The 128404-nt window shown below is 40.4% G+C and overlaps 6 protein-coding genes and 3 long non-coding RNA genes across 9 annotated transcripts; 3 read left to right on the plus strand and 6 right to left on the minus strand.

Annotated features, from left to right (window-relative positions):
- Positions 1–13210: 13210 nt before the first annotated feature.
- On the minus strand, positions 13211–16420 carry socs9 (suppressor of cytokine signaling 9). The gene is made up of 3 exons (XM_086036609.1): positions 16255–16420; positions 15802–15851; positions 13211–14842 (listed from the first exon to the last, which is right to left on the minus strand). Exon 3 carries the CDS (start codon positions 14834–14836, stop codon positions 13355–13357), a length of 1482 nt encoding a protein of 493 aa, XP_085892735.1. The 5' UTR covers positions 14837–14842; positions 15802–15851; positions 16255–16420; the 3' UTR covers positions 13211–13354.
- A 952-nt stretch (positions 16421–17372) lies between these two features.
- Positions 17373–41744, minus strand: samd4b (sterile alpha motif domain containing 4B). The gene is made up of 13 exons (XM_086036188.1): positions 41444–41744; positions 35722–36207; positions 34876–35352; positions 34527–34763; positions 34337–34446; positions 31902–31988; positions 31439–31706; positions 27627–27712; positions 26738–26853; positions 26421–26619; positions 26166–26292; positions 22082–22165; positions 17373–21951 (listed from the first exon to the last, which is right to left on the minus strand). The coding sequence occupies exons 2-13, from the start codon at positions 35915–35917 to the stop codon at positions 21923–21925; spliced, it is 2016 nt and encodes a 671-aa protein (XP_085892314.1). The 5' UTR covers positions 35918–36207; positions 41444–41744; the 3' UTR covers positions 17373–21922.
- Positions 41745–42481: 737 nt separating this feature from the next.
- On the plus strand, positions 42482–43264 carry LOC147145164 (uncharacterized). The gene is made up of 3 exons (XR_015087378.1): positions 42482–42586; positions 42693–42870; positions 43194–43264. It is a non-coding gene; the product is annotated as an uncharacterized LOC147145164 (long non-coding RNA).
- Positions 43265–44577: 1313 nt separating this feature from the next.
- LOC147145165 (uncharacterized) lies at positions 44578–47805 on the minus strand. Its single transcript, XR_015087527.1, has 6 exons — positions 47374–47805; positions 46244–46304; positions 46073–46126; positions 45322–45431; positions 45103–45228; positions 44578–44884 (listed from the first exon to the last, which is right to left on the minus strand). It is a non-coding gene; the product is annotated as an uncharacterized LOC147145165 (long non-coding RNA).
- A 4462-nt stretch (positions 47806–52267) lies between these two features.
- On the plus strand, positions 52268–56324 carry gmfg (glia maturation factor, gamma). The gene is made up of 8 exons (XM_086036098.1): positions 52268–52703; positions 53316–53351; positions 53844–53922; positions 54008–54051; positions 54122–54171; positions 55031–55125; positions 56083–56156; positions 56243–56324. Exons 2-8 carry the CDS (start codon positions 53349–53351, stop codon positions 56306–56308), a joined length of 411 nt encoding a protein of 136 aa, XP_085892224.1. The 5' UTR covers positions 52268–52703; positions 53316–53348; the 3' UTR covers positions 56309–56324.
- Positions 56325–59104: 2780 nt separating this feature from the next.
- On the minus strand, positions 59105–66692 carry paf1 (PAF1 homolog, Paf1/RNA polymerase II complex component). Its single transcript, XM_086036745.1, has 14 exons — positions 66431–66692; positions 65028–65060; positions 64850–64942; positions 64645–64766; positions 64396–64462; positions 64209–64310; positions 63979–64084; positions 62993–63061; positions 62790–62893; positions 62591–62707; positions 62387–62515; positions 61129–61234; positions 60939–61014; positions 59105–59776 (listed from the first exon to the last, which is right to left on the minus strand). Exons 1-14 carry the CDS (start codon positions 66475–66477, stop codon positions 59340–59342), a joined length of 1608 nt encoding a protein of 535 aa, XP_085892871.1. The 5' UTR covers positions 66478–66692; the 3' UTR covers positions 59105–59339.
- Positions 66693–67140: 448 nt separating this feature from the next.
- Positions 67141–71331, minus strand: LOC147145168 (uncharacterized). The gene is made up of 4 exons (XR_015087476.1): positions 71171–71331; positions 70497–70628; positions 69761–69805; positions 67141–68350 (listed from the first exon to the last, which is right to left on the minus strand). It is a non-coding gene; the product is annotated as an uncharacterized LOC147145168 (long non-coding RNA).
- A 90-nt stretch (positions 71332–71421) lies between these two features.
- On the minus strand, positions 71422–96937 carry taok1a (TAO kinase 1a). Its single transcript, XM_086035629.1, has 20 exons — positions 96338–96937; positions 92460–92715; positions 88018–88089; positions 87840–87941; positions 87709–87754; positions 87519–87615; positions 87290–87403; positions 87118–87209; positions 86946–87039; positions 86770–86851; positions 86532–86699; positions 86239–86439; positions 85637–85765; positions 85156–85392; positions 84914–85042; positions 83103–83306; positions 81085–81324; positions 79033–79245; positions 78509–78691; positions 71422–75668 (listed from the first exon to the last, which is right to left on the minus strand). The coding sequence occupies exons 2-20, from the start codon at positions 92589–92591 to the stop codon at positions 75111–75113; spliced, it is 3093 nt and encodes a 1030-aa protein (XP_085891755.1). The 5' UTR covers positions 92592–92715; positions 96338–96937; the 3' UTR covers positions 71422–75110.
- A 6775-nt stretch (positions 96938–103712) lies between these two features.
- Positions 103713–121183, plus strand: tsr1 (TSR1 ribosome maturation factor). The gene is made up of 15 exons (XM_086036746.1): positions 103713–103909; positions 104342–104445; positions 104982–105210; positions 107487–107621; positions 108392–108849; positions 108943–109087; positions 110696–110871; positions 111919–112145; positions 113664–113823; positions 114428–114538; positions 114615–114747; positions 114859–114975; positions 118018–118158; positions 118238–118312; positions 118440–121183. Exons 1-15 carry the CDS (start codon positions 103792–103794, stop codon positions 118616–118618), a joined length of 2508 nt encoding a protein of 835 aa, XP_085892872.1. The 5' UTR covers positions 103713–103791; the 3' UTR covers positions 118619–121183.
- The last annotated feature ends 7221 nt before the right edge of the window (positions 121184–128404 follow it).

Consider the following 128404-nt stretch of genomic DNA (forward strand, 5'->3'; position numbering starts at 1 on the left):
TATGTTACCTGGGTTCAGGTAAAGTTTTATGCTAACTTGGGCACATTTCGGCAGGTATTGTGCCAGGGTTCATTAATGTGCATTGTCGCTTTCGACTAAACAATAAAAATGAAATGAAAATACACAGGAAGTGCGCCAACCTCTTTTCACGTTTAGTCACGTGATGTTCTGCATAGGTATAGCCGATTATATGCGCTAACCTTATAATACACTTTACAGAACCTTCTCTCTCATTCTATTTCAAACACATGGTGTCCTCGGTTGATGACTGGTAGCGAAGTAACCAGAATTTGTGCACAAGTCTGAATCCGGCATATTCAATTAATAAAGTACGCTGATGCAGTATAGTCATAATTACTGTTAATATTTCTATGAACAACTCTTTTAGACCAGAAATATAACGGAATCCAATCAAAAAATAGTAAGTACACACGATGCCTTGTCGTGCCACGTAACAATATTCCTACACCGCTGCACAATCAAACTGCTTTTGTAACCACAGAACCACACATCGGTACCATCGTAATCCCAGGATCCACTGTAGAGGATTATTTGAAGTAGTACACCAGCATGTGCTTCACAGACCAAACCATCTGAATAAAATATCTAATAAATATATCACTATCTGAACTCTGCAAACAAATAACGGGATTGGGAAAAATTACTCAAATATACCCAAGGGATGTAAAATGGCTATCAAATGATGGATCTCACAAATCCAATTCAAAGTTTGCAGACACAAAAATTAAAAGCCTTAAAACGCAATCTCATCAGGCAAAGTTTGTATCACGCTTCGTAAAGTTGTCCAATAGATGTAATCAGTTGCTAAATTTGTCCAATTGTCATCGCTTGCAAGCTCGCGGGGCTGTTTCGGGACAGGACCATACTCGTTTCAACGCACCGTCTATTCCAAATAAATAGTTTGGGTTTTAATTGGGAGCAGTAAGTGCAGGCGCGGCACCGCGAGTAGTCTCTGCTCCGGCTTAACGTCAATGCCTCAAGATGTGTTTTGTCACCCTTTTGTGTACAGCGTACGCACATACACACACGAACACATCAAGTAACAAAATTACAGGGAAGTTGAAATAATAGACGCCAACTGCCTTCCTGCCGCCAATTATAAAACTATTCATCACAACGCTTTAAATCGACGCGACATTAGCATTTAAGTCTGAATAAGTTCACACTCAGCCTGGTGATGATGAGAAATGAGGTGTGCTGTCTTTCTTAGAATAACAATGCAGCTAAATGAACACAAACGGCTTTGCTATTTGGTTGTCCCTCCCTGGCTACAATTTCTTATTTAATCAACGTGGATTCTTTTCAAATGGGTAGCTAATCCACACATTAGGGAAATGGGGGCGGGGCATGGTCCAAGGTTGAATTCATCACAAAACTTATTAACTGTACACACAGTTTTCTCAGAAAAGCGATAAAAATCAAATAATTGTGTGGAATTGATAGTTGACTTGTTGTTTCTGCTTATTAATAAGCAACATTTTTGCCACAGCCCAGTTTTTGTGGGGCTGGAGAATTGAACCGGTCTTTAAGCCCCCATCCCACTGATCGCCGAACAATTTTGTGAGTGTTTTCGAAGACAGTGAATGTCATGTTCGCGTCAGAGTTTGTTCAATGTCGCAAATGTTGGCAAAACGTTCGGCAACAGTTCACCAACAGTTTTAGGGATTTTTCTTGTCACATGTTCAAAATTCCCACTAGAGAAGTACAAAAGAGTAGTACAAAAGAAAAGAAGCGAACATCTGACAAACATCTGACGACCGTTTGGCGAACGTTTGCGACCAACGAACCCTGACGAACCTGACGTCAACATGCTTTTTCTTTTACCTTTGCTAACAGTAGGAAATGTTCGCTGCACACCAACCAATCACCGGCCAATTCAATTGTCAATTCAGTGCCTTGCATTACACCGTTCTGTAAACCTTGACTATGGCTTTATAGTCCACTTGCATTCATCACGTTATTGCTTGAAAATTCTGCTGTTACTCCAAGTTTTTCTTTACTTCGTAGAACTTGACATGATTTATTGAAATAGATGTTGATTTGAAACGAGCAAAGCACCTAATCACGCACGGGTAGCAAACTGCATATATATGCACAAAATCTCGCAGTCACTTAAAGTCCCATACCACCCAGCTACTTCAACATAAATCCCAGCCTGGCCTTGAACAAGCATACATGAAGAGGTGTCGCACACCCACTAATCTGTATACCCTGCAAGGTCCTCTTAAAATGACACTTTGCAAGCAGTTCTTGTAATACCAAATGTGCCATCTGATATACAGTGACAGAGTGACTCGTGCTTAAGCATTTGCTATATATTGTATGCATTTGTGGAGCATGTTGATTATATTTATGGATGTCATATTTAGAATATATTGATTGTTGGCTTGTAAAGTATAACAAAATGTGAATGACTTGTGTACACTGGAATTATAAAAATCGATTGTATTATGATATGAATTTGTGAACTATGGCACTGTTTGTCAGGCCAAGTTCCCAGAATTGATGGTGAGCTAGACGGAGTAGGACCTGAAACCTACAGAAGCTTCTCAAGGGACGCACTCCTCCTGCCAGGCTTGTAGGGGGCTCCTTGTAGCACCAAGACCCCACTCCTAACCCATACACACTGGCCACTGCCCACCCATTTTCAAACCTTAACTATAACTCACACATTTCCTTCACACTTTCTGCCTGGACTCAACATCTCAGACCCAGACGTGCGTCATTGAACTGTGGGGGAGCCAGGGAAGGATCGGTGGGGTCAGCGGGGAATGCAAGCTGGACCTTCAATCATGTCTGATTTTTCCTTGAGTGGATTAAACTATAGTCGACTAACTAGGATTATGCGCTGATTAAATTTATATTATCTATTGTAAATTTTATTCCATGCACTGCACGTATATATATACGTATATCAGTCTCCTGTCCACTCTCTCCTTGAGCCAAGCTTAGTAGATCTTCTGTAGACTAGCCTATAGATTGCCGCATTATAATTGTGCCCTGGTTCTTGTTTTCTGAGCCAGGTGCTACACTTGGCTATAATTTGCTTTATAACTGATATAGCCATGTATTGCACTCAACACGCCAGATGGGCATTTTACCCTATTTTGCCGGTCCGTCCTCCGTCAGCGCCCTGGGCACCCTTCCATCATCGTCCCGCCATCCTTATTCCCCAAAATTCGTTCGTCCTCATCCTTTTAAAGCACTTCCGTGATTACATTCCATCAGCCCATCCCCCGCCATCCGGGGACGGGGGGTGGGAAGCATCCACGCATGACATCGTGGTAGAGGTTTCATCATTCATGAACATTTTCACATCCACTTAACGTCTGGGAGTATCGTGAGTGGAGTGTATTGTTTATAACTGTTCAAGAGTCACCCAAGAAAGCATTTAGCTGCCAACACGACCATCATCCGTAACCAGACTAATATATATATATATATATATATATATATATATATATATATATATATACATACACATCCATTATCTATACCGCTTATCCTCACAAGGGCAGGGGACACCCTGAATTGGTTGCCAGCCAATTGCAGGGCACACAAAAACAAACATCCGCACTCACAATCACACCTAGGGGCAATTTAGAGAGTCCAATCAACTTACCAGGCATGTTTTTGGAATGTGGGAGGAAACCGGAGTACCCGGAGAAAACCCACGCAGGCACGGGGAGAACATGCAAACTCCACACAGGGAGGAAAGTTGAAAATGTGGCTTCTTTGTCACAATTATCGCTTTAACCGACAAGTACTCGGACGGACGGGGTGCGGAGGAAATTATTTTTAGGAATAATGACTGAGGGATGAGGACGGAAGGGTACCCAGGTTGCAGACGGAGGACGGACCGGCAAAAAAGGGTAAAGTGCCCATCTCTTGCACCAATCGTGAAAAACTGAACAGGAATGGGTCAAATGGAGTCAGTTAGCTTTAGCTTTGGCTTCATTTAACCAAGTGTAAATCAACCCTTTTCCCTCAGAGCTTTAGCTTCGGATTTTAATAAATGCGGATAAACTTACATTTCTCTGTTGCGTGATGGTATTCCCTCCATGGTGTCAACCATAATAAGGCCTCTTGCTTGATTAGCGACACCTGATTATTCCTTAGACCGCGCCTGCTCGTTCTCTAATTGACCAGTCAGCGTCGGTCGCTATGCAACACACCTGCAATTCCAGTTTGTGATTAGTTCAGAGCAATTTAAGACCCCCGCCATATTTTTATTTTGTGTTAATTTCAAGACGATATTTTTAATTTGTTGTTTCTGTCATGGTAATAATAAAGTAATTTCAATACATTTCAAGGCAATCCCATTGCACTTCTCCAAATGTGATAAAACAATTAAAAACTAAAACACAACAACAACAATAACAACAGGGCAAAGAAATACCCAAATTAATAGAAAAACAATTTTTTTTTTTTTTTACTTGTAATTTTTGCAGTCTATATTTCCAGAAAAATAGTGTGATATGGGTTCGTAAGATCGGGTTTTGTTATGAGTCTCCTTTTTTCCATATGTGTGTGTATTTTTTGTGACAAAATGCCATTACGGTATTTTTTAACCTATGGTTCCTGTCGTGATAGAATTTAAATGCAGTAAATAAATTTCTTTTATTGACTGATTAATTACAATATGCCATTGTGCCGGTTTTCAAATGCATTGTAGACCCAAAACAAAAAAACCTGAAGGGAGAGGCAGATTATAAAATTATTTTACAAAAGGAAAAAACACACAAGATATATTGATTTAGCTTCCACCTCACAGTTCAGAGGTCGTGGGTTCGATCCCGGCTCCGGCCTCCCTGTGTGGAGTTTGCATGTTCCCCCCGTGCCTGCGTGGGTTTTCTCCGGGAACTCCGGTTTCCTCCCACATTTCAAAAACATGCATGGTAAATTGATTGGCCACTCGAAATTGCCCCTAGGTGAGATTGTGAGTGCGGTTGTTTGTTTGTCTCTGTGTGCCCTGCGATTGGCTGGCATCCAATTCATGGTGTCCCCCGCCCACTGCCCGAAGACAGCTGGGATAGGCTCCAGCACGCCCGTGACCCTTTTGAGGATAAGCGGTATGGATAATGGATGGATAGATAATTGGGCACAGAGAGCCAGTGCGATGCAATTTCATTGATCATTTTCTCCGTTTTTTTTTTTTTTTGTTTGTTTAGTTAATGACGGCCTATTTAGGAGTCAAGGTGTATGCTGCTCATAATTGAACGTGCTTCTCAAAACAAACAATGCTTATCTATAATTATATCTGTAGTCTTAATTAAACATATAAACATATTATGATACATTACATTACAAGTACTGTGATAGGATCATTTGCAAAAACTCAAATGGGAAGCCAATGCTTTTCATTAGAGGCAAGGTGTTGATGATTTTTTTCTTTTGTCAGATATAGCTGGATAGACAGACAGATAGAAACAGATGGAGAGTAGCACTTTTTAAACTTAAGTTCCTGCTTTACAGATACCATCTATGCTTTCAGAAGTCAGCGGGCTCACGGATTACGATTAGTACCTCATATAGTGGTCACGTTTCCATACTCAACTGCAGAAGTAAGACATTTATTAAAGGGCATGCCCATTTTTACGAATGCTTCTTTTTTTAGAATGGCAGATCACTTATTTATCTTTTCAAAGATGTATTTATTTCTTTATTTTCAATTCATAACGGATGTCCCCATGTTTAGCAGAGGTGAAAGCCGGTAATAAAGGACCATTGTTCTCAAAACAAACAACGCTTATCTATAATTATATCTGTAGCACCCATTACGGCAAACATATTATGCTACATTACAAGTATAGCGATAGGCTCATTTGCAAAGCTTCATTCGGGAAGCCATTAGTATTTGTCAGTGGCACATCCCGACTGTTTCCATTGAACAGAGGGTAATGACTTTATGAGCTCAGTCGTGGGATAAAGGTCACCTCGTGTTCTTGATGCTGAAATCCAGTCACTATATGTGGCGTATTTGCATGGACAACTCATTGTTCCATCAAAATGATTTCAATCTGAAATCGGTTTTGATTTTGTCTTTCTCTACTGGTTTGGAAATGATATTCTCAAAGTAACATGGATAAATCCCCAAATCGTTCGCAACAGTGTCATTTCTCATGGATTTCAGTAAATTGCAAATGCCTTAATACATGTCTCAAGTGCATCTTTGCAAACAGTTATGTACAAGTAGCCTACAGTTAACACAATGAGCCCACATTTAGCACATTTTCCAAATAAATATATCTTGCTGATCTAAACTTATTAGTTGATTCTCAGTCTAATGGTTGTGCTCTCTAAAACATGTCAGCATGATTTCATTGTGTAAGCTATCATGGACAATGACATCTTCAATTGTCAAAATTAGTCAAGGATAGCATGTACACCATATATGAATTCTTTGGAGCATTTGATGAATGTTAATGGAGTGGAGCTATCACCACCGTATTATCCTTTCCTCAATCCAACTGATGATTTTTTTTTCTGTTTGGAGGTGGAGAGTGTATGAACGTCGGGCTCAGGAGCAGAGGTCCCTGCTCCACACAATGGATGCTGCGTGAGAGGACATCACAGGGGTTCGGTGTAGGCGATGTGTTGAGACATTAGCGGTGTTTCTTCCGTCACTGCATCGCAACAGAAAATATCCGTTGCAATGTGGATGAAAATGTATGGCCAAACTGAGAGCAGTGTGTGTATAACTGGGAGGATGAGGATGGTGGCCAGGAGACAGAGGGTGATGAAAGCAACCAGTGAAAGTGTTACTTTAGTTGTGAAACTGTATTTTTAGCACTGTAGGCTGGATACTGTATACATTTGCTTTGGGTGTGTGTTTATATTTCTTCCATGTACAAAAATACTATTTACAATTTATTTTTGTGTACTCCACAGTAATGTATGGAAGTTACTGTGTGTGAGTAAAAATGGTTACAATTTCCATGGCAGTGTGAGTGCAGTGTGTGTGACATCAAACTTTGGAGGTACTGACTCCTTATATGAGAAAAGGGATCGAGTTTGAAATGTGATATGTGTGATATGTGGGCAATTTTGGGAGACGTATACGAGCTGTATTGTTGCGCACAACTGTAAGATTGTTTGGCCAAATGACCTTTTAGTTAAAATATTGCGTTTGTGGAATAAGAGTTAATCCAGCCATTTTTAGCCATCTCTGGTGGCGGCCATTTTGTCACTTCCGTCGACTGAAAATGACATCACAACTACCCAGGGCTCAGGTAACGACCAATCACAGCTCAGCTTCAGAAAACAGGTCAGCCGCGATTGGTCGTTAGCTGAGCCCTGAGTAGTTGTGATGTCATTTTCAGTCAACAGAAGTGACAAAATGGCTGCCCCCTAAGATGGCTAAAAAGGGTGGATCTTGCTGCTTAACTCATATTCCTCAAACGCAATATTAATAAGAATGCCATGTTTCAACTAGTGGGCCTGCTGGGAACATATTCTTTAAAAAAAATATGTTTGGGTTGATTTCTTCTTTAAGAATGTAATTTCTGTTTCAAGAAGTGAGTCTAACCTACGGAGAAAAAATGTCAAATAAACTGTCCGTGAATCGTATTGCACCCCATATCGATACGTAGGTATTGTCTTTTATTGGAGAGATGCACACCGCTAATAGGTAGACAGATAGACAAGTGAGCACATTTTAAAGATGTGCCTCAGAACTTAGGCAAAGAAACATCCCATAAAGTCTGTGTGACTGCATAGTGCGTACCTCCAAGAGGGAATTGTGAAGACTTTCAAGAAATGAAACTTTCAGAACCCAGGAATGACTTAACCTTCTTTTGACAAGAAGCGCTCTGTTTGAAAGGTTTGACAAAAATAGACAGGTATGTTCCTATTAATTTTCAAAAGGGAGAAATTCTGTGAGCCTCATTTGCTGTCCAAAAAAACAACAAGAAATGTGTGAGGAAACTCTTTTATCTGCAGTGTTTCCTCTGTCACAGAAATGTTGGCCTGCTCACAGTGGGTGGATCAGAGGAAAACATGTCTGGATGTAACCATCTTTGCAGAAACTGAGAATCAGTTTCATACAGCCTCACCTGAATTAACGGCCTACATACACTGCTTGCTGCGGAAACTGAGTTCACAGAATACATCAATGGAATTTGTGTGGCAAAACAATGGTGGGGAACCAATACTCTAAAGGGCTTATTATTATTTTTGTTTAAATCCTTAATTTAATTTAAATTTTAATATAATTCAATCATTAATTCTCTTCCAACTCCAATGCTAGAGACCACACAGGCAAACCAATCTGTTATAAAGCATACAGTTGTTTCGCAGATATGTAGATTAGAGGAGCTGAATGGCTATGATTCGATGGACACATTTTATCGATCTATATATCCATATCTATCTATCTATCTATCTATCTATCTATCTATCTATCTATCTATCTATCTATCTATCTATCTATCTATCGGTCCGTCCGTCCGTCCGTCCGTCCGTCCGTCCGTCCGTCTATCTATCTATTCATTTCATTTTTTTTCTACTATTGGTCAGCAGTGCACATGTGGGTGTTAAATTTATGAATTAGTGACCAATCTTAAGTGTTAAAAATGTCTTGCTCTCTTTGACGATCCAATCTTAATGGTCGAACAAGCGTGCCATTTTTGGGGTATGCTGATAGGTATGAAGGTAGGAGGATTCCGCCTGATGCCAGTGAAAACAGCTAAAACTGAAGTTTAGGAAAAGGCAATTACAAATTGGTCAGGAAGCATCAATTTGAGGTATGTAGTGTTCATTTGATTAACCAGAGTATGCCATCTATTAGAGTTGAGTTCACTTTTTGATGTGGAAACAGTACCATCTGGTGGATCTGGTGTGTTGCTGGACCGCAGCCCATTCCCCCAAAGCGAAGTCACAACTGTATAGAGGGGTCCCCAGAAACAACAGCCCGAATAAACCTAGTCAAGTTGGGCCAGTGCCAACCTGAATCCGTTTGCAGCATTTGTTCGACACGCAGACCCGCCGGGCGAACTGGCAGTGTGTTTGTCCCCAGGTGTTGTGAACATTCCAAGCTTATTCTCCACCCCCTTGGTGCTCAGATGTGGGGATTAAACTCAGAGGACAATCTCTTCCCTCAATGGTGGGAGAGAGAGAGAGAGAGAGAGAGAGAGAGAGAGAGAGTTTACAGACTAGCTCAATGGAAAGAGAGAGAGAGAGAGAGAGAGAGAGAGAGAGAGAGAGAGAAAGAGAGAGAGAAAGAGAGAGAGAGCGAGAGAGAGAGAAAGAGAGAGAGAGAAAAAAAGGTTCAAAGACATTGACAATGTGTTGCCAGTCAGCTTGGGTCTCTCCTTGAGCGCTGCTGTCCCCTCCGGGCCCATTGATCCAGGAAGAAATGCCTCTTTCTTCCCTCAGGGGCTCTAATACCTGCATGATGAGTGCCACAGTGTTGGCAGCTGCAGCAGTCACACACATACAGCCCAACATGCTGTGCTCACTGCATGACAGCTGCTGCAAAAAATATCTATTGTGCTACATTACGTGTGAGGCAGATGCTATCTCAACAAATGAAACATCATCATGTATAGCCGAGTGCAGCTGCAGCTAACACAAAAAATAAATCAATAAATAAATACCGGTAAATAAAAACCTTCAGACCCCAACAATTACAATAATCTCCACCTCATTTGCATTCTACCGTTCGTCATTAAAAAAAAAAAAAATAAATATATATATATATATATATATATATATATATATATATATATATATATATTATTAATAATAATAATAATAATAATAATAATAATAATAATAAATAGTTGTCACTCAACTCCACTCCTACTGATCACATAAATAGCCCAATGAGCCTTGCCAGTCCAGTTTTCGCCCCCTCAACAATACCGAAACTGCTCTCATAAAAACATCCCCAATGATCTCCTCGCCGCTGCTGACTCTGGTTCACTCTCCATCCTCATCTTCTTTGACCTGCGTGCGGCCTTTGACATCATTTCGTAGACAATCTTCTTCAAGAATTTCCACCATCGGCATCACCCACACTGCCTCGACTGCTTCCATTACAGCATTACCTTAAAGACTGTATGCCAACTAAAGTCCTTTTCACCCGTACTTTCCACACTCACTTCAGATTTTCCCCAGGGCTCTGTCCTGGGGCCCCTGCTTTTCATCATCTAGCTTCTCCCCGTGGGCACTATTTTCTGTAAATGTAATATTCTTTTTCATTGTTTCGCAGATGACACCCAGCTCTACATCTCCTGTAAACCAAACACCTGCCTCCCACTCTTTTAGCTTGCCCACTTCTGTATCAGATATGAACTCCTGGTTTACATCTAATTTTATGAAATTAAACAGCAATAAAACTGAAATTCTCATAACTGACACCAAATCTATGCTATGAAAATTTGACAGCTTTTCCATCCCAGCAGGTCACTCCTTATTCTCCCTTCAGGTTAAGAGTCTGAGTGTCCTCCTCACACTATCAATCCATTCACATATCAAAAAAATAATCTGGTCTATATACTTTAATCCACGCAACATCAATAATAGACTCCGCTCCTCCTTGTCCCTCCATCCTACCGCTATCCTGGTCCACGGTCTTGTCAACTCCCGTATTGTCCATTGCAACAAGTCCCTCCATAAGCTCCAACTCGTCCAGACCTCTGCTGCATACTTCATGACCCAAACCCCCTCTTCCCATCATGAGAGAGAAAGAGAGATGAATGTGTGGGTATGTGTGAAGCAAGATAGCTTAACACAAAAATGCAGCAATACAAAAGACAATATAACTGCACTCGTCATACATTCTTTATCCTCTGCGGAACACAGAGACGTGCTGAGGAGCAGAGGCTCCATTAGCCAAACAGTTATCAATGTCACATACTGCCCCCAGGTGGCCAAGGTGTGCACACCAGTCGGAGCAGCAAAACGGCCATTTAATTGATGCTGTATGTGTGACAAATTACGTTTAATCAAAGTACAATAATACAGTGCGCAATCTTAGGGATGAAACAAAAAATAAAAATGTGACATGGTTTGTCGTTTGTTTTGAGAGGCTGGAACGGATTGACATTTCCATTCATTTCAATGGGGAAGCTCCGAGATACAAGTGGTTTGAGTTGAGAGAAATAAACTTGTATCTCAAGGCACCTCTGTACACAAGCTGGACAAAAGTATTGGGACACAAGGCCCAAATTCTTTGACCTAGTTGAATGACTTGCAATCAGCATCATTTGACAGCATGGCTGTTTCATCCCATGCATATTTTTATTACATCATCTTAGTGATATGTGTGATAAAAAAAACTTAAAGCACTAAGTGCTTGCTGGTGACCTGGTGAGCATGTTCCTTATTTTTTCCTCGAAGCTTTTAGGTCCTTTTTATTTCAGGCATCCCTTTTTAATAACATTCAGGTGTCGGCAGCAAGGATTGAAATGAGCGCTTAAGGTTGTATTACAGCAAGCACAGAGGGAGCCTGTTGAGAGAAAGTAGGATGGAGTGGACTGGATTAAAATTATGTCTGTGAACCAAACGTTATAAGTAGAGAGCCAGCACTGAGACCTTCCAATTCCATCAATGAATTGCAATATGAATGATACCTCATTTGCGCATGAACAACTTTTCTCATCTGATTGGCTGTCACAAATTACAGGGTTCTACTGCCTTTGAAGTAGGGCTCAACAATTTTGAAAAATAAGCAAAGTGTTGTTTTTTTACCATCAATATTGTGATTGCGATTTAATATGCAAATATTTTCAAGATCCTCTTCCCATGTATTTTTTTTTAACAAAAGCCATAAATAAATATACTACTATAAACTGTGTCAGCTTTACTACACATTGTTTTGGTTTTATAGAGTAAGTTTACACAAAAATAGGGGCAAATAAAGAAAAGTGAAACCGTTTCTAATTATCAAGAATACAGAGTACGGTCTCCTGAATTCGCCAAGTACGAGCTTCCAAAGAACGATAACCTCTTCGTAATTGGAATGGTTGTGTACTTTTTAATTTACCCCTGGATTTAGCATATTTCCGTAGAAGGGGAAAATGATCAAAAGAAAACACAAGTTCTCTCCTCGGCCATTTTGATAGCAGCACGAAATGCATCTTGGGCTATTTTCCCTGCAAAGTCTTCACAAGTAACAAACCGATGCATCCTTGGTTTAAGATAGCAGACAAATTACCTGGGTAATCAACGCATTCCTAGTTTATGCGTACTTCCATTTGGGACGGGACTCGCTGTCACAGACACATCAACGTCAGGGCGTAGTTAACAAGTACACAGCCGTTCCAATTTACAAAAAAGTCTAGCGTTCATACGAGGAACGTTTTCACGTACGTTTTGTTGGAATGTTTTACAGGTCTCGAGGGCATAAGCCCAATTAGCAATTTATAAAACAACTACGTACTCAATGTGTGTTCGTTTTATCTTTCAAGGGGGTATCCAATGTAAATGAAGACTCACACAAGTCGATCGAATTTGCTCGTCTATTTTCTTCTCCATTTCTGAAGTTCAGGAAACATACAATGATCAGATCTGGGCATCTTTTCCATCCTCGCGAATGCCCTCAGATGGGCGAGGGCAGAAAAGGGGCCCGGTCTAACATGCAGCCTTCACATTTATACTGTCTTCAAAATCTAAACATAATGTGGGCTGGTCTCCTCCCTGGCTGGCCCTGTCTGTAGGGCTGATCTTCGCCAGCTGGTCCCATGGTCAGATCAGGGCATGCTGACTACTGATTATGCATGTCCGTAAATGTGTAATTGCCATACTGCTTTACCTGTTGGCTAATATAAAGGCATTCATATAGATTTAGAGCCTTCCGTTCTTAGGAAGACAATAGACATACTCTGCATTCTTCATATTGATAAATTTTTTGTTCCATCTTCCTATAGGAGGAACTATAAGTGTCTAACAAGGTGCCCGACTAAAATGCAAGAAATTCAGCACTGAACAATGCAGCCACAAAAGATCAATGATAAGGAATTTACAACTACGCCTTCCGAAGAATCCATCTTTTTTCAAAACATAAGAAAAACATTGTAGCGTGTATGAGCTGTTATAATAGGTGTCAATAATATGCAGATTTTCGCCATTCATGGGCCAGCCCGCGTCCAATCACTGTATAGACTTTTTGTGACCTTCGGTGCGACTAGAGATTTCTGTAATTTAAAACATGTTATCTCATAAGCAGAGCTGCTCTCAGCACCGATACAAATTCAATAGGTTTATTATAGTAGTAAGAACCAGTAGGTTTACATACATACTGTCTTGTCAGTGTGTTTAGGATGTACACAGCAGGATATACAGTACTACAATAAATAAGTCCAGTTTGGAAAGTTGTTATCGTTGACGGTCATTCCCACCACGTGTCCAGCCTGTGAACGTGTACCCTCTGCTTGTAGTGATACTCTTTGAGGTGCTTCTTCAAGGCGTTCGGTACGGGTAGTGCGTTGATGCCGTCGTAGGTGGTGCAGCTGCTGACGACGGCGCGGCACAGCCTCTGCAGGCTGAAGGGCTGCGTGCGATGCATGGGGAAGGACAGCAGCGGCTCGAAGAACATGCACGAGCTGGGGTCCTTGTAGTGCTCCACCAGTGCCGTGACGGTGGGCGCGTGGAAGACGCTGGGGTCGCGCACGTCGAAGCTGAAGTTGTGGTTCCACTGGTCGACGCGGGCGTGCAGCGAGCGGCCGTAGCGGCGGAAGCTGACCGAGAACAGGTAGTCCTCCTGGGCCGAGTCGCGAAGCAGGAAGGTGCCCTCGGGCTTGCCCTCCAGGAGCCCCTCCGCCTCGTAGCGATCCATGACGCCCCAGTAGCAAGGCAGGTTGGTGATCTGCAGCAGGTCGGGGACCAAACAGTGGATGTAGTCGATCTGAGTGTGAACGTGTGGGCCTGCGTGGGGGGGCGCGGGTCTCGGGGCCGCTTCCGGGTAGCCCATGGCGCTAACATCACAAGAGGAGGAGGAAGAGGACGCCACCACTTCATCGAGAGTGTCCAAACAGCTCTGCAGAAGGAGTTGGTGCTGCCGCTGGAGGTGAAGCTGCTTCTGCTCGGCTCCGCCCGCTTCGGTCACAGCATGTGCCAGCTTGGGCCCGCGGCGCCTCTGGAACACGGCGTCGACCTGGGACGTCACCTCCAGCGTGTGGATCTCGGCGTTGGCCGGCGGCTCGACGCCGTGCTCGATGCTGATGCGCCGGCGCTCCCTCAGCCGGTCGTCCACGTCGTCCGCCGGGAAGGCCGCCAGCCCGACTGCGGGGTCCAGTGCCGTGTGTTGCTTTATGAGATGCCACTTCTGAGCCAGCTCCGAACCCACCGCGAACGGGCAGCTGTCCAGCATGAGCTCGCTCAGGTGGATCTTCCGCCTGGAGGTGGGGCAGCCCCCCGACATAGATAACGCCTGAGGGAGCGACGGCACGCTCGCCACGCTGTGCGTCTTCATGGGGAAGCACTGCCCCACTGCGTCTTGGATTTTTTGCCGGAGTGTGCGACTGCTGCCGCCTTCACTGACTGACGGCTCTGTTCCCAACGCAGGACTGGACGTCCCTTCTTCTGAGTCTTCCTTACCCTGGCATCGGCAGCCAGATCTCTGGGAAGATGAGCAGCTGGCTCCAGCCTGGTCCCTGCTCTCCAACTCTTTCAAAAAGTCCCCATATTCAAAGCCGTCACTGACAGGCCGTTCGGCAGCCGGCTCCTGTGCGGCGAAGCCTTTCCACCTGCCGTGAGCTTTGTGTCCGCCACCCGTCCCTCGTCTCTCCTCCGAACGACTCAGCCGCACCTTTGGCCGTGCTCCCCTCTCGCGCTCTTTTCTGCGAGCTCCCGACTCTTCTGGTAACGACATTGTGGTCTAGGACGAGAAAAAAAATGTCTGACATGGATCATATTATTAATAGTAGTATGAAGTCTTATTCATTTAATTACAGTAAACACAACTTGGCTCATCTTAATAGGAGTTGAAACTTCTGAGCTAAATTGGACACTTAACATTGGCAGGGAATAAATATGGGAATATATTGTAGGGCTGAAAGATTTTGAAAAACAAACTCCCTCAATATTGTGATTTAAAAGGTCCTCTTCCGATGTATTTTTTACCAAACAGGCAATAAATTAATCTGTATTACAATAAATAATAATGGATTAATATTCGATAGATGTTTTGTAAATGCAAATGAACCATAATTTAATATCAAGTGCAGTTTATGTACTTCAATTAGATTTGTTAATTTATAAAACAGACTTGCAGTATTTTAAATGTCCACTCCAACAACTTGAGAGATTTCTAACAAACAACAAATCTGATAGGAACAATAATGCAAACATTTGATTTGATTGATTTTATCACTTGAACTTTTCATGTTTCATGAAACAATATGTAAACATGTGGCCTACACTTCTTAAGCACTGGACCTATGCAGATACTGAATAATACTGAATAATTAATTAAAACGTAAATTGCAGCCAGCTAATTTGAATATGACATTCTACTACATTACAATGTCGATTTGAAATTGATTAATTGTTCAGCCCTATTAAATTGGAAATGTACTGTTACTTTGCTGAGTGGCATTGTTGTGGATAGAACATCTGCCTCACAGGTCTGAGGTACTGAGTTTGAATCTCAGATCAGGCCTTCCTGTGTGGAGTTTGCATGTTCACCCTGTACTCACATGGGTTTTCCTCAGCTCTTTGGGCTTCCTTCCACATTACAAACTCATGCATGTTAGGTAAATTGCGGACTAGATTGCCCATAGGTGTGATTGTGAGTGTGAATGGATGTTGCTGGCTGGCGAACAGTCCAGGGCGTACCTTGCCTCTCGCCCAAGGTCAACTGGAACAGGTTGCAGTTCCCCTGGACCCTGAACAGAATAAGCGGTTCAGAAAATGGATGAATAAGCTAATTCCCTCAAGGAAAAGTTTAAATATTTCCACACTTCGGAAAGTTTCTGCCCTTTCCCAACTTCAGTGTCAACTGAGCAAAACAACAAAGCCTCGCCAGATACAAATTATTTCAAAAGTGGACGAGTTACTCTAATTAAACATTACGGTTCTTACCCTGACACAGAGTTGTTACTACATAAACACAAAATACTTTAAAAGTTAGAAGCCACGCAAAAAATCATTACGGTAAAACTTCAAACACGTCTAAATAACCCTATGTTCCGTTGACTGGCCAGAAAGCTACTTGCTAGCACGAATCAGGCTTATCGGCATTAAAAAAAAAATACAGTTGGCTTATTCGAGCCAAGTATGTGAACGTACCTTTGCTGGTCGTGTCGAATTCAGCAGTGAGAGGGCATTGGCCTCATTCTGGATACATTAATAACGCTGCCAAAAGGCGGCTACTTCTCGTTAGCTGGATCACAAACACGGAAGCCATCCACCCCGGAAGTACTATCGATGACGCAGTTGTACAGACCGTTACGAAGGGAAAATACATAACGGGCTTTAAAAAAAAATCGTCATTTTTAGTATACAGGGCCAAAAAACGACATTTCACGCAGGTTACGTAATATTGAATTACCACAAGACGCCATTTTATACGAACCAAAGTCGTAATTTTACGACAACAAAATGACAAGCACAAATTTTGACCAGAGTTAAAATAAGGAACGTCGAGGATTTTAATTAGGTTAGACATGACTCGAACCGTTTTAAGAGATATTTTTTAGTTATTATCTGATGGCTACGGCAGGTATCCAGAATGAGTTGCAGGTGGTCTGGTATAACATTAAGTTTATGGGAATTTTCAAATCCGGTCGATACAATTTTTTTTTAATCCTTTCTAAATCAACCACGACACTCCTTGGTAATAGAGAGTATCAAAATCCCAACAATTGTATCCAAATTTTGTAAGACTTTTGTAATTTCATAAAATTAAATTATTATTAAGATAAATATGTATGAGGACCAAAAAAATTGATTAGAAAAAAACCCTGAAATAATTTTATGATCTTAAACTCATCGCTCAACTGGTGCACTTAAATTTGCAGAGACATTGGGTTTTACTGGTTAAAATAACTTTACAATGGTAAAACTAGCTGTACTATATTTCGTATAATTGGTTATCTTCCCTTCATAATTGTACTACTTTTTAATGTTACCATAACACATAGTTAACTATTCCAATCACTTAGTCTCTGGGAGCATTGCATATATTATTACAAGTTTGTTCCTCATTATTTGTAATATTATATTTTCATTGAAGTGAAATATTTTTAGAGGAGTATTCTTTGGAATTTGTATGCAAATATTATTCCTAACTAGTGTTTTCTCCCCTTGTAGATTTACACTATTGTCAATGGGGCGCAAGTGCTTATTGAAATATTGTTTGCCCACTATGAGGATCCAAATCAAAAGACACCAAGACAAACCACCGATTCGGTTGCAAAAAGAACTAAACCTCTTTATTTGGACTGCCAATGATCCGACAACGCTGCACTTCAGACCATTCACATAGGACTTACAGTTAAAAAAACAACAACAACAAAACAAAAGCAAGCACAGGATGCACAGGATTTCATAAAACATTAGAAAAAGTCTGGGAAGTCTTTAGAATGAATATAAATTGTGTTAAGACAAAAGCAACAGCCCGGTTGTGTTCAATTCATCAATCAAGCCTGGCAGGGACATCGATGATCTCAATGTGAGCGCTAGTGCAGGGATGGGGGAACCATTTTAGTCTTCTGAGGCCCATTGGAGGTTCATGGAAAAATATGACCGACTAGTGTTTATCCTACGCTCCTGACAAAAAGTTATTCGGTGAAATTTCAGGATGAAGCTCAAATGGAATATGACTTGAATTGACCTGGTCTATACTTTTGAAAGAACAAATCCAACTGTTCATTGTAAGTCATTTCAGCACGTTTTCAGAGCTTGCTGTTCTCTAACAAGGAGTTCAACAGCAAATTTCCCCCCCCCCAAAATACACAAAATTAAAAAAACAAAAACAATCACTGAGCAGTTAGAAATGTACATTCACAATGTTAAGAGGTCAAATTAAGTTGAATCTGTACGGTTATACTGCATTTTAGGTTCATCCGGAACTTTTTGTTCATCATGTATGATAAGCAATTGACGGCAGGTTCCCCACCCCTGTCCCAGTGCAGAAACACACAACGTGGAAGTGCATCACTGGAATGTAAACATGGAGTACTCCTTGGCCTTGTATTGTTTTGTAGTGTTTTACAGATTACTCATCAAGCATGGCTGAGAAGAGCGTAGTCATGTCCTGCTGCAGCATCATCATTACGCACATCTACTGTACCGTACTCTACTGCAGCGCTTCGCTTCAGAAAAGCACAATCCGAGCCATATGTAACACAAGTTCGAAAAACGTCAGCTGTCTTTGTTGAGGTCCTTGTCGGGCACGAGCGTGATGCGTTTTTTTTTTTTTTTTTAATTTTTTTTTTTTTCAGTAAGTCAAATGTATCCAAGAGCCTGCTCTGAAGAAAACCATGACTGCAATATAACTTGACAACATGAAGCCAACATTTTAAGGATCCGCAGAAATAAAAAGGGTTTTTGTTTTGTTTTTTCACATATGACGTGGGCATCATCTCAGAAAGATGTAAACAGGCGTTATAAACACACACACACACACACACGCGCATACACAGAACTTTAGTTGCAAGATGTCCGCTCACCATGTTGTCCTCTTATCTACAACAGTACTGTATTAAGTGTGGCAAAACACATGCAATTATAGAACGTAAGCATAAGTTATCCATATCAAGGGAGAAAAAAAACAAGGTTTGTGTACACAGTGGAACCTCCAAAGTTGAACTAATGACAACATTTCAATTTCAAATGGAATTTCAAATTTGACATATTATGGTAGTTAGCTCTGCGACACAGGTGAAGTGTCTATCTTAGGGGTGGAAAATTCCGGTCATCGAGGGCTGGTATCCTGCATGTTTTCTATGTCTCCTGCTGCAACACCAATGATTCAAATGATCATATAATCAGCAAGGTCTGCAGAAGCTGGATATCGTTATATGATCATTTGAATCAGGTGGGTTGCAGCAGGGTGACATAAAACCTGCAGGATACCAACCCTCGAGGACCGGAATTGCCCACCCCTGGTCTAGCTCGTTAGTATATATTAGGAGAAATACAATGCATTAATCAAACAGAGTATTGTATTTAATGTAAAAATTGGGTAGCTGAAAGCACAGCTAGTAACTACACACAATTATTCAAAAGGGAAATACAGTATTACAGTAAGGTGACTTTTGAATGGCGTGCACAACTAGTTGATCTATGGAGTCCGTGCCCATCCACCAAGAGTGAAGTTTAACAACCATTAAATATTGTGTTATCTGCTTATATCTAGAAATGTACCTGTGAGGGCAGGGAACTGCTACAGATGGTTAAATTAGTCTGGTAGCTTTACGCAAGCGGCATTCATTTGCAGTTTGGATGCGGTAATTGTAACCGAAAAGTATAAAATTGGCAACTTGGTGCCGAAGTGCTGCCTCTAAGAAGGAAATTAGAACCCACGCTATCTTGGTGGGTGCTTCGCAGTTTCTACTAGCTTGATTCGACTCAGGGTTCTCTGTGCAGCCAACTCTAGCTCCGCCCCTAATCATCATCATCAACAAAATTCGTACTCGCCACTGGACCAGCAGTAGGGTGAGATGAGGGTTGGCAAGCATTATGAGACATGGACTATTAGGCCTACTGGACAAAATTCAGTAAGACAAAAGTGTGTGAAGTGTCCTATAATTCCTGATCCTTGTGATATTTTGACAACTTGGGTTCAACTGATTAATTGGCCAGCCAATTTAAACGGCCAATTTTACCTCTTAAATCGGCTGAATTTATTTTATTCTTTTACACAATAACACATTTCAACATAAGACAAAGATAATGACATTGAAACACTGCCTGTAGGCAAATAGGGCAAAAAAAAAAAAAACCCAAAAAAACGCAGATTTTTCTCTATTGTAAAGTTAAACAAATACTGAAGGACAAAGCATTGTAAAACAGTCCATTGTTCTCATATCTTTATTGTTCGAAGCGTTAGAGGACCAAAAATAATTTATTTTATTCACTGTATATTTAAAAAATTAATTGGCCGATTCATAGGTTGTCGGAATTTTATTCCGTCAAATATCGGCCTCAAAATATCCGCATCGGCCAGTTAAAACACCTGGGAACTGTTTCAACCAGTAAAAAACATGAAATGATCACCCGCAGTTCATATTAAGTAATAATGTTGACAGTTTGAAACTTGTTCATTCACGTTACATTATTTCCAACAAGAAAACTTTAATTAGAGTACCTTGTAAGTGAACTTTTGGGGGTTCCACTGTATGACCATATTTTTTGTTTTGTTTTGTTTTTTTACCATGGGTGCTGCCGCAAAATAAAAACTCAAACGGCTATTATCCCTGCCTTACAAAACAACCGAACAAACAAAGTGAGCCAAAAGAGAGACCATATTCAAACGTACATGCACCTCGGCTCTGCCACATTCCAAGACAGATGCCGGGGTTAGAAGGCCGCTTCTTTTGTTTATTCCTTCTTCTTCTTCTTATTATTATTATTATTATTAAAACAATTCAACACTGATACCACGCGATAATGTTGAGGGCTTACTGAAACACAGACACTAACGGAAAAATACGGACATCTTGGAGCACCTTGGAAACGCATGAGTCATCAAATCGTCACGTGTGACGACAGAGGGTGCAATTCGGGGTGACAAACTGGGTGCACGGTTCAATTTTTTTTTGGGGCCGATTGTCAAGAGTGAAAGCCAATTCAGGCATTCTCTATCAGTTTTGCTTTTGTACAGTACATGTGAATGTTACGGTAATAGTGTACAGTGCATCCTTGGTTTATGACACTGATGTTACAAACTAGTTTATCTGCCGCATAAGAATACATCGCTAATCAGTTACCACTGTACTTACGGGTTTTCATTGAATTGTTTTATATTTATGGTCTGGAAGTGATTTCATACAATTTACTGCTTGAGTGCAGGTTTGTGATAGACCACGGCATGTTTGGATTCGCGTAAAAATTTCGTGTTACGCCGCCGCAGTCATAAAACCAAGGACCTGTACTTGGGGTCCCTGGAGTGTGACCACCCTAAATCAGCTCTTGTGAAGTAGTACAACCCTTGGTTGGCCCTCGCTCCTCAGCACAACGCGATAATTCATCATCATTGACGCCAGTGGGGAGTTAAAAAAAAAAAAAAGAAAAAAAAAGTATAACGGAGATAAAGCGCAGCCGAGCATTCTCAGACTGCTTTTTGAAGTTAAACCATTCTGTCGCCAGAAATCTTTCCCGAGTGAGCCATGGACCGAACAACCCTTCTCTTTGGCTTTAGTGGAGAGGAGGAGTCTTTAGGGTGTAACGCTTCGAATAAAAGGCGAGCCCTGCTGTTAAGTCGCATACTCGTCCTCTCAGTTATCCGGAGAGGACAGTTAGGGTTAGTCGCCGTTTGAACAAAGGGGTGGGGAATCTCTACAGATGCCTTTCGGGGTCTCAAAAGTGTCTTCTTAAGCCAATTACAGTCTAGTGCCGTTTGTATAAAAGTGCCTTACATCTGGCCGATCCACACGCGAGGCGGCGTAGGTCTGCGGGGAATAAGGAAAAGAAGGAGAACTCATAAAGGGCCGTTTTGAAGACAAGCACCGATCCTTTCGCGCTCTCTCACAATTGCGCCATGTCACAGTCCTGCAAGTGACACGGGCGTCAACCTTCCTCCCTGTCCTGCAATATAATAATTATCTGTATTTCTTTTTTTTTTTTGTGTGTAATAATAAACTTAGTCGTATATAATAAAGTACAAAAATATTAGAGAACATATACACAGTTTTTTTGTCATTATGTAGTGACTATTTTGCCTGGTTTGCTCGAGCGTATGTAATCTTTGTGCTGGGTGATGAGGAACTTTTTTTTTCCTTATGTCTTCTTTTCATATCGTCGATGTCCGGTCAGTTCCATCTGTGGTGGAGATGAGAATGTGTCAAGACATTTTATCCTTACCGCTCACTTTTTTATTTTTTATTTATTTTTTTTTGGCGTGGGGGCGAGAGACAGTTTGGCTCGCGTGAGTGGAACGAAGGACACTCACCCCCTAAGGCGTGCTCCGTCATACTGAGGCACAGCGACTCCAGCGTAGGGTTGATCTCCAGGTCAGCGCCTGGAACTTGGCAATCTGATAATAAAACAAGGGTGGGAAAACCATAATTCAGCATTAAATTGCTATGGGATTACTAAATCTTTTTATTTTTTTTATCATCTCCAAACGTGGTTGTACAAAGGAGTTGCGCGGGCCACAATGGGAAAAGACATACCACAAGGACAAAGTCAACATGAACCCATTAAGGGCGGAATTGTATAACTGCATTTCTACCACTAAAACCAGGAGCGCTGTTGCATCTTTCCACCTTTACAGCAGGGAGAGCGTATACGGATTTTTTATTCATTTTGTATTCAATTCTCGGTCTCTGAAATACATGAGAATATACATGTGAGGGTGTCGTAAGCCCTCTGAGAATGTCCCGGAATTTTTCAGAGCATTAATGGCATACGCAGACGATTGCAAGAGCGCTGGCGACAAGCTCTTGTGGACTTTGAACCAGTGGAACCAGTCGAACGTGATATATTGCTAAGATATACCTGTATGTTTGTAGACCATGACGATATTGACGGCTTTGTAACAGAATAGAGGATGGTAATTACCACTTGATTTTTAAAAAATTAAAAATAATGATTTATTTTAGTGCACTTTAGTGCACACAATAGAGCACTTTATTTTTACATCTTCGATTGAAACAGTAAATAATAATTAACTCAGGTCTGTGTGAAAGCCACACCATAAACCATTCAACTGATATTCTCATGAATTACGCCAGAATAAAAATACACTAACAATAAAGATCTCTTCATTTTGTAAACTATTAAGACACTGAAATCTTTGAACACTTAGCAGCAACAGCCTATGACTATGACACATCTAAGTATTCAAGTTAAAGACAAGTTGTCATTACAGTATATACACATACACTTTTTGTGATGGAAAAAAATACATAACAGTTACCATTATTGCTAACTATATTAAAACTCTTTTTATAATGAAAAAAATACATTAACTTTCAAAAGTCTTTATGAAATTATGTACACTTTTTAGGCATTTAAATTTTTTAATGTTCAACAGCATATGATAAATCTCGCTATTTAAGTTTGAAGTTTTGGGCTAGAAAGACTGCTTTCTTGCTGGTGGAAGAAACGTTCAGTCGGATGATGCCGTTTTAAGTGCTTGTTTGCATATGCAATAATAATGCCATTTATGATTTATCACGGCTTCTGGCGTACTGGCTCCTCTTATGTGTCCTACGTGAGCAACACTCAATAGTGTCCGTGTGGAAACTCACCTACTCGTGCGTAAGCCCGGGCTAATAATAAAAACTGATCAGAAACGGTAGGCAAGTGGACCGAACCGAGCATGCCCTACCACGTATTAATACACCCATGAATACCGTTACACCCCTAGTATAAAGTGGTATCAACAGAAAAATTTATCATAGAACAGGAAAGTCATAATTTAATGAGAATCAAGTTGTAACATTTAAAAAAAAATGTTAATCTTATAAGAATAAATTTGAAACTTTACAAAAGTAAAATTTACATTTTTACAAGAATAAAGCTCTAAATTTACAAGACTAAAGTCACAATTGGAGACTTGAAAAAAAATATATATATATATAATTCAAGAAAAAAGTAGCGGGAATAATTTTTAGAGAATTCATTTGTAAGAATAAGGTTGAAATATTACAAGAATAAAGGCATTATTTTAGCATTTATATAGCAATAAAACAAGGTACCAGAATAAAGTCAGAATATTATAATTATACACATACAGGTCATAAGCTCATATATTTACACACCCTGGCAGAATTTGTAAGATTATTTAAACTGTGTTCAAATCCTCTAGGTTTATTGTGCTTCCTGTCAAATAATGTTTCATTCATTTATGTTTTGGCGCCACAAATGCTGCACAACTTCACCAACTAAAACAAACAGACAAGAAAAAAAAAAAAAAAGAAGTATTGGTGGTATTTTCACAATAAAGCGCCGTCGCGCTCCCTCTGTGCCGGAGACATTAATAAGACAAGGCGAGCAGCATGTGGCTATAAACAATCTGGCACTTTCTGCAAGGCGCACACAAGCTCTCGTATGCCAGATGCCGCGTGGCAGACTTCGCTTCTAATGACCCTGTCGTGTTCCAACAGAGTCAACGCTGACCTTTTTCGCGACGCGGACTCACCCGTAAAACTGTTAGAGGCTGCTTCCCGCCTATTCATTGAAATACAGAGTATACCTTGTTTATTTCCCAAAAAGGAAGACAGATGCTACTAATGGCTGCCAGGAGACAAAGCTTCTTTATCGTGATTGTTGAGTGAAATGCTTCTTTTGTGCAAAAAGAAGAGGGATGAATACAGGATGTCATGAGAAAATAAGCAGATTTAATTACAAAGGTGAGTGTATAAAAACACACATAACGTATTCCTGCAAAAAGTGACCGTGGGCCTTTATTTGCTCATCTGCAGACGGCATCTGTGAGGGATCTATTATGTCAGTGTTGCTCAAACTTTATTGAGCCAAGGCACATGTTACAAAAAATATAATTACATTACAAAAAAATCTCTCGGCACGCCACCAGACGAAAATGGCACAAAAAAACTACACATACAGCACTGTAAAAGCTGGGTATAAAAAAAAAAAAGAAAAAAAAAAGAAAAGAAAACAACATTATGAAATCAGGAATATTTTCTAGTTTTAATTAAAATTGCCACTCCCAATTGAATTTTATTTCCAAACTAAATGTAAAACAAAACGAATTACACTTTGTGTATTTCAAACAACCACTTGGGCACTTCTTCCTTTGCTTTTCCGTCCACTAGTTTAATGCGAATGCTAATAAGCATTAAACGTAAGTTGAGACGTCTTAATGAAAGGCACGCATACCAAAAAGATGCCATTCAATGGATACAGTGAAAACAACTGTTTAATTCTTTTTAGTGTGTTTAATTAATGATGTCATTAAGTGACAACAACTGTTTAATTCTTTTTAGTGTTTAATTATGTCATTATTAGGGATGTCACAGTATCAGCAATATCGTGATATAGCGATATTAAAATTGTCACAATATAGCAATATCGTGAGCTTTTATACAGTACTGTGAGCTTTTTATATATTGCCAACCTCACCCCAAATATCATGATAATTATTGCATCGTGAGGTTCATATCGTGATATTACTGTATTTGGACATTGTGACATCCCTAGTCATTATTGTATGTTTTTACAAAGTGCAGTAAAATGCACTGCTATTCTTACTAAAATACACATCATAACATGTTTTTTTGGGGGGGACACTGGAACATTAGCATTTCCATTCATTCAATTCATTCCCGCTTAGAGTAACATCAAGGGACCTGGCCAGTCAATAAAGATGCGCGTATTGATTTGAAAAGTGAAGTTTTTTATTTTACTTTAGATGTTATTAAAAAAAAATAATAATAATTAACCAGAAGGACTTTTTTTAATATATAGATAAAATAATATGTTAAGTCACAAAGGGTTGTCTTTATTTCATTTAAATTTTAAAAAGCAACTATTTTTAAATGTCACTTTTAAAAATGAACTTCCAATTAGGTATTTAGGTATAATTAGGTAGGCAAAACCGGTGGCCATTTTTATGTTAAGATGGGTTGTTATTTTTAAACGTCACATTTAAAAAGGAACTTCCAATTAGGTATTTAGGTATAATTAGGTAGGCAAAAACGGTGGTCATTTTTATGTTAAGATGGGTAGCTGGCATCTGCTGGATGTAACTAGTTAAGTAACTTGTAATCTAACTTGATTACTTTTAAAATCAAGTAATAAATAAGTTACTTTTTCAGGGTAACTGTGGCAACACTAGCTTTAGTCAGCAACAGAATGAGCAGATGACTCATTGTGTCCATGAGTGAACAAAAGTACCAAAGAACTGAGATTACAGTTACTTGATTCAAGAGCAGAGAAGGTGGATTTTGAAGCAGTATTGGACAGTATCGAAGGATACTGGCAGTAAAGTAGTTCAAGAAAAGAGACTATTTGAAGAAATACAGTACAGAATGTTGGCGGCTGATGGTAGAGTGTTGATACAGTACCTTGCTGCTGGAACATGAGCATGGTTTGCGGGGAAGTGTGGACAGGGAGCGAGTGGGTCCGCTGCACAGAGCTGCGACTTTGACTTGGCATGCTGTTACTGCCCCCAGGGTTGGCAAACCACAGGCTCTAAAAACCAGGAGAAATTTACTGATGAGTCATGTCAGTTGGTTGTCATTAGGCTCGGTCGCCGAAGCTGCGATGATCGTAAAGAAAGAACAAAACGACGGGTAGCACACTGGCCCCGCTGTACTGACTTGACGACCCTGGCCTGCCAGCGCGGGGTTCGTGAGCGTGTGGCGAGGAGAGACGCCGCCAATACCGCTGGGACTCAGCAGACCTATGCGCCCCGCCTGGAGCCCACGGGGGGTTATCTGGAACTGCCTCTGGCCCCGCCGGCCCACGCCTCCACTCACAGAGCCCGCTGTGGGGAGGGAGTTGGACCCGTAGGCCCAGCTGGAGCGGGAACACACAACAATGCAAAAGGGAATAAACTTGGGGAACGCCATTTTGACTGTACCGAATGTACTTGACATCAAATGGTGGCTAGGATCGGAAGGGGTGCTCAGCTCACCCTTTCTGTCGGTACACGGGCATGTCCAGCATGGCTTTCCGAGGGACCAGGCGGAGCAGTTTGAGGACCTGCTGTTTCCAGGAAACCAGACGTTTCTTGTGGGTTTCTGTGAAAGCCTTAAAAGAATGAAGAAAAAACATTGACCTTCAAGCAACTCATTTTAAGTTCAACTAGGTTGTGGTTGTGCACAAGCTGATAAATGATGGAAATCCCCCAATCATCAACTTTACAAAAAGTTCACAGCAACAAAACAGGAAGTAGCTGCAATCAGCTACGCTAAAACTAGCGCCAGTCCACCCAAAGCATCCGTTTGTACAGTATCTCTCAAAATGTGTTAGTTCCACAACTGGCCGCAATTCGCCACACCGCCGTTTAATGGCGCCATCAACAGACACTGGTCATGTGTTTCTGACTTGCGCTGCTCTTGTGTCATAAGTAAACAGATTGAAAGGAGATAACAGCAGTCTAAAAGTTTGCTAACGTCACTGCCATTTTAGCAGGGGCAAGTTTACCAAAGGTACCTTCCTACAGAAGCTATGTTGAGCTATGCTGTTCTTGACTCAAACGCTAGTCATGAATTTTAACACGGTATTTTTGGTACAGTACACAGCAGTTTTTTGTAAAGCCCTTATCTATGGCATCCATTGGTAACAGTTACTCACTCCCTTAAATGGAGGGAATTAGGTCATCTCAATTCAGAGACGTCGACACAGAGTGAATAAATGAGCCAGTTTGAACTTTATCTATGAAAATAGCAGCACCTACCAAGGCACATAGTCTCTCAGATGTGGGGTCTGTTAAGGTCTCCACCCCATCTGCAGTAGAGTCAAAAACGCACCTCTACCCCTGGACACCATTTGCTGAAAATACATCAGGTACACACACTCACCTCGTGTATTAGACACTTCTCAATGAGCTGGAGGTAGCAGCTGATATTCTCCTCATCTGGCCTCGACACAAGCAGCTGCGTGCACACTGAAACAAAAGAAGTGAGCCCGTTCATGTGGAATGAGTGCACAATGTTGAGAAGAACAATTAATAATTTGTTACATAATACTGTACATTACAACTACAGGAAGCACTTTAGCATACTTTCACTCCGTTATGTCCCGAAAAATCAACGACAATATCCACAGGAAGACAGTTCCTGCATTAAATGAATGTTACAAAAAAATATATATTGATTTGAAATTATAAACGAGAGCAGCACGAGGGCGTTTCAGAACATGAGATGTAGAACTCAGTGGAATTTCACAACGGGAGGCCAAAGTGTTGAATTGAGAAGATGACCTAAAGGAGAACTGTGACTAACAAGTGGCAGTCACGTGTTATATCGCGATGATCAGGGCAGAAGCCGAATCAGCATCTTTTTACCGTAGGAAGTGGGGAAATTGAGTTGCCATGGCGACAGGTTCTTGCTTCCTTTCTATCAGGTGAGATGAGGACATACAACGAACGAATCACAAAACGCAACCGGTAGTACTTCATGATCATTCATTTTGCGTTTTTATTTCTCGATGTGCGACTTCCTTCACACCTTCTGATACATACTGTAAATGTAGTTTTTTTTTGTTGTTGTTTTTTTTTTTTTTTTTTTTAAATGTGTGTGACTTATAAGCAAGGTGAGAAGTTGTCAAAGGTTCATTTAAGATGACAATAACATGCATGATTTTGGAATGTGTTACAAGGTCTGGAATAGCCGGAAAAATCAAGTTTGAGTTAACAGCAAAATCCACCTCTTTTTGTCCATCTCAGGGGGCGGCCATTTTGCCACTTGCTGTCGACTGAAAATGACATCACAGTTGCTCAGGGCTTAGATGACGACCAATCATGGCTCAGCTGAGCCCTGAGCAACTGATGTCATTTTTTATGGACAGAAGTGACAAAATGGCCGCCCGCTGAGATGGCCAAAAACAGGTGGATTTACTGCTTAAATCATTTCACAAACACAATATTAATCAGAATGCCATGTTTAGAAGAGTGAAGGCGACAATAGTCCCTCGTTTATTGTGGGGGTTATGTTCCAAAAATAACCTACAATAGGTGAAATATGCAAAGTATTATACTGTGTTTTAAGGCTGTAAGACCTCACCAACAACATTTCAATCTTGTTTAAACATGCTCACAGTTCAAACCTTAGTAAGAAAAATAAGTACCGTATTTTCACGACTATAAGGCGCAATTAAAAGTCTAAAATTTTCTCCAAAATGGACGGTGCGCATTACAATGCAGTGTAGCTTATGTGTTCCAATATCTGTGAATGTTATGTGACTTTGTTGAGCGCTGCGTTTGACTGACTGGGAGCATTTGCTGCCAACACGCTGGTTATATAGAGAAAAGGCGGACATGAATGAGGACACCATGCGGACGTAAAAGGGAGGAGGGTGGCTGTGACAGAGGACGCTAAAGGCACGCCCCAATAGGTAGATAGTGCCGGTATATGCATTCATTGTGCATAACAACATTGAAAATGGCACCCACGCAGAGACACGCCATCTATACATCCTGTTAAAGTGTGGGTCTTTTTAATAAAAAACACGTCCAGCTTCTTTGCTTTGGCCCAACTCGGTCGGCATTTATTCGAACATGCAGTTAGTCAGTGTCAACAACCTGTTACACGTTCGGCTTCCACTCTCTCAACAGTGCATGATTGCCCCCTATTGGCGTAACTGATAACAATAACAACAACAACAACAACATATCACATTGTTACACATCCCGGCAGCACCTTTTCCTTGTAATCCGGCGGATTACAAGTAAAAGGTGGCCATCTTCCGCTCCTACTGTCGTAAAAAGATTGCCGACAAACGCATCCGGGCCAACCACATCACCAACATGGACGATGTGCCGCTCACTTACGACATCCCAGTGAACCATACTGTGGAGAAGAAGGGGACCAGCACGGTAAGGATACACACAACGGGGCATGAGAAGTTGGCTTTTACTGTTGTGCTTGGTTGCCATGGCAATGGAGAGAAACAGCCACCTATGATGATTTTTAAGCGGAAGACGCTTCACCAACCACTGGACATCAGCGTAAATAGGGCGTTCAAAGTTGGCGTGGGATTTGGCGTGGGATTTAAAGGTATTATATGAATACAATGATGTCATGGTGAGTTAACCCAATTATTCCCAAACAAATCTATTCAAGTCATCCGGTGAAAATTCTATTTTTAATATCGCAATATATATCGCAAACCACCCAAAAATCGCAATGTCATTTTTTTCCAATATTGTGCAGCCCTACTACATGCCATTACTGGTGTCATGGCAGAAGCCCAATTACCTCATCACTATTCATCTTTCACACAGGCACTGGAAATAGAAATGTAATTCAGTTCAACTTGCAGGCCAGCGAGAGCTCAGGATTTCACGACACTACACGCTGGCACGCATGGGAAAAGTGGTTGACTTGTCAAAACACTAGCGATTTTTTCTCACATGGCGCTGCCATAATCAACAAAGACTGACATATGACACAGTGTTGCTCTAAGAAAAAAAATGTTTGTATGAAAATATTTACAATGACAAATTTTGAACTAACAAATCAAATTTTAATGAACAACATATGAAGTTGTAAATGTAAGAAATTATCCATATTGATTATCCGCGCGTGATCTCATGCTTCCTCTGACTGTCTTCCCTCTGTCCTAATGCGGCTCCACTCTTGCAGCAGTTCCCATGGTTGCCAAGCGATCAAGTTTAAGTTCATCCTCCTATCTTTATTGACACTTGTGTCCTCTTCTTCACTAAATTAAATTTAGTAAACTTGAACGCATTCTGCGCTAGGCAAGGCACGGAGCGATGTATTCAAATTGGCTTACAGTATTTTATCGGGATGTAGAATACAATACGGGGTCGGGGGGTGTACACTGTAAAAAAAAAAAAAAAACAGCATGCTGGATTGCACTGTAAAAATTATGCAATGTAGCTAGTCAGCGAAAGGTGACTAAAGAAAATTACTAAACCATATAAAATCATGAAGCCACAATACAGTGTCATGAAATGCTTTAATACAGACTCTTTCAACTTTACGGCGCTCTCAAAATTTTACCATTTTGAAGAGGAAAAAGGAATTTCAAAAATAATTCCTATTTTTTACTTAAATTTTAAACCTGCCAGAAAGGAATCAAGCATAACATTCAAGTGCTAAAATTGTTCAAGAATGGAAAGTAAACAACTGTCATTTGACATCTTAATCAAGAAAAATATGCGCTTGGCTATTTATTCCGTTTTTTTTTGTGAAACATCACATTTTAAAATTGACAGATTACAATAAAAATTATATTTTAGCATGAAAAATATCATTTTGGTCGAAGAGCTTCTCCATACTGATGTAATAACCATAAGAGAGGCAGCTGTGGCATGAACCTTACATTAGGAGTTGTTCTAACATATTTGCTAAGCACTAGGCCTGTGCAATTAATTGAAATTCAATTACAATTACGTTTATTACACTCCACAATTACAAAATTGGCATAATCTTAAAAAAATATTATTAATATTCATTTATATCCAACTCGCTGTTTGTTTACACAAGGAAATCATACTTGAATGTATGCATTTGCACCTTTTTAAAAATGTTATAATAACTTATTTTTTAAATTTGTCTGGTCAAAAAGGAACTTGCTTACATTTATTTGTAATTATCGAGCAGTCCTATTAAGCACACAGCAAGTAAAACAAACAGGTGTCTCTTACCTTTCCCCATGACTCGGGTGAACTGTCCGGCAATGTCACCGTCCGAGATGGGCGTCGCTGAGGAGTCTCCATCGCAGGTGGGCGTGCTGTGGGAATGAAATCCCTCAGGTGCCGCGTCTTTTTCCGTCGCCGACTTTGTCACTTCTGGAGAAGCGCTGGCCGGCTCCTGCAGGGTCTGTGTCAACGTGCTGTAGGCCTTGATGGGTGTGATGATGATCTGCTGCAGCTCCTGCAGAGCATTGCGCAGGTTTCCTCCTTCCAAAATGTCCTGCAAACACGGGAGCACATTAGTCTGCCATATGAGTCCGAGAAGTAACTAAAACCCAATCAGCCAAAAAGCTGAAGGGGAATTCCCTGACCGAGCGGACCGAGTCACATGAAGATTAATTACTACATACTGATTGGTCCCAAAAAATAAACTCATAAAAATAAATAAATAAATGAAAAACGTTGTGTTAATTACCTTTTCCAAAGACTTGAGGACACTCTGCCGCTCGCGCAGTTTTTGGATGCTCAAAGCAATTTTATGCCGCGCTCCCTTGGTAACGTTCTAAAGAGGAAGGAGATAAGACGTGTATTAAGCAAACGCGTCATTTCTCGCCTCAGGCATTTATAATGTTGCTACACAACGAAACGTAATCACCATCTGTTTTGTTGAAGCCAAGGGGCAGGGACAGCATTCATGCCGTCGCTACATATGACCGCCCGAGGACAATGTTTAATTTCACGCCTCATTGAAAGGTGATGTATTACAATCAGGTTTAAGGACACAAGTGTTTACCATTGATGAGACAGGAGGAATACATCTTTCCATCCAGTTTCTATAGCTCATCTTTATTAGGGCCACAAGTGAGTTGGGGCTTATCCTGTCAATATCCTAACATGAACTAATCGCCAATCATTCGCAGGGTACAAATAGACAACGATACAGTCGCACTCGCATTCACACCCATGGACAATTAAGAGTGAATTTGGAGACAATTCAGAGTCTTCAATGAACTGGACATATCTTTCATTAGTCGCTGAAATTCCTGTGTCTATTCGCTGCTTCTGTGCTCAGGCCAAAGCAATACATCTAATACTGTGACACCATCAGGTGGAATCTAGTTGTCCATGAAAGCACCACGTGCACCATCAAAAGTGAAACTGGAAGTACAGTGAAAAACAGTTTTTTGTTTTGTGTATGAGTAGCTATAAATAGCCAATATTTTTACAATTACAATATTTTTGAGTTGATAGGTGTCATTAATCAATTGCGTATGAAGATGACACGTTGGGAGCAGCTCCTGTCCATAAATAAAAAAAATATTACGACTTTCATTAGGACATGCATATACATGTACACATTTTGATAAGGATCGATCACGCTTCTGACATTAGGCAACACAGAGCTCCCCATTGACTGACTTTTGGAAGCGGCAGCCTGGCTTCATTTGACAGCCACTGTCGCTGTAAATGCCTTTTCTCCCTTCTTGAATGAAGAACATGAAATTTGACTGTTAGGAGTGCTGTACAAATTATGACAATACTTGACGACACCATACATCATTTTTATACCAAAATATATTACATGAACCACTAAAAAATGCTCACGATGGCGCCGTGTGGGGAATATCATTTGGATACTGAAAGAGCTTAAACTTTTTTTTCATGGAATCAGATTCCCTTGATTTGACACTATTAATGTTTATACAGTAGGGATGTCACAATATCCAAATGTCACGATACAATAATATCAATTAACAATTATCACGATATTGTGGGGAGGTTGCCGATATATGAAAATCTCACGGTACTGTATAAAATCTTGCGATATTGTAAAAAAAAACATATTTAAAAACAAAAAAAAACACAATATTTTGTTTTTGTACATAACAGCATTCACAAAGAAATAGGCTTGGCCTGCCTACACCTTACAAACTAAAAAGAATGCAGTTAAATGTGTAAAGAAAGTATTCACGTGTCCTGAAAATGTGTAAACCTTATACATGAAACACACGTACACATCCAATACATACTGAAAATGCATGGAGTTGCATGAACAGTAGAATTCCACCATAGTTTTTGTTGTGAAGTTGCTGACTTGAATTGCACATTTTATTAATCATCACAGTAAGCACTCATTTTCACAGAGCAGTATTTTTTCCATGCAAACAGTATCTAAGGCCGCATTATAAAGGTGTTAGTCGAGTCTGGACTTGTTTTTGTTCCTGATACTAGGCATCTTTTAGACTGTACAAGTGCATCAATACCAGGTGCCATCTCCTGACTAGCTGTCACTTTCAGAATGTCATTTAAGTGCTTGTTTGTGAGCCTTGAACGCATTTTTGTTTTATTAATATTCATGACTGAGAAAATGTGTTCACAAAGGTAGGTTGTCCCAAACATGCACAAAATTTTAGCAGCCAGGGCTGTTAATTTGGGGTAACCTGGTAGTAGATACTGATAAAACAATATTGGCAAAAGCTTGTCGCTTCGCGGGACATACAAGGTCAGCCGCCTTCATCATGCATCGTTTAACAAAGTAAATTGTCTTATGGCGATTGGCGTGGGTCTTAAACATAGCTGGCATCAAATGAATCTGCATTAATAAACTAAACACCAGAGGGTGCTGGAACTGCACAACTTGGGCTTTTAAACAGATTTACTGCTATTAATATCGTGACATGACTATGATGATATTGTGGCAATTTTAATATCGCGATATCGCAATATTGCCAATATTGTGACATCCCTATTATACAGACTGCCTAATAGAATGAAGTGGCGTGTTGTATCATGACATTTATTCAGTCCTGCAAGATTATGGTCAGTTTCCAAATTGTACAATCTAACGGCTGTTCAAATTTTTACATATCGCTGGAACCTAAATCAGATCTTTGTGTTTGCGTTACAAACCTGAGATTCCAGATGATGCTCCGTGAGAATCATCATCTCCTCGTAGGTCATTTGGGAGAAAAGCAATGCATATTTGTGAAGGCGGAGACTTTTCAACCACGCGGGAACATCTGCAGCAAAACACCACCGGACAAAATGACAGGTCAGCTCACATCACTGCAGCGTCACACACGACAGAGAGTCCTCCGACCTTTCATGCCACTGCCGTCCTCCTGGAAGGTGTTGCGTGCCGAGCCCTGCTCTTCTGTCTGCTCGCTACCCGAGGAGGCCACGCTGCTCTGAGGGGAGAGCGGCGCGTGGTCCGTCGGGAGGAAGTTCTGCCGGCTCCCAGTGTCATCCTGACTGAGCCACTCTGAGCCACACATTTGGGGACTGGAAGGGATGACGGACTTCTTCAGGGGGCTGGGCTGCATCTGCCCGCCCAGTCCTGGGAATGAGGAGATGTTTATTAAAAAAATAAAACATTTAAAAAATGCATAACAATACAAGTGTATTATTTGCAATTTTGACAGCGTGAGCAAAAAGACAACAAAAAAAACCTGTGTTATTGCTGTTGACAGGAGAGGACAATCCGCCTGGAAAAGCTATGTGTCCGTTCTGGCCTGCAGGAGACGTGCTGGATGAGGGGGATTTGTCGTGCCAGGCGTGGGCGGGCTCCAGGGCCTCGGCCGAGCTGGACCACTCGTCAGAGCCCTGACGCGGGTGGTACGGGCTGGGGGGTGCCCGTGTGGACGGCGTGTAGCCGCCGGATAGGTGCTCCTCCAGGTGGTTGAGCCACATAGCCAGGGACGTGCGGTCCTCCAGCGTGGTGGCAGGGTGGATGAGTGCGTAGGACAGTAGCTGTCTGCTCTCCTCCACAAACAAGCTACTCTCAATGGTGTGACTCAACACCTTCTGCAGCAGCTTCATGTACTCACATTTGGCCTTGCTGTTGCGCGGTTGCAGCAAAGGCAGATGGGACAAGAGCAAGGACACCACTTTGTCCTTGGGCTCCTGGTGCCACTGGTTGACTATGGCTGAGGGCAGAGGACATTCAATCAGTGCTGCTGCTTTATTTATGTTCAAACACCCATTTGGATATACAGGGGAACCTCCAAAGTTGCCCACAAACCTCAGTTTACCTCAGTTCAGGGTTAGGGTTTTTCTTTGCTCTTCATTTAGCACTTTCTCCAAATGATGGGCGGCCATCACACGTTGCCCGTATTGCAATTACATGTTTTATCCAGTGACAGTTTGCCCAGCACTAGACGGAATTCAACAAGTAGCATTTGTAGCTGTATTTCTAGGTCAAAATCCAATTGGATGTTCACCAGCATCCCAGTACAGACTGTGAGCCACCTCAGAGGTTCCACTGTATACCAATATGGAAATAAATGTTCACCTACCTGCATTGTTGGCCTCCGCTTCCAGGATATGAATCTCTGTGCAGTCCGCCAACCAGTGTTCAAGGCATATGTGTAAAAAGCGAGCCTGTGTGCGGGACACCCTCTTGAGGAGGGACAACAGCGCCACCGTCTGTTCACACTCGTTCCAGCCCTTGAACCAGTCTGTGAGGATACCTACCTGGTCTCTGAACATCATGGCGTGCCTCTTTTTTTAGGTGAGGAGATGGGAAATGTGTGGATGGGGTAGGGGGGAGAAAGGGGCAATGGGGTGGGGAGGCACACTTTTCAGGGACAGACAGGGTCAGTCTTTTCCCCAGACGCCAACTCAGAGACCCTCACATGGTTCAAGTGCAGCAAAACATCATGAGAAATCTTGACAGGTTGCTGTGTGTCCTGTTTGGGGGATTCCTTTTAAAATGTTCCTGGCAGGAGGAGTCCAAATATATTGTAGAGTCACTCTTGCATGCTCAGGATCACATTGGTCCCCTAAGAAAGCAGAATAACATAGAAAGGAATGTTGTTAGCATTTGAATTGTGATGAACATTTAGAAATTTTAATCAAGTCCTTGTCTTGATACCAAAGAAAACAGCCCATGTAGTCAATGTGGGTTTTCATGGTTTTTGTAATCCGAGAAAATTGACACGAATTTCATGTAATTTTAAAGAAAAATACTGTATCGGAATCTATATCATCACCAGGGTATAAATTATCTGTACCAGGATATAATATTTTTCTCCATATGACACACCTCCATCACTACTCACAGTATAGCACTGGAATCGTCGACATTAATCTGTCTGAGAAAGCGGGTCTCGTATAAATCAACAAATCTTTCACATTTTACACACACACAATAATACAGCAGACAAGTAAAATGGTACATTTTTTTAGAAAAAAATAAATAAAAGCAAACCATTCGGGTGATATTCTAAGAAATTACACCAGAATAAAAAATACACTAACAATAAAGATCTCTTAATTTTGTAAATTATTAAGACACTGAAATCTTTAAACACTCAGCAGCAACAGCTTATGACACATCTAAGTATTAGTTAAAGTTAAGGACAAGTTGTCATTACAGAACATGTATACACTTTTTGTGACAAAAAAAAATACATACAATAACAGTTACCATTATTGCTAACTATATTAAAACTCTTTTTATAATGAGAAAAAAATTACAGTCATTTTAAAAAGTCTTTTTGAAATTCTTTACACTTTTTAGGCATTGAAATCTTTGAATGTTCAACAGCATATTGTAACGAATTGGGTTATCTGTGATTCGTGCGTTGCAGAGTTGTGATGTTTCCGAGGTTCATGAATGCATCGTATGGCAAGCAAGTGGAGCAGCGGAGAAAGAAGAGCGTGAGCAGTTATACTTGGATTAGTAAAAACGTGATAAACAACGTCTGACGGCGTGTTTCTGGAAGACGCTAGAATATGATAAATCGCGCTGTTTAAGTTTGACCTTTTGGGCTAAAAAGATTGCTTGCTTCCTCGTCTAAGAAACATTCACAGTCGGATGATGTCGTGCTTGTTGGACGTGCTAGCCGCAACATAGCCGCCGATTTCATGTAGCAATGTCGGCACACAACTTTCAGACTTATCCACACATCTTTCCCCATCGCCGATGGGGAACAGGAAAGCCAGAATGTTCCTAAACAGGAGACTGTAGTGTACGCGGGGACCTTCGAGCTCTGGTTCTTTTCTGACTCTCTCTTTTGTGCCGCCACCCTCCTCTCCTGCGAGCAACAGTCAGCGACCGTGCGTAAGCTAGCGCTAATAAGTGGACCGAACCGAACGCAAGAGAACCGAACATGCCATACCGAAACGTATTAATACACCCACGTGCACCGTTACACCCCTAATGTGTGTGTGTGTGTATATGTATGTGTGTGTGTGTATATGTATATATATATATATATATATATATATATATATATATATATATATATATATATATATATATACATATATGTATATATATATATATATATATATATATACATATATATATATATATATATATATATATACATATATGTATATATATATATATATATATATATATATACATATATGTATATATATATGTGTATATATATATATATATATATATATATATATATATATATATATATATATATATATATATATATACACATATGTATATATATATACACATATGTATATATATATATATATATATATATATACACACGTGTATATATATACACACGTACATACATACATACATACATACATACATACATACATACATACAGAGAGATACACTCACACACACACAGGTACATTTTATTTAATTATATAGTGCCTAGGTAAGTTCAGTAGGTAAAAAGTGTGGTCCACAAGTTTACTTATGATTGTTCAATAAAGCATGAAAAGTTGAAACGATAAAGACACAGATTTGTTTATGAAGTTTGGACTTACTGACTTCTGCGATTGGCTGGCAGCCAGTCCAGGGTGTACCCCGCCTACTACCCAAAGACAGCTGGGATAGGCTCCAGCATGCCCCCCCACCATCGGCAGTGATAAGCGGTTCGGCTAATGCAAGGGTGTCAAACTCCAGTCCCCGGGGGCCGCGGTCCTGCATGTCTTGGAGGTTTCCTCGTCCAACACACCTGATTCAAACGATCGGAATCAAGATCAGGTTCCTGCAGAACTTGCTGATGAGCTGATCATTTGAAACAGGTGTGTTGCAGCAGGAAGAGATGGAAAACAGGCAGGACAGCGGCCCTCGAGGACCAGAGTTCGACACCCCTGGGCTAATGGGTGGATGGAATTAACTGACTTATGTTTACGCCACAGTTGTTTGGTAGAATTTGGTGAAGTTGTCATAGTGAACACTTACAAGACCGCAAGTCAAACTGATTAGTAAATTAACAACTCTAAAAGAAGTACATAAATGAACTGTCTTTCATATTAATTTATGGTTCATTTGCCTTTATTTTAGCGTAAGCTTAAAGGTGGTATCTCACTGAGCAGCGAATGTTTGTAAATGTTTGCGAGCGTAGCGAATGTTGGGTACTCGGCAGGGTTTGTTCAGGGTTGCAAAAGGTTGCAAAGACGTTCGCAAAGAGTTTTACTTATCTCAAACAGTTTTGCTTGTCACCAAGAAATTCTGAAAACTGCCTGTGAACGTCTTAGGAACCTTTTGAAATCCTTAACGAACTTTGCAGGGCTGGAGACTAACTTTTTTTTCAAGGAGTACACAAGCCTCTAACCTGAAATTTTAGAGGCGCAAGCAGAACATTTAGCAGCGCACACTGTAAATCAATGTGTTTAAAAGTTCACATTTCCACTCATTTTTACTATATTACTGATAAATGGGTTGAGGTGTTGAGCAAGAGTTTGTCACCAACAAAAATAATTCAAGAATAATTTAAAAACGAAAAACAATTTAAGGGTTGTACATGCACGAGAAGATGAAAAATGTACAGTGGTATGGACACCCCCCGGGCGATGAGTCGGTGTCTGCCTGGAGCTCATATTTAATGACTTTTTTTCTAAGTCAGCACTTTCAAATATTTTCTAAGTCAACCTCCATGCGCTCAACGCAATGAGCCTGCTCGCCATAGGGGTACCTCTACTTACGAACGTCTCTTTATACAAAATTTTTAAGAAACGCATCAACAGGAAAATATTGCCTCTTGTTACAAAAGAAATTTCAGGATACGAAAGGTAAAAGTATGGGCTGCTACTCGCAGTATGGGCTGCTACTAGCAGCTCCAGAGTTTCCTGAACGAAACATACTCATAGCTGCTCTGCCATTGGCTATTACCTAGCATCTTCCTGTTATCCCATTGGCTAAGAGGGACCTCTACCGTATGTGTCTATGTGTGTAGATATACAGGTAGATAGATGGACAGACATGTGATAGATATGTCTATGCAGCGTCCTCTAGATTCGCCCCTCGGGCCATGAGGTGTTCCGATAGTTTGACGTGAATTAGAAACGAGGAAAAGAAAAAAAGGAGAAAATCATTTTTTTGTCCATACAAACAAAGCTAGAAATAACAGAAAAGTATGAAAAGGGGATGCGTTTGGTTGATCTCGCCAAAGAATATGACCGTAATGTATCTACAAACGCCACGTTATTAATTCAGTTCTTTACAAAACGCCAGGCAAAAACCACTTCTGAGAGAGAACATGAACAAAAGAGGGCAAAAAGGGATGTGGACAGCAGTTAAAAGGTAAACAACCATTTTTATTCTTTACTCTATTCTTTGTTTTTTACATTATGCACAACTCTCATTTATTGTACAATAATCTAATTGTAAGATGTATTTGTTACATGTTTTGATGCATTGTTTTGCTTTATAAAACATTTATGTGAATATTGGGGGGCTTGGAACGTATTAGGGCATTTACATGGAAAACACGTCTCTACTTACAAAATTTTCTACTTAAGAAATTTCTTCCAGAACCAATTAACTTCGTAAGTAGAGGTGGTACCACTGTACTGTCTTAAATTTTAGGGTCAAAAAGTCACCACCTCGGGGCAGTCTAGTCTAGTCTGGAGCCCTGCGCAAAATGTGTCTTCAAACGAGTTTTAAAAATGGACAGAAAGGGGGCTTGTCTAACATGGATAATGGAAGATCATTCTAGAGAGAAGAACCGGCAACAGAAAAGGAAGCACAAGCATTCGCCGCTCAGTGAGAAAACACCTTAACCTATAAGACCAAAACATTTATGTATAATAAATCTGATACTATCTATCTTACAATTGTAAGACAGATAAACGATTGTGTTTGTTGTACATGGGAAGAGGACCTTGCAGAAATAATTGCATATTAAATCGCAATCACAATGCTGAAGGGAGAAACCCAATATGATTATTTTACAATCTATAAAATGGGCAGTGTCAAGGTGCCCGTGCTTTTCAGAAACATGAAATATTTTGAAATTAAATTGCATTGTATGTTTTTTTTAATTAATTTCAGAGTTAGTTTTTAATTCCTATTTGATATATTAATATTTAATAATATTTTATTTTAATATTTAATTAATATTTTAACTCTTCCGTTATGTGTTTAAATATAGTCATTGTACGTTCCTTTATTGATATTTGTAAGATACTTTTGTTTTCTCTGCTTTGCTCCTAAATGTCTTTGGCCGTTGTGCTTGTACTGTAAATGCTTTTAGGTGTGTCTTTGGTTGTATGAAGCACATTGAGTTGTCTTGTGTATGAAATGTGCTATATACATTTGAATATAAAGCTGCCTCGCCTCGCCTTAAATCTTTGCCCTCATACCACAGCCCACTGAATCTAAGTGGGTGCACACATACAGTACAGGACAGTGCAGTGCAGTACAGTCCATACAAGTGGGTGACCGGCACGAGTAATGTAGCATGTCAAAAACTCGCCCATCACTACAAATGATAACACCTGCAACATTAGGAGCTATAGAACCGATATAAACACGCCCTTAGCGGTATTTGGTCAGAATAGAGTTCCCAGGAATAGTCACCAGAGAGTAAAACGAGACTTCCAGACGACATCGACAGCTGGAATGAGCTAGCCAGCGCTAGCAAAGTCGGCCTTGCTAGTAATGAGGGGGAATTTGTATTGTTTTTCGTTGACGCTGTTGCTGCTCCCGCAAAACAGTTCAACGACAACATGGCCACGTTAAATAAGTTCACCGAGAACACCTCGGGGTTATTACACGAATGTACACGGACGAGACATGAAGTTGTTTACCTTTGTCGCTTAGTCCGTGCTTTTAGCGAGCTGAGGCTAGGGCGCTAACGCATATCTTAGCGCTAGCCTCGTAGCTTAGCAAGTTTTACTAGCAATAATGTTGCCTTAGCAGCGATAGGCGTACATTCCGATCTTCCGTCGTAGTAGTGTCCATGAGAAAGATATTCCTGCCGTGGATCCGACAAAGTCAAAGAATGTATGTACAAAAAATGTTCATCACAATACAAGAGACGCCTAGTGAGAAATGTACTACGATTTTTTTTTTTGAGTTGCCATTTGACGTGGGCTAGCGTCATGCGTCTGACGTCATACGTCTGGACTGTACGTAATGTTGTCAACCACAAGAAAAGTGATCATGAAAAAAAAGCTACTATTCTACCTTAGTTCAGTGAAAACTAGTCCAAATACTAAAGACGAATAACAAAAAACAAACGGAACAGCTCAGCGAAATTATTCCTTTCTTTCTTTTTTTTTTGAAGAGTTAACTAAATAATATTAAAGTTTTATATGGGTACTTTGGATTCAAGGTTGCTGATGATGTAGTGGGACACTTTCCTGAGTTGTGTGCGGGCAACTTGGGGTCGGTTCCTATGGAGGACTAAAAGTGCCTAAATTTATAAATAAATATGTACACGATTAAATGTTTAATTCAAAATATCATTAATTAATTAAATGTTGCATTCATTAGTTAAATGTAGATTTAAATCAATCAAATTAAAACATGCACCATTAAATAATTAAATAAATGTGTCATTAATTGATTAAATGTTTCATTTGTTAATTAAATATGGAATTAAATAAATGTATTATTAAATGTGTCATTAATTAATTGAATTACCAACGATTATACATAAAAAATATTTTTATTTATTTCACTGTTTAATTAATTATTTCATGGTCCTGCGTTCCAGTGTTTCGTGAATTTATTTTATCTGACAGACTGGCCTATCAAAGTTTGGTGGGCAGGTCCTCACACCTGATTGGTTGCGCTGCTCGTCAAGGCAAATCCATTCCAGAGTGATGAATTGATGTAGACAGAGTGTCTAGTGAACATATTCCGATACAATGGGTGACGCTATTGACCTCTGCATTGGTTTGAATACTCAAACAAAACGAAATACAAGCCTCAGTCACTCTATCACGGTAACACGTGTGATCCTGAACCCTTCCCGGGGTCTCCGTAACTTGTGTCAGCTGACCGAAATATCCCAGATAGACGATGAAGCTGTGACATGTTTCTCTTTTGCAGCCGAATGGGGCTCATCGCGAATAGAATAAGAATAAGGCGAGACGACCAGTGGATAAAATCAACGGAACAAGCTACACGCTCTTCTGTTTGGCTGACCACAAGGCAGACGAAGTTCCAAACATACATCTTAAAGCACACATTTTTGCTTCCATCCTTGGAGAGCAATAATAAGGTCCAGGTCAGTATGCAACTCAGAATTTAGCAAAAACTTCAAATTATCTTTGGCTCGTTGAGATAATTGCCATTTTACTTTGCATTTTCATGTTAGTCACATGTATAATATGTTTATGTCTGACTTGAACTTAATTGATTTCCATAGTGTGAATATTTTATTACAGGCATATTTGCTCAGACAGTCTATAATATTCGTATGTCCATTTCAACAGGATCTAGCCTTACATTGTGTAAATACATTTACAGCGATTCAAATTTAATACAGAATCAAAACAGCGCTCACTGTTACATTTTAATCATTAATTAAAAGCATTTTGTCTTTGATAGGAGGACTCACATCATGCCTCTGGGCCAGTGTGAAAAGGCTGGGAAATCGCAATCTTCACAGACAGAGCTGCAATAGGTAGGTGCTTTACAGAAGTGCAAGGAGAGCACATATATACACACATATATATATATATATATATTATATATATATATATATATATATATAGTTTCTTTTTTTTCACCGATGCTCAACAGCAGCAGCACTTTTGACGTCTAAATAAAGACTGCTTGAGCTGCCCGCGCACAGACTAATTATGGACATAATCACGCGCTAGAACATCTCTTTGGACATGATGGGTCGCGATCTCGAGCAGCGGGGTGCTGTATCTGCAGCTCTGAGGAACCCAGAACTACGACGAGTTGCAGAAATCTTGACACAGACGCAGTGACATTCCTCTTGTTGAAGATCGACTGAGAAACAAGTTAAACTCTACAAAACATTCATTCATTCATTCATTATCCATACCGCTTATCCTCACAAGGGTCGCGGGCGTGCTGGAGCCTATCCCAGCTGTCTTTGGGCAGTAGTCGGGGGACACCCTGAATTGGTTGCCAGCCAATCGCAGGGCACACAGAGACAAACATCCGCACTCACAATCACACCTAGGGGCAATTTAGAGAGTCCAATCAACTTACCGTGCATGTTTTTGGAATGTCGACCACCGCGCCGCCCTCTACAAAACAATACCATTTTATTTATATAGCGCATTTCATAACAGCTAGAGCTGTAACAAAACTTTAAAAACAATACAATAAACAAAAAAAACAATAAGAGGCAGTGATACATCTATTAATAAATATATCAAGAAATATTAACAAATATATAAAATATAAATAAAGCCAATAATTTAACATAAAACACTATGTACAATTGAGTTACTGCCCCACGAGCACAGTTGGATTTCGTCAAAGTATTCATAAGAGGAAAGATCTCAGCTTTAGCTGTTATTGCAGCAATACTTGAGAGCATGTAACGAAAGTGACTCTGGTTTGCATTTGCACTTTAGAGCTAGATGATTCATTTTCTTGCTGTCAGTTCGATAAAAAACATTTTGAAAACTGAAAAAATTACATTAGGGTATTTTTTTTAAATTCGAAATTTAGCCAAAATCTCGTCTCGTTCTCGATGACTCAATCTCGTGAGACATCTCGTCTTGTGGGATTTTTGTCTCGTCCCATCCCTAGTGTGTGTGGATGTGTGGACAAGAGGTGAAATATGTTCAAATTCATAAAGTGGAACTATATATTTGTATATATATATATATATATATATATATATATATATATATATATATATATATATATATATATATATATATATATATATATATGTATATATATGTATATATATGTATAATTTGTAAATGCTTGTATGTGTGGTGTATTTGCATGTGTGAAGCACATTGAGTTGCCTTGTGTATGAAATGTGCCTTATTATAAACAAAACTTCTTGCCTATATATCAAGTGATTGTGGCATTGCTTCACATTAAAACATTTTTTTAACAAGGAAGTCAAACTTTCCGTTCATGCCTGTGTGTTATATAATGCTAAATAAACAAAGTCCTGAATCTGGAAAAATGGCAAGTTCTTCATCTGAAAGCTCATGGGACAGGTCAATCCCTGGGACTAACACAGTGCCTCCACGAAGAGCACAAGGTCCATTCCAGTCAATGCCATAGTCCTCAAAAACCTGAAGGAAGGACAAGCATGATCAATTGTGTAATTAAAACTAGTGACATGTATGAGGTATTTACACTGTACAATTTTTTTGTTTTGGAACAGTACAGATATGCATTCTATGCACTAGAGAAAATACAGCTACTGTTTATAACCTATAAGCAGAGCTGGGCGCTTGACCCTTTTTTTGCAGAGAGAGAGAGACACACACACAGAGACAGAGATACATACACACACAGGTTGCAGAACCCTGGTCTATCCAGTGAAAGTGTGTTTCCTTGCGAAATGACTCATCCTTGACAATGGCCAGGTTGAGGATAGCACATTCACCATCTTAATCATAATCTCCTCCGGTAGCTGTGAACATAAAGAATTAGTTATAAACTAGCTGGTCTTCATCATCAACAAAGTCATCATCATTATCCTCTTCTAGCAAGGATACTTCCTTACCATGGTAATCTCATCAAAAATCCTTTTTCTCAAGATTCGGAAAATGGGGTCCAAGGAGCTAGCCATCAGTTTTACCTTCATTCGTAAAATGGGAAAATCTGCGACCATAACTGCAAAGATAAAAATCAAAACAATTACAAAACTGCTGCACCATAGTTTTAAAATATCTTCCAAGTTGAATACACCACTACCCTTCAATCTAACAAAATTGAAATCAATATTTTGCACCACCACCTCCGCAAGTATGGTGTAGGAGCCTGCTGTTTTGCCTCTATATTTAGTTATTCCTCCAACCACTAAGGGGCGGTGTTTGATTGTTTAACTTGAGATGAATTGGGGGTGGTGGCTAGACAGGTTACATTTAGGGTTTCCTGAGGTGTCAAGTGTCACTGATTAGGAGGAGGAAGCAAACAATTTTTCGACTAGCATGTCTTGTACTTGGGTGTTTTTTGTTGTGGATTTGGGTTTGAACAAGTATGATTTAAGAGATTAAATATCAATTGTTACTTTATTCTGATGACATAAAAAGGTTATTTTCTGTCCATGCATACACATCAGAAAGGTGAATGAAAAGAAAAAGGCCTGGGAGAAGGACTCGTGCACCAAATCAAATTGCTTTCGCATAGCTTGCTGATGTGCTGGTCATTTCAATCAGGTGTGTTGTAGGAGGGCGACATCTAAAAGATGAAGGATACTGGCCCTCGAGGACTGGCCTTTGACACCTGTGCCTTACAGACAAGCTTTCACTCACCGTTATCATGTAGAGTCCACAGTCATTGCTGCCTAGATTTTGTCCAGGAAGCCCCTGTAAAGATATGTGAGTGTAAACTGCAAGTGTAAAAATAGAAACTTAATGACATTGCAACAGCCCAAATGAAGACATACATCAGTATTGGAAATATTTTTTAAAAATAGTTCTTACTTTGATATCCATGTCTGACAACTCTACCAATGGTTCTGGAAAAATGTGCTGGGCGACAGTCCTGGTACAAATATAAAAAAGAACGGGGGGTGGGGAAGGGTCAGACAAATAAAACTGTCCGTGAACAATAGTTAAAACTTAAGAGTTTGGGCATATCTGAGGAACGAGACTGTCGGTCATCTGTACCCAACTGTAAAGTTTAATATTTAAAACCCAAAATATACCAAAATAAATACAAACACAGGTTCTTACTGCTTATATAAAATGTCTTAACATTGATGTCACCACCGAGTAAAACTATGTTGTGATTTATATTCCATTGTTACATTAACGCTAACTTTATTAAATTGCTGCGCTGTGCTGCAACCACAACATGATGGATTGGGCCTACTTATAATTAGACCATGTTGCTCCATGTAATATTACGATAGCGCAACATTACGAACTTGGAGCCTCAAGGGAAAAATTGAAAGGAAAAAAAACAGCATTCCCTCACAATCATTTAATTATTTTCAGGGAACGCAAAGTTTTTGCAAGGAAATAAATAAAGTTTGAAAGCATTTTTTTCCATGTCGTCTAAGGGCTCGATATTGACTCCAACATATGACTATTATTGCTATTTGACCCAGGGCTATTTGCAGCATTTTTAGAAGTGTAAGTTTTGTATATCCTTACATTCATTAAATAAAATACAGTCCATTTACAATAAAGCACTTACATTCTGCTCGCGAGCCGTCATTTTGTTTCCTGGAAAATGTATTTGTTTTCGTGCCCTGGCGAGAACGGAACGTTCCGGGGTCTGAGCTCTGCAGTCAGACCCCTTTCCCTGATTGGTGGGGAATGTGCTCCCGTCGTTCACTTCAAAGAGCCGGCTCATACAGCCGTTACGTTCGCGAACGGCACAAGCCTACAGTGTAGGTGATTAAAATGTGATTAAAATTAAATTTAAAATTAAATTGAAATTAAAGATGCATTTTATCAGCCCATTTAAAAAAAAATATTTCCACCGTTTGAGCTAGTTTGTCTTTTCTGAAATATGAACCCAATTGAAAATTGAAAACAAAATACATACAAACAAAATACAACAAGGAATGGTACACACCAAACGTGGGTGAATATGGTGCACATACCCCAAACCGCTCTGCCTCATGAGTCTCCCGATTGTCCGCTTTGACGCTCCAAACGTCGCTGCAATTTGACTTGCTGGTATTCGACAAAGGACGCAATGCTCCTGAACCGCACTGGGATTATCAAATGCCAATTGTCCTGGTCCTTGTGTGTGTGTTATGACCGGTTACTAGTGAAGCTGTGGAGTACAGTATTTCTGAAATTGCGGTCAATGTCTTGGTCGGAAAATGCGGAAATAACTCCAAAAACTTCAATGAATCCCTCCTCTTTGCACTGTACATGTTCGCCGTCTGCATTTCCTGCTTCCACGCACTCAGAATGGTGTAAAATATCTCTCTCACTCCCTTGAAAGCACACGAAAGTCCTTCATCATCGTAGCCGCCATGTTTCCAATCACTTCAGGCCAAAGCAATAGGCTTGTGTCGTTCGCGAATGTAACGGCTCTATGAGCAGGCTCTTTGAAGTGAACGAAGGGAGCCGGCTCCCCACCAACCTTCGAGAAGCTTTTTTTCCCTCTTAAAGGCACACGTGATTGGTCAATATGCGTGGTGCCGTCACTGTGTCTGCGCTGCTTTGTGCGCTGAGCAGAGGGGGGGCAGCCTGGTACACAGCACACGACCGGGTCAAGAGAGGAGAGAGAGAGTGCAACACGGAGGACATAAAGAAAGAAAGTAAAAAAGAAATGAGTCAAAGCAGGAAAAGAAGCCAAATTTGGACTCATTTTAGTTATATTGATGGCTCTACTAGAGACTGCTGATCTTTTTCTTTTTGTTTTACACATTTTAATTTATATTTTTTGGGGTGTTTTTCAGGGATTCTGTGTTGTTGTTTGATTTTAAATTTGTTGAGTGTATAAAAAGCTTAAATTGTTTTGTATTTTATGATTTATTTTTTGTAGATCTGTCAATATGTTAATTTATATTTCGGGTGTTTTTCAGGCATCCTATGTTTCACTTTAAATTTGTTACGTATAAAAAAGCTAAAAGTTTATCCTTGTATTTCATAGTTTATTTGTTGTTGCACTAAAAAGTTAATATTTTGTTGTGTCGTGTTTTTCAGGGATTCTGTGTTGCTTGATTTTAGAGTTGCTTATTATAAAAAAGTTAAAAGTTTAATTTAGCTAAAAGTTCACTGTAGGGTGAAAAAATAAAGGCTATTATAATATAGTAGTATAATGCATTTTTTAAATTAATTCTTAATTCACTTTGTGCATAATGTTACATTCTTATTGGTAATATATCGATTAGAGCAACAAAAAAATCTGAAGAGCCATTTGGGAACCGAAAGAGACGGCTCTTTTAAGTGAGCCGAGCCGCAAGAGCCGGTTCTCTAAAAAGAGCTGGAAGTCCCATCACTACAAAGCAACGGATAGATAGGATTTGAGATCGTCAGGCTTTAGCCACGCCCACTACCTTTGACGGGTGAGCTTGACAAATAAAATATATTCATGAAACACTGCAACACAGCACCATGAAATAATTAAATATATTTTTACATATAATCGTTGATAATTAAATCAATTAATGACATATTTAATAATATATTCATTTATTTAATTCCATATTTAATTAATTACACATTTATTTAATTATTTAATGGTGCATTTATTAATTTGATTTAATTTTACATTTAATTAATTAATGGAAAATTTAAGTAATTAATGATATTTTTCATTAAACATTTAATCGTGTACGTATTTATTTATTTAATTTTGGCACTTTCAGTCCTCCATAGGTTCCCACTCAGTGACTGTATCTGTATGTACCCTGCAACTGGCTGGCGACCAGTTCAGTGTGGAGTCCGCCTTTCGCCCATAGTCAGCCGGGCTAGGCTCCAGAACCGCCCCGCGACCCTGTACAGAAGGGGTAGGGAACTCTGGTTCCTCGAGAGCCATATCCTGCCAGTTTTGGATCCCTCCATACTACAACACACCTAAGTGAAATGATCAGCTCATCAGCATGCTCGGTAGAAGTCTGAAACGATCCTAATCAGGTGTGTGGTCCAAAATAGGCAGGCTCTGGCTCTCGAGGAACCGGAGTACCCTAGTTCCATACCCCTGCTGTACAGGATAGGCCGTGTGGAAGATACACAATTTGGATTCATTCAATACAAAACTATTGATAGATAGGTTGAATATGTACCAGGATGTCAACCAAATACTTATACATTAAAAAAACAACAACTATGTACCAGGGATGTTTTTTGAAAAAAAAATGTTATATATAAGACATTTACACACACACACACAATACAACTAACAGTCCATTTATCATTTGCCATATATATATATATATATATATATATATATATATATATATATATATATATATAATTAAAATAAAAGGCTAAACGTTGCCAAATGTAACTCTATTTCAAATGTAACTCTATTTTAAAAGATAGTTTAATGGTACCAGACATGAAACCATTTTTTATTTTAAAATACAATGTTTCAAGATTGGGCGGCACGGTGGTCGACTGGTTAGCACCTCCGCCTCACAGTTCAGAGGTCGTGGGTTCGATCCCGGCTCCGGCCTCCCTGTGTGGAGTTTGCATGTTCTCCCCGTGCCTGCGTGGGTTTTCTCCGGGTACTCCGGTTTCCTCCCACATTCCAAAAACATGCATGGTAAGTTGATTGGACTCTCTAAATTGCCCCTAGGTGTGATTGTGAGTGCGGATGTTTGTCTTTGTGTGCCCTGCGATTGGCTGGCAACCAATTCAGGGTGTCCCCCGCCCACTGCCCGAAGACAGCTGGGATAGGCTCCAGCACGCCCCGCGACCCTTGTGAGGAAAAACGGTATGGATAATGGATGGATGGATGTTTCAAGATTGACTTATTAACTTATTTTATTAAAAAGAAGATAATAATGTAAAGTGTTGCATGTTCCTGAATATAACTCTATTTTTGTAAATCAACGAATATTGCGTGTGTCCCCACGAGTGTCATCATCTTTTACTTGAAGCCTTTTGAACAAAGTCGGTAAGGAGGAAGCTTTATCACTCTCCAATGCATCCTCAAAATTGAGCTTTTGTGGATGCTAAATTCCATTGCTGTGCTCCGAATAGATTTTACCAGGCTCTGTGCAAATGCTTGCCATAGGAGTTGAGTGTTTTCATGAAAGGTGATAATAGGAGGCCTTTCGCTGTGTAATTTGACAAGAACAGTCTGTTTCAAGAAACTTGCCATGGATAATGGAAAGTGTAAATTGCACAACACATGTCGACAAAAACATTGGTGCCCCGCTGTTAATGGGAAAAAAACAAACAAATAAAAACAATTTAATCTTGTGAAACAACTCTCCTTTGCTTGCTGTGGTCCATGTTTAGTGTGTTACACACCATTGTAAATTTGATATCACACTAACCTACCAAAGCTTACTAAAGCTTGTAGACAGTTTCGAGCGCATACAGTCAGCCCTTAAGCATGGGGCGCGCTGGGTATACTGCATACCATTAAAACAGGGGTTTCAAAGTCAAACGGACGGAGGGCCAAATACAAAATTTTGCGACAAGCCGAGGGCCGGACTGATAGAATGTTCATAGAATTTTTTAAAAATGTCCAGATTGGATTGGGTCCTTCGTGCCTGCTGATGATGTCACGCTTTATATTTCTGTAATATATTTCTTTGCCTCTATGTTTGTCACCCTCCTGGCTGCTATGTTTTTACGTTCGGAGTTACTGAATAAAAAATAAAATAAAGTACATTACTGCTACTTTTGCGAGGCAGCTCGTACGTCACTTCCGCTTATGACCCGAGAAGAAGCCACTACCCGTCTTGTGAAACAATATCAGTGGAACGTTTGCGTTTCTCCTGCCAAACTGAAAACAATTTTCTGGTTGACTCGGGCTGCAAGATTGTATGAAATGTACATAATGTGAAGCAAAACGGATAGGATCATACGATTGGTATGATGTCTCCAGCTGACTCTATTTTATAGTGGCATGGTATGGATGTGGGTGCTCCTGTCTGAGAACACAGGCCCGTATTCCACTTGACACATCTATTTACTGTGGTCTGCAACAACACAAAGAATAACCTAGCAACATCATCCAATGCATATCCATTAGTTCACAATATGCCTAAACATTAAAATTATTTTTATTAAGCAATTAAACAGCCAAACAATGCATACAATACACATTCACATGTTTCATCATTAGAATAGTAAGCATACTAACCGAAATAACTAACTAGTGATCATCAACGTTACATCACTCACGAGAAGATATCTAGGCTATCATGTACAGCAGTTTCCTGACACGAACCTGACTTATTAAACTCACCTTTTAACATTTACACACAACAACAAACGTGGTGAAACACGGGAAATCGGCAACTACTGAGTTTGCTGGCACAAACAAACTACTAGCTAGCTGTGTCGAAGGAGGAGAAAGAAAAGAAAGCACGTCTCGCTGTCAACACTTAGCGCTCGAGGAGCGTTCAATGCCTGCTCACAGTGTGGGACATCTCTGCGCTACATCTAAACTCAATGAATTCATCAAATGCCAACAATTACTAATAATAAAACAAGGTGAGATTTCTAACATAAAGTATTTCTTAATAAAGCGTGTTTTACTCCGAATAACTTTTCACCACAATCCAATTCTGAAAGCCACGGAAAGTGAGGTGAAGTCTTGAGTCGGCATGTAGACAACTGAAGGACGATCCTCGCAAAAGTAGCGGTAATGTTCGTTATAACAACAGCTAGGGGGTGGCAAACATAGATGCAAAGAAATATGTTCCAGAATAGTGTAACGAATTGGGTTATCTGTGTTGTGGCCGAATTTGTGTCTTGCCAAGTTGTATTGTTTCCGAGGTTAATTAATGCATCGTACGGCTTTGCTTGAGGGGAGGGCATGCGAGCGAGAGTATCGGAGGACGAAGAGGAGAGCTTGACTGAACGGTTGTCGTACTGTATTGGCGTTGGCTGCGGCCCAGAGTAGCCGGTTGGACTAATAAAATGTGCTAATTAAACTACGTCTGTGTTCTTGGAAGACGCGACAATATATTTTAACGCGTGACGTCATCAGCAGGTGCGAAGGACCCGATCACTTCTGCTACCAACACCGGCTTGCTGCGGGCCGATTCTAATAATAAAGCAATATCATCCCAGGGGCCGTAGAAAACCTTCTCGCGGGCCGGATGTTGCCCGCGGGCCTTGACTTTGACATTAGTGCATTAAAAGAATGGTAATCATAGATGACTAGCAGAGAAGAAGAAGATGGGCGTCAAATATTTGGGACAGGTTTACACCTACACATTAAGTCCTCTGCATCCATTACATTCACCTGAATTGTTGCTGAGCTCTGCACGCTTTGCTGCTTCGTTAACAGGTAAGCAGTTTGCAACATGAATCCATTTTGCTAACATTTGGTTGAAAATGCATATTTGTCAATGATAAATTTCCAGTTTTAATGTTTGATTTGGATTTTTTTTTAAATGAACGGAATGGGTAGGAATGCCACGATATGATGGCTGTCAATTTGGACAAGCGGTGCATTGCATTTTTTTTTATATTTTAAAGCAACGTGCAAGCGAACGAAGCAGTTTCAGAAATATATTTTTGTTTTTGCTGCAGAAGCACCAAGACTGTTGTAAAATTCCCAAATTTCTCCTCTGAGACCTTCTGTAGTCTGCCCTCAAAATGTTCTCACAATCTCAATTAATTTTTTTATTTGTTCATCTAAGACAGAGCACCTTGATGTACCCCAAAATTTGAATTTGAGAGGTGTTCCCAATGAACTTTTTCCTATATGGTTCTATATGGAAATGTTCTTTTTACGAGGTTTAGGGAACACACCCTAGTACTCAACAGGTTTTTCCTGCTAAAGACAGATAGGTCTATGCATTTATTGTGCAAGCTTGCATGTGCATGTGTTTGTAGCTAGAGAATAACACTTGTGTTCAATATTGATGCTTTTTTCTTTCCTTTTTTTTTTTGTCAGTCGGGAAGCCTGAGGAAAAAGATCAGCAGGAAAATGGTCGGTATAACTGACGCAATTCCAGTAAACTGTTGTTACATGTTAGTTCATTCGTTTCCACTTTGTTTCTCTCTTTCCTACTTTCTTGATTTTTTTTCTCAAAATTTGTTCCAAGTTATCCATTTTGCATTAGAAGAACGAATCTCACAGCACACAACTGAACAAAAATATCACCGACAGTATCAACACTGAAAGAATCTCACAAATTGACTTCCTCAGTAGAAAATCTGGGCCTGTTTAAATGAACACAACTCTAATACAATTGCCGTGATTATTGTGACTATTCTGCTGTATGAATGCCAGCAGGTGGATACACAAGTTGAACATACCTTCAGCCATCAAATTGTTCTACCTGTCACTACATGTCGCTGGCATAGATAGATGAACAATGATATAGTTGCATTTAATTTTTTTTTTATTTTGCGGGCCTCTCACTGCACATGAAATGGTTGGGAATCACTGGCTTATACTATACTGTGTATAACCCGATAGGCATTTACAGAAATGCATATGGATGAGTCCCTCAAGGCGAAGCTGAGAACTCTTATCAACCCCAAGAATGCCCTGATTAGTAAGTGCATCTTCATCAAAATAGACTTGTATGCTGTTCACTGTCATGTTTGTTGATGCAGCAGTGTATACGATGTCTCCCCCAGTGAAATTGAACAGGTCACTCTTGATTTTGGATCAGGAACACAAGGCAAGTGACGTCTCTTTTTGGATCTGTAATGCCACTTTCTCTGTTTTGAAAATCAACATTTGTCTTTCAGAATATCTCACCGGATGATTTAAGAAACCACATTCCAGAGAAAGAGCCCAGATATCCTTCAGTAATAACAAATGGCGTTACAAGTGTTGATTTAACACGATAATTCACACTGTTCAAATTGTTACGCTTGTAACGGAATTAATGGTTCCATCAACCACTGCAAGTCATCCAGGTCCTGGATTAGCGAAGCATTTTTTAGTGGTTGTCCTGGGTTTCTTTTTGACCTCCTGGATGAGTTGTTGCTGTGCTCTTAATGTAGTTACTGTAGGCTGTTCACTCCTGGGAGGGTTGATCACTGTTCCATGCTCAATATGTGGAGAATGGCTCTCGTCATAGTTTGCTGTAGTCCTAAAACTGTTGGAATTAATTTTTAAATCTTTACAGACTGTCAATTATTTTATTTCTCATCTGTTCTTCAATTTTGTTGGATCATGGCATTTTGTTGCAGCTTTTTCAGATGTTTTGGCCAACTTCATTATGTCAGACAGCTTCTATTTCTGTGATTTCTTGATCAAACGGGTCTGGAGGTAATTAGGCTTGGTTGTAATAATTGAAAATGTACTGAAAAAATGTGATTGGCCTCAGGAAGTTCATGATAAAACAAGGGGGGGAGGGAGTGCTTTTTCACACAGAGTGAACTAGCTCTTATTTTTTTCCTTAATAAATCAAATATCACCTTTTAAAAAACGGTATTTTATGTTTACTTAGGCTATCTTTGTCTGATCTTTACATTTTTTGATGATCTTAAACACTGAAGTGGGGATACTATGCAATAAAAATGGATTTTAAAAGGGGGGAAATTACATTATTATGTGATTTTTACTATAGAATGACACCTCAAATTGTACTGAAGTGTAAAAAAATTCCCATGTTTTTAACAGCATTTAACTTTTCCTAGATTGCCGCGTAAAATCATTGCCTATGCTTACGATTTCATCGACACTAGCGGGACGATGACAACTTACAGGATGGTGATATTTGTAAGCCCTGACCCTACAACTAGCGGTAAGTGGTAGGTGGTAGTCATGTGCTTTAAGGCATTTGTGTTCAGCTCATTTACTGGTAGGACTTAATGATTGAGCAGTTTTATCAATTATTTTTAGTTAATTCCTCAAGACCATGTTTAGCACCATTTTTGGTCACTATATTTTAAAAAAATGCCAATCTCTCTAATGACTATTTTTTAAAACAAGTGACTGACAACTTGAATCACTAAGAAAAAGACAACATAAGCTCAATCATTTTAACATTTTATACTAACATTTAACTTTCATAATATTTTTCCGGATGACAAGAAAAGAACTCAATGGGACGGCAGTCATGGAGTCAAATTGCCCTGAACATTTCCAAACACATTTATATTGATACAAAACACATGTTGGACACTTATGACCCAAGGTATGGTGGATATAAAATGTCATCACACCCCTGTTCAAATGCCAGGTTTTTGAAATATTTTTTTTTTTAAAAAAGACCATGATAAATGATTCCCCCTTTTTTTTCACCATTAATGTGACTTATAACTCATACAACTCACTTTAAAAAGAACAAACCATTTCAAGTGGGGGTTAAAAATTGAACATGTGAACTTTATTTGAGGTTAATAACAGGCACCTGAAATGGTTACAGGCGTACACTGACTCCTATTTAACATGAGTTTGAACATGACTGATTAATTCCGAACATAGCCAGATTCCTAGATATGAGCGTGTACACACTTGTGCAACCGCTATCACAATTGTTTACTTTTAACTACGCTCTCCTTTTTAACTGACTAGTACATTACAGAACAACAGTATCATTCATTGCCATGAATGATATTCATGTCAATAAAGAATTATTTTTGCCTTATATTATTCAATGGACCTAATAAATCAGCACCAACCGCTCTAGCTCATAATGTAAAATGAACACGGTATATTGAATGTCTCAAAACATACTTTATGTGCATTGGATCCAAAGGGTGCAGTCCAATGGACCTAATGAGATACGCGTCCATCATGGATTTAGTCAACGACGAGATGTATGCCAACATGGTAAGGATGTCCTCTCATTTTTTGCAATGACTTCTGTGTCTGTGGAGCTGAAAAAATTATATTCTTTCATTTTGTGTTACGCTCAGTCTCTCATCATCAACAACAAGAACGACTTGACTGAGCAGTGGCTGAAAAACAAGCTGGCCAACTGAGTTTGCAAACCCATTAAAATGGTGATGATTTCTGTCCATTTTTTTTTTTTTAATGTTTTGATGGCATGTCACTTGCAAATAAATGGATGGACCTATATTATGTGTTCCACTGTGCATCTTTTACAGAACTTGAATTTTGAGTATGCCAAACATACATGATGCAAATATATACGGACTGACAGACCGTCACTGACAGACGCGGTTAGTGACAATTATTCACTAAGGCGAAAAACCAGTTCCCTCAGTACCGCCAGTCCGTCATTTTAAAAAGTGTTCTGTCATCCATTAATCGTCAGCAAAACGGGCGTCCGTCTGTGACGGACTGACAGACTGGTCCGTCGGTCTGGCGGAATGCCCACCCCTGTTAGCCGCTAAGTAGCTTACTGCCAGCCTCGCTGCTTGGGCACCGAGAACCGGAAATCGATTTGAACCGGGACCATCATTCCGGTTCTCCCAGAGCCATTCGGATTTTAGAATGTCGGTGCTAAGTTTCGATTCGTAGTTAGCCGCGCGGAAGAAGCACGAACGAAATACGACCGATGTATACAAAAAACAATTTCAAAAAAGTGTGCGCACGGCGCGCAGCCCCAGGCTCCTGCTGCCGAAGCTGCGTCGTAATTGCACTAGGGTTGGCAACCATCACTTGAAAAACGGAATCGTCCCATATGTAGGTACGTCAGTACACTTCCCGTAGTTGTAAAGGGAAGCACTTTGTCCCGTAATATCGTCAGAGTAAAAAATAATCCGTAAAATGTCGATGGAATTAATGAACAGTTCCCTTTATATCAGTGTTTTTCAAACTCTGTGCAGATATTGTCAGGTGTGCCGTGGGAAATTATCTAATTTGTGTGCCTGTGCAGTGTAGCGCATGGCAATCATTTCTTTACTACATCGTAGTACTCTTCCATACCAGCAGGTAGCAGCAGCAGCAGCTAGCTAATTGTCTGTTAAGAGACAAGCGAATTAGTGACGCATGTTTATCCAAACAGGCCCGTGTTTCACACTAAGTATCAATATGAAACATTATAAAATACTTTTTCTTTGTGTTTATTTAATTCCTATTTAAGACGTTATAATATAACGTCATTCTTCAATGTAAAAGTGCTTATATAAACAATATAACACTTGTATTGTTAAAATAAGCTTTTTTTCCCACAATTTCAGCTGGTGGTGTGCCGCGGGATTTTTTTAATGAAATAAATGTGCCTTGACTCAAAAAGGTTTGAAAAACACTGCTTTATATGACAATTTATGGTAACAGTCCTAGTCCCGCCCCTTCTGCCAAAGTAGATAGCAGAAGTCAACAAACCAGCATGACAATTGTGTTGTCCACCAGGAAACGCCAAAGATAGATATGGTATGTAAATAATAATTATTATATTTTTTTAACCCTCTGATCAAGGTTAATATGGGACTATGCAATGAATGTCAGCATTGTATGGACAAACAACATATAAGAATTTTGGGGTGGAATTAATTAATATTAATTAATGGATTAATAATACATAAACGTAATAAATTGATGAATAATCGATAAAGAATACACACACAGCCTTACATTTATTACAAGTTCAAACAGATATGCATAATTTTTACTGTACAGGCAGTCGATATACTACACATGTAAAAAAATATTTACATTCTTTTTCTCTTTTAAGAAGAGTGAGTGGACAAATATGTGAAAATGTTCTGCTGAATTGATTAAAGATTGAAGGTAATTTATATGTGGTGTCTACCATTTATAATGTAATATAATACATACCTGTCAACTTATACGTTTTCCCCGTATTTTATACGTTTTTTGATCATTTCAAAGTGTGTACGCCGGATAACAATTTTTGTACGGGAAAAAAAAAAATTAAAACTCGTTTTTTTTGACCGATCTCGTCTTGCCCATATCGGCCCTAATCCGGTTCGCCTCGGTCACTGGTAGCAGACGACAACGTCATCGTTGATTGCTAATATTATCGCGGTACACTAGCAAATGTTATCCTCGTTTAAGCATTTATTTTTTGTGCGTATTGCGGCCTTGTCCATAAAGCATGACGTGCGCACGCGCGTCACGTTATATCCGTTTCTATATATTTCGAAGTCAGGCGTTTGTGTTGTAATCGAAGAATCAACCAGTTATAATTGTGAGTTGAAGTCTGCGAAATCCTGCACTGCTACGTATAAGCAATACTAAATTTACTGAAAGTGGGAAAAGAACTAAAAAAGATGCTGAAAGAATTGTTTGTGTTGTTTATTTGGTAATCAAAATAAACTTGTTTACACAAATTATCTTTGTTCTTAGTCTATAAGACGTCTGTCTTGCTGTGAGTAAAATAGGTGCCGCGTTGTGTTTGTAAGGTTTATTATCGCTTAATAAGGGGAACTGCAATCATTAATAAGGTGAGCAATTGGCTGAGGTTGACAGGTATGATAATAATGTAATTGGTTAAGTCAGTGCCACATCAGTATGCACACTTCTTCAGAAATGTTAATTCATTTTTACTCCACTGCTGATTTTTCTTTTTTTTTTTAATTGGATCTTTTAGTGCAAGTTTTATTTAGTGCTACTTCATATCCACTGTAACTTATTTTTCACTAACACTTCACACAATCAACGTACCCAGTTTTCTCAATCACTCTGCCTTTTGTCAACTGACTTAGAAATGTTTGTTTACTCGTGATGCAATTGGAGAAGGCTCCATCTCTTGCCACCCAGAAGAAAGTGACGTCATGTGAAAAGGTCTGTTGACACATGCCATCAAAACGAGACTAATTTGACTCTTGAAGGACAGAAAAATAAAAGCAATTCTTAAAAATGAGCTTGACATTTATTGTTTTTAAAGCCATTACATAATGTAGTTAAAAAAAAAAAAAAGCAGGTACATTTACATTTTGCGTAACGGCTGCTTCAAAAACAAAACAAGAATGACGTCTCCATAGCAACAGGGTGGACAAGCTACATCTACAGATGATGAAAAGTCGAGATGACTCCAATCCAAAAGTACTAGCAGGCTTGTGTATAATGATGCCGTTAGCATAATCATTCAGAGTCACTGGCGTCGCTGGATTCCGACGCCCTCTCGCTGGCGCTGCCGCTCTGCGCATGAGCCTCCGAGTGGTCGCTGCTGTGGTCGCTGTGAGCCGGAGAGGCGCTGCGACTTCTGCCGCCTCCTCTTCCTCCCTCATCGTCATCGTCACTGCCCTCGTCGCCGCTGCTCCTCCTCTTGGGCTCGTTGTCGCTGTCGTCGTCGCTGCCGAAGATCTCCTCCTCGTCGCGCATCTCGCGGGCGCGATCCTCGCCGCTCTCGCTGCCACTCGACCGTCTCCTCTTGTGCTTGCCGCTAATCTTGGCTCGGTCTTCGTCATCATCGTACTCATTTTCCTCTGGTGCCCGCCTCTCCGGCTCTTCATCATCCCTGTCCGAATCGCTGGCGGAGTTCTCTGCCTCGCTGCCGCTGCCTCTCTCTTTGTCATCGCCTGGAGGAAAAAGAGCCCAAAATAACACATTACATTGCGGAAAAATGGGTTCGCCAATATGTGTGCATGTCTGTACCTCAAAAGATTTGTTACTGACAGGCCTAGCATGTATGATTGCACATATGTTTGCATAATGCAATAAAAATATTTAAAAAATAAAATCACACATGATCCTTGAAGATGTGGGTAAAATGAAAAATAAAAAAAAGAGTATTTATTATATTTTGGGGGTTTTAACTAGGGCCCGACCAATATGGACTTTGAGGCAAATTCTGATATTTGGCTGAATAAAATTCTGATAACCGATTAATCGGCCGATTAAGCTAAAAAATAATGACTAAAGTAACTTATTTGTTGGCCCCATAATGCTTATAATAGTTGAGACGTGAATTACTGGCAGAACATTTGACTGTTTTACAATACATATGTATAGTATTAAAAAAAAAAATCTGAAAAACTATGTTTTTTTGCTGATTTTTTGGCGGGGTATGTTTGAATGCCATTACCTATGTCTTGTGTTGTTGTAATGTGTTAACATACAACAAAAAAACAACAGAAGTTAAAAAAAAAAACAGTCTGACTTCCCCCCCTTTTTTTAAAGCCAATATCGGTCGATCGGCCTGAAATTTAACAAGTACAATAAAACTAAAAGTGAAATCCAATATTACATACATAATGTTGATCCTACTTTGGGGATTTTTAACAAAATGAAATAAAATATCAAATGCTTATTATAGTATGGTCATTATAACAACCAAATATAAAACAAAGCAGCATAATAAAACAATTATTGATTATATTGTGGGGATTTTACAAAACTTAAAATGTTCAAATACATTTGAGTATTGAGTAGTGATTTAAAAGTTATCAAATAAATAAAAAAACTAAAACATATCAAATGTTAACTATATTTTGGGGCATTTTAACAAAATAAATAAAATACAATACAATAGAAAACATCTATTTTATTATATTTTGGGGATTAAAAAAATAAATAAATAAACCATGTCAAATAAAGATATTTGGGGGATTTGAACAAAATACAATACAGTTTCATGAAAGAAAAATCAAATTAAATGCATGAAATAGTAATTTTAACCAAATAAAAAGCAGTAAAACATGTGACGGCACCGCTGTAGAGCAAGAAAAAAGGATGACTGACCAGAGTCCTTGTCCATGTCCAGGTCTTCCTCTTCATCCTCGGGCTCGTGGTTTTCCAGCTGTGCTTTTCGAGCTTCCTGCCAATCAAACAGCCAAGGACTCATCAGCCATAATAAAAAAAAAAACCAACCAAAAAACAGAAAAGCAACCTAAAGCGTCTGTGGATGGCAAACGGTTGCCAAATGACTGACCTGGGCCTCCAGCTCCTTCTCATTCATGTCTCTGTGCTTACACACCAGCACGGCGTTGGTGGTGGACTGAGCGCCTGCCTTGGCTCGCCTCTTGCTCAGACGCACCCTGTGTGACGCGAGCCACATCGCACCCACAACACACAACAAGTTACATTTCCAGGAAGCGCCGCGACAACAACAATAATACATTCAATCATATATTAGGAAAATGAGTTCAAAATCTGAATACATTGAAAGAAATCAAAGATAACATTTTCAATTATGAAAATCATATAATAGTATAAGAAATTTGAATTGGAAGTAAATATTCTTTAAAACTACAGTATTTTACGGACTATAAACTGCGACTTTTTTCCTAGATTTTAAACCGTGCGGTTTATAGTCCGGTGCGGCTATTCTGTGGATTTTTCTTCCACCGCTCGGGCGCTCTAACCGGAATGACAGTACAATTCAATACAATACATTTCCCATTAACTGGACGTGACTGCAGGTGGAGGAGTTCAACAGGCGAGGGCGCCATAGACTAGGTTATTGCATTAGGTGCTGTAATGCTTTGATTCTATGTTTTCCTAGAGGTCCATGAAGTGCACATGAATGCGATTGGCTGATGTTACGTCTGTTCTGTTGTTTCGATGTGAAAGGCTATTGTTGATTTAGCACGTAGTGTGTTGGATTGGCTGACTGGGTGGGTGCGGCTTATATGGCGGTGCGGCTTGTAGCCCGGAAAGTACGATATTTGAAAGGTAATCAAAATTATTTATGGAATCTAATAAAATGAATTTGAAATTTAAAAAATACATTTAAAATAATCACAAAACAAATACAATTTTGAAATAAAATAATTACAATTCCAATGATTATATATTAATAATTTTAATTTAATATAATTTAAAATGACACATTCTAACAATACTCAAAATTAATTTAATAAGGAACACATTTAAATTAACATTTGAGACATAATGTAATAATTTAATTTAAATATAATTTAAAATGACACATTTTAACGATACTCAAAAAAAATTATTTGATCAGGAACATATTATTGGTGGTGACGGTGTCCGTTTTTTCAATTTTTTTTTTTTAATATTAAAAACGTTTTATTGCGTGATGTGATCATTTTGGATGATTAAACATTAGAGCGCGTCACATTGACCCAGGAACATTGTGAAGAAACGAACACAACAGGAGGGCGGCCTAAATCCACAAGTGTGTTTTGCTTTTTCTTGAGCTGTTGTGTCTTTGGAGGCGTGTGTACCTTGTCTCCAGCTCATTGTAGTAAACCCCGTCACCATCTCTGAAGATAAAGAAGTAGTTCTCCTCGTAGCCTTTGCTGGCTTTGTTCTTCACGTTCCAATTGTACTCCCTGGCGATCTTATAGTCGTAGCTGAAAAAGAAAAGAACTCGCTGGGTAACTCAGGTGTGCCAAATGAACCGACTTCTCGTCTTGTCCTTTGCTTACAGGTCGTCGGGCATGTAGTCCAGCCCCTCGTCACAGTCCCGTTTACGCTTGCGCAGCGTGTCCTCGTTGGGCAGGAAGTAGGCCACAAACTGGTTTCCTTCCTCATCCATCATGCCTCTGTGTGTGTGGAAGGTGTTCATCACCGAGTGTCCGCGCCCAATATTTTTATATGGACACGGCGGGTCTTATTTGACACTACCTGATCATGGCCTGGGACATCATTTCCACGCCTGCCGGTCCCGACATGTCTTTCGGAGCGGGATCCGAGTCAAAGATGACCTGAGCGCACGGGTTGATCCACATCTGGCGAGGCACAGGGAAAACATTGGAAATCGGGAATACACCAATAGCTGCTAGTTTCTTGTTGATGTCAACTGAGCCGATCAAAAGTCAGTAGCTCACCTTGAAATCTGGGAAGGCGGGCAAAACCTCCACAGGAGTAACTCGGGGTTTGCTATAGTGCTGCGCAATCTGAACACAAACAATATTTTTAGATATGTGATAATCTCCCTCTTCCCCTCTATATTTATGTCACTTCAAGTTTTTAAGGTCCTTAAAGACACCTTTAAAATAATAAGCACATTTGAACACATAATACTGAGAGAGCATCAACAACAGTGGTCAACAGCAAATTTTAAATCGGAGATGGCTTTATGTGGCCCAAAATGTATTTTGGACTCCGATTTAGAAAGGTCTATTTTCCTAGCACATCAGGTTTTGAGCTGTTGTTTTTTTTTTTTTTGTAGTAAGTTTGACCAACAAAAAACGTATGCAATACAGATTCTACCATGTGGTATAATTGCTATGATGCTATGAAGTTTCAGAAAAAAATGCCACCTGTTGTTGAATTTAATGCTTAATTCACAAATATTACAAATTATTTTGCTTTATTACATATTATATTGTTGTTAGTGTATTATTATTAATGTTATGAAAATTATTACTGTGAAAACCTGATGTGCTAGAGAAAAAAAGTGGGCAGCTTTGGAATCAAAATTTTGTTAAAAGTTGTTGACCAGTGTAACTGGCCCAAAGATTAAAAAATGACTCCACAGCCTTTGCTTTGTGTAGGCGTAAAAAGCAGGATTATACTGCATTCGATAATTCAACAAAAATTAGCCGCTGCTAAAATACTTCTTTTTGTTGTTGTTCTTTCAAATTTACATGTCTCAAACTAAAGAATGTGCCGCCATGTACTGGTCAACAGTGGAACTGCACACAAAACAAATGTTTTACACCAAAATATGAACTGTACAGAAAAAAAGCGCAAATAGCAAGACCATGGACTTGTAACCTACAATGGAGGGAGTATTACTGCATTACACTAATCAATATGTTACTGGTTGTGCTTAAAGTTTGCAGTGGCATACAACTGACTGTGCTCTCACCGGTTTCTGTGCATCCTCAAAGGTCTTCTCGATGGCGGAGATTTGGCTGTCTCTGTCTTTGTAGATTTCCTCTTCTGTGAACTGTTGTTTGACAGACACGCCGATCCTAAGCACAAACACGGCGGTCACGTTGGCAAGTTCTTGTGCTCGCTCGCTCACACACACGCACTCTTTATTTCTCTTTCACGCAATTCTCTCCCTCCTTCGTTCCCACTCGGTCATCAACTCACTTGACTTCCACTTTCTCGTTAGAGACGCCGTATCTGTTGAACTCGGTGGAAATATATTCCGTCTTTCTCATCCACGGCACCACCTTGGCATGCTGCTGAGATCTTAAAGGGTGGAGGACAAAAAAAAATTTAAACATGTCCAAGGGCATCTCCAGCAACGTGGGAGAGGTCAGCTTTGTAGCTTTACCTCTTGGAGCTGGACGGAGCCTGGATGTCCTCTTCTAACAATTTTTCATCAGCTGGATCCAAGAGGACTGAAAACACAAAAAAAAAAAACACAATAACACCATAACTTGAACTCCTGGAATATGAGTTGAAAAAAATGTGCAAAATTGCTATTGGTTTGCAAAAGCATCACAATGTACAATTCAGTTGTACTCAACTTTTAACTTAACTTCCTTTGTAATGGGGGCCATGATTAAACAGCCAGACTTACTGTTGGGGTCTATGCGGTACGTGTCTGGGTTGATGAGATCAATGGTGACACCGAGGTCCGGCTCGGTTAGGAGCTCATGCTTGTGCTGCTTCTCCAGAGACGTGGCTTTGTACTGTACAAACCTGTTACCACGTCAACAAGAAAATTACTCAGTGTTGTCATTTATGTACAAAGTGGTCATGGTAGAAAGGGGCATTTACAACACCTGTGCTGATCAAATGGGTATGTGATGAATTTGGGGTCAAATGGGATATCCGGCAGGCTGTTGCAGTATTTCACCCGACAGACCACACCCGACCTGTCATGGACATCAAATGGCTGTCAATTACAAGCTATTTTCACCTCCATTTCAACTCAATAAAATGTGTATCAACACAACTTACCTCTCTGGAACAGTTCTGTGTGATGATGGCCGACTAAAAGAGATAGATACTAACTTAACCAATCATAATGAGATGAAAAGTGACTTAACATCAAGGTCAACTGCCATACAACACTTTAACAACAGTACGCAATGAACTACTTTGTAAGTATTCATGCAATTGCAAGAAAAAGTATTTTGAATTGAAATCAGAATTTCTGCATAAATGGATCATAACATTTTATCAGAGGAGATCAATGAGTGGAAAACAAACTCCCAAGTTTATCAAAACGTTTTGCAGGAGAACTTACTGGTACATTTATGATATTCTGTCTAGTAACAGAAGCATAACAGAAGATGGGTGATTTGTTAGGGGAGAAATCCAAATAATTGCCACATTGGAAGTTTTTTTCACGCACATTTTTACGGGAAATAAAAACGATTGTGTAGTGGAAAAGCTGGGAAATTTGGAAAGTGAAGAATAGTAGCCCTAATGTCTTGAATGGTGTGATTAATTGGAAGTTTGAATGGTGTGAATGTGGCAGTCGAACAGTGCAAAATGGCTTGAAAGATGGGGAAACTATTTTTGTGATGTTACTTTTTTCTTGTGGAAAATGTAGAACTGTTGAAAAACGTTTTTTTTTGTTTTCAATTTTGTGGACATTACATGTATATATTTGAATGGTCATTTGAAAATGAATCAGTTGAAAATGTGCCAGAATGAATTGACAAGTGGGTGGAATATTTAAAAAATATGGCGCAGAATAACCAGTGATTTAAAAAATGTTTTACTGTGTTGTTGCTGTTTTTTAACGTTTCTTCGATGTTAGCATAGGTTAGTGATTTCTACCATGACCACTTTGTACATAAATGGCACGTTCCAACTTGCATTCTCTAAGTGTGGTGCGGGTACCACTAATGGTACTTCATCATACACAATGTGTTTTTGGTGATGGTGTTTTTTTTTTTTTGTTTTTTTTTTTACTTTTTATGCACTGCATGTTTTACTTAGAAGTACAGTTGATTTGCATACATTTTCATTTTAACTGTAGGAACTGTTTTTTTTTTTAAACATTTGTATACGTTTAACTATGCGCAATATTATTGTATTGAAATCAGTATTTATTTTCTTATATTTAAGTACTAAAATTAATGATCAATTGTGCCTAGCGTTAAGGCGGCATAAAATAACTCATTGTGATGCTACCTGGAGAGCTTTCAAGTGGTACTTGGTGTGTGGCTAAAATCGTCTAAACACAAAGAAGACGTGAAATGTTACACTACGCTTGGCAGCCATTAAATTAAACTCTTGTTAGACATGTATAATGAACCCTTACAAAAAAATAAATACATCGTCATTATTACCTAATATGACAGACTAATAAGTGACAAGCTAGCTGCAGAGCTAGCTCATAACCTGTTTACCTGTGACCGTCCTCGCGCTGTGCTTGCGTCTGGATCGTTGGCGCCATTATAACACAAAACAGCTCCGAAAGTGTTCGCTTTAAATAACCGTCACGTCGAATAAATACGACGAGTGGATACCTCCGAATAAAGTGAAACGAACACGAAACTAATATCAAAATGTACCCTCCATTTACTTAGATGTTTAATACCGGAAGGACTTCTCTGACCCGCTCTTCAAACACAGAGGCCGTTTTAGTGAGCGCCCCCTCTTGTCCGTAGACGTGCAACACAAGACTTGAGGAATTATAGTTTCGGTTATTTTTTTAGTCCATTGGGTTCAGGTCAGTGTGAATGATAAAAGTAAAACAAGCAACTTTACATTACATTATTATTTACATTACATTTAACGTTCTTGTATTCATCCGATCACATCACTGGTTAATCCATTATAATTACATTATAAATACAATTCAAAATGACAATTCATAACTATATTGTTAAAAATTAACGATTTTACATGTACATTTGAACTGTTTTTTTGTTTGTATTATCTGTAAAATGTGATTCTCTACTTTACTTAGACCACTTTAAAAACAACCACAGCTGAAACCAAGTACAGTACTGCACATAATAAAGATCTATACAGTACTGTATTTTATACTGAATCTATGTCCCCTCTGTAAAGTGTAGTATATCATTTATGTACTTACTGTACTTTTGCACAAACGTTTGCCTATCTCTGTTTTAATTGTGTGGCTTCAAAATGCATCAATTTATTAAGCATTAAAATACAAATTGAACATTGAAATACAACATTGTGTTTTTGCCTGAGATACAAGCAAAGTTATGCAGATATATATTTTTAAACAACAACAACAAAAGCTACTCTCATTAAATCAGAAAAACTATTAAAAAAAACTGTCACATAGATTTATCATTGTGTACAGTGGACATTCTAAAGTTGAACACACCCCATTGGGTTAATGAAAATAAGAATTAATTTCACACACTCTCACACACGTCTCTTTTTGCGACATCACCACAGACGGGTACCAAAGCTGGCAAACAAGTGTGATGACAGCCATAGCACTGCACGTACAACTTACTACAACACAGGCACTGAGCTGCTCAGCACAATAAGAGCAATCCAATTATTGCACGTCAATCACATACACAAATTCATTTTAACATGCGGATGCTAATGTAAGTACGCCTATATACGCTTTGCGATAGAAAATGGATGAATAGATTATTTTTTTAGTTACATTCTTGTTAACAAAATACATTACAAGACGTTTGTATTTGATCATGTTTAGCTCCAACATCTGCTATATGTAATTTGTTTTCACAACATGGGTTATCGGTATTAACATTACTGGGAACGTTGATTGCAATCTTAAACATGGCTTCAAATAGCGACAACTTCAGATGCATAGAACTACATAGAAACAGTGTAGTCGATAACATTGTGCAAATCCCACAAGATTAAAATGAGTATTACAAATAAACAAAAAGAAGTTGCTAATCAGCAACACACATTGCCTCCAAATTGCCCAACATTATGACATAGGTTCATACAGAGCTCTGTCTCAGCTTTTTGGACCTTCGTCACTGTTTTGATCAGTGTGCATCAACTGCATCAAGTACGTTGAAGAGATGGCTTTAGCAAAAAAAAAAAAAAAAAAGAACAAAAGCACGGGGAATAATTATGGTTGTCCCAGAAAGATCTGAACCTCATATATTTGTCATTTTATTTGAAGATACGATGTGTCGGGACAGGATGATTGTGCTCAGTGAGAGAAATATTCAGGCCCACCCATTAGCAGGGTTCCGGCTCCGCCCCTGTCACAATCAACTCAAAAGAGTGCATTCAGGAAGCGTTCACGGATGGACGTCACATGTGAGGGCTACATCTCGCTCTCCAAGTGGGAATCAACGCTGTGAAGACACACAAAGTGAGATTTAAAAACAAAATGGTGGTCTGTTACACACGATAAAATGCAATTTGCTAATTACAAAAGCTGTAATGCTGCAATTTGACTAGTTATTGGCAGAGCTGGGCAGAGCCTAACCACCACAGAGTTCCCATCTGCATATTTAAACGACCCACGAGGTCCCAGTCGGTAAGAGTCAGTCAAACGACGTCGAAAACGGGCTTAACCTGTATCATGTCACACGCAGGTGCCGCATTCCTTACACGCAGCTGAGTAACGGTAAAAAAATAAAACAGTGTTATGTACTGTACCTTGCGGTCCTACACAAGACGCAATGACATGTGCCCCATTTTGTTTTTATTTCACTGATCACCACGCTCTGCGTGTGTCTGTTGTTTTTGTTTGATATTTTTTCTTTATTTGCCGGCTTGTCTGCTCGTGCGGCGTCTGCGTGTGGCGTGAGAATTACATTCTCGACACCGATTGGCTGACGGACTGGGACCACGTGGGTCGTTTAAATACACAGACAGGAACTCAGTGGCAGTTAGGCGATGCCCAGCTCTGGTTATTGGAAATGGAGCGGAGGGGCACAGAGTAGGGCTGCGTGATATTGCAAATACATACATACAATGACATTTTTATTATCCAATGAAAGGAAGAAAAATGCGACAAAATAGTATTCTTTACGAATGAATTGTAATAACTTACAATTATATATGTGATTTACTGTTACTAATGCTCAATCCTAGATACTGTTCTCCTATTGGATGACAATGCGCATTTAAGGTTGTATCAGTCAGTCAGGTAAAAACATACGATATGATACCATAAGAAACTTATTGTACATCTTTCCAATATGCGTATTGCACAGTCCATTATCACAATGATATTTTTTCGTTATTGTCACCTTCCTAAAATATTGGCCTATATTATTTTTTCAGAACACACAAAAAAGGAACCAATTACTGATTATAAATAATTAAATTTTATTTCCGGGGTCGATTTGTATGTAGTTGATTTTAGCATAGGTGGCCAGCATCCTTGGTAGATGTATAAGGGAAGAAAACAAGTCAAAATATTTACCAAGCCGATTATTTTAAGAGGATAACGTTGCAAAGCAGAGCAGCAACATCAATGCTGTGCTTGAAGCCTGTTGCGCAGATTGCACGTTATTTTTGGTGAGTTTCCTGTAGTGCTGAAAAATTAATCAAATTCAAATAGTAAAGGCTGCAATTTTGAAAGAAAAAAAAACTCATTTCAGTCCAGCCCACTGACTAGTCGGATTCAGGATATGTCAACATGTGAACTCAACATATAATTTACCAAACAACAAGCTAAGGAATGTTTCCTGTATTTACATTTTAGCGTTATGTGATATTTTATTTCTTGACACTTATCAAAACAACAACCATACCTGCTCAGCATGTATATCAGATGGCCAGGATCGTCTGAAAATGCACTGTTATTCAAAACAAACAATGGTTGAGTTCAATTTGACATTCACAAGGTTTTACAAAAACACACAAGCTGGCTGTTAGGATATACCGTCAATATAAAATGTCTACACACTCTTGATCAAATGCCAGATTTTTGTGATACAAACACAGGGGACAAAGATGAATCTTTTAAAAACGGTTTACACCAAGAACACTTGTCAACAAAACATTTTTGGCTTTGTGCTGCCACCTCCATGCTTCGCTGAAGTATGCTATTCTTTTAGTGTTGAGCAGTGTTGTTACTTTTTGGAACTGTGGCCATTATGTTCAACCGTGGTTTCTTTTGATGATAACACGTTTTCCTAATGTGTTAGAGATATTTCAAGTGTGTTTTTTCCATTTGTATGATAAGGCTTGCATCTTGTCATGTTACATAACCCACACATATGAAGATGGAAAACTATCATCACATGTAGTAAACAGACATTACTTGCCAGAAATTCCTGCGGGTCCCTCAATGTCCTTGCAGCCTCGCTGACCAGAGGTGTGCATATTTTTGCAACCACAATATCTCAGTTGTTTATTTTTGGTTCCCCTCTCAAAAAGATAAAATAATCTAGTTTGAAATTATTTCTCTTAGTCCTATCCTTGCAGTTGAACAGGGATGTGTAGAATTTTCATATTCACTGTATGGCTTGGAATAAAATGTCTTACCCATCTCCCCAGTGGTACAAGGCTCTGTCTTGGTAGAACATTGAGAGGAAGAACCACACACTGGTCTCCACCCAGAAGATGACAAACAGGAACCATAGTGACGTGAAAAGTAATTCGCACAACATCCTGCAACTTACAAGAAAAAAAAAAAAAGAAAGAATTTTACAACTATGTCATCGTACATGGTGTTTTGCTACAACAGCACCATATACAACTTTGTAGATTTACCAATAAAATGTATTTACTTGGATTTCTGACCCGTTGAGCTTAATTTAAGTTTTGGATCACAATCTTCTTTTTTACCACTTTATGACGCTTGTAAGACACACTTAGATATCAGCTATCTTGGAAAACCTTGTCTTTATCGGGTGTGTGATACATTTTTTGGCACCGACGTTAGCAAATAGAATCATTTTTGTTTTAACGATGCTTAGCTATTACATTATTGGACCGACAACTCCGAATGTGCCAATCTGTTGCTAACTTTACCTAACTGTGAAAGTTCCTATGTTAACCAATGTACCATGTATATCAATGTTATCAATTTACCCATTTCTCAGTGTCGTCGATGTTTCCGTCAAAATCCGACTTAATTAGCTCTAGCATGCTAATGCTAACTTGCCAGCAAATCAGCAATCTTACGGACTTTTCAGAAATCAAACATTTGCACTTACGTTTTAAGTCGCTAATGAATAAAAATAATTTTCGTCCTCACGTGACGAACGAAAAGACGGCACTTTATCCCACATTGTTTTGCCGCCATTTCGCGGCATTCCTCCCACAAATGTTACTTGGAACATTAAAAACATTTGTTTACAATGTTCGTCATCCAGCCACGCCGCATACACTTCCGTTCTTAGAGCCAATCAAAATGCAGAACGTCATAATCCAGCGTTAGGGAAAATTGATTAAAGACACAAAGCCATTTATACTAAAATTACTTTATTACATCTGATTTCTTTTCAATAATCCCTCTGCCAACACAATGGTACATTATAATACAAACAAAATATATTTGATTCTATTCATATTCTGTTTATGAATCTTTCTTTTTAATACAATTTGAGCCAACTTAAGTATTTGAGCATCTCTTTATGTGTAGCATCTTTATAAACTCTCAAGACCATCTATACAATTTAATACAGGTTACAAGTTGTAGTGGTAATGCGCCAACAAAAATAAAAATACTGACATCTTCAAAAGAAATGCAATCTCTTCTCACAATATTTGTCACCAAAGCATTTTCGTGTGAGAGTGCGGGTTGGCCTCTGTATCAGATGTGACAGCCCAATGTTCACAGAAGGGGCGGGGGATAACTTGGCAGCATCCGGGCTTGGCAACTATGGCACAGTGTTTGGACCACAGAAAAGACGTCTACCCTCTCTCTGTTGCCTCATTCGGAATCCTGTATTCGCGTTCAGTCAGTCAGTCAGTCAGTAAGTGAAGAAAAAAAAAAAAAAAGGGATAAACAAATCCAGGTTGGTGGAAAGTTGGGACATGAACAACTATCCAAACACACAAACACTGATAAAAGGGAAAACTAAAGTGAAGGTTGGCATGGAGGGTGAGGTTCTGTGGGCCAAATATTCAAATTCTTGGCTTTTGACGTGAGGATGGAACAATATGTTCCCATTTTTTCTTCACCGATACATCTGACAAATAGTGATTGCTTCTCTTCGTTATGTTGGTCACAAGAACTTGTTCTACTCACATATGCCAACTATGAAGCCTTTGTTGTTGATTTTATACTGTCACTATTATTTAAAAAAAAAAAAAAAATGAATATAGTGAAACCTCCAAAGTCAAAATGCTCTGAATGACAATGTTAACATGGTAGGTTAGAACTTGCCTGTACAGTTCCAGCCTTTATATTGGCACCAGAATGCATTCCTTCGCTTCAGATCATTTGCAATGTTCACAATTGTTTTGAAATTTACAACCTGGAAGATCAGTGGATTGAGTTCAACTTTGGAGATTCCACTTGACACAATCAGGTTTCCTGCTGCTTTAAAGCACAGCGTGTCAAACTCAAGGACCGATGGCCACCCGCTGCAATTTATGTGGTGGTCCACTAATGCAAACTAGGTTGTCTACATGGGGTTGTTTTTATTTTGACAAACTGTACATAAAGGGACAATTTCCCTTGCTTTGAACAGCTGCTGCAAGCATTTAAAAAAACAAACCCCCTTCAAAATAAATTGGAAATCAGAAATCATTAAACATGGCATGCAACTTCGACTAATTTTAGGGGCCATGGAGTACTGTATAAATAACATTACAATGGGGTGCCTGTAAATTTGTATGGTTTTCAGTCAAAATGGCTCTCTGAGGGAAACCATAAAGTGGATCAAATGAGTATTTGAGACACCGCCGATTTACAAGTTTTCTGAATAACAAATAGTGAAGAGGTCTGTAATTTTCATCGTGGTTACACTTGAATTGTCAAAGACTAAAAGAATAGTGATAGTACAAAAAGATCATTAAAAAAAATCACTCAATTTATTTTATGAAATAAGTATTTTTACTATTAGAGGTCAGAACTTTCCTGTGGTTCTTTGACCAGGATTGTACACACTGTGCAAGGGATCTTGGCTAATTCTTCCATACAGCTCTTTTTCAGATCTCTCAGTTGTGGGGCTGTCTCTTGGCAGTTTTGTACACTTTTCGAAACTTGCCAGATTGCGTTTCAAAGTTAACATTATAAACAACTTATTTCATGCAAATTATTTAAAACTCAAGTTTGATTCTCTGGATTTTCACCCCTCGATTCTCTCCATAATAGGTAAAGTGCACCTAAAATGAAAATTAGACCTCGCCATTCTTTCTAAATGGGTAGACTTGTAAAATGGGCAAAATTAGTACTTTCCACACTGAAACGACCATGTGGCCCACAGCTTAAAAACAAGTTTGACAGCCTTTCTTCAAAGCTTTTGTCGCGCAATGCAGGCTTGCTGCTGTAACATGTAAAAATAAATGGCTAAGTGCTCTATGCCACATTTGTTCATATTCTAAGTTGGGCGTTCGCTCACAAATGCACACGGGTGCTCGATTCAGTCAGTCCCAACATGTTCTCACATAAAGCACCTTCGTGTTGTCACCTCACTCCGGCTATGATGTGGCTCCCAGCCTGCTGTCATGGTCATGGCTATTACCTGCATGCAACCAGCCTAAACAGTTCCATCGGTTTGATCAACTAACAAAACCACAACTCTAAAGGCTCCACACATTCAGCTAAAGTGGGTTTTAACTCACGCGCACCAGGCTTGCCGTGTACTGCACCCCAACTCATCATCCCAACAACATAACACTCATCTACCAGGTGCTTTTGCCAAAACAAATATTTAAAACATTTTTTTTTTGCATTCAGCATAAAGTGCTTTAAAAAGGCAGCAGTTTTTTCTCTCTAAAAAAGGCACTGATAAAAATCAAGACTTCTGATTTTGATTGTTTCTGAAGGCAAGCGTATCACTGTGGACACTGATATGTCACTTCTAAAGAGTACCACCGCTCTAAAAGGACTACTATATATACACATATATATACATATATACATATATATATACATATATACACATGCATATATACACATACATATATACATGTATATATATACACACATATATATACATATTTATATATATATATATATATATGTATACACACATATATACATACATACACACATATATATATACATACATATATATACACATATATATACATACATATACACATATATATATATATATATATATATATATATACACAAATACATATATATACAAATACATATATATATATATATATATATATATACACACATATTTCAATATTTACACATTCCTCTCCACTTCTCAGTTTTTTTAAGACTACTCGGCACATCACCACTGTGTATACATCTGAATATATTTGGGACTTGTGGAAATAAAAAGGATGGTAAGAATGCTTAAAAAAAAGCACTCACGCTTTAAACCAGGGAGCTTTAGAGTTATACATATGGGCGTCTATCTGAACATGACCAAAAAGAGTCTAAACAGGAGGGCTTCTTTGAAACGGGTTGTGGGGCAAAGTACGGTGTTATGCATGCAACTGGCCTGTTTCACACACTATTAACATTTAAGATGTATGTTTCCTTCAAACAAGCTGAAAAGGCACCATCGTCAAGCTTGTGGCCTTGAACTCAAGGGACAAAAAATACTTCTTTTGGCTGGCGATGGTCTAAATGGATCCCCAAGGCCATCGCAGCAGGCTGGCATCACAACACTGTCTCAAACCACAATTAGTACGGGCCAGGGGGAATTCCATTGGGGGGCATATCATTATTGTTGTTTTATGGGAAGGCTTTCAACAGTGCTTTCATGTGCAAAATAGGAGCAAGAGCTGTGAATGACAATGTAAATAAAAAAAAAAAAGGATCAGGTATCAATAAAAATTATCTATATGATTGCTGAGAGGGGAGGAGGGGCTGGGGGAGCTACACCTATTTGCAGCCCATTTGACCTGAGCAACATTAATCCAACCACACATCCATGCGTGTGCGCACAGAAGAAAACGGAGGGGAGATTTCTTTTCTGTTTCGTTGGACTTGCCATCTGCGCCTGCTGACAGAGCAACTTATGTGTAGGACAGGTGGGACCCGTTGGATATTTGCGAGGTGACGCTGGTACTCCTGCTCATGCCCTGCTCACCGAGGCCCCCGGGAGGTGTCCTCCCCATGCCTTGGGGGCTGTTCTGCGCGACAGCGCCACCGCGTGACAAGAGGGATGCCGCTGACGGGTGGCCCCACGGCTGCGGAGTCCCGCCTCCTTGCACGCCTTGACCCCAGCTCTGCGGCGTATGCGGGCCGCCAGGACTCGAGTGATGGTGCCGATGGCTGCCTTGGCGGCTCGATCCGGCGCCCGAGCCGCCGCCGCTCCAGTGTGACCCGTGAAAGCTCCCTGATGACGGCGGCTGCTGCTGCTGCTGATGCTGAAGATGGAGACCCCAATTTGCTGGCGATCCGGGAAAGCTATGGCCGAGTGCCTCCGGGGAGACGTTGGATAGCACCATGTTGCTGAAGCCCAGGCGCATGCTCTCCGAGTCGAACGCCTCAACCTCTCGCGCTTGACGTTCCAGCAGGCTGCGGATTCGCTCTAAGCGATCGTTCTGCAAGGACATCATCTCCTCCTCGATCTGAAAGGCAAAAAGTGGTCACAAACACCACACGCGGCTGTTCTCCAGCTTTGTGTAGCCAGAAACATCCACAGTGGACCCTCTTCATTTCTGGCTCCGAGTTTTAGGATCCCGATATTTTGATCTTTTTTGGTTTGTTTTGTCCAGTTATAACAAGGCATGGGCCAATATTAGATTCTGATGGCGGTATCACAGTTTTCAAATTACAGCTCAAAATCGACCCTTTCTGAAATATTTGGTAGATAAAAAAAGTAAATAAACTTTTATCTTTAAACAAAATGTTGAATATTTGGAGAATATTCAAGAACAAACATGTACTATGTTAACACCACACCATGTTGACAGTTTTCAAACTTTGATGTGTTATTCCTCTGCCTATATAGATATACAATGCTCCTGGTCTCTTGCCTTTTCCTTATTCTGTATATATTTCATTCGCATGGTGCAGTTTTATGGTATTAAACAATATAAAAGAAGTTATGAGTCATTATTCCTTTAAAAGGACAGCCAACGCAATTTTTTTTTTCAAGAATATGTTCTATGCAAGCCCACTAGTTGAAACGGCATTCTGGTAAATATTGCATTTGTGGAATAAGTGTTAATCCACTTGTTTTTAGCCATCCCTGGGGGCGGCCATTTTGTCTTCTGTTGACTGAAAATGACATCACAACTGCCCACAACGACCGCTCACGGCTCAGATTCAGAAAACAGGTCAGCCGTGATTGGTCGTTGTGAGCAGTTGTGATGTCATTTTCAGTCGACAGAAGACAAAATGGCCGCCCCCAGAGATGGCTAAAAACTAGTGTATTTTGCTGCTTAACTTATATTCCACAAATGCAAAATTAATCAGAATGACGCGTTTCAACTAGTGGGCCTGCTGGGAACATCCATCCATCCATCCAGCCATTGTCGATACCGCTTTTCCTCACAAGGGTCGCGGGGCTTGCTGCTGCGAACATATTCTTGAAAAAAATATGTTTGGGTTGACTTCAGCTTTAGCTACGGCATGCCAGTCAATTTGTTGGCTCTCCTTAAAGGGACGGTGGGGCGGGATGGCCATGTTTTCACTAACACGTTTTTTTAACAGGAAAAATGGAAAGAGTTGTCATTTTCTATTTTATCAATACATTTGGGACAAATTAGGAAATAAGTGACTCCATGAATAACGCCTCTTGTTAATGAGGAGAATGGCCACGCCCCCTATCGTTCTATCCTTGTACGGTCGGAGTCACTGGAGGAACCGATTACAAATTGGTTGGGGTTGAGCACAAGGAACCGAGACTAAAACTTTGGTTCTTCCGGAATCGTTCAGGTTTTAAAATGTCGCTGCCACATTTTGATTTCTAATCCGTCTCGCGGAGGAAGCCGCCCAAAACAAACCAAGTACCAATAGTGTGCGAACGGAGCAGAGCAAACGAAAGACAAGGACAACCACTAGGAGATGTTTGTGCGCCACGCCGGCAAGCAGCAAGTGCCGACAACACCGACAGCAACGATTAGACTACAGGATAATGCTTGGGGGGGTGATAATTATGGATGTTCAACAAAGAGGTAAAAAGTGTGGCTGCACTTCATAAAAAAAAAAAAAAAATAAAATAAAAAAATAAAAAAAAAAAAGCTGCCTTTAAAAATTAATTTCGTGCAAAGAAGGTTGCACGTCTAATATGTTTAAACACCAACGTTTAATCTACCTCCGCGGGTTAGAATTGTTAAGAGTGTTTGGCTCTTTGCGTCGACCTACAGGTGTTCTGAAATTCCTTCACAACGGCGATAGTGAGGTGGGGTCGCCAGCTCCGAGTCCAACCCTCAGCCAAGTGATGCCATCAGCACCGCAGTCAGAGTCGGGTAAATATACAAATAAAATATGTTTAATGCCCACACCGAGCACAAGTTTTTCTTATAATTTGGACACTTGGCTTGCCCATAATAGGTGTTAAGTAGCACGCTATAAGCAGAGCTGTGCATCGGCCCTCGTCCCCGGCTTACGTCCTGCATATTCAATTGACCCACGTGGTCCCAGTCGGTCAGAGTCAGCCGGCGTCGAGAACGGACTTTACCAATACCGCGTCACACAGGTGTCGCACTCCTGACACGTGGCCGAGTAAGGAAAAAAAAAATAAAAGGGTGTGGTGTACCTTGCAGTCCCACAGACACAATGACGTTTCACCGATGACAACGCTGTATGTGTGTGTGTCATTTGTTTCTGTTTGATATTTTTTCTTTATTTGGCGGTGTGTCTGCTCGTGCGGCACCTGCGTGTTACGTAATCTTTACGTAATCGACGCCGATTGGGCCGGGACCACGCTGGTCGATTGAATATGCAAGACGGGAAACCGGGGACGGAGGGCCGATGCCCAGCTCTGGCTATAAACTGCATTATTGTATTGTATTTTCTTGAGGTTCTCCAAAATAAAGCTCTCTTGTGGGGTAATTCAAGCTCATAGGTTTGATATTATTGTATTTGTCAAAAATATCCATTGAGAAAATCATGGGAAAATTCATAAACAGTAGAAAAAGTTCATGAAACAAATATTTGACCACCCCCTCAAAAAAAACAAAAAAAAAAACAATCGGAATCGTTAGGAACCGTAATCGAATCGAGGAACTGGAATCGCCCAAATTCAAACGATGCCCAACACTAGTTACACTGTATAATGTTTTTGCTCTTCTTGCTCCTCAACATATTAAATGTTTTGAATGTGTTTGCATTGCTTTAAAGTGTATTAAAAGATCGTACTCAATTACCTGCAAACATTGCTATTCGCATCAGAGCTTGGTCCCTAACGCCGGCAAAGAGTGAGGGTTCACTGTACGGCGAAGAATAAACTGATAGAACAAACCTTTTGTTCCAGCAGCGCTCTGCGTAGCGACACCCTCTGTTCCAGATCTTTCCGCTCGCGCTCGTGCTGCGCGTCCGTCTGCATCTTGATCTTGCTCTGATAGGCATTGAGAAGCTCCAGCTCCTCCTGAAGCTGCATTCTCAGGCCCTGGCACTGGGACTCTTGAGTCTCATCCAGACGAAGCTGGAGATTAAGAGACAAAATCATTGAGTCATTATGACTTTCATCAAATTGTAGATTTTTTTCTTTAAATTCAAGTCTTAATCTTATTTTGTTTAGTTTTCAATTTTAGAGAGACATTTTTAAAGCATTTTCATAGGTTAAAATAAGTGCATAAAACCCCAGTGCTCATTTGGTAATGACGTGTCTTGCGATGCAATGCCGCATCAAAGGTCTTTGTAAACGCAACACACCTGTATTTGGCAATCAACCTCTTTGTTTATCACAGCCACTAATTGAGGAAACTGCAGCAAACAAAGCGACGTATCTGTCAACTTGCATACTTGAGGCATAGTGTGACTCACAGCCTGAGTGGACAGCATCTCGTTGATGGAGTGGTCGTACTGCTCGGCCAAGATGGCGAGTTTGCGGTGCTGCTCCTGCTTCAGGCGCTTAAGCACAGCCTTGTGTTCTGACTTTGGTGTGGTGTCCAGCAGGTGATTCCTCAGCGCCTTGTACTGCCGGGTCTGGATCTTGCAGGTGTCCTGGAATTGCTTCTTGATCTGTAGCTCTTTGGACTGTCAAATTAGAATTACATTCAAAACCTTTGTTCATGAACTTCATTCGTTCCTGTCCAAATGAATGGAAATAGATTTAGTCTGTTCCACACCCATTACCAAATTCGTTTTTTTATGCGATTACGTACAAATACATACATGAAAACATACTATCATGAAGGGTTAGGTTATTATGAAGGGTTCTCAGTGAAGACCACAAAAATGAATACAATTAGCCTTTTTGCATGTGTATAGGTTTTACTGCAAGCAAAATTTCCAAGCACAAGCAAGCTTTGGATAATTTGTTGATTGAGTGATGTGAAATAAGGAGCAATTAAGGCACTGTAGGATCCTCAGCTGTGGGCAAGGAGAGCCACAGTCTTTTTTTGCGATTACTTTTTTCAGGGTCCTCTTTCCAAGTATTTTTAACAAACACAAGCAATAAACCAATCTATATTACAACAGTATCAGATTTATTATACATAGAAGTTTTTAATTTATCCGTTAGTTTTATGCCAAAACAAAGGCAAATTAATTAATATGAAACACAGTTTATCTACTCCAGTTAGACTTGTTAATCTGCTAAACACTTGGACGTGCAGTCTTTTAAGCGTTTACCGTGATAACTTCACAAAATTCTACCAAAGAATGTGTCATAAACATGAGGCAGTGAGCCTTAAATCAGATGACAACAATGCAAAACTTTTCAACTTTTCTTGCTTCATGAAACAATGAGTTGTAACGGAGTTGTAAATATGTGGACTGCACTTCTTAAGGACTGAACTAATCTAGACACATATAAATATAGAAACCAGAGCTGGGCATGTGACGGCTATGTGACGGACCGGTCCACCAATCTGCCTATAACGGACGCCCATTTTGTTGGCGATAAACAGGAAATTAAAAAAAAAAAAATAGTTTGACTAAGCATAGTCGGAAGCCCATTTTTTTCTCCGTCTTTGTAACCGTCTATTTTCGCGGCCCCCCACCCCTTACATGGTATCGATGTAAAGCTCTGCTTCTCTGCTTTCAGAATCCGTTGGAATTACATTGTTAGCACAAACTGTTCATGACTTACAATGATATGAAAAACATGTAATCGTCGTCACATCCCACTATGACGCACAGCTTCCCGAGCGCCGTAATGTATGTGGTAACGACAGAAAGCCCGGTGGTTTGAAAATCGGCGGATTCTTTTTCTTCTTCTTCGTTATCAACTTCTCTTTTTTTTAAAGACGATGAATAAGAAACTCTCTAATCATGGCAAGTTAACTTTTGATTTCAACATCAACACAACAAGGACCTTTGGATAAAATGCTACACGGAATTCTAGTTAAGGTCAGACGTTTTAAGAAAAACGTTAACAAACACTTGTTTCATTGTCCTTGTGCTTAATATTTGAATATCTTTATGAGTTTCTGAACAGACCGTTGTTCAAAAATGCCGTTCATTGATTAACGTGAACGAGACTGGTGAGATACATCAAGGGATATGTCGGGTGAAGCTGCGATGATGATGAATGCAGCCATGTTCTCATTTGTCGATATCGCGCCGGGGGGCTGGGAGAGATTTATTTTTTATTTTTTTGTTTTTTTATTCGAAGCTGGTAGTCGGAAACGCTAGCGGAGGCCCGTTTAGAATGACAGTCGGAAGGGCTGTAGGCGGAAGGCGATAAATGGTCCGCACATTTTTAGTAAAATAAATGCCCAGCTCAGATAGAAACTATGCATAATTGTATAAAAAGGAAGCCTGCCGATCAAGTTTTTCCAACAAATTGTAGCCTGCATTCTACTCCATTGCGGTATCAATTTGAATTCGATTCACTGTTCAGCCCTTGTGCACACGCAACGCCCTTCTCACCTTGAGGCTCTTGGGTTGCTGCCGAACCTCCATGCTGTGCTTGCGTCTCAGCTCTCTCTCCCGCCTCTTGTTGTACTCCTGCTGGTTGGTGAGCTCCGTCTGGTGCTGCATTCGGATGAGCTCGGCCCGCGTCCTCTGGATGGTGTTGAGCTGGCGGAACTCCAGCTCTTGCATGGACTCGTGGTGCCGCAGGAGCATGGCGTGCTCCAGGTCTTTCTGGGTCTGACGTTTGTTTAGCTCCTGGTTGAGGGCACCAAGGAAGAGAATCAGTACAAAAGCAAATACCATACAAACCAGGATCTTTCCTGCATATGATAACATTTCAAGACGGTCGTCTCTAACCCTTTTCCCAAAAAACACAGCTTGCAAGAGATGCATTGTGGTCACAGGCAGCAGTCACTTGCTGCTTTACATGCTGGATACCTTAAAGCTACTCAAGATAACAGCAATAGAAAAATAAAAGTTGGGGCCACCATGAGCCATGTTGTGGTAGCCCTGCCAGAATCGCAACTAGCCCTGTATATTCATGATATATAGTCAAGTAGTGGCCCTGGGCTACCGTCAATCTAGATGAGTATTAAAAAAGATAAAAGCACTTCACTCTAAAACCTAAAAAAAAAAAAATAATAATAATAATAATAATGGTTGCTATCTAGGGGTGTAACGGTGCGCTAAATCACATTTCGGTTCGGTTTCTTGGAAACTTCGCTTGGGTATATCTATATATTTTTTTTTATACAAAAAAAATTATATACCGGGTATATATTTTTTAAATATGTTTATTTTGAAAAGATAAAGAAGTAAACGGTGCATTTTTTTTTTCTTTAGAGAAGAATAAATAAAAGCGAACCGTTCAGGTGATATTCTAAGAAATTACACCAGAATATAAAATACACTAACAATAAAGATCTCTTGATTTTGTAAACTATTAAGACAATGAAATCTTTGAATACTCAGCAGCAACAACATATGACACGTCTAAGTATTCAAGTTAAAGACACGCTGTCATTACAGTACATGTATACAATTTTTGCGATGAAAAAAATACATACAATAACAGTAACCGATACAATTATTATTGCTAACTAAAAAATTATTGCTAACAAAAAAAAATACACTAACTTGAAAAAGTCTTTATGAAATGATTTACACTTTTTAGGCACTGAAATCGTTGAGCATTGTAACGAATTGGGTTATCTGTGTTGTGGTCAGATTTGTGTTTTGCTGAGTTGTGATGTTTCAGAGGTTCAGTGAATGCATCGTACAGCTAGCGAGAGGAGCAGCGGAGAACGAAGCTGTTTTAAGTGCATTATTTTAGACGTGCTACCTGCAACATAGCCGCCGATCTCATGTAGCAATGACGGCACATAACTTTGGGACTTATACACGCACCTTTCCCCATCTGCGATTTTAACAGGAAAGCCAGACTGTTCCCAAACAGGAGACCTCAATGTACGGGGGGACCTTTGCGCTGGCTTGTTTGCGTATGCCATAATAATGCCACTTATCGACGCATTTATGATTTATCACGGCTTCCGGCATACCGGCTCCTCTTTTGTGCCGCCACTCTCCTCTCCCGCAAGCAACAGTCAATAGCGTCCGCGCGTAAGCTCGCGGTAATAATAAAAACTGATCAGAAACGGTGCGCAAGTGGACCGAACCGAACATGCCATACCAAAACGTATTAATACACCCACGTATACCGTTACACCCCTACTGCTGTCACAAAAAAAAATTCTCTGTATTTAGAGTTTGCAGGGAGAACACTGCACTGGGCTGGATCATACCAAATGCTAAACAGAAGCCTATGGCTGTAAAATGTTCAACTAGCTTCCTGCATTTTTATATTTTTTGTATTGTAGAATTCTAAAAATTGCAAGAAAAAGAAAACTTGAAACATAATAAAATCCAAGTAAATAACAGAAAAAAAGTGTGTCTGAGACAATGGGGCGTGGCATAAAACCGTTAGATTGTCAACTAAACAATGAAGCATGAGTGTAAAACAGGCGGCTACTAACCTCACGCACTAAATCCTGCTCAATGTTGTGGCGAGCGATCAAAATCCTCCGTTTAAACCTGCGCGACTCTAATTCCAGATACTGCCTTTGTCGGCGCTGCAGGTTTGCCTCCTCTTCGGCTTGGAAATGCTGGAAGTTCTCTTTTTGCTTGGATAACCACTCTTGCTTTTCCTTCTTGGGAGTTGACTGGTTTTCATTCAGCTCCTAAAGGGGGAAACCACATTACAGGTAACATAACATGCTCCGTGGTGTTGACAGATTTGTATGTGCTTTTGAAGGTACAGGGGGCCCCCCTGCTTTACGACTGAGTTCCCTTCCTATGATGATATTTTAACCCACCGCAGTATATCAGCGTACTCCGTAGGAGAGTCATAATTACTGTAAAGATTTGTATAAAAAAACACTGTTAGGCCGTCATCATAATTACAGTAAGTATTTGTATGGAAAACACTTCACGATCATACAGCATCGCTGCCCTGTGAAAAACACTTTAAGTCTTTATTTTTTTTCAATTTTCTTATTTACATGAATGGGGTTTCTGCATTACAGACATCATATTAATGTGAAAATTAAAACATTTTCCTAAAGTGTTTTTCACAGGACAGCGACGATATGAAACAATCAAATGATAAACAGTAAGTATGGTGTTAAATAAGTGTGCCTTGCTGTGCCATGTGACCGAGTATTATTGCACTGTTGCGAAAACTAATTCAGTGCTTGTTAGTGGTGCAACGGATTTTTGCTCTTAAGATTCGTATGGATCAAGCACCACGGTGGATCATGTAAGTCACATGTATGGGAGTCACATGTATTTTGTCAACTTGCGGTGAAGCGAGTCCTCAAATTAATGATACAGGACTGTTTTCTGCCTCTTGTCAGTCATTCAGACTGACATGTCAAGGATGCTGCAAACATGCCGGCTCCGCAAAGGCAAACTTAAAAATAAATCTTACCAATTAATCCATTGAGTCATTGATGCCAATGCAATAGCCTTAGTAGACTTTTACACTCAAGTTGGCACGCGTGGCGTCGTGACGGCTAACCTGACTTTTCGAAGTTTCGGCTTGAATTATCGCAGTTTTAATTGTCATTACATAGTTGCCTCCAGTATCAACGCAACGCCATCCCAAAAATCATACTCAGTCGCTAATTTAGGATGCTAACAAATCGCTTGATAATTACGCCATCAGTGTATGATACAGCACAAGTCTCTGGCGTTAGTGGCTAGCGGCTTGCTGTTAGCATTTGCAACAGCTGTTCCTTGGCTTACTTTTTTTTATTTTTTTTTTTTTACTTCTTTTTCAATGTTTTTTTTTTTTTTTACTTCTTTTTTGAAATTGTGGACTAAGATTACTTTGTAATGCACTCTCCATGTTTAAAGGAAGGGAATGTTCCTTAAATTGCACTTTATGAGGCCGTTTTCATTCTTAAAAAGAAAAGAAAAACAAACTGTTGCCAAATAAAACTGTCTTCATTTATTTTATAAAACAGTTTTGCTCATTAAATAATTTTAAGAAAACACTTATCTCAAAATGTCTGTCAGGGTACCTTGAGTTGGAGTTGATTTTCTTTTTATGGGCAAAAGTGTTTCATAAAATAAATGAAGACAAAGTTCTATTTATCCTTTTTTTTTTTTCCCCTATCTGAACAACGATCCAATCTGTGACTCAAAACACGTGACCAATCCGAACCGTGACTTATGTGATTCGTTGCACCCCTAGTGCTTGTCATTTGCAACCTTAAAAAGTCATGTTAGGACAAACATAAATCATGCCTCCCTTGTCGTCAATAAGCAGGTTAGGATTCACAACCTCTTTCAGTTGTTCCTTGCGCAGTTTGTACTCCCGCTTCTGTGATTCGAGGAAGCTGTTGAGTTCCTTCTTCTGCTGGCTTTGGATGTGTTGGTGGAATTTCTTTTCGTCGTTGCTGAACGTTTTTGTCTGTCGAAAGACAACGCACATGAGGACCGTTACGTGGCAGGAAAGACAAAAAAAAAAAAAAGAAAATCAAAAAGGTGATGTATTGTGACCAAAACACTTCAAAAAAGACATACATCCTTCTCCATGGACCCTTGGTGCTTCTTGATCAGCTTCTCAATCTCTTGAGCAAAGCTGTTCCTCTGGTTCTCCAGCTCCTTATCCAGGCGGAGGCGGTGCTCATCCATCTCCGCGTTCATCTTGTTCTCCAGGGCCATCAGCTGCTTCTGGTGCTGCCGCCGCATGCGCTTGTATCCCAAGATCTGCTCCCTTAATTCAGAGTCCTGCTCATGCTCCTTAATCTGCCGAGTGAGCTGGTGAACATGGGAGAGAAAGAACCTTCAACATTTAATTATGTACTAGTAGGTCAAAAGCAGCACAAGTAGTGGAAAAAATACATTTCTAGCAAGACAATCGTCTTACTAGTGTACCCTAAACAAGGGCTGGAGTGAGGATACTAGTACATGGGTACAACCTGGATATTAAGAATATTAAATAAACGCTCAAATAGCTTTCCATAGTTCCACAAATTCAAAACAACACAGTACAGGCCTTTACCACTGAGGCTGTGCGAATAGTTGCAAAGTGTTCACGGTTCCGTTTCGGCCGTGGGGCGTTGGAGGGCTGGGACTGAGGCTCAGTTGACTTAACATGAGGTTGTGAATCCTTGTTGTGCGCTCCTTTTTCCTGAAAGTTAAGCAGGACAAGCATTTGTCACCAAATGGATGGTCGCTGTCGTAAAAACACTACCGGCCATCTTATTGATCAGTGTTTCCCAACCTTTTTTGAGCCAAGGCGGATATCACTTTCAACTCATTTAAATGTATTAAAACACTGTAACTGTATTATAACAGACAAAAAATGCATGCCTAAAGTGTAAATAAAATACTGTATGCATTACATTTTTTTTTTCTTTTTAAAATACCTGTCCCCTCAGTCTCTAATCGCATTGAAACGTATTCAAATTGCTTATAAACACAATGTAAACATATTTACCGCGACACATTGGCTGGTAATCACTCTTCTAGTTGTTAGTACACAACTTAGTTAACATAACATCCAGATATAATCCAACACAATGAATTTTAAAGTACTGTTAAAAAGGCATCAAATGAGTTCCTAGCTGCAAACAATTGGCAAAGCATTCGGACTTGTTTTACCGGTTTGACATGAATGACAGAGCTGTTGGACATGACAGTGTGGTCCCCCTCCATGTCCACTTCGCTTTTGTCGTCACCGGCGTCTGTCAGGCTGTTAACAGAGCTGCTCTGGGAGCTGGCGCTGATGGACATACTGGGAATGGACTGGTTGCTCCCCACGCTGTTCACCGTGCCCGTTCTGCCCACGCTGTGCTCTGGCTCCTGAAAAAATAGCACCACGTGTACGGTGTCAAAATCAAAGGCGCTACATATTACAATTAAGGCGATAGAAAAGGATGCAAAGCTTGACGGACCTCCTCCTCGTCCGCAATTTCAGTTGTGGGGCCATTGTGGGCTTCGTGAAACAAGATCTTCTTCATTTTGCGATACTGCAAATTGTCCAGCTCTCGCACTGCATCTTTCGTCCGATTTATTAGGTCTATTAGAACCGATTCGGGACGTTCGCGCTGGACAAACGCGTGCTAAAGAAAGACCACACCTGTGTTAGCATTTAAATGATGATGCCCTGTCAGTGAATTTATTAATGCTGACCTTTAAGAGCTCCTCGGAGTTCGGCCTATCTTGTGGACATTTCTGAAGGCAGGAATCTACAAAGTTTCTGAAATAATCCGTCCTAAAACGAGGGAATACAACATACAAATGGTCACTTTGTGGTATTAGTCTTTTTGGGGTGACAAAGCTGAAACAAAAATGCAACTTCAACTCACCATTCACTGGACTGCAGCATGGGGCTCTCATTTTGTGCTATGTGGTATAAGGCACTCATTGCATTCATATTGAACAGCGGAGGCTTCCTCTCAGCTACAAAACAGACACACGTCAGGATAATATATAACAGCTTTGAGATGTGAAATATTAGTTCATTGTCAGTGACTTTACCCAATTCAATGCAGGTTATTCCCAAAGACCATATGTCCACCTTTCCATCGTACTGGCCCTCGTCCATAGCCAATATCACCTCTGGGGCCATCCTAAAAGCACACAAAAGCATATAAACGACGATTGCCGTTACAAAATGTGTGTGCTGCTCAATGCACATCATTCAGCATACCAATATGGCGTCCCAACAAAGGAGTTGGCAGGGCAGGCGATAGAGGCCGAGCCGAAATCAGCGAGTTTCACCTGGCCTGGCTCTGTCAGCAAGATGTTTCCTGCCTTGATATCTCTGTCCAACACACATGAGCGAGGGGAGGGGTGGTTAGGGGGGATGACAACAACTCTGTACAGAAGACAGAAAGCCCGAGGCCGTCGGTGCTTGCAACACGCCCCTGAACACTCACCGGTGAATCATGTTGTGGGAGTGAAGATAGGCCAAACCTTGAAGTGCACCGTGGGTAATTGCAGCAATTTCAACCTCTTGTAGGGGTTTCTTATGCACTGGAGAAGGTAAAGAAAACAACCGGCAGCGTTGTCAATCCAGAAGGGAAAACTGAGTCAAGGACTTGTGAAAACTGCTCAACTTTGACTCACCCTCTAACAGATCTGAAGCAGAGCCTAGACAATACTCCATCACCAGCTGTTATAACATACAAACATATAATATAGTTAAATAGGGAATTAACTGGCTCATCAAAAGCACCCATGACTCCATGGTGTCTTACCCAAGCCGTGTGCTCTCGCAGGTAACATCCTTTGTACTCGATGCTGTTTGGGTGTTGTATTCTCTGCAGGAATTTCACCTCCTTGATTATGTCTTGCCATTTCTGAGGAGAGTGCAGAAGGGAAATAAGTCAGATGGCAAACCAAAAGCCACGTCATGACTGTGCTCGGGAGTCATACCTCGCTGGACTGCTTCCCACTGTAGGACATCTTTTTAATGGCCACCACTTCACTTGTTCGCACATCCTGGGCCTGAATGACAAAGCACACAAGATACGGACATAATCATCCCATGAATAGGAGTGCGGATAAAAAAGAAATTAATAAAAATAAATCAATAAAAATAATAATATTAGTATTATTATTGTTTGGTTAATAGCTGTCCCTAGTCTATCTTTTTTTTCTTTTAGTGAAAAAGTAATCCCTGCATAATTTGTTTTTGTCTAGGTGGGCCAGCGGGCGTTTGAAAAATTTGACTAGCAAGACTGCCGAATGCAGCAGGTTAAAAATGTCAAGTTTTGACTAGTTTCGTTTTTTCCCCCATTCCTGTTGGCCATAAAATCACAAATAAAAAGTAAATAAAAATGGCAAGATTTTAGTAGATCTGATACAAATTTGAAACTTTCCACAACTTTTTCAAGCAATTATTTTGAAAATTCCCGATTACTATATAAACGCAACAGTTATAGCTCAACTTCAAAAAAACAATTCATTAAGACATGAGTGGTATCACGTTTTGCCTTGCTAATGCAGCTTGCTGTTGTTCATTCTCGTCGCAACAGCAACTACTTTTGGTGACTGACAAATGTTGAGGGGCAGCATGGCTGAATTTTAGAGTGGTCATCTTCCAACCCAGCGGTTGTGGGTCCGATCCCTGTCCCTTTTGACCATGTGAAAGTGTCTTTGAGCAAGATACTGAGGAATGCAGTTGGTTGGTTGGACTGAGCTTTACTTGAGCAACACAAGCATGGCAAGTTCACGTGACTGACGTCATCCTAATTTTGATGTTAATATCTTGAATGTTAATAATAATTAGTGGTGTAACGGTATACATGGGTGTATTAATATGTTTGGGTGTGGCAAGTTGGGTTCGGTCCACTTGTGTACCGTTACTGATCAGTTTTTATTATTAGCGCGGGCTTACGCGCAAGCAGGCGAGTTTTCACATGGACGCTGTTGAGTGTTGAACGCGTAGGAGAGAGGGGGCACAGGTGAGGAGCCAGTACGCCAGAAGTAGGGGTGTGGAGGAAAACAATCGATTTGCCGATGTATTGCGATTTTCAGCCGGCAAATATAATATAGATTTTTCAGCTCCTAATGTCGATTGCTTTAGGGGAAAAAAAATGTGCCACCCCTGCACCTCCACGGCGATAGGTGGTGCCGTAGAGTGACTTTGCTGTGCGGCGCAGCGCCATTTCTGAAGTAGAGGCACAGGAGCAGAAGCGGAATGACTCAAATCCCACACAGCATGGCCAGCCCTCCACAACCCCTCCACAGTACAAAGCTGAAGTTTGGAAGTACTTTGGCTTCCAACTTAAAGGAGGTAAAAACGAGCTCGACAGGGACAGTGCCGTCTGCAAGATTTGCCTCGCTCTCGTGAAATTTCGTGGTAACACAACTAACTTACGAGCTCACCTAGCAAGACATCATGCTGAGATGTTAGCAGAGAAACAGCCACAAAAGCGTATTGAGCCAAACCAGACCACTATGGGCAACTTACTACCATCTAACTCACCTCGTGCCCAGCGTGCCACAGAGGCCATGGTGCATTTCATTTGTAAGGATTTGCACTAGGGATGCTCCGATCGATCGGGCACCGATCATGATTGGCCGATTTTCGTGAAAAATGAGGTGATCGGAATATTCGATCAAAGACTTTTATTGCCGATCAAAACATCCGCAAAGCTGGCTTCAGGTGGATGGTACATATAGTGGAGCCTCGTTACAGGATACCGCAACGCATCCACATTATGGAAACAGCTGTACCCAAGATGTACAAAGAGGTGAAGACAGCCCTTAAAAACCTCTCAGCACAGCACAAAGAGTTGCCCTGGCGTGTGATGGGTGGATGTCCAGGGCCACCGAGTCGTATGTAACCATAACGTCTCATTACATTTCTGACGACTGGGAAATGGTCACATGTGTTGCAGACGAGGGCAATGCATGAAAGCCACATCGGCAGTAACATCGCGGATGTACTGAAAAGGGCAATTGAGAAATGGGGCCTACAGGATAAAGTCCCGCCAATGTCACAGACAATGCGTCCAACATGACCGTCGCAGCAGAGCTTGCCATTAGGCTTGACACTAGGATGTATTTTTATGTATTGTTGTGCATTGTCAGTTACTCAAGATACTCTATCCGTTATGCTCGAGACTTGTAGAGGAGCGCCAGACTCGTGTGCCATCGCTGGCACGACATGATTGAGGATGTGGTTAGAATGCTTTCAATGTACTGCAATGGTTACTTGATGCACTTGATTTTATAATGGCAGTGTGTAATGCCTGCAATGCTTCTGCAAAGACAGGCATTTTGTTTTCATTCTGTTCAGTTCTTATTCTGTTCAGATTCTGTTCAGATCAGTGTTCAAACTGACAATAGAAAAAAATATTTTTTCTTATTTTTGTGCATTGTCAGTAACTCGGGGCACTCTATCCTTAATTTTCTCACTGCCGCCATTGTTGTCATGGTTACTTTGAGACTTTTGAGAAAAGAAACTTGTTGCACTTTACTTAATGATGGCAGTGTGCATTTTCTTTTTTTCAGGGAAAATGTGCAAAAACACAAATAATAAATAGAATGTTTTGAAGCAAATAGTTTTTTCAATTTGTCCTCTGATCTATATTTTCTGATTAACATATACAGCAACTTAATTTCTCATCTCTACAGGTAATTTTGATATTAACTGGGTAAAACATCACAATATCGTGATATCGCAATACCGTGATATCGCAATATCATATCGTGACCCAAGTATCGTGATACGTATTGTATTGCAACATCCTTGCCAATACTCACCCCTTGCCAGAAGCCGTGATAAATCTTAAATGCATGGATAAATTGTATACGCAAACAAGTCAGAGCGCGAAGGTCCCCCCGTGCCCTGCAGTCTCCTGTTTGGGAACATTTTGGCTTCCCTGTTAAAATTGCCAAATGGGGAAAGGTACGTGGATAAGTCCCAAAGCTGTGTGCCGACATTGCTACATGGAGATCGGTGGCTATGTTGCACGTAGCACATCTAATGTAATAACGCACTTAAAACGGCATCATCCAAATGTGAATGTTTCTTCCATGAGGAAGAAAGCTGCTTTTTTAGCAAAAAACTTCAAACATAAATCCATAAACATAAACGCAGACATATCTTTTTCAAGAATATGTTCTCAGCAGGCCCACTAGTTGAAACGAGGCATTCTGATTAATTTTGCGTTTGTGGAATATAAATTAAGCAGCAAAATGCATTAGTTTTTAGCCATCTCTGGGGGCAGCCATTTTGTCTTCTGTTGACTGAAAATGACATCACAACTGCTCACAACGACCAATCACAGCTGACCTGTTTTTTAAATCTGAGCCGTGATTGGTATTGTAACAAATTTGGTTATCTGTGTTGTGGTCGGATTTGTGTTTTGCCGAGTTGTGATGTTTCCGAGGTTCATAAATGCATGGCGTCGGCTGTGGCCCACAGTAGCCGGTTGTGATAATAAAAACGTGATAATCAAACTCCCTCTGACGGCGTGATCCTGGAAGACGCTACAATATGATAAATCTCGCTATTTAAGTTTGACGTTTTTGGCTAAAAAGACTGCTTGCTTCTTTGTCTAAGAAACATTCAAAGTTGGATGATGCCGTTTTAAGTGCGTTATGTTAGACGTGCTACCTGCAACATAGCCGCCGATCTCATGTAGCAATGTCGGCACACAACTTTGGGACTTATCCACGTACCTTTCCTCATCGGCGATATTAACAGGAAAGCCAGAATGTTCCCAAAAAGGAGACCGCAGTGTACGGGGGACCTTCGAGCTCTGTCTTGTTTGCGTATGCCATAATAATGCCATGTATCCATGCATTTATGATGATTGTGATTATCACGGCTTCTGGAGTACTGGCCCCTCTTTTGTGCCGGCACTCTCCCGTGTGCAACAGTCAATAGCGCCCGTGCGTATAATAAAAACTCCAACAGTACGCAAGGTGGACCGAACTGAACATGCCATACCGAAACGTCTTAATACACCCACGTGTACCGTTACACCCCTAAATGATAGTGCTTAAAATTGTCAGATCATTGTGTAAAAATGGTGGATCTTTGCCCAGCCTTGTCAAGGGTAGACAAACTAAGCTTCTTTAAATTATCCAAATTGTGATGTCACAAAATCTCAACAGTTAATTTCCAGACACTACTTTAAAAAGAGTTATTTAACTGTTTTGTTTCACACTTGATGTGTAGGCACGCATTCCAGAGATCAATCTTTTATTCTTGTGATTTGTGTTCAAGAAAAGAAAAGACCAAAAAAAAAAAAATTAAGGACAAACCCCTTCCTTCGCAGGCCGTAAATTTGTGCCCCTAGACTCTATTTTCAGACATAACAGTAATATGACATTCACATTAATGAACGGTATGTACTCACAAAATATACGGCGCCAAAGCTGCCATGTCCTATCTCGCGCAGGTCAGAGAAGAGCTTTTCCGGATCTTCCTTGAAGAAGAGTTCCGCAATTTCGGGGTCCTTTAGGCTCCCCGTCCGACTGCTGTTGGGCATAGTGGGGAGATGGTAGGGTGGAGGGTGAAGCCGCTGCCGCCAAACTATCTGGGTCTGCGACAGCGACTAAAAAGCCCCCACCGACGGCTCATTTGCAGGACAGTCGTCTCATATGTGATCACCACTGAAAGCAAGGAAAAATATTATTACATTTAAAAAATTATATTAGCTGTCTAATTAGGTTAGATGTAACCAACACGGGTAGCACGGATAAGCAATATTAAATGGTCCAACAGGTAAAAGTCTGCTTTTGTTATTTTTGAGGGCTTTTAGTAGTATTGCACTACAGTGTATATTGTCGCTGTCCTGTGAAAAACACTTGCGTCCATTTTTTTCATTTTTCTTATTTTTACGTGAATGGTGTTTCCGCGTTACAGACATCGCATTAACGGGAAAGTTTAACAATTCTAAAACTGGACATATGTGTTCTTCATAGTACAGCGACGATATAGCATTTAGACTACTGTTATTCTGGATTGGAAAGGGGCAGTTCAGCAGCACCATAAATTATATGATATGATTTATATGATTATACAATTCAGGTGACATTTTCAGGAGAGGGAAAAACATTCACACACACCTCCAGTGGTTGAACCACTTCAAAAAACCTCCAAGTGTATGTTTTATGTGTGAGACCATGAGTGGGTGTGAATGTGATGCCACCACAGCAGTGTACCATTGAAGGCAAAGAGATAAAAAAAAAAAAAAAAAGACAACCTTAACAAAAGTACAAGAATATAGAGCAGTAAGTTAGCATTACATGAAGCACAAGCCTCCGCTCAACAAAGTTAAGGGTCACTAAACCTAACCTTTTGACATGAACAGCACTGGTACGAATTCAGAAAATCCCATCCATGAAGTAAGCCTCCCTTTTCAGCTACAGGTCTAGCATACGTACACTGCTCAACATATTGCTGGATTTCTCTGTGGTGTTTTTTTTTTTTTTTAAGCAAGCAAGAGAGATCAACAACATGAGATGTAATGGGAGTTCGGGGGTGGAGGACGCTCTGAGGTAGCAAAAGATAAGTCGGTTGCCATAGCGGCAACTCCAGTCATGAGATCAGAGGTCTGCGTCCTGAAAACCCTCACTTCACACACTGCCGCCAGTGGTATGCAGTCAGACCAATGTCACCCCTTGACAAAAGGTCCCGAGGTGACAGCACAGTGCCTCACTTGTCAGATGCCTAACTGAGACAAAGCATTCCAATGGTGGGACTTCTCGTCAAACCTGTACGCTCCTGGAAAACATAACCTCAACCATACCATGGTGTAGTAATTTTTGCATTACTAAATGCAAATGCGGGATCTCTAGGGTTTAAAAATCTTTGTAACCTGCTTTAGTTCTGAACAGAGAAAAAGAGAGCAATGTGAGAAAAGGACTTCATGCTGGCCTGTGGGGAAATGTGGGTTTTTCTTGCTTGTTGTTTAAAATTACATACAGCAGGCAGCGTCAACGAGGTCAACAAATCCTGTCATGTCAAAACATTCATAGAGTTAACGCAGAGCTATTTATGCCATCTCTTGCTACTGCCATACAGATGTGGACTGTAAAAAAAGATCACCAAAAGAGTCTCGCTTAGGCTAACGTGGCTCAGATGAAAGTAGATGTTGAGCCGAGGCGGGAGTCACAAGACTTCTCTTTGCCGCCTGGGAGAACCAGCGCCTTACCGTAACAAAACGGCTAGCCATTGACACAATCATCTCGGCGGGCCGGAATTCCAATACAAAAGTATCACTTCAAAAACTGGCAAATACCTCACTGGGTGTTTGCATTTTGGTGATATGTCCGTAATATGCCACAAAAATACCTTCAATATCTTGGGCACTCGCTTTTTTGCCACACTTTGGACTTGTATTGTGCTAGTAGAACTGAACAGCCGGTCACCATGTACCCTCAACATCAAACGAGGAAGAAGAGATGAGCACGAGCCAGCAGGAACGCAGTGGTCATTCTAATAAAAAACAGACTTGCCATTAGCCTGGTTTTACAAAGGCTGGCTCACTAAAAATACAACTCCACCCCTAAAACTAACCTATAATTTTCTATAATTCTTGAGGAAAGTATGCCACAGACATGTTATTAAGACACCTGGTAAAATGGCTTATATTATGACAAAAATGCGTATGTCTCCATTAACACCTAATTACCATATGGGTCACTGTGCCCCTTTATTGCCATTGTTCCACCCAGTAATTGTCATGGAATGAATGATCTTTGTTGCCGCACTCCGTGACGGTATTCTCAGCCGACATGCGTGAATAAGGACGACTCATATCTTCACGCGTGACACAGTGTTGCACCGCAGCACACACTTGTGCAAGAATGCGGCAGGACGAGACAAATGAGCTGGAGGGTTGGTATTCCCAACTGGTGCCTTCGCCATGTAATATTTCTCACCACTTCCTGTTCACATAAGGTATAGGGCAATTAACTCTACAGTATCTCCATATTAGGCCTAAAAAGGAATTATTGGGCGTAAGGAACGAAAGTAAAATGATGACCATACAGCTTTCAGTTTAATTTTTCACGGCGTTCGTTACCAGTCACCTTGTCGTAGTTTGCGTGTTTCGTCTGGTAGTGACTCTTGATATTGAATCCCTTGGAAAGAGCTAGTCTCTTAGTGAACTAGGCAGAAGCAATTGTTTTGTATTTCAGTGATAAAAAAAAAAAATCTGCTAATTTCCACTTGTCCTGAACTTGCAACGGCCCTATCTTGTCAACTTTTACTTCGCTACAGTCTCCCAGATGGGATGGAAATGGCCACAAAAAGCAGTCCTTCAATGATGCACTCTGACACCTAACAACACTTTGAGAGTGGTGTGTTTGAAGAGGCTGGTCGAGCTCGCTATGTATTTCTGAAAGCACCCGAAAGCACAGCCACAGGTCTGCTGACATCTTCTGTTGGAATATACAATAGCTTTTTGTATTTTTTGCTGTGGTCAACAGAACAGACGGGCCAAACATTTTCTGCCAGGTGCTGCGGGCCGGTAGAAATTTGAACACGGGCTGCAATTGGCCCCCGGGCCTGACTTTGAAGATGCCGGTTATATTGAGTCTTATAGCGAGTCCTCAGACAACACTTTTCAACTAACAGAACACACATTTACTAAACATAAGATTTAACCAGATTAATCATTCGTTTTGACAACCAAAAGATCACATACATTTTTGCTAGAAGTAGAGCCTGTAACATATTCATCCACCCTCATGTTAAAAGTATAGCTAACTTTCTCGTGGGTAATTACATGTGAAAACAATCATTACGACCCACGTATGTCGCAGTTATATCAGTGATAATGCTAACTCCGTAGCCCACTTTGACCAGCCAAACGAGATTACCTGTCGTGAGTAAACCCCCCACCCGGTGAAGTTGCAACACAAGTAGATTTAGAGATAATCTTATCCTTGTCACTTTTGTGGGACAACCTCCCGGGAAAATAAACCCACTCTAGCTGTGTTAAAGTGTTTCAAATGGTGTGATTTAAGGAAGATCCCCGACTAGTAGCCCAGCGTTGGCTGTGATGTTAAACCCAAACTTGACGTTAGCTAAATGAAGTTCCGTTTCGCATGATTGAACAAGCCCGACAATGCGCGTAACGTTCAAAACTGAGCGTGTAGTTCGGCGTTTGTAAATTGGGAGGAATGACATTCACTTCGAATCCGTTTAGTAGCGATGAGACATTTGGGAGGCTAAGCTACGGGGATGTTTGCTACGCTAGCTTAGCCATGTTAGCTCCGAACTCACCCTCCTTTGACAGGCCAGCTCTCAGACGGTGCTGGAGAAATGTCGTCAAATTCAAAACACTTTACAAAAAAAAAACAAGTGCTCCTTCCTTTCTCATCCCCTGGGCCCGTGGCCGAATAAGCGTGTCGGATTCTTGCGGTTCTCTACGCTGTCACTCGATGGCCACAGGAAGACGACGGAGTTCATTTAGGTTAAAAAAAACTACCAAAAAAAAAAGAAAGTTAGAAAAAAAAAACTAGAATCCACACCCAATGAAGTGACCAGGGTTGCCAGAATAGTCGAATCCCACCCCAGGCAAGGCAGGTCCAAAGATGGCTGCCGATGGCTGCCTGCGCCGCCTCCCTTGTCGTCAAAAGAAAAGGAAAAAAACAAGTTGAGGGCAATAACGTCAGTGAAGTTCAAACGGCGCCCAAAACGGCCTTTTAAACGAGCCACGATAGTGTCCGCGGTGCGCTCGGGTAACGTCAGAAAAAGGCCGAGCACGTCAGCATGCTTAACTAAACTTCGACTTGGATGTTAAACTCAGGGCCGAGTGTCCGCCTCGCTTCAACGATCTTGAGCAGTTCCGCCCTGCTCGCTGCCTGTTGCACTCAACTCTCTCTGACCCACAAACACCGGGAGGTGGAGACATTCCAAGCCAATAACACTTCATACACACAGCACAACCTTTTTGGTTTTCTTAAATGCCACTCCTATCGACCATTTTTCCAATATATGACAATGAATTAAATATAAAATCCTGTTTTTACATGTATTTTATACCAAATGTTGCACATGGAGGGTTGCATAAGACGTAGCAGAGATAAGGGACTCGAGTCATGTGACTCGGTTCGAGTCTCGTTCGAGTTGCTATTTTTAGGACTTGCAACTTGCTTGCCAAAAATTTGGGAATGACTTGGGACTTGGTACCTTAATGACTCAATTTAACTTAGACTTGAACTATATGACTTGAGAAGTCATCTTGTTTCATATAGTTGGGCATCTTCATTTAACGCTGTTTTCCTGGAGGTTTAGGAAGAGATGAACGAAAGAAATCAAAATGGGGGTTTTGGACCATTAAAGAGTATGTGATTGTGAGCATGTAAGTACAGCTTCAGTAACGTAACTGAATTATGTCCGAGCGGTTCGGTTCCTCTTCACTTTCGTGTTCGGTTCGGATCGCATAGTAATGCAAAACATGCCCCACACGAATGCCCCCCCCCCATCTATTTAAAATTATAAAAAATCCGTCGTTCGTCAACCGTCAGCAAAAGGGGCGTCCGTCAACGACGGATAGACAGGTCCGTCAGATAGACGGCTTTTGACTATAAACACACTGTTTTAATATATATAATATATGACTATAAACTTTTACCCAGTATTATAAATCTGTGTGGTGCCAAGCTGCATCTGCTCACATGTATCTCTTGGGGCCTAACCCCCCGAAGAGTCCCCCCTCCCCCCTCCATAAAACCTAGTGATGCTTCTGGCAGTGTCTACAGGAGTTTCCAGTTGCATTGTTCATATGGACCAATATCAATCGTCTCTTGGGGGCCCTGCACTAGCCCTCTGCCAACAACAGCTGGTAAGCGGCCCTATGTCGGGGATTCCCAATAACATTGTTGTTGCGTCAGTGTCTAAAGCAGTGCCATTATTTTGTTATTGATAAGGGTCAATGTGTGCCGACGCTTCGGGCCCCCTTCAGCTCAGTGCATTGCCCTGTTGCATCATCTCACAAAGACCAAAGCCTGCATTTGATTTGATTTTCTCAATAGCATGGTGATCAAGTGGTTATAGCACATCCACCTCACAATTCGGAGGTTGAGGGTTCTTGCTGAAGTGACATGACTTCCTCCCATATCTTAGGTTCACTGAAGACTCAAAATTATCATTTGGTATGAAAGTGAGTGTGAATGTTTTTGGGGTTTTTTTGTCAGTAACTGCCATGCCTCTTGCCCAGCGGTGTTACCAAGATGCCAGGTGTGGGTGGGCATTAGTCTTGCCTGGGTGGGGCAAAAAAGTTCTACAATGCTTAAGTAGGTCAAAATCCAGCGTAAGGCTACTGCACCTTTAAACATGTTTTGTTTTCTCCTTAATTGAGATAACTGTTGTTGTGATTTGGGCTGAACAAATAAAAGTGGATTTGATTTTGATTTTTTATATCCCATTCATCAGAACTACATCCAGTTTTCTTTGGGTGGGCAGAGCGTGTCCGTGGGTGGGCACTGCCAACCCCTGTCCCCCCCTTCACCCCGGTAACACCCCTGCTCTTGCCCAAAGGTCAACTGGGATGGGCTCCAACTCACGGTGCAAAAAATGTAGTACAAGTATATCATTCATATCATTTTTACTGTATGCCCTTAGTAATTTCGTGTTGTTGGTGTGTAAATAGCAACTGTTTTCTGAATCTGAATGTATAGTTTTACCATTTTTTTTACTGGGCAAACAAAAAACAGAACGTCATGGAAGGACATGAAAAATTTCCGACTGGCGTGGTCCTGTGTAAAAGCTTGGTCCATTATGGACACAAATGGAGGAATTGTTGTGTAATTTGAGAATACTATGCCTCCAGTCATGTGTCTCCATATGCACCACATCCTGTTGCGATAATTTCCTTGTTTTGGAGTTAAGACTTAAAAAAACGGATTCCCTTGTAGATGAGATAAATACACCCTCTCGGGTTTGTGTTAACTTAACGCACCTAACCACAAGAAGTGTGTCCGATAGTGTCTGTAGGGGGAGATTTTTTGGGTAGTCTGGATATTTTTTGTGAACAAAGCAAGAGGACTGAAGCTTAAATTTAGCCGACAGTTCAGTCAAGGATGTTAAAGTACCATCATCATCATAAGGATCCTTACTAGCTACTATTGTTGAACTTCACTCAATAAACACGACGTTTATTAAGATTTCAATACTTTTACTTAACTAAACTGAGCAACCACCTGTTTGCCTTCCGCCATGACCAACTATTATCTCCCTTTCGCCCACACTGCCCATTACCAGACCTCTATCAGTTTGACAGTGGGGGGGGGGGGGGGGGGGGGGTGCTGTAATACAGTGAAATAATCCATCCGTCCATTATCTATACATCTTATCCTCACAAGGGTCGCAGGGAGTGCTGAGGCCTATCCCAGCAGTCTTCGGGCAGTAGGCGGGGGACACCCTGAATTGGCCGCAAGCCAATCGCAGGGCACACAGAGGCAAACAAACATCCGCACTCACAATCACACCTAGGGGCAATTTAGAGTGTCCAATTAACCTACCAAGCATGTTTTTGTAATGTGGGAGGAAACCGGAGTACCCGAAGAAAACCCACACACGCACGGGGAGAACATGCAAACTCCACACAGGGAGGCCGGGGCCGGGATCGAACCCACGACCTCTGGACTGTGAGGCGGACGTGAAAACCAATCGAGTGAAATAATACAATATATATTTATATTTCAAACAGAAACACAATGTTAACAACTCTGCCTCTGTCAGACCAAAGTTTAAAAGTACAATTCATGATAGATGATAGGCTATACCAAATTTATTTTGAACAACCTAACCAACCATGTCTGTATTACACATACTTTCCTCCATTCATTTGTTATAGTGCTTGTCCTAATTTGGGTCATGGGTGAGCTGAAACCCAGCTGACTTTAGGGGGAAAGTTAGGGCACACCATGGGCTGATTGCCATCCAGTCAAAAGGCATGTAGTCAAACAACCATTTATTACACGTACAGTATTACTTTGTGTGCAGAGAAAGCTTTAGTCAAGAATCCAGCCCTGTGACAAATCATATTAGATAGGGGTCTGCCTTAGAGTTTTGTGGTTCAAGGTTTGAATATCGGCTCCTAACCTGAGTGAATATATCTAGGTACAGTTGTACGCTACTGCAAACTACAACAGCAAAAATGCATCTACCCATTACATACATCCTACAGTTCTTTGACATAACCAATATGATTTCCCTACCCTTGGGGCAATCCTAGAACTGTTATTGAATAGCCAGTTAAGTGCACCGCAATAATAACCTCACGTCGCCTGTAATTCTAATTACAAAAGCTGTATCTGCCACACTAATGAATTACTGGCAAGCTTGTATTATCTCAAAAGGCTCATCAGGTTAGACTCATCCTCAACAATGGACTTCCCCAATAACTGCCTTCCCGCACAGATAAATTCCAATTCCAATCTTTCATCAGAAGACAAAAACATGACGTCCCCCCTTCGGGCAATGCATGCTATCTTTGCATTCGGTAGCTTGATATGTGATATAATACTGTTTGTAGCATTCTGTACAAGTTCTAACCAATTATCATTTATTTTTATAACCATCGTTGAAGAGGATTTACCAAGAAATCCTAGCACTCCATACATAAACTTACTTCTCTTCCTCACATATTTCACAAACATGTATTTTAGACTGAAGACTTTAAATTGACCAGTGGTGTGTAAATAAGAGTTGAATGAATCATTGTTTGTCTATCTGTGCACCGCAATTGCGAATTGACCAGTCTATAGGGTGTACCATGCAGCTGGGACAGGCTTCAGTTCACGTGCTACCCTGAGGACACACACCTTTGAAATGGGTGAATGTATGAATTACTTATGAGATGGTCCCATTAATATCTTCTTTTTATTCCCAATTTTATGTGACAAATGACAATATGCACTTTAATGGCTATTTTGTTTCAGAAGGCACTGCAGGTATTCTCAGTAGCGGGCTTCCATCGAACAGATTTCCATGTAAAAATAATGCTTCCAATCTTAATTGCATTTCCTTGTGGTGAAACGGCTGCTTTGACAAGAACAAGTTCTCGAATGAAAGCTCGCCTTTGTTGTAACATGGGCTCTTTTCATTTACTGTACATCGTGGTCAATAGTTTCATTTACTACTTGTCATGTAGCTTAACACATGCCATTCTGCATACATTTATATTTCAGTACAAAATCTGCATACTTTCATTGGAAAAATTTCGACATTTGATTCAGAAATATATTTAGGACTTTTATATTAGCTGCTTCAGTAAAGTAACTGATTATGTTGCAGCCACATATGGCCTACTTTGTCCCTAAACTGGCTCATGATCTCGGTGTTATATTTGACTCAACTCTGTCTTTTCAAATGCACATTAAAAATATTACTAGAACTGCATTTTCCCATCTCTGTAATATTGCTAAAATTCGTGCAATTCTATCGAATAGTGATGCTGATATTTTAATCTCGCCTCGATTAATTTAACATTTTGCTTTCTGGACTTGCATGTATAGTATTAAATGTCTGCAGCTAGTCCAAAATGCTGCAGCAAGACTCCCGACAAGGACGAGAAAATTCGATCATATTATTGGGCTCCCAGTCCACTTGAGATGCGATTTTAAGATTTTGCTACTTCCCTACAAAATATTGCACGGCTTAGCATCTTGCTATCTCGTCAAGATTTTAGATTTGGATTTCCACCTCTGGAGCCATTTACTCATGTCAATTAGGATGAAATATTTTATTGGTGATGGAAAAGCTGCGACGCATTCTGGACATAAAAAACTGCAACTGCATCTGTAAAATAAAGGGAAGATGGTATGACTTCTGCCAGAAGGTGCAGTTATTTGGTATGTCTAAAAAGATGCTGAAACCACCAATCGGAATGGACAAAGGTAAACATTGTTTTTTGGGATGCGATTTCAAGAAGGCTTTGCTAATAACCTGCAAAATATTGCACGGCATAGCACCTTCCTGTCTCGTCGACTTATTGATATCATATGTTCCAATCCAAAACCTTCGGTCACAAAATGCCGGCCTTTTAGTGATCCCGCGAGCCAAAAAGAAGTCCGCAGGTTCTAGACTGTTTTCTATTCGGGCACCAGTGCTTTGGCATGCCCTATCCATGGACATTAGAGGCGCTACCCCAGTAGAAATGTTTAAAACGCAACTAAAGACGTATTTGTACATTTCTGCATTTAGTTGAACTGTAACTATAATATATGTGTTAAATGTTACCCACTTGGCAGCCATTGCAGCCTGATCATCCTGGAAGGGGGATTCCCCATCTGTGGTCCCTTCTCAAGGTTTCTCATTTTTACCCAGATGTTTTTTTGTTTTGTTTTTCCTTGCCCTCTTGGGGGTTAAGCAGGGGATGTCATTTATATGTTGTAACTCTTTGAGACTTCCCTGTGATTAAGGGCTATATAAATAAATTTGTCATGACTTTGACATGAGCATTTACATTACCCAGAGTCTAGTAACTTAAAAACTTGACTTAAAAAAAGAGGAAATCAATGCACATATTTATCTTTTATGAATTTATGTTATATTTAATTAGATCATTAAATCAGTGTTTATCAACCTTTATTGAGGCAAGGCACATCTTTCACAACGGAAAATAATTCACGGCACACGACTTAGAAAAATGATTCAAAATGAGTGTATAAAAAGGTTGATTATGTAACTTCAGTCATTTAGTGGAAGAGCATTTCATTGTTCTGCCTGTTGCTATACATAGTTAGCATAGATAAATCAAACCCAAAAAGTTATTAGAAGGTTGTTTTTTTTGTCAAAATAATTGACATTGGGTACTTTTTGGTGGCACACCTGAAGACCTCTTGCGGCACGCTAATGTGCCACGGCACACTGGTTGAGAATCACTGCATTAAATATTTGGTTAATTAGTTCATTGTGAATATCCATCCATCCATCTTCTGTACTGTTTATTCTCATATGGGTTGCAGGTTGTTGTTGTAAATAATAGAATTAAAAAAATCTTTGTAAGATAAGCAATTTTAAATACACATTTCACAATTAATAATTGCTTAATAATTTATAATTTAATTAATTCGCCATAATACAGTATGGGCGGCACGGTGGTCGACTGGTTAGCACGTCTGCTTCACAGTTCAGAGGCCGTGGGTTCGATCCCGGCTCCGGCCTCCCTGTGTAGAGTTTGCATGTTCTCCCCGTGCCTGCGTGGGTTTTCTCCGGGTACTCCGGTTTCCTTCCACATTCCAAAAACATGCATGGTAAGTTGATTGGACTGTCTAAATTGCCCCTAGGTGTGAATGTGAGTGCGGATGTTTGTCTCTGTGTGCCCTGCGACTGGCTGGCAACCAATTCAGGGTGTCCCCCGCCTACTGCCCAAAGACAGCCGGGATAGGCTCCAGCACGCCCCGCGACCCTTGTGAGGAAAAGCGGTACAGATAATGGATGGATGGATAATACAGTATAAATGAAACATAATGATTTTTGGAAGAAACTATTTTAAACATTTTACATACGTATTTATTTATTTTTCATATAGGGACAAGCACTAAATAAAATTGATGGTTGGATTTGAATTCTTATTTTAAAGTTACTACTGGACCTTTTATTTTCAAGGGGTTACCATTAGATCTTATTTCGAAGCAGAAACGTATCCCGGAAGTCAATCGACGAACACCGTCCAACGTCACGAGTGCGGAAGTAAACCAGATTGTTCCAGCTCACATGGTAAAAAAATGGTCGCGCACGGGGAAAAACAACAAGGCCACAGGCCGGGCGTCTATAAGCAGAAAAACAAAGGCCACAAACATGGCAGGCATCGGACGAAAGGTGAAATTGAGAGAGAAAATAAAGGTGAGTGTAGTTTTATTTTGAATAAGACATTTACTAGCTGTCGTTAGCTTGGGTTGTAGCGGCTAACCAAACACGCGTGTTCATGTTCACGCCTCCACTTGACGCAATACAAAAACTATCGGAAAGTGTGCCTGTTTTAGGGGAAGAATGCCACTTGTCATAGAGATGTTGATCTAGCAATATGCGTAGTACTGTGCTTGTTGTTTACAGTGATTTAGAATGCTCACAATATTTACATATGGCATGCGATATGCAGTAATTACATAGTGGAAAGATCGGTTTCAGTAGTAGTAGTAGTAAAAACAGCTATTCTCACATTAGAAGCACATACATTGCATTTGTTTTTTATTTGATTGTGACAGTAGTATCCATGTCAAGTGTTGTCTTGAGGTTTCCCCACTGTGTCCAAACCATATAAACGATCTCTTACAGGAAGGGTGTCGGTGATAGCGCTCACTAAAAAACAGAGAAAAGAGCAACGGAAGATGGACAGAAAGAACAAAGCCAATCAACTACGCAAGAACAAGAGAGACGTGGTATTTACAATGCTAATCAATTAGGCTGCATTTGTACTGCAGGTCCACGTGCCCAATTCTGATTTAAAGTGGAAGTAAACCCCAAAATTTTCTTTACAATAGTATGTTCTATGCGCCTCCACTAATCAAAACACGGCATTCTGATTAATATTGCATTTGTGGAATATGAGGTAAGCAGCAGTGTTTCGCCATCTCAGGGGGCAGCCGTTTTGACATCAGAAACACATGCAGATAGCATGAAAAAAACTCCCAGGCATATATTCTTTATCCTGTGTGTCAAACAAAACATTTAATTTTGCATCTTAGATGCAATGTTGTTCTTCTTTGTTAACGTGTACGTACTGTACTATCCCTCTGGTGCCATGTCAGTTTTTCAGCCATGTTTGGAAGAGGACCGACAAGCATGGAATCATACCCGAGGAGATCCCTCCAAATCAGAATTGTGTCACTTTAACCTTTCAGTGTTAATCCATCTTAACACAAACAACAGCCTGTCAAGTAGTACATCTGAGTTGGAATATTTGTCACCATTCTAGGTCTTAACAGAGAAGCGGCGTTTAGGCAGCAGAGATGGTCCTCCTATTCTGGTTGCCGTGGTGTCTCTTCATGCCGCAGTCGACGCCGGCGCTGTTACCAAGCTGCTTCGTCAAGAGGCCGCAGGTGGCATTGTACACCAGGAGCAGTCTGTCAGTGGCGCCAGTGACAGTTTTGGACTGGTTGTGCCTCGTTTTAAACAGAGATTTACCTTTCTTAGAACCAACACAGGTAAGTGAATGCTTTTGGGTTCCAATCACTGTTCAGGTCGCCCTCCTGTCTGGAGTTTGCATGTGCGCTATGTCATCTTGTGGGTTTTCTCCAGATACTGTGGTTTCTATCCACATTCGAAATACATACAAGTAATAGTATTGTTAGAACAATACAACTCGTTAAATAGTCCATAGAACTGAATGTGAGTTTGAATGGTTATTTGTTTTTTGTAGGGGCGTAATGATAAATCTATTTAATCGATGTGTCTGCCAAGCATTGGACTGGTGCTGGCCGATGCTGGCCACACATCGACACAACATCATTTTTATTATTGATCGATTGAATCAATATTATTAACTAAATGATTTTGTTCTCAAAAATCCCAATGCCCTTTTATATTTTTCATTCAAGTTTGGATGTTATTTTTTTTGATAAACTTGCATTAGTTATTCACTCGTGCACGTCATTTGATCGGCGCCGGAGATTTACTTCATAAGCAACATAGACAACAGATAAAATATCAACATACAGTCGCTCATGGTGGTGAAGAAGGAGATTTTAAAGACAAAGCTATGCATTAGTTTCTGTGGAAACATTTTGGATTTTGCAAAAAAGGAGATGGCAACAAGCCTGTTGCCGTGTACTGGCAGTCCTCGAATTACAACGTACGCGACCTATGATGTTTCGACTTTACGACGCCCGTGCCTCCTCCTCCATTGCCCAGCACCATAGTGAATACGCTTACATGCAGTCAATATTCGGGTTAAAGTCAAAATTCGATTTCTGAAACATTCTGAATATCCCGTTTCGATGATTGAGCGGACAGAGTTGATAGAGTCGCCATGACTCAAATGTACGTCATTTCCGCATGTTACTTTCAACTGTCAACAAAACACTTGATATTCATGTCACTCACCACATGATTGAAGCAGCCAGTTTCCTCCACGCTCCAAAAGTGTGATTTTTATCTTGCGTCTCTGAGCTTGTTTACCACTTCTTGTGTATTTGCGGTGCACTTCCTGTACTACAAAGACCAGTATTCCTTGCGGTTGAGCATGCGCAGGGTGTCTCGATCGTGTCTGCGCGCTGGCAGTATTTTTGCCTTTTTCGCCCCCCTCTCATCCTTCTCCATCCACTTCTCAGCAGTAATGTTAAGTACAGCATCTTTTTTTATACAAAGTATTTTGACGTAAATTTCGACTTTAGCGGTGAAATCCGATATACGCGGAAATTCGTGTTACATCGCCAGTGTAGGAATGGAACTCATTCGTAAAATGAGCACTCCCTGTATAGCCTTTGCAAATGCTGAGTGAAATATAACAAGAACACGACTATTTGTCGACGCATCTTGGCCGTCGCCATGGCATCATAAACAGCAACAGACTTGAATGAATGAATCAGCGGCGGCTACCATCGTGGCAAGGACAAAAAAAGGTGTTGCTGCCTTATTTATTCAAAAACTCAAATCCTAAATCTCCTTGTGCCCAAATAATTACTTACTATTGTGGAGAAATATCTTGCTGCCATACCATGTACAACAGCTGATACTTTTGAAAAAGAATATTGTCGGCCACATAGCACAATTGCCTAAGTCATACTTCAATGTTTTGGGAAAACAAGAAAAACATAATTTTTAGAATGCAGTAATCCACATTGGTATTATTACTTTTTCCTTCCGCTAACTTGTTCACCCATCTCGTTAAAGTTTTTGTTAAAATATCCTTTAAAAAAGTCTGTTGTAAAAATGTTTTCTTTTTTTTGCCCAAAACATTGACTTCAGCAATTACGCTTTGTGGCCAACGATATGCTAGCCTTTGGCAAAATTGTTTACTGTTATATACAGTTTTTCTTTATAAAGAGCAATCACAGAAGCAGGTTAATTTCATGTGAAAATATCAAAATTCAATACTTTTGTACATAAATGATATACAATATTAACCCAAGAGCAAATGGTTTGATGCAAACAACAACAAAAAAGCAACAGTTCTCTTCTTGTAATGCAGTACTCCACCATAGGGTGTGACAGAACTTACTCTAGCTTTACAATTTTTGACGTTACTTTAAAACATCTTGCGGGATAAGTTGTGTGGAAATCTGATAAAAAAAATATTTTAAAAAATTATACTAAGAATACTTTTTGGGAATCCTTATTTAATAAATAGACACTGTCATCAGAGTTGGGTATTTTCACATTGTTGAATATACAGGTACAGATTGTTGATTAACGGTGTTAAGCTGCCTTCCGCGTTGTTCTCAGCATTGACTTGAAGCTTGTGTGTGTTCTTTCTGCCCAGATGACATACATTCACTGCTCGATGTAGCAAAGATGGCAGATAGCCTTGTGTTTGTGCTGGATTCTGCTGAAGGCTGGGACAGCTATGGAGACTACTGTCTTTCCTGTCTATTCGCCCAGGGCCTCCCTAGCTATGGTAAGTTTAACCCTTGCAACTAGTGATGGGATGATGATATTGTATTGACACATTTAAAAAAAAAACTGTCGACAATGTACTGACACGGTAAGAGTTGCACTGAGTCGACTGCTCAATTATTTGAACGAAGTTACGCCGCTCGCTCGCTCAACATGAGTATGGCACACGGCCGCCGGGCCCGCACGCATCCTCCTTTGCTGCTGCTTCTTCGTTGTTTTAAATGCTTCTTCTTCGTTGGTTTAGCAGCTTCATGTTGGAGGCGGATAAGCGTTGCCTACTTCATGCACCATGCCATGATCAAGTTTTTTTTTTTTTTTTTTTTTTTTTTTACTGAACATGTTATCGAAGGCATTTTCTATTTATATCGATCATGTCAATCGCGACGTATATTGATATTGAACTATCGGTCCAGCCCTATAAACATTTTCTAGAATGATCCATGAGTGGAAGCAAAGCAAAAATCCAACAGGCAGAGATACAGAACATTAGTTTAATCTCCATCCAACAAACCCACAACATGCCGATGCAGTTTATTTCCTTATAAACAATGTATGATGACATTCATTGTTTACAATGACTTCCTGTATCATTCACAACATTTTTTCGTAACGCGATACGTGTTTTCACACTTGTGCACTCGTCGAAGTGCTGACGCACCATTGTTGACTACTTAAAACTGGCACATTTCATCTTTGTGTTTTATTGACTTCCAATGCTAATAACCTGCTTTGTCCCCCTCACCCCCCCAAAAAAAATCCACACCTTGGTAGCTCTTGTGTGTCAGGGCGTTTCTGACCTCCCGGTAAAGAAGAAGGTGGATTGCCGCAGGGCACTGTCCAAAGTCACAGAAATCCGCTTCCCCGAGGCTCGTCTCTTCCCTCTGGACACGGAGCAGGATGTCATCCTTCTTCTCAGACATTTGGGCACGCAGAGACAACGAAAGTTGGGCTTCCGATCCAGACGCTCCCATCTCGTAGCCCAAAGTGTCACTTTCACGCCCAACGGCGCCTCTGCCCAATGCCCACCAGGTGGTCCCGCCGGCCTCGGCACCCTCTGTGTTTCCGGCTATGTCCGCGGGCGTCCTCTCCGAGTGGATAGGCTAGTGCACATCAGTGGGCACGGAGATTTTCAGCTGAGTCAGATAGACGCTCCGATGGACCCACTTCCCTTAAACACAACTGCACCCAGACCAGCCAAGCCCGGCAAGGGTGGAGAGGTTGACATGATGGTAGGATTTTCTGAAAAAGTGACTGCTAAGAATAACTCTTTGGGTAGCTATTTTGCTTGTGTTTGAATTTTTTATTTATGTTCTTTTTTGCAGGATGGTGATGAAGCAGGGGCCCCTGTGCGGGTGCTGATGAAAGCAGACCCCTCTTGCAGGGAAAGCCTGAAAGCTGAGGCTGAGGTGGACCCTATGGATGCAGAACAAACGTGGCCCACAGAATCAGAGTTGCTTGAGGCTGAAGGTACAAAATAAAACGATAGCTGGACTTTCATTACAGTTGATAACAGTTTTTTCAGCAAAGTAAAGCAAAACGATATTTCTACATTTCGATAAAGTGCAATGTCTACTTGTCGGTGTTTCCATTGCCAACCAGAGTGCTTGGCTTCTGAGGTGTAAGTCTCGTAACGTCCAGTCTCATGAGTTCCCCTAATTCTCATAAAATCTCACAAAATGTTCTCGCGAAAAGTTTGTTTACGGAAGATGGACGCCGAGACTTGTTTGCAAAACCTCCAAGGTGTTGTTACGATCACTTTGGTTGCATCTAGTGCTGTTGCCTTGACTGTTTTAAAGGAAGGAAGGAGATGACATGAATCCAAAGATAAGAGGAATGTTAGTCATGTGAACTGCCACGTACGCGGGCGTGCGGGGTCACATGACAAGTGGAAACGCGAAAAATGTGTTTACATTACAGCTTTGCAATAAACTTCCACATCGACACATCTAAAAAAAAAAAACGGAAACCCAGCTAATCACTAAAATGTGTATTAGGAAGGTTAAGGTTTGTGCCCCAATCAGAAAATCCACAAGTGGATTATATTTGATTTTGGTGTATGATGGAACCCATCAGTGAAACACCTCTAAGCTTGAGAACTTAAGTGTGCCTCTAAAGTTCATTAGTAGAGAACTTGATATACTAGCTCGGTTCAACAAGTATCAAAAGGTAATTTTTGTGTTTTATTTTGTCTTTGGCTATTTTCCAACACTTATTCCAATTGAAAGCTTGTCCTTAAAAGAAACAGATGAGAAGAGTAAACACAAGAATTCACATTGTTAGTAACACTCCCGTGTCACTAAACTACTGTAACTCATTTTTGTATTTGTGTGGTAATTAGTGTTTTAACCCAAACATATTTTTTTCAAGGATATGTTCCCTGCAGGCCCACTAGTTGAAACACGTCATATGAGTTAAGCAGCAAAATCCACCCGTTTTTAGCCATCTCAGGGGGAAGCCATTTTGTCACTTCTATCGACTGAAAGTGACATCACAACTGCTAAAGGCTCGGGTATCGACCAATCTCGGTTCACCTGTTTTCGGAAGCTGAGCCATGATTGGTCGTTACCTGAGCCCTGAGCATCTGTGATGTCCGTCCCCTGAGATGGCTAAAAACGGGTGGATCAACTCTTATTCCACAAGTGAAATATTTATCAGAATGCCTCGTTTCAACTAGTGGGCTTGTATGGAGCATATTCTTAAAAAATAATATGTTTGGGTTAACTTGAAGCAAACTAAATGCTGCATAAAGTTGAGACTTGCTGTTCAGTAAAACCTAAATTGGTATAACAGAATGTCAAATAATTCTGTTATCTGCACTAATAAAAGTCTTAGGATGGCAGGAGTTCAACCTCGGAATGAATTCTTTTATGCAATTTCAATTGTATCCTATGAGAAAATTATTTTATGAAGTTCCACTGTATTTGATTGCAATGAAATTGGAAAATGTAGTTTTTTATCTGAACAACAATAAAAGGGAACAATACATGCATAAACAACCTGAATGGCAACTCATTACCAAAAAAAAAATCAACTATACTACGTAACAATAGTTCACATTTAATTGCTGTCTTTTAGAGGCCAGAAAGAGCAAACGTGTGATGAAAGTTCCAAAGGGAACGTCCGACTACCAGGCAGCATGGATTGTGGATAATGACGAAAACGGTGACTCGGAGGACGAAAGCAGCGAAGACGATGACTGCGATGATGACATGATGGATGAGGCCCCTGACGGGAACGACAACGACTCACAGGTAATGGTGTCCTTGGTTTATTTACAGCATAGACATCAAATAAAAAAATCAAATATAAGCCCTATTTTAGGGACACTGAAATGGTGACATTTGCCACTTTTTTTGGTTCCATGTTTGTTTATTTTGTCTTCAACTTTGTGACGTTTTGAGTGGCTAGCATGTTGCCGTGCATACGTGACCCACGCTTGGTGCACCTTGCGTTGCCAAACTGCTGCTAGTTTGTTTATGCAAGCGTCTGCCGCAGCAAGCTACAGGCCACAACAATAGTGCTTTGGCGCAGGGGTCCCGAGAGGACCCTTACTTTTTCCTGCTCGACGAACACAACTCACTTCCTGTCTGGACACGGGTAGGCGAAGACGAGGCGGGGGGGGGGGGGGTGCGGCGTCGCCCAAATTATTTATTTTCAACTTGGCTTAAAAGGACTCAAAAGAAAAATCGCTTGCACATGTTTGATGTTGAAGTTCACACACAGAAATATGTGTGAGTAACAATAGGGTTCTTCAAATGCTGGATGTTTTTCTTTTCTTGGTGCAGGAATGTTGGGGAAAAATTGGATCAAACCACCTGCTGTGTCCTGATGTGATTTGTCATTACAGGCTGGCACTTGAATGCATGATGGCTGCTAGTTTTCATCTTAGGCAAGGCAAGGCAGCTTTATTTATATAGCTTATTTCAGACACAAGCTAATTCAATGTGCTTCGTATAATTAAAAGTTAAAATCAAGGGAAATTGCGGACTTCGTCCCTCCATTTCACGTCGGTGGTGTATGTACAGGACAATGAAAATAGAGGAACGTACTGACTTATCGGCAGTGTAAATACGGGGCTATACCTCTTAATGTGAAAAATTGCTAGTTTGACTTTGTACTACTATTTCGTGCCAGTGTCGTTCATGCAGGACAGCGACAGGAAGGGGCTTAATTCAGTTTAATTGACACAGTCATAGGTATTCATAATACGTTTATTGTTTTGTTTGTAGATTGTATATTAGCTCATGTTCTTACCACTTAGTCTGTATTTTGTCTTCTTTGTCTACCTCTTTGTTCAGGATGCAGGTTCAGACCTTGCCTCAGAAGAGGAATATGAAGGAGAAGAGGAGGAGGAAGAGGAAGAAGAATTGTGCTCCACAGAGCGAGCGGGAGCCGACCAGCGCTACGACGAACACATGGATGAGGTGGAGGAAGAGGAAGGTCTCAAACGCTACCGCGAGGCGCGAGCCAATGAGATGTTCCCTGACGAGGTGGACACTCCCCTTGACGTGGCCGCCAGAACGAGGTCCGTTCTGATGTTTGATTCTGTCTGTGTAATCTTTCTTTGCACATTTGGGGGTTTCGCGGTTTTTAAATCTGTCAAACACTGGTGAAAAAAAAATTCTGCCATGTAAAATTAGGATTTGACTTCTCATGAAAATAGAATAGGGATTTATCCTTTTAAGAGATCCCTTCCATGCACCTTGCATTACTCATTGTGTTCTTTCTTTACCCACTGCTATTGCAATGAATAGTTCATTTAAATACAATTCTATGTAGTAGGTCCAACAGATTTCGGCTGATTGAATCGCTATTATGGCCCTTAAACATTGGCCAAATGGCCGATATTTGCTGATGGTTTTTACCTTAATATAATCTACCCATTTCCGGTAGTTGTATACAAGTAGCACTGGTATTAGAACTGTCCCAAATAATTATTTTTCTCACGGTTAATCTATCGTCTATTTTTTCCGATTAGTCTAACAATTAATTTTTTAACTAATCCAGAAATTTTTGGGTTCACGATTATTAATTTACAAAACCACTTCTGAACACTTTTAAAGTTCTTTGTTTATTAAAGTAAAAAAACAACAACTTTGAAATTGAATGAACACTCATGTCTCTTTTAGGCAAGCATCATGATGTGTGAACTTGAACATCTGTCCGCTTTTTAGCTGTTTCGTGGTGCCGCTCTCCTCTTCTTTGCCCTGAACGCACGATCTGGCGGCGCCGCCATTTCTGCTGTTCTCCTTTTTGAAATATATTTTTATTTAATTAATTTTTTTCTCCTTTCTTTCTTGTCTGCTGTTCGCAATTGTTTGCAACTGCCGGTATGCACGTGTTGATGTATTTACATCATCGACACTCAACCGTATGTGCGTGCCGACGTATTTACGTCGTCTGTGACGAGCTCTAACTGGTATCATTATTTATTGCACATAAATCTATACCACAACCATGTATCCTTAAATATATAGTATGAAATTTGTTGATAAGGTCATTCTATCGAGCTGTCATTCAAAACAAAGCAAATCTTAATTTTTCCAAACAATGCTTCGGTCAGCAATGCGAGTTGTGCAAGGAATTCACCTGCATTTCACTATTTTACACACAACCTACAAGTCACAAAAGTGTGAAAAATAAAAACAGTGCAATATAAATCATATGAAATGAATAAATGTGACACACAAACAACTGGTAACACAAACACATTTGACAAGGATTCATGTCCTTATAACTTCATTAATTAAATGCATTCTGGGAACTTGAAAGTAATTGTCGTTGAAATGCATTGGGGTGGCGAGGGGGGGTTATTTTATGCAATATTTTTCAATTAATCGGCCGGTTACTTGGTAATTAGTATTTTTCATCTGCCAAAAATTGGCATCTGCCTCCAAGAAGAAGTAGTAGTAATCATTTTGGGTATGTTCAGTTTATCTTTGTTTTTTGCCAAACCTGTGATTAAGAAGCTAAGAAATTGATCTTAAATGCGGTTTAAAAGTGCTTGATGTGATCATGTTTAGCATCACTGTTCTCATTCCAGGTTCCAGCGATACCGGGGTCTTAAAAGTTTCCGCTCTTCCCCCTGGGATCCCATGGAGAACTTGCCTCACAACTATTCGCGCATCTTCCAGTTCCAGAGCTTCGAGCGCACCCGCCGCCGTATCCTGGCTGAAGCCGCCAAAGAGGAGGAAGGCGCCATGGTAAAACCTTTGCACTTTGACGTACCATGAGGTAAACTAATTCCAAGTGAGACAGAATGGTGGTTGTAGTTCAAATCTCAAAAACAGACGCGGTGGAAATTTAAGCATGGTTGGGATTCCATAACCGTGAATCGAGTGGCAACGGGACCAGACCGTCACTCCGGTTTTCCCGAAATGGTTCAGATTTTAGCATGTTGGTGATGAATTTCGATTCCTAATTAGCCGTGCGGAAGAAGTACGAACGAAGTAGAAGTAAAAAAATGTGTGCCGCCGAAGCTGCATTGCGAGTGCAATTAATTACCACGTGCACTTGATTCAGAACCGTTTGATTAATGTAGATATTTTTATTTTTTTTAAATATTCATCGGAAAAAATAAGCCCTTGAGCTATATTTGGAAGCGCAACCCCAAACTCAACATTTTGTTATCATTTTCACTTCAGGTCAGCGGTGGGCAATCGCTTTAGAATATGGAAAATAAATAAAACATTGTGGTCCTCCATTACTTGTGGTCTCATTTGTTGAATCTGACATCTTAAGTCACCTTAAAAAGATGCTAAAAGGTCTTTTAATGTGGATACTTACTCAACACTTTATGCTGTGCAGGTGGGCTGGTACGTCACACTCCATGTCAGTGATGTGCCTTCCTCGGTGATGGAGAGCGTGCAGGCAGGCAGGCCGCTGGTGCTGGTGTCCCTCCTCCCCCATGAGCAGAAGGTCCCGGTGCACCTCACATTTCAAACAAAAGGTCATTTAAAAACCGCTTGAACTTGTTTCCTTTATTAACCCTTAGATGTCAGTGATGCACCTGTTGGTGAGGAGGCACCCCAGCAACGCAGAGCCCATCAAGTCCAAAGAGGAGCTGGTGTTTCACTGCGGATTTCGGCGGTTCAGGGCCTCGCCCATCTTCTCTCAGCACACCTCGGGTATGTGGATATATATGGATATGTGATGGAGGGTGCACTTATACCTTCTTCACACTCTACGACCGTTCAAGATAACTACTGAGGGATTAAATGATTGTGTTTGCTATTCAGCGGACAAGCACAAGATGGAGCGCTTCCTCAGGCCGGACGCCCCCTCTGTGGTGTCAGTGTACGCTCCCATCACCTTCCCCCCAACAGGAGTCCTGCTCTTCAAACAGAGAGATGATGGTGAGATCAGCAGAAATATTGAAAAAAAAATACAGTGGTACCTCTACTTACGAAATTAATTGGTTCTGGAAGAAATTTCTCAAGTAGAAAATTTTGTAAGTAGAGACGTGTTTTCCATGTAAATGCCCTAATCCGTTCCAAGCCCCCCAATATTCAGACATAAATGTTTTATAAAGCATAAAAAGGCATCAAAACATGTAACAAATACATGTTACAATTAGATTATTGCACAATAAATGAGGGTTGTGCATAATGTAAAAAAAAACAAAGAATAGAGTAAAGAATAAAAATGATGGTCGTTTACCTTTTAATTGCCGTCCTCATCGCTTTTTGCCCTCTTTGGTTCATGTTCTCTCTCAGAAGTGGTTTTTGCCTGGCGTTTTGTAAAGAACTGATTTAATCATGTGGTGACTGTCGCTACATTACGGTCATATTCTTTGGCGAGATCAACCAAACGAATCCCCTTTTCATTCTTTTCTATTATCTCTTGCTTTGTTTGTATGGACATAAAAATCTGTTTTCTCCTTCTTTTTTTTTTCTTTTCCTCATTTCTAATTCACGTCAAATTATCGGAACACCTCATGGCCCGAGGGGCGAATGACGAGGACGCTGCATAGACATATCTATCACATATATATCGATCTATCTGTCTATCTACACACACAGACACAAATGGTAGAGGTCCCTCCTAGCCAATGGGATGCCAGAAAGATGCTAGGTAATAGCCAATGGCAGAGCAGCTATGAGTCTGTTGCGTTCAGGAAACTCTGGAGCTGCGAGTAGCAGCCGTTACTGCGAGTAGCAGTCCATACTTTTACCTTTCGTATCCTGAAATTTCTTTCGTAACGAGAGGCAATATTTTCCTGTTGATGCGTTTCGTAACTTGAAAATTTCGTATGAAGAGACGTTCATAAGTAGAGGTACCATTATACAATTTTGATTTGACTTGTTTCAAATTTTATTTGACTTGTTTTGTATAAATTTGCTACTCTGTTCCCGCCAGCGAATTACTGTGGCAGCCCTGTATGGGACAAGCCGAAAGTCACTTTCTAGTCTTGTAAATGTATACATTTACAGTGGGTATGGAAATCTTTCGCTTTCTGTGCCATTGCAGCTATTTGCCAGAATCATAAAAGTTCATTTTATTTCTTCATTTATTTCTCATTAACGTACACTCAGCAGCCCATCTTGACAGAAAAAACCCCCGGAAATGTAGACATTTTTGCAAATTTATGAAAAGAGAAAAAAAACTGAAATATCATATGGTCGGGGTGGGAATCTATGAGTACCTCATGATTCCATCCGATTTTGATTCAGAGGCCCACGATTCAATTGATTTCTGATGCAGAGGCCTACAATTTGATTCGATTCCGATTCCACAGCATCACTACAATGGCTTACATTATATAGTTCATCGAAAACACCGGTACTTTTTTTTTAATAACAATTTTAGAACTCAAGGAACAGCAAGGATTTATATTTCACACTAACTTTTATTAATGTGGCAAGGCAACTTTGTTTACGTATGTCAACACAAATTTCAGTGCCAATGACAGCATTTGTTGTAACAAATGAAACTAAATATCCAAACTTAATCTGATTTAGTGTAAACTGTATTTTAATACTTGAAAATGCAAAATGCATCATCTGATTGACATTACTGTGTAATTTAGCAATAAACGCTGCTTTTATTTAACCTAATGTAGCACCTGGTGTAGTATATTTTCTTTTAAATTGTATTGCAATTGGTTATGTTGGACGTGATATTGTGCAGTGCAGCAGAGGGCAGTGTTGAACCCTGAAAAAGGACGGTTGGCCTAGTGAACGAGAGAGTAAGAATCTCCCTTTAGCAATCGTAGGAGAAGAGCCTTGCTGATAGGTAAAGTAGAATCCAAAGTTCACTGTCTATCACTGCAGCCCTCCACCAGTCAGGTCTTTATGGCAGAGTGGCCCGACGGAAGCCAGGAATCTCCTCAGTGCACGACACATGAAAGCCCGCATGGAGTTTGCCCAAAAACACACGAAGGACTCCCAGACTACGAGAAATAAGATGCTCTGGTCTAATGAGACCAAGACTGAACTTTTTGGTGTTAATTCTAAGCAGTATGTGTGGAGAAAACCAGGCACTGCTCATCACCTTCCCAATACAATCCCCACAGTGAAACACGGTGGTGGAAGCATCATGTTGCGGGGGTGTTTTTCAGCTGCAGGGACAGGACGACTGCTTGCAGTTGAAGGAAAGATAAATACGGCCAAGTACAGAGATATCCTGGAGGAAAACCTCTTCCAGGGTGCTCAGGACCTCAGACTGGGCCCAAGTTTCACCTTTCAACAGGACAATGACCCGAAGCACACAGATAAAATAGCGAAGGCGTGGCTTCAGAACAACTCTGTGACTAGCCCAGCCAGAGCCCTGACCTAAACCCGATTGAGCATCTCTGGAGAGACTTGAAAATGGCTGTCCACCAGCGTTCACCATCCAACCTGACAGAACTGGAGAGGATCTGCAAGGAAGAATGGCAGAGGATCCCCAAATCCAGGTGTGAAAAACCTGTTGCATCATTCCCAAGAAGACTCATAGCTGGACTAGCTCAAAAGGGCGCTTCTACTCAATACTGAGCACAGGGTCTGAATACTGAATTCTGTTTTAATAAATATGCAAAAATGTCTACATTTCACTTTTTTTGTCGAGATAGGGTATTAATGAGAAATAAAATGACCTTTTTTGATTTTGGCAAATGGCTGCAATGTGACAGTGAAAAGATTCAAGTTGTCTGAATACTTTCCGTACCCACTGTGTGCACGTGTAACGTACACATTTTACCAGTAAAAACAGAAATATATATTTCTCTATGCGGGCCTTCATGAAATATATATTTCTGTTTTTACTGGTAAAATTTGTACTTAATTCTTGTGTAATTATACCTTTATATCTTTATTAATGTAAAACGGAGAACGTTTGTTATACGACAACATAATTCCTGTCAAGTCATGACTTTCTTAATTCTGCTTTTTTTTTTTTTTTTTTTTTTGTTCGTGTAGGCGTGCAGGACCTGGTGGCTACTGGCAGCCTGCTCAGTTGTGACCCTCAACGCGTTGTGCTCAAGAGGATCGTGCTTAGCGGACACCCGTTCAAAATTAACCGGCGCTCTGCCGTCGTCCGTTACATGTTCTTCAACAGAGGTGAGCCTTCATTACTTCCTTGACATGTCTTCTGCTCCGTGTCTCTTGAATGACCTCTTTCGTCTCTGTTGTGGGCTAGATGACATCATGTGGTTCAAACCTGTGGAGCTGCGCACTAAATGGGGTCGCAGGGGCCACATCAAGGAGACGTTAGGTAAGAAAAATCCCAAAACGATCATTCACAGCAACATTAAAATCTAGAACTACGTAGTATCTTTTAAGGTAGTATGTATGTATGCATGCATGTAAACGTATTTCTTTTAATTTTTTTATTTTTAAAGGAACACACGGTCACATGAAGTGCGTGTTCGATGGTCAGCTGCGTTCTCAAGACACGGTCCTGATGAACTTGTACAAGAGGGTCTATCCTCGTTGGACGTACGACCCCTTCGTGCCCTTGCCTCTGCCTTGGTTTAAACGGGAGTCGACGGTGGACCTGCAGGACTTGGATATGGAATAGCGTGAGAGAACGGATACATGATTGGTATTGAATAAAATTAATTGACGACTCCATGCATTTTGGTGCTTATGATTGGGATACACAGTAAGTCCCTAGGTCACGGTTTTTCATTTGATTGTGCTTTTGTGTTAGTGTAGATTGTGGCTTTACTACTGCGTTACTTAATGTCCTAATTTGGTGACGTCACCGCCAAAGGAATGAAGTTCTGTCGTAAACCGAAGCCCGCACACCTTTTTGATTTGGTACTGTAGCCTTTAGATTGCTATAGGGGTTTTGGCCACTAGATGGCAGCAATGTCTAAATCTTCCAGAAATAAATACAATACAGTACACTATAGTAATATGTTTTGCCTGACAGAAGGGGGACTTTAATTTTCATAATGGTGTTTTCAAAATATATTAATATGAGGTTGTTCACATAATGCATTATTGACACAGTATTACATCAGGTAAAAATAATTTGTATATTAATGCAACTATGGACCACTACTAAAATGTTTAACTGCAAGTATAATTCTGTTATCAGCACAAATTTTCGCAAAAAATATTGATTTCTATTATAACTATACTTTATACTGTATGTGTAGCTTTTTACTGGTAAAGATTTGATGTTATTTTAATTAAAATGGCCAATAACTTAATTCTTTCTTTTAAAAACATGTTTGTAAAAATTTGGAGATAAATGCTCATCGAATACTGGTCCAAATAGAGGAATGGACATTATTCTAAGGGGAAAAAAAAAGATTTTATTCGCCTAAAGTGTCTATCTCTTTAAAATGTTTTGTTTTTTTCTGGAAATATAAGGACACATTTTTGTTGAAATGACCACTTGTAACGTTTTGTTTTTTATCATGATTATCTCTTGTGCAGGTAATGTTTGTTATTTTCATAAAAATAATCACATGTAAAAACAAACATTGCATGATGACCATACTCTTCAACTTTTGACATTATTCGCAGAGAAACCTTTTTCTTATTTCTCACAATAGTAAAATTAACTTACATTTTTTTGCAAAGTGAATTTTTTCTTGCAATAGTGCATTATCCTCATAAATATACCACTTCTTCATAACAGTACTTTTTACTGGTAAAATCTTGACACTTCTCTCACCGACCAACATCTTTAAAATCAATTTCTTTTTTAAACAGCTGTTCATCTGAATTCACAAATGCACCTCGGCGTTTTTGTATAGTGTATTTAATCACTTGTCCCTTTAGAAATTGGATACGGTATGAAACAATAGTCTAAATATGTGAGAGGGATGGAAAAAGCCTTCCTTTTTTTCCCCTCAACGTATCACTGCCTTGCTAAGAAACCTGGCACCTCCATTAGACCCAAGTGAACACTACTTCTTCTGCGCACATCCTTTGAGCTGACTTACTGAAAAATTAAAGTGGTGTGCCCCCAAAAAATCTGGTTTGAAGTGTGGCTAGCCCCTCATTTGACCTGATTGAGTCCCTTATTTACTGCACAGTTCACAGCCTCATTGTTGCTGTCAAGACAGAAGGCCCTCAAAAAATGCTCCGCAGTTTTCTTTTTTTTTTTTTTTTTTTGTAATAGGGGAAATGGTTGATTTATGGATCTCAGTATTTATCGCAAATCTCAGCCCCCCCCCCCCCCCTTTTTTTTTTTTTTTGCATGCTTGCAGAAACATGATTCATCCCGGCGGGCATGCCAAGATGTCTGCATGAGCAAGCACAGGGCGAAGATATTGAAATGGAGGCAATGTGATACAAAGTAGAGCAAAAGTTCACCTTGTGCTTTTTACATTTTTTTTTTACTTTATTAATATATTAGAAAAGAGAGCCAATACACACTTGGGTGATGTATCATACTTTTTTGGATGAGCCAGCTTTTTTGTGCCAACACTCACTTTATTTCCTACGTTTTGCAAGAACGCGGTGAACGACGATACGTGTGTGTTGTACGCACTCTTGTTCAAGGTCACGGTGAGGGAAGGTGCAATTCAATATCCCCTAAATACAGTAACATACATAGCGTACGCGCCAAAGGCCAACACAGTTGACTTCCATCTTGTTTTTCCCATAGGAAATCATGTAAAGTGAATTAATTTGTTCCAGGCGCAAACTGTCACCATCATATAACCTCAACTGTACAGGCAACAGTTGAAGTAACATTTGTAGTGATTCAGTTGAAATGTATTGCACATAAAGGGGAATAATAAATTGTACCTAAACTGCTCTTAACGATAAATATATGCAACTTTGTGGTAACTAGTGGTACCCATACAACACTTAGAGAATGACTGCCTGAACTGCTCACCGAGCTGAGGTCGTGCAAGATTTTCGGAGGTATACTCATTAATCAAGCTACAATAAAGTAAAACTACTCACCTTTTGAAGTTAATGATATACAATGTATTGTATTGCTCACATTGTTCAGGAAGTGTCTATCGTATGTTACAAAAAGTTCAATTCCCTGTTTTATGGTTATCCTCACCCTTTTCTTTGTTATTACTGTGGCCTTTTTTTTTGGTGCGCCCCCCCAAAAAAAAAGCCAAAGAAAAAGCTTGTGGAGTCAATAAATTATTGGTTAACTCATTCACTGCCGTTGACGAATTTACTTGTCTTTTGACAGTCCATCCATTCAATCCCAGGAATTTATTTATAGTTTTTTCAAATATTTTCAAACGTTAAGGTAAACGAGGGTCTGAAAATATCCTTCAGGGAATGAGTTAATTACCCTGGTCAAAAATGTTTTACTAAAGATGCTAAATTAAACATTTTAGATTCAGATTTTGCCCTCATATTTTCTCTCGCACAGCAGGTTTTATCATAATAATCATCATAATAATCAGAGATGGGCATTTATCAATGCTTTGGTCTGTCTGTGAGGTCTCATCAGTATTTAAGGCCTGCCCAGTCGGTCCAAGTCAGCCAAAGGACTCGAGAACAGACTTAATGGTACCACGTCACATGCAAGGTGACACACACCTGACACACAGCCAAATTAAAAACAAACAAACAAAAAAAAATTGTTGTATACCTTTCGGTTCAACAGACCACAATGACGTGTCCCATCTGTGTCTCTGTGTGTGTGTCTGCTATCTATCTGTCTGTCTGTTCTGGAAATTATGTTCTCGACGCCGATTGGCTGTCGCAATTGAGGGTCGGACTGGGCCCACGTGGGTCGGCCTGAAACACCCTGAATTGGTTGCCAGCCAATCGCAGGGCACGCAGAGACAAACATCCGCACTCACAATCACACCTAGGGGCAATTTTAAAGAGTCCAATCAACTTACCATGCATGTTTTTGGAATGTGGAAGGAAACCGGAGTACCCGGAGAAAACCCACGCAGGCACGGGGAGAACATGCAAACTCCACACAGGGAGGCCGAAGCCGGGATCAAACCCACAACCTCTGGACTGTGAGGCGGACACGCCCTGATAACACTAATATAACAGTAAAATATTTAGTAATATTTATGAATTAATCGTTAGGTTCATCAACAGCTGCATTTTTTTTCTGAAACGTCACAGCTATAAATTATAAAATTCATATTGTGCAAGTTATAGGGTAAACTTAAAACCCCCAAATTAAAAGATCTTATGAACCTGATGGGCTACAAAAAAAAGTATTTAAAAGACATTTTTGAAATCACTTTCAAAAATAGATTTTGTAACACATAAAGCTATCCAACAAAAATTTGCTGTTGACCGACGTTATTCTAATTGAACTAACCATAAGTAATACTATTACGGATGATAACCAATTATTAAAATAAACTATTTTAATTTACATCTGGGTTATTTTCATTCAATCTACGAACATACTTGCCCATATGTCAGTTTAAAAAGTCAACTTTGGCTATTGAGCCCTAAAAATTGCCCAATCCCTTACTTTAGATGCTCACTGAGCTGAGGTCTTGCAAGATTTTCTGGATGTCTTCAACTCCACTATGTTGCATTTTTTTTCCCTTGTTCTGTGGTTATCAAAGAAATAAAATCGTTCATCCTTCAGCTGCTCACTGAGCTGAAGTGTCACAAAAGGTTTGCTTGGCTCTTGAGGCATAATTTTCCAAATCTACACATTTTTTTCATGTTTGAAGGTTCCACTATACAAGATTTGGGTGCCTGCGCACACTACCGCCCCAACTCTCTCTTTAAGCTCATTTCCGAAGACCAACTGCAACGTGGTACATTGCGCCGAATCCAAGCTGTGACTTGAGTGTTTGGCACATGTCTGCAGTCAGGATACATGAACGCTGGTGACTTAGTGCTTCGTTGGCCCAAAAATGTCTTGCGGTTCCCACTTCACTGCCACCACACTTGGAAGGCGCCCTGCCGAGATATAACGGGTGAGAGGTTTTTCCATTGGACGTGGATGAAGAGGGCGGAAGAGGAGAGAAAGGGGCAGGAGAGATAAGACAAGGGCCAGTTTCAATGATAATAAATAATATATATAAAAAAAACAATCTGTGGGTGGAAGGAGTCGGAGGAATGTATGAAAATAGGAGGGGGGGTTTAAAAAATTTGCAAATTAAAATAAAAAAAAACATAGTGCGAGAGAATGTGGGAGAGCACAGAGTGGCTGGTGTTTATGGATTGCAGATGTGGCGCTGTGGGGTTTTGGCAGGGCCCTCGCGCGCCTAAATCATGCACCGGCTGGGTGGCACCGGGGTGAGAGCGAGGTCAGTGAGCCGCAGCACACATGCCGTAAAAACTCAGAGAGAAACAACAGCCTCAAATATACCAGGCATCGCACAACTGTAGGGCACTGGGGTATATGATGTGATACGTGTGTCTGTGCGTGGGAAGGCCAGTGTGGGTAAATCACACTTGGGTTCACAGCACAGTCACCAAAATGCTGCAACACAAAGCTCCATCTGATAAGCTTTATTTAATCAGGGCCGCCCAACACTAATCACCGTACCAGTGAAACTTTATCTTCCATATTAAATGTTAATGAATCTAAAATATATTATCCTCCTCAAAAAAAGGTGGGGGGGGGGGCTGGGGTGTTCACTGCCTGCATTGGGTGCCAGCCAATCGTGAGGCACATATTAACAAATACCCCCAACCTCCCCCGACGACCCAACAAATTACAGTGTGCATCAAAATTTATTTTGCCAGGCAATACATCCCACGGATGCCAAGCAGGATAATCTTGCATCCTACCCCGCCTCCCCCCCCCACGTTTTTAGGTGGCATCATGTCCGTGTGCTTGCCCCGTTAATCAACTACTTCGCTTGCCACTCTCAGTCTCCGTTCGGATGAAATGAGTACCATCTTGGCAACAGGCGCCTATTAAGAAGTGACCACTTTTGCAGTGCACTCAACTCTCTTCTAGTTCATGTGTGTGTGCTGGGACATGGTGATCTGGATGTGACAACAAAGGAATGAGAAGCAGTTCAACCAGCGATCAAGGAGGTGACACCCAACCAAGCCTGGTGAACACATTGCAAACTACCACACATGAGACTCATTGAACACAGCATTCTTTGGATATTTTGGCACTAAAGTCAGTCAGAGCTAAGGCGGGCTGGCATGATGTGACCTGCTATGTAACCGCTAATTATTTGGCGTAGAGTCCCCTCACCCCCTCAAGGTGCTCATACCTTTCATCCACCCTACTTTCCACAGACCTGATTATCCAGGTGGGAATGAAATCGAAAGAGGGGAAAAAGAGGCAAGATACAATTTCCAACGTCCGCTGCGTGCACCCCCGACGGGCCTCCCAGACTGCTTTGCAGCTGACATCACCTCGCAGAAACCTGGCAAGCTTGTCTCTATCTCTCCCCTTGCTTCCTGCCCTCATGATGTCACACGCCATATGTTTTTCAGAAATATCAAGCCGGAAAGAAGGGAGAAGGTCTGGTAAGCTGCGTGTGTGTGTGTGTGTGTGTGGCTGTAAGTTGCACACAGAAAACAAAAGATTCTGTGGCGGGGAGGTGAGAGGCTGCTGCTCTGTGTGAGGCTTAACAAAGAGGGACCAAGAATTGGGGTCCATGCGTCGGACACTCAACCACTGGCCATTTTATTAGGTACACCTGCATCCCTATTAAACAGTTTAATGAATAGCCAAAAATTGTCATCTGCATGAAATTGGTCAGTCAGTCTGTCTACAGCAGTGATTCTCCAAGTGTTGTATATGAGTACCGCCTATATGCAGTCTGTCTCTAGTGGCAAGAAAGAGAAAGGGATCACTGAATAGAATGAAAATGCACGCAGTCATGGCCTTGAAGGCCTTCTCTGGTGGCCCAAATACTATCAGAAGTACTCAACTACATTTACAACTTACATCAATGTCTTCATTTCATTGTATGTCTTGGCCGCGCAGCTTCTAGTCGTTTGTGTGTGTATGTTTTTTTTTTTTTGTCCAATGATTTCAGATTTTGATGTGTTACTATGCAGATATTTTGCCCAACACCTTCAGAATCCCGAGTGCTAACGTCTACCACAGACACACACACTCACACACAGCACTGAAATCGCTTTTTCTTTTAACCAATCAGCAGAGACGGAACGGTCCGCCCGTCCATCCAGGACGGATGCCCATTTTGTGGACGGAGGATGAGAATTTATTTTTTCTTTTTTTTTTAAAAGGACAGACTAAGCAAGGACGGAAGTGGGTTTTCGTCAGTCCCTGTAATCGCCCCTACCCAGGTCAAGTACCGATGGACATGTGTTGGATTCTTTAAAAAATACCACTGTTCTCTTCTGCGTTACCATGGATCCGCTTTATGCCTGCAACAATACTGTAGTCCTTTTTCTCTCTTTTTCATGTGCATTTTCTGCAGTAAAATTGTACTCACATGCATAGTCTGCCCTCTAGTGGTTCAACACATGTAATACCATGGATTACACCACAGGACGCCCGTTTCACTGATGACTGACAGAAACGCGCAGCCTGTTTTGCTTGTGTAATCCAGGACAAGGTATGTATGAGGCGTAGAAAAAAAGGTGAAAAGCAATTTTGTTACGTTAACTAAGTGTTAACATTTAGTACATACCTTACCTCTTTTCAATAGGATGCAATAGTTATAAAGCAATCTTAAATGTTCTCGTGATGTCCCTGTGTGGGCTCCGTAGTCTGGTGACCATCGGTGGTTGTGTTGACAGCTACATGATATCATGGTGAAACAGTTGTAAAAAATTCAATCTACTCACGATACTCCCAGCCAGTAAGTGGATGTGAATAGCAAATTATCCAGCTGATGAACTTTAAATAATGTTTATGAGTTTGTTTGTTTGTTTCTTTTTTTGGGCGGCAGTGGGGACGGACTGACGGAATGTAAGGACGGAAGCACTTTAAAAGGACGAGGACGAATGGGGTCGGAGTACGATTATTTTTATGAATAAGGATGGAGGGATGATGATGGAAGGGTGCCCAGGTTATATATGCCCATATAAAGCTTGCAGAAAATTATGCCTGGATGTTGTTGTGCGGTTGGATAGTCCAACCATAACACGATGGAAACTAAATTATCATTCCATATTACTGTGTGGACCTTGAACGTCAGAGAAAGTGGGTAAACGGAGTGAAGAGAGTGGAACTAACCCTTTCAGAGCAGCATATATGAGGGGTATAGCTAATTTATACAGACAGACAGGAGCTAACAGTATCTAACTATCTACCATATTTTTCAGACTGTAAGTCGGTGCGGAGTATAAGTCGCACCAGTCCAAAAAAGCATCACAAAGAAGGAAAACCCACATATAAGTTGCACTGTACTGTAAGTCAGAATATTTTTTTTTGGGGGGGTGGGGGGAATTTATTTTACAAGAACCCCCATTCCCTAATCGTGTTGAGGACAGTGAACCAGTTCCGTTTGGATTCCAAACTACTTCTTTTATTTATAGAACAGTTTTTCTTTTTGTTTAAAATGTCTTACCTTTACTAGAATACCGCATTGCATTGTGGCCAAAGGTACAATCCTGGTTGGTAGTTACCAGTGATGGGCAAGTCAGTAAATGTTGCCTGTCCGCCATTCGCCATCGGCCGCTCATCATCAGTCCGTCATTATTTCAAGCCGAACCAGTCAGTCAGTCAGTCATCATGCTGTCATTGTTTTTTTAACCATGCTTCCGTCATTGCTAAATTACAGTTAGTCACCGCTACTTTAGGACCATCAGTAAAAAAAAAATATTTACAAGTGTAACAGGAGTGGAGGGTGCGTCAGTAAATTTCACCGGACTGTCATTCACTAGTGGCTAGCCCGCCAGTCCGTCATCGTCAGTCCGTCACTCTGTCATCATTATTTTAACCACGCTTCTGCAATATGGGACAATGTCATTGCAGCATGTGCGAACAAAATGTATAGAACACAGCCAGCTTCCTTGTTCGACCGGGATGACATAAAACTGTGCAGGCATGGAGATTTGGAACCGAAATTTAGCTGCCAACCCAACCCTAGGTCCCCGCATTGACTAGTGATATTCAAACTTTTTTCTGTTGGAGGACGAGGAGCCCCTCCTCCGCTCCATTCAAAGCAAGTTCACTCACCCGGTTGAACAAAGGCGCGTGAGACCCGCAGGGTGTCTTTCCATCAGTTGTCAGAGAAATAGGAGTCTTTCACTGACAGACCTTCTTTCTGTACTTAATTTTTAAAAATGTTTCTTCTATTATTTTTTTGTCTTCTATCGTTTCTACTTTGAGGCCGTTTCTCAATATCAAGAACGCAGAGCACGGTCTTGTGAACTCACCAGGCGTAGTCTTCCTAAGAACGTACTCAAGAACAGACTTCCTAAGAACTGTAGTCTCGTTGTAACTTGTTAAACGGCTGTGTACAGTACTTGTGAACTAGCCCTTGACACGGATATATTTCGATGACAGCATCACGAAATGCATCTTGGGATATTTTTACAGTCTAGACTACACAGGTATCCAACCCATGCATCCTTGGTTTAAGCAAGCAGAGAAAAGTAAAATCTGGGTGTTCCGTGCATTCTTGGTTTATGCGTACTTTGTTTTTAGTTCTGTACTTTGGTCGCGACTGATGACGTTTCACAAGAACGAAGACGCAAGAAAGGACCAAAATGGCTTTTGAGAAGCGGCCCAAATACTTTTGATGCATTACCGCCACCTTCTGAAATGGATTGCGTGCGACAATATTCAATGAATTTTTATGATTTAAATCCAAAAATTCTGATCTGCCGTTTTCATAGTTAGAAGCGGAAGTTTCTACTCCAACCTGGACTCATTCGCTGCCATCAACACGATTGGGTACAAGTTCTAATTTTTAATATATACAAATCACACCTGAGTATATGTCGCAGGACCAGCAAAACTATGACAAAAAGTGTGACTTGTACTCAGAAAAAAAAAACGGTATCTTCCCCTCTATGTTTTTTTCCCGACAATCTCTTCTAACACTTGCTTTTTGGACATTGCGGTGATTGATGGCAATGTAACAAAAAGGAGACACCAGCTTTGAGAATTTTGTCTCGGCGTGGGACTGAAATGGCGATGGCGTCTGCTTTTGAGGTGTTAAGTTTACATGTGGCGTGTCCTGCATCATGTCAAGCCCCTGCCGTGTGTCTACGCCGCGCCGCATGACAATAAAGGCCAGTGGAAATTCAAAGTGAAACGGGGCCTCAGGCAGCCGAGGGGCCTGCGGCGTATCTGCTCCCCGACGTCGACGTGGAAAGCCGCTTTCCACTTGATCTTCCCGGGCCCAAGCCCTGTGCAAGATCCGCACCGCGTCACATGGCGTGGACCTGGAACATTTGCAGGAATGTTGTGTAATTTAGTGGGTGAGCCGCACAGCCCCTGTCTTATCTCCACTTTTTTTTGCTCTTCTGGGTGGAAAGCTGCCCTGTATTG

Source organism: Filicampus tigris, chromosome 7 (genome assembly GCF_054856515.1).
Source record: "Filicampus tigris isolate MCC_2025a chromosome 7, RoL_Ftig_1.0, whole genome shotgun sequence".
NCBI classification, from domain to species: domain Eukaryota; kingdom Metazoa; phylum Chordata; class Actinopteri; order Syngnathiformes; family Syngnathidae; genus Filicampus; species Filicampus tigris.

Coding starts and splice junctions, on each gene's coding strand:
- samd4b (XM_086036188.1), bottom strand. CDS start 35,917: ATGATGTTCAGAGACCAGGTAGGTATCCTCACAGACTGGTTCAAGGGC. Junction 34,447..34,526: donor GGACGGCAGTGGCATGAAAG/GTCGGAGGACTC, acceptor GTTTTGCTGCAG/ATGTTCCCGCGTGGTTGAAA. Junction 26,854..27,626: donor AGAAGTGTCTAATACACGAG/GTGAGTGTGTGT, acceptor CATTCTTTTAAG/GCTTTCACAGAAACCCACAA.
- tsr1 (XM_086036746.1), top strand. CDS start 103,792: ATGGTCGCGCACGGGGAAAAACAACAAGGCCACAGGCCGGGCGTCTAT. Junction 105,211..107,486: donor CTTTCTTAGAACCAACACAG/GTAAGTGAATGC, acceptor CTTTCTGCCCAG/ATGACATACATTCACTGCTC. Junction 114,748..114,858: donor CTTCTCTCAGCACACCTCGG/GTATGTGGATAT, acceptor TTTGCTATTCAG/CGGACAAGCACAAGATGGAG.
- gmfg (XM_086036098.1), top strand. Junction 53,923..54,007: donor CCCCAAGAATGCCCTGATTA/GTAAGTGCATCT, acceptor TGTCTCCCCCAG/TGAAATTGAACAGGTCACTC. Junction 56,157..56,242: donor ACGAGATGTATGCCAACATG/GTAAGGATGTCC, acceptor TGTTACGCTCAG/TCTCTCATCATCAACAACAA.
- socs9 (XM_086036609.1), bottom strand. CDS start 14,836: ATGTCGTTACCAGAAGAGTCGGGAGCTCGCAGAAAAGAGCGCGAGAGG.
- taok1a (XM_086035629.1), bottom strand. CDS start 92,591: ATGCCCAACAGCAGTCGGACGGGGAGCCTAAAGGACCCCGAAATTGCG. Junction 87,616..87,708: donor TGCTTCAGATCTGTTAGAGG/GTGAGTCAAAGT, acceptor TACCTTCTCCAG/TGCATAAGAAACCCCTACAA. Junction 85,043..85,155: donor AAGGGTCCATGGAGAAGGAT/GTATGTCTTTTT, acceptor GTCTTTCGACAG/ACAAAAACGTTCAGCAACGA.
- paf1 (XM_086036745.1), bottom strand. CDS start 66,477: ATGGCGCCAACGATCCAGACGCAAGCACAGCGCGAGGACGGTCACAG. Junction 65,061..66,430: donor CAGCGCGAGGACGGTCACAG/GTAAACAGGTTA, acceptor TATCTCTTTTAG/TCGGCCATCATCACACAGAA. Junction 64,085..64,208: donor AACGAGAAAGTGGAAGTCAA/GTGAGTTGATGA, acceptor GTTTGTGCTTAG/GATCGGCGTGTCTGTCAAAC.